Source organism: Hemiscyllium ocellatum, chromosome 16 (assembly GCF_020745735.1).
Source record: "Hemiscyllium ocellatum isolate sHemOce1 chromosome 16, sHemOce1.pat.X.cur, whole genome shotgun sequence".
Lineage (NCBI taxonomy): Eukaryota > Metazoa > Chordata > Chondrichthyes > Orectolobiformes > Hemiscylliidae > Hemiscyllium > Hemiscyllium ocellatum.
In genome coordinates this window covers 62363460-62507638 of record NC_083416.1, presented here as the reverse complement: position 1 = coordinate 62507638, position 144179 = coordinate 62363460, and the positions used below count along the sequence as shown (strand labels likewise).

The window sequence follows — 144179 nt, the reverse complement described above, 5'->3', positions numbered from 1 at the left end:
CACAGAGTTCTCTGGTACACCTGATCAGATCCTGGGGATTTATCCACCTTTACCCTTTTCAAGACATCCAGCACTTCCTCCTCTGTAATCTGGACATTTTGCAAGATGTCACCATCTATTTCCCTACTTCTATATATTCCATATCCTTTTACACAGTAAATACTTATGCAAAGTACTCACTTAGTATCTCCCCCATTTTCTGCAGCTCCACACAAAGGCCGCCTTGCTGATCTTTGAGGGGCCCTATTCTCTCCCTAGTTACCCTTTTGTCCTTAATGTATTTATAAAAACCCTTTGGATTCTCCTTAATGCTATTTGCCAAAGCTATCTCATGTCCCTATTTTTCCCTCCTGATTTCCCTCTTAAGTGTACTCCTACTTCCTTTATACTCTTCTAAGGATTCGCTCAATCTATCCAGTCTATACCTGACATATGCTTCCTTCTTTTTCTTAACCAAACCCTCAATTTCTTCAATCATCCAGCATTCCCTACACCTACAGCCTTTCCTTTCACCCTGACAGGAATACACTTTTTCTGGATTCTCGTTATCTCATTTCTGAAGGCTTCCCATTTTCCAGCTGTCTCTTTACCTGTGAACATCTGCCTCCAATCAGCTTTCAAAAGTTCTTGCCTAATACCGTCAAAATAGGCCTTTCTCCAATTTAGAACTTCGACTTTTAGATTTGGTCTATCCTTTTCCATCACTATTTTAAAACTGATAGAATTATGGTCACTGGCCCCAAAGTGCTCCCCCACTGACACCTCAGTCACCTGCCCTGCCTTATTTCCCAAGAGTAGGTCAAGTTTTGCACCTTCTCTAGTAGGTATATCCACATACTGAATCAGAAAATTGTCTGTACCCACTTAACAAATTCCTCTCCATCTAAACCTTTAACACTATGGCAGTCCCAGTCTATGTTTGGAAAGTTAAAATCCCCTACCATAACCACCCTAATATTATTTCTCAATTTCCCTCTGACTATTAGGGGGTCTATAATACAATCCCACTAAGGTGATCATCCCTTTCTTATTTCTCAGTTCCACCCAAATAACTTCCCTGGAAGTATTTCCGGGAATATCCTCCCTCATCACAGCTGCAATGCTATTCCTCATCAAAAATGCCACTCCCCCTCCTCTCTTGCCTCCCTTTTTATCCTTCCTTTCGCACTTGTATCCTGGAACATTAAGCTGCCAGTCCTGCCCATCCCTGAGCCGTGCTTCTGTAATTGCTATGATGTCCCAGTCCCATGTTCCTAACCATGTCCTGAGTTCATCTGCCTTCCCTGTTAGCCCCCTTGCATTGAAATAAATGCAGTTTGGTTTATTAGTTCTACATTGTCCCTATGGCAACTTTATGAAAATAACTGGACTGAAGTCCTAGAGGACCAAGGCAGACATTCTAATTGGTCCATTTTACTATTTATGCATTACTGAGGAAGAAGGTCTGACTCCATGCTGCCCCTTCCTTGCCTAACGGAAAATATGGTGGGTGGGGTCAGCTAAGTCAGAAAGTTTCTTGCCTCCACAAAAATCCAGCTGATGGTTTTTATATCCAGCAACCAGAAGTTAAGTTTAATAGTACAAATACTACAGTATTGTTTGTGCTTCTACACAATGATGTATTTTACTTCCATTATTCATGGACTGCTTATATCGATGCGCACTTTTGCAGTTAAGCACAACCACTTTTTTTTCATGTTACTGTAATGGTCCGATTGGCCTGACACAATCCCATTTGTTTAATAGAAGATATGCAGAATTAATTTTTATAAAAAGTACAATGAAAATTTGTGCTGAAGTAAAATTGCACTGTAATTAGATAAAGGAGCAATGTTGAAATTAGGGAAATGACTGACAACCTAATTAAAAAAGTGTGTGATGTTGCAATTACAGAACCATATGACATTATAATTATAATACTATAGTCAAGCTTTGTAATTCAAGAAATAGGTGGCTCTGTAATTATAGATGTTATAAACGTAGAAATAAATGGAGCTGTAGAACAATTCATACAAAACAATAATATGTTCTCAAATAATTATTTTTTCTTCAAAAGTTCTTTGCCCATTTTAAACTATTTGTATCTTGACCTGCAAACTGCAAGATTTTTTATTTGCTGTGTGAGATTTGAGGTGCAAAGCAGAACTTTAAGGGATCTGCAATACTTTTCAAATGATGAAAATTAAAGAAAAAACAGTTTTGTGCAAAACTTTGTTGATAGAACAGAGAGACAAAGCTATCCATGATACTTCTTTGATCATGTTACCTGTTGACTTGAAGGATTTGGAATGGACCTTGACTAACTTTCCCTTTAAACCCTTGACCCACTGTCTTTCTTCTCTGTTAACATCCTCATCTAGAATCTACCATTCAGAATATAAGACCATAAAATAGGAGCAAGAATAGTCCATTCAACTCAAGCCTATTCCGCCATTCAATAAGATCATGGCTGATCTGACTGTGGTCTTCCACAAAAAGAGCAAAAGTTCAAACAAACTATATAGAAGGCAGTTAGAAAGATTTTAACACAAACATCAATACAATGCTTCATCCTCTTTCACAACACCACTCATACTATCGAGATTCAATCCCAAAGAAATATTTTCCTATCTCAGTTTTTAAAAAATCTTTACAGATGCTAATGCTTTCCAGTTTCTTTCGCTTGGACTGTTGAGACGTATTTTTAATGAATCCTTTTCGAGTCCACTGACATGAAGCTCTCACAATCCTTATGGTCTAAATGTTCTCAGTTGTCACATCTTGAAGATTTCTATCCAAACTCTCCTGGGTTGGAAGCTCCACAGACTGGAAACCACTTTTATTGATGTGACTATTCCTCCTGGACTCAATCGGAAAAACTTGTTTCTCTTGATAATTGAAAACGCTTCACTTCTGACCTGGACTCAGAGTTCTTCTCAACGAATACTTTGAACCTCTTGTTTTGAAGTAATAACTAAGCTAATTATTTTTAATATATTTACTCAGCTGCTATAAAGCAAACAAAATGATTTTTTTTATCAATTTACCACCACAGGATTGTCTCAGGTGTGCTACTGAAACTGCATTTTTTCCTGGAACTGATGTACTTAAGTCAATGTGCCAAATTTTCAACCTTTTAAAACAAGTTTTGTAAAACTGATGTACATCCATATGTTTTGATTTTAAAATCCAAATCCAAAAACACAGTACTTATTACACAAGGGTTCCCTTTTATATTCCATCCCCCGGCAATGAAGGCCAAATTCCACTTGCCTTCCTAATTACTTGCTTTATGTGCATGTACATGGATACATGGATGATCTTTGGTTGCAGCATAGTGCAATCTTGCTCCAGTTAAATAATCTTTTATGCTTCTGTTCTTTCCACTAAAATGAACAACATCACATTTACCACATGCTAATCTATCTGCCAATTCTTTGCCTCCCCACTTAACATCCCTACATCACTTTGCAGACTCTTTATATCCACTTTTATATCTGTGACAATGCATTTATGTTTCAGCATGCTGTAGAAAGACTTACCATTAAATCAGTTTCTTCCTGTCTGGGGCAGACTTCATAGTCTTTTCCTGCCTATCAATTCTAGCTGCTTATATGTTCAGTCCATTCTTATCACAGAAAGTGACATTAATGAAATTCTCAATAATTTCAATAATTGTCACGATTGCCAAGTGATAAAGAAAGCTTGGAATTAAACTAATGAAGCAGTAAAAGCATACAACTCTCACAGCGATTGCTATACCTGCTTCAGGAAACAAACAAAACTGAATAATAAATGGAATGATCTTTCAAGTCAGTAACAGTGCTTGGTGCCATCAATAATTTAAATGTGCTTACAGTATATTCAAACTGTCTGTATTAGAAGTGACAAAACAGTAACATTCAGAAGCATATTCGTATGCAAAGCAAATTATTTTGAACATTTTGAAAATGAAAAACAGCGATCATTATTGCTACTCTGTTATATGACAAGCAAACTGCAAGCTCTGCTCACACTTCTTTATACTGTAATTACAAGTCAATCACTACTGTTGTCGTCATTCCTGATTCTAATAACCACATTGACGATGAACTCCCTTATACTTGGTGTCTAAATTATAGATTTGTGTGTTATTTGAACCACTCAAATCTTCACTAATTGTACATTCCAGCTATTACAAGCATCCAGCAATAAAGCCACTTGGCTATTTTTTTTCTTGATTTACTAAATAAAATCCAATATAGTGACACTGCCATTTATTTATGACAACTAAACTTTTTAAAAGCATGATGGATTTATTACTCTTTTAATATGTCACAAACTCCTGCTCTCAATACAAATGGTCACAACACTTGATAAGCATTTAAGAGTTCAAGAACACAAAGTAGCATGACATTTATTTGTTTTTAGCAACGTCCAAAGACCAGTAGTAAAGTTATTTTGCATCTCACCTGAAGCATCCAACCAACAGAGAATAGTTTTCATTGCTTTGCTGCCTCATAACCCCTACCTATAATTGGTATTTCCAAAGCTAATTAAACTTCATTGTGAAACTTTCTTGCATTACACATATGCAATTAAGTCTCTCCATATGGAGTCATATTAATGGTGGAATTAATTACTCACCTCAACATCCATAACAATTTACTCTGTTTTTCCATGGTGTGCAACACCATCAGAAACAATCTTGTGTTATGGACTAGGCCAGACCCCTCAAAACATTTTTAAGCAGATAGCCCAGACCGTACCTTCGCTATTTGTTTAGCTAGGTGTATAGGGGATATTCCTGGAGTAAATTGGCAGGGTCGACAGCAAAGTTTTAAACAAACAAAATTTATTTACAAAATGACGGAATGAAACACAAAGAACAGAAAACAGAATACAAGAAAACTTAACCTAACCAACCCCGACTTAGTGATGCTGTTCCGCAAATACTTGCAACAGCCCCAATAATACATCCCTTAGCACAAACAGTAAACAATGGCACAGACAACTTAAGTTTGGTATCATAAGGGCAGAAGGACAGAAAGAATGCTTCCAGTTTCCCCTGTGACTTTTAATCAACTAACTCCTGAACTGAATTGAATTGCACAGCTAGACAGCTGGCCATGTTCACTTGACAACACCAGTTTTTCAAAAGACCTTTCATCTTTTGGCCTGAAGCACTAACCGTTAGGGCAAACAACAAGATCCCAATGAACCATTCAAACTTCAGACATGATAGAGCCTAGCCAATTACCCCCTCTCTGAAAAAAAACTCAAGGTCAAAGTAACCTTGTACCAGAGCAGCATTGTGACATTTGGTCCCACGGAAGGTGCCAGCATGAATCTTAGGTGAGTGATTTCATTCCAATTGTCAAGGTTTGCTTCTCAAATTACATGATCCTGACTTTGAAATACATCACTGTTTTTTCATCATCATGGGTCAAAATCCTGGGAATGGCTTTCAAATAGTGCTGTGGATGTATACACACCAAATGGGCTATAACAATTCAAGGTGACTCAGCACCAGCCCCTCAGGACAATTAAGGATAGGCAAATATAGCAAAGTTCACATCTCGCTATCATATTTTACAAAAAGCCTCTTTAATCATTTACACTGCCCAGGTAAATCTGTTTATGAACTGATAAATCGCATTCCAGACACATACTGCCATGATTAAATAAGGGATATGATGCATGTAAATTTGGGATGCCTTCTCATTGTGAATTATGTTCCATTCTTGTTTGGTGTTTTAAATTAAAAATAAAGATCAAAAATGGATTCTGCAAGGTCATAGAGCATGACCATGCTGAAGGTTTCCACATCCTTATGAATGTTATAGTTGCAAATAACGGAAGTAAAAAATTTCTTCAGTGACATATGGCTCAAATATCCTTGAACTTTCTCAGTATATGAAAAATGCACCTTGCATCTCACTGCACTGTTGAAAGCATAAGAAAGCAGATGGAGAAAGATGATTCAGATTTTTTCATGGGAAAATAAAACCTAATTACCTGTGACAGTATGAGAAGGAAATCAATAATCCAAGCTAAGCTTCTAACAGTACATATATCAGACACAAAGAGAAGCATAATAAAATATACATTTTAAAATGTCATAGGAGAGTGGTAGCTTGTGTTTTCCTGCAAAGCCTTATTAGAATTTGTTATACCCTTCCGTTTTAGTAAAAAATATTTAACATATTTTAGGAGTGTACCTGCTGATTATGTTAAGTGGAGAATGAAAGAACATGCAAGTTCCCATATGAAGACATTGCAATCTTTTTCAAGGATCCAAATTTAGTAGGAGGTGATATCAACAAGCTTTGGTGATTGCCCAGAGTGGAGGAAGGTAATGGAGTGATGAAGAAATAGACTGCACCACAAGAGGCACATTGCAATAACTCACAAAGGTTCCTCCAACAGCACCTTCCAAATCTATTACTCTACCATCTAGAAGGACATGGGCAATAGATGCATGGGACAACACCAAGTGCAAGATTCCCTCCAAGTCACACCCCATCCTGACTTGAAACTGTATCATTGTTCTTTCAATATTGCTGAGTCAAAAACCTGGAACTTCCTTCCTCACAGCACTCTGCGTGTCCCTCAGGACTGCAGCAGCTCATGAAATCAGCCCACCATCATCTTCTCTCGTACAAATGGGAATGAGCAATAAGTGCTAGCCTAGCCAGTGACACCCACATCCAATGACTGAAAAAAAAAACGGATCTCACTTTTGGCATTAATTGTGGCTTGGAAGCTGAGTTCCGACTCTCACTTGCCGTGTGCTGTTGATTCATAGCCAATGAAAAAAAAATAGATGAGCAATAACTTCAGGGCAAACCACCTGCAGCCACAAAACAAATCCTATTTATTCTGAAATACAATTCCTGTTTTATTTATGGATTGAATATCTTCACCGTGTCCTGAGTAATATGAAAGCATTTAACGCTGGAATAAGTATGGATGATAATTTGAAAAAAAAAGACTGGCAAAATAGAGAAAGTCTGCCTGCAAAAGTGAAAAGATAGGTTAATGCTTCATTTTCATCCCTTTGTTAGAACCAAAAGCTGCAAGATAAGCAAGTGTTAAGTGAAGTGAAGAATGAAAGAACATGCAAGTTCCCATATGAAGACATTGCAATCTTTTTCAAGGATCCAAATTTAATAGGAGGTGATATCAACAAGATATGATGATTGCTCAGTGTGGAGGAAGGTAATGGAGTGATGAAGAAATATATCTCTTGCACTGCAAGAGACATATTGAAGTAACTCACAAAGGCTCCTCCAACAGCACCTTCCCAATCCATTACTCTACCGTCGAGAAGGACATGGGGAACAGATGCATGATTAGCAAGTTCTTTGTAATTTGAAAAATAAACAAAGGAATGTGAAGGAGAGATAAAGAGATAAAGGTGAAATAAGATAAAACAGAGGTCATAAAGATGTAGATTGAAATATGAAATTTGGAAGAATGAGGAAGGAAATATGCAATGTAAGTATGAGTTTGCAGCAGTGCAGAATTAGGGAACTCAAGCATTCACATACACAACTCTTTGCAGGTAGCAGTAGAAATTAATACTGGCAGCCAGATAATCAGAGGACAGAGATTTAAGATAATTGGCAAAATAACCTAGAAAAAAAAGAGACGAGGAGGTTTTTGCTTTACGCAGCAAGCTGTTATGATCTGGATTGTACTGCAAGAAAGGTTCGTTGAAGCAGAATCAGTATTGATTTTAAAAGAGGAATTGGAAATATACTTGAAAAGTAAACACGATAAAGAACTACAGGAAACAGCAGAGTATGGTTGAATTGGATAGTTCTTTCTAAGACCCCTAGCTAAATAGGCAAAAGTGAGGACTGCAGATGCTGGAAACCAGAGTTTAGATCAGTGTGGTGATGATGAAGGGCTTTTGCCCAAAACGTTGATTTTCCAGCTCCTCGGACACTGCTTGACCTGCTGTACTTTCCCTAGCTAAATAGCCTCCTTCTATACCGTCATATACCATCGGCTAAAGGTTGGCTTAACTTATGCACATGAACATACAAATTAGGACCACATACAAGTCATTCAGCTCCTACTCGTTTACTCAGAAACATCATGGTTGCTCTGATTTTAACCTCAAATCCGCATTCCTGCCTACCAGATAATTTTTCACCCTATTGCTTAACTAGAATCTCTCTACGTCTACTGTATAAATATTCCAGGTCTCTACTTCCACCACCTTGTTGGGAAGAAAATTCCAGTAATTCATGACTTTGAAAGAAAAAAAAATTAACTCATCTCTGTTTTAAATGGGTGACTGATTTTCAAATAGTTATCTTTAGTTCTAAGTTTTCCCGTAAGAGGGACATCCTCTTCACATCTACTTTGTAAAGATCTCTCAGAATCTGGTATGTATCCATCAATGAATACACACTTGATCTGTGTGAACTGCCCCTGCATTCCAGGTGTTAATCCAGCAGTTACACCTTCACTGAACTACCCCCAGCACTCATTCCTTGAACAAGGTCTCATCAGTGCCTTCTTGAAGAATAATCTTTTGTATTCAATTCTCCTCACAATAAATGAGAACATTCAGTTAACTTTGTTAATTACCTACAGACTAACTATCTGTGTTTCATGTACAAGGAAACCCTGATCCTTCTGCATCTTAGAGTTCAGCAAGCAATTTAGTCGATGCATATTATTTTATTCTTCCTGCCAAAATGGATAATTTTACAAGGGGAGAAACAGCAACATCAGAGCAATTATGAACTGCACTGTCTTTTTGCTCAGCAGGGATCTAAGCAGCATTGTTTTAATTGCAGGTGGCATAGCCAATCTTCTGTTCTTTTAGACAGTCTGAAGCTAACAACCACCAGCTCAGATACTGGCCATAAAGGGACCTTAGAGGCTAGTGCAGAGGTGGGATCTACATGTGACTAACTAGGCAAGAACTTGATGCAGTCAAGGGATATTTCAAGAAGCTATTCACCAGAAGTGTGTCTGACACCAGTGGTGGGTAAGTTATTGGAGGAGATTCTGAGAGAGAGAATTTACATGTATCTGGAGAGGCAAAGACTGTATAAGGGATGGTAAGCATGGCTTTGTGCGTGGGAAAACGGGCCACACAAATTTTGAGTTCTTTGAGGATGTAACCAAGAATATAGATGCAGCACATCAGAAGACATTGTCTACGTGGACTTTAGCAAGGCCTTTGAAAAAGTTCTGCATAGTACGCTGGCTAGTAAAGTTAGATCACATGGGATTCAGGGAGACCTTGCCAACTAGATACAAAAGTGGCTTAACAGTGGTGATGGAGGGTTGTTTTTCACACTGAAGGCCTGCAACCAGCAGTGTTCTATGGGGATCACTGCTGGGTCTACTGTTGATTGTAATTTATATAAACTGCTATATGAATCTATGACCAAAGGCTAAGGCTGCAGAAGAGTTCTGCTCTTGGGGGTTCAGATGAGAATCCAAGTGGGGCAACACAAAGAAGAATGCTAATGGGCATTACTCTGAGATGCTGGTTGTATGACAGGCTTGTCAGTCAGACTTTGTCATTAATGAGGAGCATCATGAAGTATTCAGCTCCTATTCTCCACAGCGTCTGCTGCAGCTCTGTTCCTTTGGTGATCCAAATTGAAAATAAGGGCATCATATTATCCAGCGGAGTTGAGTGGTGTCGAGATGGCACCAATTCAGTTTGCTCCAATGCTTGCTGCAGATGTCCATGTGAGCACCCTCCTCAGGATCGCAATCTACAAGTGAATGCCTGCGTAGTGTTTATCCTGAGAATCTGACTATCTCTCATTTCTACCAGAGTGACTGCATTAGTGAAAGGAACATTTTAGTACTGGGGCATTGAGATAAGTGAAGTTCCTTGGGAGTCTGTTTCAGGGCCATTTCTAAAACACTCATGTAAATGGAGCTAAATATTGACAAAATAAATCATTATTAGCTGTTAGTACCAAATTTGATAGGGCTAAACGGGGCAGGGTGGATATAAAAGATTGTGATTAAATTATGAAAACTACAAGGGAAGTTGATAGGCAATAGAACTCAAAATGGTAAACGTGAAATTATACATTTTTAATTAAAACAGGAGAAGATTTACACCATAATAATTAAGAACTTACAGGAAGTAGAGGAGGAGATAGACTTATAAAATCATGATGGGCAGGGATAGGGTGAATAGCCAAGGTCTTTTTCCCAGAGTATGGTTATTTAAAGCTAGAGGGTATTGGTTTAAGGTGAGATGGGAAAGATTTAAAATGGACCTGAGGGCAACTTTTTCACATAGAGGGGTGTGTGTGTGTGTGTGTGTGTGTGTGTGTGTGTGTGTATGGAATGAGTTGCAGGAGTAGGTGGTGGAGTCGAGTATAATTACAACATTTAAAAGGCACCCGGATGAGTATATGAATAGGAAAGGTTTAGAGGGATATGGGCGAAATACTGGCAGATGAGACTGGATCAGTTTAGGATATCTGGCTGATGTGGATGAGTTGCTTCAAAGGATCTGTTTTTGTGTTGTATAACTCCATGACTCAATGAGAGCGATTTTGTTTGATGTATACACAGGCCAAACTGATAATTATTCAAAAATAGGGATCAAAATGTCTGGTATTTTATTTCAAAACAAAGACTTTAATAGCATGAGGTTTAAGGTTGAATTGAGACCAGACCCTTATCAGGCTACAATTGGAGCATTCCACTACATTAGTTTTGGATAGTAATTACAGTAAATATATAAAACCAATGGAAAAGGTTCAACGTAGCTGAGGACTTATAAGGACAACAAGATTCAAGAAATTAGGGATTTTTCATTGAAGTTGAAATTGTAAAGAAGTGACCTTTTAAAAGCCTTTAAGGTTGCTTTGCTAAATAGTGGAAACAGTAATAGGGTCAAGTTGGGGATAGGTGCAGCAGAAACCAAAGGCCTGAGGCTCATCAAAACTGGACATTTACATGCAAGTGGAAAACACCAATTGCCCAGAGGCTGTTCATCAATTCCACCAGGCCGAAGCTTGATAACTGAAACCCTGAGGTAAGTATTGAAAGGTTGGGAAAGAGCAAACGAATGGGAGAGGAACTGAACAGAAGTCACCCATGGACTTCAGGATTGTTTCTGAATAGAGTGCACCTCCCAGCACCATATTCAGATAATTACTTGAAAAAAAAAGCTTTCTATTGGCAGTTTCCAACATTACATTTCGCAGCCTTTAGCAATCTGTTTCAGATATTATCAGTGAACATCTTTACTCGAGGCTTTAGGAGTACAGACCACGGCTCAACTTTGGCACAAAATGGGCACATTCTATCTCCCATACTAGAGGCTTAGAAGCAATTTTATATCTGTAATGAATTGGTCAATAGTAAGCTCCTCGGCCACTGTCGTCTTGGGTAATTCTAATCTGTGCATCATGCTCTGACCTAAAGCAGAGGAAGCATTTTGAAATTGCATGAATTCAGCAGTTATCGATAATTACACAAACTAAACTCAGTTTCTCCATAACAAGAAATGTGCCTGCACTAGTTCATCATTTATTAATATCGTCCTGATATACAAGCCTTACAGGTTATCTGAATGTTAGTTTAAAACTGAGGTTATAATTCCCCCGTGTTTCTCCGAGGCAATTAAGAGAACTCAGGGACATTCATTTTTAACTAGTCCCTCTGGTCCACTGCCTCCAACCTTTCAAGTCAGTTCTGGTGTTTTGACACAGCATGGCATAATCTTTCATTTATTTTTAAAAGATTGAGGTTGCAGCAAGTGTGAGATTTGTTGGTTTCTCCTGTCAGAGTCTTTGATTACTGAAAGAGACCTTACTTTGTGTCAGAACTCCCCATATTCCTAATTAAACAAGCAACATTATTATCCAATGCATTACATTCTTCAGTTTTTATGCATTAGCCAAGGGAGTGAAAGTGTTATCCTTTCACTTCAAAATATTTGCAATCAATGTACTAAAACTTCATATGCTATTGAAGACAAATGCAGTGCCCAAACTGTGCAAAGCCAAAACCCTGCAAGAGAAAAATAGTGAATAACTGACTGGTGAGATCATCTATTTCTGGCGTAGTTGGATGATCAGAAATACAGGAGAACCTCGTCAGGGAATAGAGCAATGGGGTTGTTTCCTGCCATGTAAGAAGGCAGACATGGCCAAACAGAATCGAGGAATTTCATAGCAATCAGGAAACCCTTTTCACTAGACACTCTTGTGTTGGGTTGTTTTGTCACTACCATGATATAAAGCCAGCTATTCCTGTAAGTTTGTCAGGACAGCATAATGACAGTCCAGACAACAGGCCACATAATGTTCCATGAAAAGCACCACAAAATGTCATGAAGAATTCATACTTCAGTCTCCCGAATTAAAAGCATTTCATGTTATATGATTAAATTGTATGCAAATCCATCTGTAAAAATGTTGCTTTGATTTCTAACAAAGTAGTTATTGTAAATGTTTAAAAGCGTTGGCTAATTCTCCATTTGGATTATCCAGACAAGTAAAATGGGAGTTAACCCCCCCCCCCCAATGACTTGGACATCCATCCAGAAGCACAGCCCTAAAAAAGAACATAAAATTCTGTGTCTCCAGTCTAATAAATGATTTGTATATCTTTCACATTGCATCTTGGCATTTATAGCTCTACCTGTTTTACAAATCCTAGTATTTCTATGAACCTTATTACCTTTTATTAGCTTTATTAACTTGCACATCCTCTATTAAAGTGTCCTGGAACCTTTCAACATTTTATGCTCCACAGAATTTTCCTTCTTTAAGTATATTTTATACATTTCTCCTTCCTAAATGCATCAGATTTCTTTATCATAATAGATTTCATTTGACTTCAAATTACCCTATCTATTAACTTCTTCAAAAGTCATTTACAGTTTTAGTTCATTTAACCACAATCTATCAGCAATGCAGAGGTGTCAATCTTGTTTACATGTTTAATCCAAAGGGACATTGAATTTACAATAGTTTAACTCAAAGGCAAGAGCAATGACAACTGAACAATGTTCACAATCAAGATTATCAATTATAATCCCAATTAGTAGACAGAAATCCAGTAGTTCTTTTTTCACAAACAGATTTTATTTTCTTCTCCATTTCCTGTTCTGGCCTCAGTCTCCCCCAGCTATGGCCCGTGCCACTCATCATTTCTAGCTGTAAGTTTGCGAGCATGTAGCCTGCTCTCAATTCTTTGTTATAGTCCACTCTGACTAACAGTTGACAAAACTACAACAGCCTTGGTTAAACTTTTTGCAATTTTCCATTTCGCTTTGAAGGGAAGAGACAGCCCACAGCTCAAAGATTCACTGATGTTTAGGAACTTGCTGCATGAGTAGTTGCTGGCCCCTAGTGACATATTTTAATGCCCTGCATCCATCCTGCCCCAAACACTTATGATGAATGACAGTCAGAATCAAAATATGGCTCAGTAGGAAAGCCATGTACCAGAAACTGACCTTCTTTAGGACCTTGATAATAATCATACTGTAGAATATTCATCTCTAACACTCTCTAACACTCTTTCTATCCACCAATGGCCTTCTGAAATGTAAAATGACTTCACATGGATTGAGACCCAAAAAAAAACTAAAGTCATTTCTTAAGTTGATGTTCCCTATAACTTTATATGTATATGTATATTTTCAGTCTGGAATTAAAATCCCTCTAAAAGTCACAGTCTCAAGGCAATACTACACCCTTCATACGAACGACAAGAATGTATGTTGTGGCATCTATACTTTCACAGCAAAAGACAACATGTTTTTCTTGTATTCCCTGATTCTTGAGTTTATTTGTCCTCACGGGATACTGCAATAACCTATGGTATGCCCAATGTGAAAAATCAGAGCTGTTACTCACCCTGAGATTGCCAAAACATTTTTATTTTAGTGAGGTCTACTCAATACTAACAACAAAGTACAAATATCACTTGTCACAGGATCCACAGAGTAAAGGCTGACAGTTTTGATACTCTGATTTTAAGAAATGATTTGTAAATGGTAACTCCACATTCCAATTTATAAATCCTAGTATGTATTATTTTTTTCTAATGTATTACCTTTTACTAGCTCCATTATATTATATAACTACAAAACTCCATTTTACATTGTTTCTTCTCCTTTCAAAGTTTTAGTCTGTCAAACATTCAATCTTCTTTCATTCCAAAATGTATCAGATTTTTTTCCCAAGTGAATTTCACCTGTTTTCAAGTCACCTGATCGATGTACCTTTCCTAAAGAAGAGTTACCTGACCTCAGTCTATTCTTGCATATCTGTCCACATGACAATAGTCATTGCACTTGAAAAGCATTTCTACTGTGAAGCAATTTCTTTTTTTTTGGATTTAAGACCTAGATCTGAGACGCAGGTCAATTTATAGCAGATGAGGTGTGCAGTAGCATGAGTGACAAACTAATCCACTGCCTCTGGAAAGGAAACCCTGGAGATTTTAACTTCTGAGCCTCAAAATTAATTCGTATTCAGGTGGGGAGTCAGCAGAAATTCACGGTGCTTGGAGACTGCCTAGCAACAGCAGAACAGGGATGGAATTTGATATCTGGTCATGGAAACATAGGAAATAAAGAAATCAAGGAGACAAGTTAGGAGCAAAAGGAGGCCATGAAGTCCTTTGAACCTACTCTGACGTTTCATGTGATCATGGCTCATTCTCTATTTCAATTTACATTCCCACCTTCGTCCAATACCCCATGCCTTTGACATCTAAAAATTTATCTTTCGCATTCTTGAAAATATTCAGTGACTTGGCCTCTACAGCCTTCCAAGGTAGAGAATTGCACACGCTCACTACCTTCTTACAGGGGTCTGAGTGGCAGGAGCTATGGCGAGATTTGTGGCAGAATCAGACCAGATTCTCACAAGGCCTAACTCAACACAGGAGCACCTTGTTCCATCGTTCATTTTCTGACCAGCGACATGGTAAAATTCTCATTCAGCAGAAATGAGTTACCAGTTAAGGGGATTACTACTTGTTTCATACCTGGTTAACAGCCCAAATTTACCTTATTAATATACCGCTCTCTAATTTACCAAACAACACAGATATCAAGAAACCTCCATATGGAAATCAAAACAGCTCAAAGCTTGCTCTGAGGGACCTCCATGTTTCATAGAACTAACTGCATCTCAAGACATGGTCAATGGGTCCCAGCAACACGCACCCTTCATCAAAGGACATTGGCATCTGGCATTTTCCAACTCCTCACAACCATCACACCACCTCTTCAATGCACTGTCAGGGCTCTCTGAAAGCACAGACCTGTACTGCATTGAAAAGCTATTGGCAGGACACTTTGCACGCAGGGACAGAGATCCAGTACACATGATTAGACAAGGCTGCATGGCAGGACTCGCTCACTTAGCATTACCTGTATACTCGGAGCAGCCATGCCCTACCTTGCCATGCTGTCCCATGTCAGGTTGTGCATTGATGCTTCAGCCAGAACCAAACTTGGTGTGCTGTTTTGTACAGGCAAGCTCTTTGTTATAGACACCTATCCAATGTGTAGAGGATGGAGGAACACCTTGAATATGAGTAAACTGAGACATTAATCGAACACCTGGAGAATGTACCAGCTGTCTGTGCACCAAATACACCACTCACTTGTTCAACGAATGGCCATGTCAGAAATGAGTGCAAGCTCATCCTCAGACCAGTCAAGGGAAGGCTGCTGACTGTCAGCTGGTTCTGGTACCATCATTCAGGAGCACAGTCCACACACAGTCCAGGCTCTTACTCACCATTAGTCTTCTGTTTGTGATCCTTACAGGTACGGATCTATTTGACTCATGTCCAGGGAATGAGCAGTAGTAATCCGAATAATACCTTACTGTGAAGGTGTCAAGAATGGTGAAATGGATCAGCAAACTGCAATTAGAACAAAGAACAGCACAAGAACAAGCCCTTTGATCCTTTAAGCCTGCGTCACCACATTTTGTCCTTCCAGGCTAAAGCTGTCTTCACTTATAGGGTTTGTATCCCTCTATTCTCTTCCTATTCATTGAATCATAGAATTCCTATAGTTTGGAAACAGACCATTTGGCCCAACAAGTCCACGTTGACCCTCTGAAGAGTATCCCATTCAGATCCATTCTCCTACTATATTACATTACATTTCCTCTGACTAATCCACCTAACCTATACTCCCCTGAACATTGTGAGCAATTTAACATGGCTGATTCACCTAACCTGCATATCTTTGGACTGTGGGAGGAAACTGGAGCACCCAGAGGAAACCCATGCAGACACAGGGAGAACGTGCAAACTCCACACAGTCAGTGTGGAGAATACATTAACATATTCATCCAGGTATTTCTTGAATGCTGCTATTGTGTCTGCTTCCACCACCTCCTCTGGCAGCACATTCCAGGCACTTTCTACCCTTTGTGAAAAATGTATCTTGCACATCTTTTTTAAACTCCCCCCTTCCCTCACACCTTGACCCTGTGTCCCCTAGTAATTGACCCCTCCATCCTGGGAAAAAGCCTCATACTTTCCACTTTATCCATGCCATTCACAACCTTATAAACTTCTATTAGGGTGCCCCTCAATCTGTATTCCAGTGGAAACAAACCCAGTCTATCCAACCTTTCCTTATCATTAAAATCCCCCAAACCAGGCAACATCCTGGTAAACCTTTTCTATATTCTTCTCCAAAGCATCCACATTCTTCTGGTAGTGTGGTGACTACAACTGTATGCAATATTCCAAGTGTGACCAAACTAAAGTTCTGTAAAGTTGCAACATAACTTGTCTCTCCTTAAACTCAATGTACCTTCCAAGGAAGGCAAGTATGCCATAATCCTTTTTTACTACTTTACTGTGTGGAGCTAATGCAGAACAGCATCAGAGACATGGTAGGCTCCATGAGGGGTGTCATTGGCACTGACAACCATTATAACCTCCACAGGGAAGACATGAAAGAGACGGGTGAGTGGAATTACAGTATAATGCTGGGGCCTATGTAACAGGTACAAGTGAAATTCAATGGGAAATGAGTGGAATAAGGCTGTCAGGGTAGTGTGAGGTAATAAGGAACATGGAGGCTGAGTGGGAGATGTACCTAATGACCAGTTAGAACCCAGTGCTGACGATGTCCATCACGAATTGTGTTTCCTGCCATCACTTGCCGTTCTCTAGATGCAAAATGCAACTGGATAATGGCTGGGGCAACATGCTGGATGGACAGAATGAGTGTCAGTTTAACGGGTGAAGGCACAGCATTTCTGCAAACTTCAGAGCATTGAAGGGAACATATATATGAAGCAGTCATTTGCAAATCATGGCTACAGTTGAAATGCAATTATTTCATCATCCGTATGCAGAGTGAGGGAGCTGGGGGGTCAGATGCTGGTTAGAGGCGATTTGCATCTTGCTCGTGGTGCTTACAAATTGAATGTTGGTACCTCGATAATGTTGAAGTTCGCAGCAATGGAGTCAAAAAATGACATCAATGCTAGCCAAAAACAAACCATATAAAAGTGCAACTTCTATTAGGTGCTTTAGGAGGTTCACACTATTGCTTCATCATCTGATATGTGAGTTTAACAATGGTCTGTACTGAATGCAGGGAGAAGTTGAATGGTTAATAATGATCTGGGGTGGGAAGGGTTTCAGTGCACAGCAGGCACTCGCCTTTTAATGTGATGTGCTGGTCAGTCAGCCAGCATGATATGTTCACCAGACGCCACAGGTGCGAAGGCTGACACTCCATGAATGATGGAGACCTGGCCCTCATTATCAGATATGGTATGTTTCACTGTATAGTGAAGAGAAATCTGTAGCGTATAGACCTGGCTCTTCTGACATTGCATAATTTCCTCTGCTCCTTGTGTTTCCAAGAGTCCTGCACCCTGCTACTAGTGGCATGTTGGTTACTATAGAAGGTGAAGATGAATGCAGGAGAATCAGAACCAGATGGCAATGGCAGGCTACATCAGTGGACAATGGGCATCAAGCCCTGGACAGGTCTGTGTGGAGTTTGCACATTCTCCTTGTGTCTGCTTGGTTTCTTCCGGGTGCTCTGTTTCTTCCAACAATTCAAAGAGGTACAAGTGAATTGCCATAGTGTTCAGGGATTTGTAGGTTAGGTGCATTAGCCAAGGGGTAAATATAGGATACTATAGTAGGGGAATGGATCTGGGTGGGTTACTCTTCAGAGGGTCGATTTTGACATGTTGGGCTGAAGGGTCTGTTTCCTCGCTGTAGCGATTCTATGATTCTATGAGATGACAGCCTCTGGATCCAGAAAGCCTGGGGTCCACAGGAGGCCCAGAGTTTGTTGGCCTTGACTCTATTTCCTTGCTGTATTAGTTTACATTTACACATTTACATTTATACAGGCTTCTGGCACACTCCTTGGGCTATGGCTACTCTGTGTGCCTGTCTTCTATTTTGTCATGAACTGCTATAGCATCCCGTTGTAAATCTGGAGCCAGATTTCTTGCATAACTAGTCCCAGTGTCCTTTTGTACCAAATACCTAGCACTGACCTTGGAATGCAAGTCAGATTTATGGTGGGCGTAACAGACTAATTTAGTTTGGGATTATGGTTGGACCGAAGGGTTTGTTTCTGTGTTGTAGGACTCTATAACTACATTTGACACACAACTTTCCTACTTTTTTGTGACTACAGTATCTGTACTTTTGTTGCATCTAATGCTTGCAGGAATTGTTGTCCATCTACAATGGCTGTGCATTATTTGCCATCTACCAGCAGTGAGTCAACACTGTGACCATTTCCTTCAGTAGGACTGACACCCAACGCAATCATTTGCCCAAATCTAGTCAAGGATGAGTGAGTTGATGCAGGGTCATCAGAAGTCCATCACTCTGCCCTTATTAATCTTCTTCATTAAGTCTTCAAAAAACTCAATCACATTCTTGAGACATGATTTCCCATGCACAAAGCCATGTTGATTATGTCTAATCAGTTCTTGTCTCTCCAGATACCTGTAAATCCTGTCACTCAGGATTCCCTCCAACAATTTGCCCACCATCGATGTCATACTCACCAGTCTGTAGTTCCCTGGCTTTTCCTTACGACCTTTCTTAAATAGTGGCACTACGTTAGCCAACTTCTAGTTTACACCACCTCACCTGTGGCTATCAATGATGCACATATCCCAGGAAGGGGCCCTGCAATCACTTCCCTAGCTTCTCACAGTGTTCTATGCTACACCTGATCAGATCCTGGGGGTTTATCCACCCTTAAGCATTTTAAGAGATCCAGCAGCTCCTCGTTTGTAATATGGCCATTTTTCAAGACGTCACTATTCATTTCTCCATATTCTACGTCTTTTATATCCTTCTCCACAATAAACATTGATGCAAAATACTCATTTATTATCTCCCCCATCTCCTGCAGTTCCACCCGTAGATGGCATTGCTGATCCTTTGGGGACCCTATTCTCTCCCAAGTTACTTTATTCTCCTTAATGTATTTATAAAATCCCTTTTGTCACATGGGTGCCTATACTCTCAAACTTTATCTGCATTTCACTTGTAAAATACAGCTAGCATTTTCCTTTAGTGAAGGCCAAATGGTGCAGCAAGATCAACAAAGTTCATTGGTTCACCTTGTGATACAATCTTGAAAGTAGAAAATATTTAGGCATTCCGGTCATCACAAGGTTCTCAAGTATTTAATTGTATCCTTAACCCTTATGTGGTTGCAAATGGGTCCAAAGTTTCATTTTCTCCATTTATCTTTGTTTGTCCCTTCTAACATGCTTCTCAACTGTTTCTTACATTTATCCAAAATTAATTTAATATAGACACCTCCAGGTTCCAATCCACTTCTTGGTTTGTCTGATATATTGGCCATGTTTGCTATCTGGTACATTGCACCCAGTTTGTCAATATCATCTTACACAGTACTTTGTACTCAAGTGTCCTTTAATTTTCACAATGTCCATTGTGTCAGACACAATTATACTTAGTTTGTCAACTATCCTTTAACTTTTACTTGGTTGGGTACACCAAATATTTCTAACTTTCACCACATACCTCTGATATGTGTTTTCTATTTGGATATCTGTCCATACCTAACCATTTGGTTACCTTTCACATATATTTTGCTGCTTATCTGGGATAATGATCTTCTGGGGAATTTTCACTTTAACTACTGGAACTTCTTTTGGTAGTCCTGCTGCCCCCGTGAGAATTCTAATTATTTTTTGTGTTGTATATCACCTCTCCCTGAGGTAATATACATGTATCCTCACCTGCTCCCGGCAATCATGTAATCCAGCACCACTCCAAATGCATAACAATTCTGCATGCGTAAGTTGATTTGCTCTCTTTTCCCCCAACCCTGTCCTAATCCTTCAGGGGTTTTGCTTGTGCTATGACTTCTGCGACCTAGCTTAAAATAGCTTTTAAAATCGTTATCAGGGATCCAACACTGTGCAGGGTAATCAGTCTGTTTAAAGTGCATGTTGTTCAGCTGCACACACAATAAACATCTCATGTCAGCACTCTGTGGCTCTCAGGGCCCCTGGGTTGTTGTGTTCCCTGAGAGTTGACCCCATTTGAATTGTTTCTTATTTAAATTTGGTGTGGAAGTTTCAAACTTAAAAATGACTACTGCTTCATCCACATTGTGCAATGTTTTACCCTTGAATGTCACTGAATGTCACTTTTACCCTGTAACTTGAATCTTTAAATCTAAATAAATTCTTTCAGCTCTGCAGCTTGCAGGACTTTACATTAATTGTCAAGTCTTTGCACTTGGCAATTAGTCTCTCTAAAACTCTCCGTTTAGTTATTTCTTTTGAATTTAGATCCCCAACACATTTACTTCTACCTTCCAATTAGCAACATCTGACATTAAAATAAATTTCCCTAAGTCATTTGATAAGAACCAAAAGACTCAAATCCTGAAACTTTGCCACATGTTTTCAAACAATATCAATCTAATCCAACTCAGAACAAATTAATCTGAATATTTCAAATAAAGTATGCTTTCAATTTACTCCAAATCATTAAGCTTCAAATTCAAACACACCACATCATGCATGCAAAAAGAACTGTTTATTCGATTGCAGGCTGAAAAGAAGAGCCAATGTTTTAAAAGGAGAACAACAATGCAACACTTTTTTCTGAGACATTTCACACACATGAAAGACATCCCCTATTGTGTTTTTGTGGCACTATTATTGTGGTAAATTAGACAGATTTTGATCAGATCTAGCAACTCAAGATGGTGTATTAATAAGGTACATTGGGCCATTACCAAGAGCAAACCTCCTCAAACACGATCTGCAACCTCATTATTTGGAAATCTATCATTTTGTTATTACATCGAGTCATTAACCATTGTCAGTGAAAAATGCCAGGGCCAATACCATCATACCTAAAAAGAGGTGTCAGCCTGGTGAAGATCCACGACGTGTGTGCCAAACAGCATAAGCAGCAGGTGACATACAGGAATACGATCACAAACAATGGATTAGATCTAAGCTCAACAATTCTGATACAACTTGTCGTTTGTGTTGGTGGTTGCACCCCACGGGGGTAGCATGCTGGAAATTACACCATGTTATTCCCAAAGTCATCACAGAACTTAAAGATTTTGTAAAAGTATGCAAAATTCCTCAGTTTAACAGAATTGTAGACATCTTGTAGACAGCTCCAAGTTGTTCAGCTACCTGGAAACCAATCGCATGGTTCTGGGCAGGAAGAAGACCTTTGTCATCATCACTTGGTCCCTAATTCACAGATCAATCAGCTGCTTGTTGCCAGCCAAATCTGCACTTGTGCCCATCCTCCTGGTACTCATCCTCCTTGTACTCATCCTCCTTGTACCCATCCTCCTTGTACTCATCCTCCTTGTACTCATCCTCCTTGTATGCATCCTCCTTGTATGCATCCTCCTTGTACCCATCCTCTTTGTGCCCATCCTCCTTGTGTTCATCCTCCTTGCACTCATCCTCCTTGTACCCATCCTCCTTGCGCTCATCCTCCTTGTAGCCATCCTCCTTGTACCCATCCTCTTTGTGCCCATCCTCCTTGTACCCATCCTCTTTGTGCCCATCCTCCTTGTACACATCATCCTTGTACTCATCCTCCTTGTACTCATCCTCCTTGTACCCATCCTCCTTGTAACCATCCTCCTTTTACTCATCCTCCTTGTGCTCATCCTCCTTGTACCCATCCTCCTTGCGCTCATCCGCCTTGTAGCCATCCTCCTAGTGCCCATCCTTCTTGTACCCAACCACCTTGTGCCAATCCTCCTTTTACTCATCCTCCTTGTGCGCATCCTCCTTGTACCCATCCTCCTTGTGTTCATCCTCCTTGCACTCATCCTCCTTGTACCCAGCCTCCTTGTACTCATCGTCCATGTACTCATCCTCCTTGTACGCATCCTCCTTGTGTTCATCCTCTTTGTACTCATCCTCCTTGTGCCCATCCTCCTTGTACCCGTCCTTCTTGTACCCAACCTCCTTGTTCCCATCCTCCCTTTCCCCATCCTCCTTTTCCCCATCCTCCTTCTCCCCATCCTCCTTGTACTCATCCTCCTTGTACTCATCCTCCTTGTACCCATCCTCCTTGTACCCATCCTCCTTGCGCTCATCCTCCTTGTTACCATCCTCCTTGTACTCATTCTTCTTGTACACATCCTCCTTTTACTCGTCCTCCATGTGCCCATCCTCTTGTACCCATCCTCCTTGTTCCCCTCCACCTTGTGCTCATCCTCCTTGTTCCCATCCTCCTTGTACTCATCCTCCTTGTACCCATCCTCCTTGTACCCATTCTCCTTGTTGTCATCCTCCTTGTGCTCATCCTCCTTACACTCATCCTCCTTGTACTTATCCTCCTTGTACCCATCCTCCTTGTACTCATCCTCTTTGTACCCATCCTCCTTATTCTCATCCTCCTTGTGCTCATCCTCCTTGTATCCATTCTCCTTGTACCCATCCTCCTTGTACCCATTATCCTTGTACTCATCCTCCTTGTTCTCATCCTCCTTGTACCCATCCTCCTTGTGCCCATCCTCCTTGTACTCATCCTCCTTGTTCTCATCCTCCTTGTACCCATCCTCCTTGTACCCATTATCATTCTACCCATCCTCCTTGTACCCATCCTCCTTGTACCCATCCTCCTTGTACCCATTATCCTTGTACCCATCCTCCTTGTACTCATCCTCCTTGTGATCATCCTCCTTGTGATCATCCTCCTTGTACCCATTATCCTTGTGCCCATCCTCCTTGTACTCATCCTCCTTGTACCCATCCTACTTGCATTCATAAAAACCGTTCTGTAAACACTGCTTCAATAAGCGGCTATTATAAACAGCACTTACAAAGAATGCCTGGTTACTTGTTTACAAAAAGCACAGTCATTTTTCAACAATGTGTGACTTTTAAAACAATTCCTTTCCTATTTCAATCCATGATCAAAAATACAGAAAAATAAAAAATATATGATCATTACATGGTCAATAAATAAGTTATTTCTCGCCAACCTCAATAATGGGAAGCCCAGCGCATGAGTGGAAAAGACAGGCTGAAGTATTTGCAACAATCTTCTGTCAGAAATGCCAAGTGGATCAGCTTTCTACAGAGGTCCCAGCTTCACAAATATCAATCTCCTGTGTGATGGAATGTCTGGGTGAGTGCAGCTCCAACAACACTCAAGAAGCTTGACACCATCCAGGACAAAACAATCCATTTGATTAGCACCACATCCACTCCGACAATCAGTATCAGCAGGGTGCACCATTTATAATTTGCACTGCAGAAATTCACCAAAGATCCTTGGGCAGCACATTCGAAATACACAACCTTTGTAATTAAGAAGGATAAAGGGCAGCAGATACATGGGAATACCACCACCTGCAAGTTCCCTTCCAAGCCCTACGATCCTGATCTGGAGTTCTACTGCCATTCCTTCAATATTGCTGAATCAATAACCTGCAACTTGCTCCCTCACACCATTATGGATCTGACTTGACCAAATGGATTGCAGTGGTGGAGAAGGCATCCCACCATCATTGCCTTCGCACCCTCAACATATGTTTGGGCAATATTTACTGGCGCAGCTAATGATGGCAATATCCCACAAATGAATATTTTAAATAGTGTAGACCACAGTGCAGCTTTAAGTGTGATTACAACTAATCATTTTCTGAAATTTCTTTCTTTTTACTGAACTTGTTTCTGTGTTCATTGTTAATTTATTTCTGCTCTTGAGTAGTTTATAGACTCACCAACGGAGTAACAGGTATGAATTAATTCTAATTACTGTTGCTTTATCCTTCCCATCTTTCTTTGTCAAGTAGGAATTTAGTTATCAATCCCTCGAGCTTTCAATTGCAGTTATCGCCTTCTGACATGTCTCTGCGTTTCCACTTCTCCCTGCCTCTATGTTTAACTCCTATCCTGCCAATTCCATCAGTACCAAGATGTGATTGAAAAAGATCCTCAGGGTAAGCCCAACCGTTTTCAATTACTTCCGTAATGTGTTCTCCTCATTATAAGGTCATTGTGGGGAAACTTGCTGATTGTTGCATAGTGTTCAGTTCCATTCACAACAGCTCAAACAATGAAGCAATCCATGCCCACAAGCAAGCAAAACAAAATGCATGAGATTCAGTTTTGGGCTGATAGGTGCCAAGTATCACAAATGCCAGGCTCTTACCCTATCCATCAAGACAAAATCTGACTTCTGCTCTTGATGTTCAATGGTTTCATCATTGCCAGATACCCTAAAATCAAAATCACTGGAGCAAGCATTGATCAGCACCTCAACCGCTCGAGTTATATAAATACTGTGGTTAAAAGAGCAGGTCAGAGGCTACATATACTACCATGAGTAACTCATCTCCTGGCTCTACATGGTTTTTCTACCATCTATAAAGCATGAGTCAGAACAGTGATGGAATATTCCTGCATGAATGCAGCTCCAAAAATACTCATAAGGTCAACCTTATCCAGGCAAAACCATCCTGTTTAACTGGCACTCTACTTCCCAACTTAAGCATTTGCTCCCTCCACCAATTGTACACCACATCTGCAGTGTTTATATCTGCAAGGTACACTGCAGTAGTCTCCAAGGTTTCTTTAACAGTTACTTCTATACCTGCAATCATTAACATTTGTAAGACACAGGGGAGGCAGTACCTTAGAACACAATCACTTACAAGTTCCCCTTCAAGGTACACGATCCTGATCTGGAACTATATTGCCATTACTTCATTGTTGCTGGGTAAATGTCTGAGAAGTTCACGAATATGGGCCAAGTGGGACTATTTTAGTTTGGGATTACAGTCAGCATGGACTGGTTGGACCAAAGAGTCTGTTTCCATGCTGTATGACCCTATAAGTCCCTGTACTGTGGATCCCTATACACATCACAGGCTGCAGTGAAATGGGAAAGCACTACAATATCACCTTCTCAGAATACTTAGTGATAGCCAACCAATAATCATCTTTGCAGTGATGCTGACATATCCTGAAAAAGAGAACTGAACCTCCTCTGAGCCTTATCTCATGATAACACTTTTGCCATAATATAGAGATCAGAACTTATGCTACTATTCTAGTTGTGAAAAGAAGTCTAAACACAGTGTCCAACATTAAATGTGGTTCTATGATTGGGCAACATTTGCCAATAGTTCCTCAGTGTGCTATGAATTATGCTGACAATCAACTTAAGTTTGTTAATTGGATTCATGGTGCACTGCACTTACATGTATTGGATATACCTACATATATTAATGCAACAGCTCTTTTCTATGCAGAGAACAAGTACATGTACATAGGACATGACTATTTCAATTCAACTAAATAATCAACCACCTCTGTTTCATTTCTCTCGAGAATGCCTTGACCAATCAAAGTCAACCTGCCTGATTCAAAGAGAAGTAAATCTTGACAGTTACTCAACATTAAAAATCTCACACAACACCAGGTTATAGTCCAACAGGTTCATTTGGAAGCACTAGCTTTCGGAGCACTGCTCCTTCATCAGGTAGCTAACTATAAAACATTCCAAATGAACCTGTTGGACTATAACCTGGTGTTGTACTAGAGATAAGCAGAGAATAAATCTGCAATGGAGCTGCAGCATTTTTGTGAGCTGATATGGAAAAACAAAAATACAATTCCAAAAAAGGACCAAACAATTTAAAAAGGTGTGAGCTAAGTATTGGCTAAGGCCTGCTTGAAGGCAGATGGATGGAGTAATACCTTTGCCACCATCCTGGTTGGTTTCTGATTGATGTGAAACCTGTCAGCACACACCATGAGAACAGTTACAATCAACCACTCCAAGGTTTGTCCGAGGTTCCGCGAATGCCGATTGGTGTGATTGGTGCGCTGACCCACTGACCCACTGACTTTCAGTTTTGGAAGGCGCTGTCATGCATGGACCTTGGAGGTCTGTGCAACGAACAAAACAATTGGCACAAATTAAGTGGATTTATACAGCATTTCTGTTATATTGAATAAAGGACTTTATTTTGGAAGTTATTTCAGCATATATAACCTAAACATTGGGCAGAATCATTTTGGAAGCCTGAACAGTGCGAGTTAAGGTGTAATTAGTAGCAGAATTATGTGAGAATTCCAGTGAGGCCTATCTTGACACTGGGTGCAACTGCTGCGTGTTTTATTCATTTATTGGGCATCAAAGTGAGTTTCTCACTAATCAACAGCGAGTTGTCTATTAATGAGGATTATTACTTGTCAAATACCTTGTTAATTGCATATCTCACCTCGTTAATATGCATTCCCTTTCTTACTAAAGGCTTCAAACAAATTACCATGGAATTACATGGCAACTTCAAATAACTAGTAGCTACAAACACCTGCCATGTTAAGCCGCACCAACAGCATACAGCATCTCAGTGTATACGCACACACACGCACACACACACACACACACACACACCAGCCAAGCCCATTGGCATCTACCAATCACTCAGAATGCTCATGGAACCTTGCAGATCTATTAGCAGAACAGCACAGACATGCATTGTAAGGTTACGTCAGAATCCCATATTGAAAGGAGACTGCAAAGATACTTTGTTAACAGGGGCAAGCAACGACCTCACAAATTGGACCAGGCTGCATCTCAGAGTGAACCAAAATTCAAAGAACTGCAGATGCCTGAAATCTGAGAATGAAACAGAAATAGCTGGAGAAACTCCGCAAGTCAAGCAGAAACTGTGGAGAGAAAGCAAAGTGAACTGAAGAAGGGTCACTTGACCCAAAATAATGACCCTGCTTTCTAGCCACAGATGCCAACAGACCTGCTGAGTTTCTCCTTCTATTGCTGCTTTTGTTGCATCTCAGGGCTCCTTGCTTGCTCTCTTAGCACCTACATTCATGCTTGCAGAAGTACTCTTGCCTTGTTGCTCCAGCTAAGTTAACTAAAAGTTATCAGTGTTGCTGTACTAACATGCTGTTTCATGTAGATACACAGACAGGTTGCTTGTCAATAGGGATCTGCCCAGGGGAAATGGTTGGGGACAATTTGCTGCATAGGGAACAGGGATGTTAATCTAACACTTATGTTTACATTATGGGTTTATTAAATTATCAGTCCTTCTTTAAGGATCATCATTTAAATCAGAAATCACTTTTGGTTTTTATTCATTTACACAGTAAATTCACTCCCTCGGTAAAATAGTTGAGTTTTCTTTAACCTGAAGCACAACATTACTCTGTGGAAGAATCAGTTTACTTAAACTTGCAAGTTAAGCAAGGTAACCCATACTTATTCAAATGTTTTAAAATCTTTAGTATTGTATTTGACCCCATTACTGAGCCAGTCCAGGTTCATTAATGCTATATAAAAGGGAGTTTTCTTTCATTTAAGTACATGAAATATCAGGCTGCAAAATAATATATGTTATTATGCACAAAAGAGTAATCCCTCTGTTTTTTTTCTGAGAAAGCACGTACAAATCAAATCAACACTGGATCATCTCTTTATTTACTAGAACACCATACCAGAAATCAAAACTCATTCAGGAGACTAAATGCATCATGCAATCCTAGTTAATTAATAATTTAAATAAATTCACCATCCTTATCAGCATTTTCTGCCCTTGGGAAAAGGAAAGAAACAAACATAAAACCTTTTGTATATATGTTGTTTGAGTAACAATATGGAATCTGCTATATTGAAACGATGTACCTTATAGTATAGTAGCCTAGAACTTTATTACTGCAGATGCCAGAAATCTGAACTAAAAATGGAAAATATCAGAATTACTCATCTTTCCCTTCCTTGCAGTATTTTGAAGGGTTACTTCAAAACTGTATTCTGGCCCACACTACAATCCCAATGCCCACTCTCCTCTTCTGACGGCATTTTCCACAATAAACATAGGAGATGCAAAACTGTGCTTTCATTGTATCCCTCCCCTCCACCAAAGTCAAATCACAGCTACCAGGTTAAACAATGGCTTCCTTGTTTTCCTTTCAATTTATTATAATAGATTTGCGACTCATGACATGGCTTGCCTATCTTAGGGAAACCTGTCGTAGTGGTGATCACTTTGATGAACATCTCTGTTTTATGGGGAGACAGTGAGGTCTGCAGACGCTGGAAATCAGAGATTGAGAGTGTGTTGCTGGAAAAACACAGCAGGTCAGGCAGTATCTGAGGAGCAGGAAAATCAACGTTTCAACAAATCGACATCAAGAAGGTCTGATGAAGGACTCCGGCCCGAAACGTCAATTTTCCTGCTCCTTGGATGATCTCTGTTTTATGCACAAGAATTATCCAAAAGTTTCTATACCTATTATTTCAATTCTGCACCCCATTCTGTCCTCAGATTTCAATGAAGCAATGAAACTCAATGTAAGTTCTTCAAATAACACACTTCACAGCCTTCCAAACACAAGAATGTGTCAACAATTTCAGATTTTAGTTTCTATACCTCAGCAAACTCACACCATGTTTAAACAATACCACAATGTACAGACAGACACACTCTTACCCTAGAAGTGGTACAGGAGTCTTCACCTCCTCCAGCATCGTCTTTTGAATTCCCTTTCTTCTTCAACTTGCCAATTTCTCTCACACCAAGGTCAAATAGCAAAGTAGATGGAAAGGAGGGGCAAGAGTTTCAATGCTTTTGCCCTCCCTTTCAAAAGGCTGTGATCATTCGGATCCTGACATGTGTTCCTTTGAATCAGATTTGCTTCACTGTTTCTGCATTCAAATCTTCTTGAGAATCACAGTCCAAGAACCATCCATCAGTAGCTATTATCACACTTTATCAACATGGTAGACCTCTAAGAAAACAGTAAAAGAGCACAGATGTTCTGTATGTCATCGAGGGGAACTGAGAATGTTGAAGATTAGTCCCTCAAGCTGAAGAGGCTTTTGAGAGGCAAAGAGTTGGAAGAAATGAAGTGTTACATTTTCAGTTAACATTAAAGGTATAAAAATGGTACCAGAAAAGATCTTGGGGAGAGGTTTAGGGTAAAGCAAATTATGCCGTTTAGTCAATGGATAGCCACTCAGCAGGTGTACATGGAGCTATATCAGAGCAAAGTCAGTTTAGCCTGGAAATGTAGGGAGCTTCAAGTAAAATACCCACTCTTACCATCTTTGGAATATTGTTATGTTTAATAAAGCCTATTGCTGTTCACTCACAAGGGTGTAGGTTAAAAGCATATTTAGTTTGTTTACTTGCTCCTTGTCACTCCATTTTTGCTCATCATCATCCTTCTTAACATATTTAGTCATTCGTGTCTTCCACTCTATTGCTAACTTTTCTTCTAAATTTTCTTCCGCCTCACGTCCTTCCCCTATCTTTATTTATCTAAAACCTGTTGCATCTCTCAATTTGTCCAGTTCTAACAAGAGATTAATGCCCTGAAACCAAATTTCTCTCTCTACTGATGCAGCCTGAACAGTTGCAAAGTACCTTTATTTGTGAAATTCATTAATATTTAAACAAACGTAAAACTTTTACCTTGACTGAGACGTAGTGGTACACTGCTCACAATTCAATACAACATCACTATTGCTACTTCAATGCTTTCTTTTTTAATATCTGAGCATAAACATATTTATGACAGATTTTTATACCATTACTTTTAAAAAAGCCAAACATCAGGATGAGTAAAATCACAAGCCAATGATTTTCATTTCAAATTGCTAGCATTCGTTATCAACAAGCATTTGAAAAAGTGTAATCTCATTCAGGAAGACTAACATGGTTTTGTAGAAGATGGATGTATCCAACTAGCCCAAGTTTTTTGACAGAATCATTGAGATGGTGGATAGAGAAAGAGAAAAGTACCCCACATTGGATCTCCTGAAAGTATTAAATAGAGATTAAGCATGAAAGCAACCATGAACAGTAAAATAGCTGTAGGAACTGATGCGAGTCTTGAGATATTAATTGAAATGGATTAGGAGGGAGAATAAAGAAAGTTGGGATGAAATGGGTACTCTCCAGGTATCAGAACTAGAACCTGGCTCTTTTTATAAATAACTTGCATTGGAAGAGGAGTGTAGCATATCCAATATTAGGCTAGGGCCTGTAGTGAACTAAGAAGAGAAAACAAAATTCCAAAAGATCAGTTTAATCATGTGTTCAGAGTGAAGGCAAATGGAGTTTGACACAATTAAAGTGAGAGAACAGTATATGAAGTGACAGAATGGTGTATGGAAATATAGTCAAATAAGGAAGAGATGAATAAATGTACTTAAAGTTCACATATAACAATTGTTAAAAAGGCAGCCTGCAGGTAAAGAGAATGAGAAAAATGGCTGATTGTACAAAGGAAGTATTATGGCAATTATAAGAGTACTGATCAAACCTCACCTGGAATATTGTCCTTATCTTTTGGCTTCACACCTTCAGCAGTATAAACTGGGCAGCCATGTTTCACCAGGATGATACCTGGAATTAAGTGGGTTAATTATGATGAGAGACTGAATAAATTTAGGTTATATTCTTGAATAATGATAATGTTAAGCAGTAATCTGACTCCACAGTTTAAAATAATGAAGGAAGGGGTGACAGAGCAGCTGGAAAATGTCAGAATAAAAGTCGATAATGTTAACATTCCAAAACTGAAGTTATTAAAGGTGAATCCAATAAAATAGTTCTGCACAATACATCACTGTTGCAAATGTTACAAACAGATGAAAAGGGGGAAATTGGCACTCCTCTTTTTAACCCCTTCTTGGTTATGCATAAAAATGTATTTTTTAGCAAGAAGTTTTCTCATTTCAGTTAAAGGTACAGTAAAATAGGTCAAAGTGAAGAAGCCAATTACCCAAGGATTTCTTGAGTGACAAGAAACAGTAATGTTAATGACCTACTAATCCCAAGAAAAATGATAAAAACACAATATCAACCACATTCACAAACATAGATAATAAGTTTAAAAGGGGGACAGTGTCTGGTAGAGAGAGAAAGAATTAAAAATCCTCATCTTAACTTTCCTTAGATTCCTTAAGATGTCAAGTTTGTAATTGGCAGCCAATGTTGGTTAATTGTTCACTGGTATCCTCAACAGTGACTAAATCTGTAAAAACTTTGAGTTCTTTAGCCCAATTTACTTTTTCACTCGTCACAGTCTTTCAAGCCAAGTTTGGTGCCTGTTTGTAAGAACTCACCCTCAGTGGTGAAGAATTGGTTTGAGGTTTGATTTTATTTATTATTTCAATAACTTCTGTATTATAAAAGTCTTAAAGAAATAAAACTATGGTTATAATTTGCTTATATTGATTGTTTATGATATCTCCTCAGGCAGTCAATACTGTAGAAATTTCCCAGAATTTGTTTTTATTTAAAATAATTTATCATAATCTTTCTACTTTGTGTTCTTTATGAATTGTATTACCAATCTCATCATAAAACAAAAAGTTAAGTATTTTGTTTGGTGCTTAATGATACTAAAACATGCTACTAAAGTAAAATCAATAATTTGTGCTAACAGTGGATAAATGTCACATTAAACAAAACTCTAGGAAATGAACTCAGCATATTTATCAATTCAATTTCCTATAAAACACAGTTGCACATTTTGAATAGCAGTGTTCAAGGTGAGATAGAGGATATGTTGCGTAATATAATGGGGTTATTATACTATTACGGAAAAATACAATGGTCACCAAGAATCCTATTTTTATTCAATGCTGTTCTGGAATTTCTGCAGCTGTTTTGTAATCAAATTCCAAAGTTCAGTTTACTCATTTAGAAAATGATGAATAAGTTACTTTTATTTTCAGTGAGTCGAGCAAAAGGGCGAGCTACTCAAAATGAAACCAGACTGTGTGATTAAGCAATATTATGAAGAAACAGAAAATGCTGCACTTTGCGAAAGTGGTCAAACTCCTGTTGCCGGAGCATGAAAATGAGAGGTAGTGGAATGATCTGAGGAGGTTTATTCTGAGCAGTTCCCAATTTAAATGGGCACCACTTGGGTTGCATGTAGCAACTTAAAAAAGGCTGTCACTTTCAACTTTGGACCCAATATTAATCACTATATGCTTACAAATATGGCCAAATATTATATCAGCATAAATGTAGTTGATGATATTAGACAGCTCTTCCAAATTATAACATTTGACTTAAAGGATGGCCTTCTACAATGTATTGAGGATCACTGTGTGGTTTGCTTATATGTTATGAGACCATCCTCAGCTGACTATGCACCACTAGATGGTCTATGCAATACCATGCAATTAACAGGATGTTTGCCTCAATCTTTGAATGACTCCTGAAAAAGCATCACTTCTGCTTCAAATCAGAAACATTATCCTAAATAATTGACTGGGAATACACAAGCAGCATTCTATCGCAGAACATCTTATCACAAAATATATCAGTTGAAACAAATGAGACTGTTTGCTTTTGAGCTTTGTAGCTGAACATGACATGTTTCTTATTGGCGCAATGTTTTCAAATCCCTTCATGACAATGCCCCTCCCAATCTCTAAAAAAATGCTTTAGCTTTAAAACATTGCAGGATCTCTGCAGTTCTCTAATTTATCAACTTGGGATCCTCTGTTTCAAACCCTTCACCAGTGGCAGCCAACCCTCCTGCTATCTCTCTGTTTCACTACTTATCCCTCTTCCTTTGTGACACTTCTTAAAAGCTACCTCTTCACTCAAGGTTTTGGTCCTCAGTGTTACTGTCTCCTTTCTTAGCACACAGCACAGTGTCAACATTTGTTTGATAACACTCCTCTAAAACCTCTCTCAAAGGCAATTGTTCATGTGCGGGTGCTTCTTGCAATGTTGACCTCCCCAACAAGAGACTGGGTCTAACATCACCTCCCCTCTGTTTAACAATGCTGGTCCTGGTACTGGATGCTATACTTAGAATTTGGAAACAGCCTGTACTCCCAATCCTGCTGTGGCCAATCAAATTTTTCTGAAACTCTTCGAGATGGAAATTCCAACCGAGTGAGGGGTTGAAGTCCCATCTTTGAAACGTTAAATGTTTATGGAGCTGCTGTAGCAGGGATGTGTTCCAACTCCTTGTCTGGTGGGCCAGCCCTCTGAAAGGTCCAGCCTACAGCTACACTGGGATCTATTCATGATGATGGAATGAAGAGAACAGGAAGGACATTAAATGACAGCAGATTTTGAGTGGGACGATATGTGATAATGATTCCAAACTTCAAGTCGAAACTCCAAATTAATTCTAGTATTTACAAAAGGGGAATATAACTTTGAATATTGACAGAAATTTAAAAGTAAAAGCTTTCCAGATTGACTAGTCAGAGACGTAAGAAAGAAGCTACAGGGTCATAGAGATGTACAGCATGGAAACAGATGGTTCAATCCAACCCGTCCATGCCAACTAGATATCTGAAATTAATTTAGGCCCATTTGCCAGCATTTGGCCCATATCCCTCTAAACCCTTCCTATTCATATACCCATCCAGATGCCTTTTAAATGCTGCAATTGTACCAGCCTCCACCACTTCCTCCAGCAGTCATTCTGTACACACACCACACTGGGCATGTAAAAATTGATTCATACGTCCCTTTAAAATCTTTCCTCCCTTACTTTAAATCTATGTCCTCCAGTTTTAGACTCCCCCACCCTGCAGAAAAGACCTTGGCTATTCACCCTATCCCTGCACCTCATGCTTTTATAACCCTCTATGAGGTCACCCCTCAGTCTCTGACACTCCAGGGAAAATAGCCCCAGCCTGTTCAGCCTTTCCCCATAGCTCAAACCCTCCAACCTTGCCAACATCCTTGTAAATCTTTTCTGTATATTTTCAAGTTTCATAATATCCCTCCCAAAGCAGGGAGACCAGAATTGCACGCAATATTCCAAAAGTGGCCGAAACAATGTCCTGTACAGCAGCAACATGACCTTCCAAGCTCCGATATGCAATGCACTGACCAATAAAGGAAAGCATACTAAATGCTTTCTTCACTACCCTGTCTACCTACAAATCCCTTTTCAAGGAATTATGAACCTGTACTCCAAGGTCTCTTTGTTCAGTAACACTCCCCAGGACCTTACTGTTAAGTGCATAAGTCCTGCCATGATTTGCTTTGCCAAAATTCAGCACCTCACGTTTATCTAAATTAAACTCCACCTGCTATTCCTCAGCCCATTGGCCTATCTGTTTATTGTAACTGGCAACTTCAATCAAGCCAATCTAAGGAAGGTGTTGTCCAAGTACCACTAGAACATTATCTGCCCCATCAGGGGCCTGATCATTTAACACCACTGTTACACCACTGTGAATGATGCCTACCACTCCATCCCTCACTCTCATTTCGGGAACTCCGACCACAATGCTGTATTTCTTCTCACGGCTTACAGACAAAAGCTCAAGCACGAGACCCCCCTCGCAGATACAGGTCCAGTGCTGGTTGGAGGAAGGAGAGGATCAACCCCGGTGCTGTCTGGAATGGCTGATTGGGCCATGTTCAAACAGTCCGCAGGTACCTTGGACAAGTATGTCACCCACCATCACAGACTTTATCAGCAAGTGTGTGGAGGACTGCATTCCAAGGAAGTCAATCCAGCTGTTCCCCAGCAGGAAACCCTGGATGAATCAGGACATATAGAACCTGCTAAAAACCAGGCATGAGGCCTTCAGATCAGGAGACCCACTCAAATATAAGAAATCCAAGTTTGACCTTTGCAGAGCCATTAAGACAGCCAAGGACCAATACCGATCCAAACTAGAGACCCAGACAGACACCCAGCAACTATGGCAAGGACTGAATGACATCACAGGTTCAAAAAAGAGACAGTGCAAGATAGCAGACGATGACACATCCCTCCCAGATTGTCTCAATGCTTGTTATGCTCTCTTTGAGCAGAATTTTGTTGGAGAGATAACACCTATTCCGACAAGTCCTGACAAACCTATCCTAACAGTTACTGCATCAGAGGTCAGATCAGTTTTTCTTCATGTGAATCCAAGGAAACCAGACGAAGTACCAGGCTGTGCACTCAGGGCATGTGCAGATCAACTGCTAGAGGTATTCTCGAACATCTTTAACCTCTCCCTGCGACAAGCCACTGTCCCTGCCTGTTTCAAGAGGGCCAACATCATCACTCTGCTTAAGAAGGCTCAAGTAGCATGCCCTAATGACTACCGCCCAGTGGCCCTAACTTCGGTGGTAATAAGACCATAAGACATAGGAGTAGAAGTAAGGCTATTCGGCCACCATTCAATCATGGTTGATGGGCATTTCAACTCCACTTACCCGCACTCTCCCCGTATCCCTTGATTCCTTGCGAAATCACAAATTTATCAATCTCTGCCTTGAAGACATTTAACATCCCGGCCTCCACTGCGCTCCGTGGCAACGATTTCCACAAGTCCACCACTCTCTGGCTGAGGAAATGTCTCCTCATTTCCGTTTTAAATTAACTCCCTCTAATTCTAAGGCTATGCCCACGGGTCCTAGTCTCCCCGCATAATGGAAACAACTTCCGAGCATCCACCCTTTCTAAGCCATGCATTATCTTAAAAGTTTCTATTAGAGCTCCCCTCAACCTTTTAAACTCCAACGAATACAATCCCAGGATCCTCAGCCATTCATCGTATGTTAGGCACACTGTTCCAGGGATCATCCGTGTGGATCTCTGCTGGACACGCTCCAGTGCCAGTATGTCCTTCCTGAGATGTGGGGCCCAAAACTGGACACAGTATACTAAATGGGGTCTAACCAGAGCTTTACAAAGTCTCAGTGGCACATTGCTGCTTTTTCTTCCAACCCTCTTGAGGTAAATGACAACATTACTTTTGCTTTTTTAACCATGGATTCAAACTGCAAATCAAATTTTAGAGAATCCTGGACTGGTACTCCCAGATCCCTCGTACTTTGGCTTTATGAAATTCCTGCAAATGTGTTGCTGGTCAAAGCACAGCAGGTTAGGCAGCATCTCAGGAATAGGGATGCTGCCTAACCTGCTGTGCTTTGACCAGCAACACATTTGCAGCTGTGATCTCCAGCATCTGCAGACCTCATTTTTTACTTTATGAAATTCCTCACCGTTTAGAAAATAGTCCATGCCTGTATTCTTTTTTCGAAAGTGCAAGACCTCGCATTTGGTCACATTGAATTTCATCGGCCATTTCTTGGACCACTCTCCTAAACTGTCTAACTCTTTCTGCAGCCTCCCCACCTCCTCAGAACTACCTGCCTGTCCACCTAACTTTGTATCATTGGCAAACTTCGCAAGAATGCCCCCAGTCCCTTCATTCAGATCATTAATATATAAAGTGAACAGCTGCGGCCCCAGCACTGAACACTGCGGAACACCATTTGTCACTGGCTGCCATTCTGAAAAAGAACCTTTTATCCCAACTCTCTGCCTTCTGTCAGACAGCCAGTCCTGAATCCATGCCAGTACTTTGAAAGACTGGTCATGGCATTAATCAACTCCAGCCTCCCCCCTAATCTTGACCCACTCCAATTTGCCTAGCAGACCAACAGATCCACGTCAGATGCCATATCACTTGCCCTTCACTCCTCCCTAGAACATCTTGATACCAAGAACAGCTACATAAGAATCCTATTCATTAACAACAGTTCAGCCTTCAACACTATTATCCCCTCAAGACTGATTACTAAACTTACTAAACCCCACTCTCTGCAACCGGATCCTCAGTTCCCTGACCCACAGGCCACTATCAGTGAAAATTGGGGACAATATTTCATTCTCGCCAATTCTCAACACTGTAACCCAGCCTCTTACTGCACTCACTGTATACCCATGACTGCATCGCCAAATACCAGACTAATGCCATTTACACTTTTGCTGATGACACCACCATAGTCGGTCAAATCCCTGACTACAGATGAAACAGACTACAGATGGGAGGTCAAAGACCTGGAAAAATGGTACACTGAGAACAACCTAGCTCTCAATGTCGACAAAACCAAGGAACTCATTATTGACTTTCAGCAGGATGTTACTCATGCCCCCTACACATTAACAGAACAGAGCTGGAACAAGTGGAGAGTGTCAAGCTCCTGGGAGTGGTCATCTACAACAAGCTTTCTTGGACTCTTCACGTGGATGCACTGGTTACAAAGGCCCAACAACGTACCTTCTTCCTCAGGCCGCTGAGGAAATTTGGCATGACGGCAAATACCTTTGCCAACTTTTATAGGTGCGCCATTGAGAGCATTCTGTCTGGATGTATTACTACCTGGTATGGCAACTGTATCATTCAAGATCGGAGATAGTTACAGAGAGTAACAATCGACGCGGACAATCACACAGGCCAACCTCCAATCACAGAATCAATCTACCAAGGCCCACTGTCAAGGAAAGCCTGCCAGTATTCTCAAAGATACGTCCAATCCTGGCAATGTTTTCCTACAACCTCTTCCATTGGGGAGAAGGTACAGAAGCCTGAACACATGCACCAGCCGGTTTCAAAACAGTTTCTATCCTACTGTTGTTCAAATACTGAATAGACTCTCACAAACTCTGAACATTCGCCTGTATCTGCATTTTTGTTTTTGCTGCTGTTTACCTATTATTTACATATCTATACTAATAACTCTGTGATCTGCCTGTATTGCTTGCAAAACAAAGCTTTTTATTGTGCCTTGGTACACGTGACAATAAATTCAATTCAATTCATTTCAATTCAATTCAATCTGATCAAGATCTCATTGTACTCTGAGGTAGCCTTCTTCGTTATCCACTACACCTCCAATTTTGGTGTCATCTGCAAAATTTACTAGCCATACCTCTTTTATGCACATCCAAATCATTTATAAAGATGACATAAAGCATTGGACCCAGCACTGATCCTTTGGATTATGACTAATCACACACCTCCCAGCTGAAGGTCTTTTACCTTTGAGCCTTTTAAAAAGCAACATTAACAACCTCAGGCCATCACATCCAAAGAAACACTTCTGAAGTGTAATCAACATTGTAATTGTTGAACAATACAGCAGTTAATTTATGCAGAGTAAGATCAGAGTCCAAGTTGTGGGTAATCAGGGAGGGGTCAGTGACCTTGAAATTGTGTTTAAGGGAACAGTCATATACCTTAGATTAGTTCCATCAAGTTTGGTCTGCAGTCAGGAATAGGACAGCAGGACTGTGATTAAGGAACTTAGAATTTAGCACTGAATGACCCTCACCCTTGGGATTGAGTTTCTTACTCCCAGAGTGGATGAGGACACAGATTGCAGAGAACACGAGTGAACTGACTAAAGCACAAAGGCATAGTGTCATGCAAGTGGAGGTGAAAAGAGACATGTCTTTTCAACAGATGAGAGCATAGTTATGGGAATAGATACCGTTCTTTGCAACAAGGACAGAGCATCTTTAAGGTTGTGACTCCTTCCTGGTGCCGAGGTTGGCCACATATCTTCTAGGAGAAAGTGAAGACTACAGATGCTGGAGATCAGAGCTGAAAATGTGTTGCTGGAAAAGCGCAGCAGGTCAGGTAGCATCCAAGGAGCAGGAGAATCGACGTTTCGGACATGAGCTTCCTAAAGAAGGACTTATGCCCGAAACGTTGATTCTCCTGCTCCTTCAATGCTGCCTGACCTGACTCCCCAACCCCAGGGAAAAGACTTTGTCTATTTATCCTATCCATGTCCCTCATGATTTTGTAAACCTCTATAAGGTCACTCGGTAGCCTCCGACATTCCGGGGAATGCACTCCCTATGCGCTTTTCCAGCAACACATTTTCAGCACATATCTTCTACACTGGAATGGAACCTGGAGTTCAAGATGCGCTGTTGTGATCCACAAAGGTAGCAAGGAAATAGGTAGTACAAGGAAAAAGGTACTGCTGAAGAGCTAGGAGCAGCTCAGGGCTAAATTAAAAAGGACAATAGCAAAGGTAATCACCCCAACATTATGACCTGAGCCACATGCAAATTAGTGTAGAGTAAATAAGATTACAGCAGTAAATACCTGACTCAAAAATAGGTATAGTGGCAATCGATTCATAGACTGCAGTCGCCAGTACAGAAGAAATGTCGAACTGATCCATTGGAATGGGGCTTCATTTGTACCATGCTGGGATTAACGTCCTGACAAATCATGTATCTATATATGATGTCGGGATGGGCATTCCTGGGATCATATAACTAGGGTTTTAGTTAGCACTTTCAACAAATCAATGGGAGGCAAGTATTTAATTGAAGGGAAGTTTAAGAAATCATAAATAAACGAGAGGACACAGATATAGGGTAGTGAAGAGGTGAACAATAATTGAAGTGTGACAGGAAGGGGTAGAAAATACAATCACAAGACTGCAGTAGAAATCAAAACCAGAATAATTAATAATAGTAAAAGTGAACACTTAAATCCCTTTTTCTGAATCCACACTGTATTTGTAACAAGATTGAGTTTGACAGCACAAATAGAAACAAATGTAAATGAGTTGACAGATGTTAAGGAGACCTGGTTGCAGGGTGACCAGGATTCTAATCAACTTAATGTTCAAGACCTAGTGGTATGATCACTGGACTTTTAAACCAGAGAACCAGATAATGTTCTGGTGACTTTGGTTCAAATCCAGCCATGGTAGATGGTGAAATTTGAATTTAATAAAAAAAAACTCTGGAATTAAGAGTCTAATGATGACCATGAATCCATTGCTGATTGCTGGAAAATCCATCTGGCTCACTAATGTCTTTAAGGGAAGGAAACTGCCATTCTTACCTGGTCTGGCTTACACATGACTCCAGACCCACAGCAATGTAGTTGACTTGTACCTGCAATTAGGGATGGGCAATAAATGCTGCCTAACCAGCCATGCCCTCATCCTGTGAATGAATAAAGGAAAAAAAATCCCTCCATACCATGATTGTGTGAGTGAACATTCTCTGATCAGACTCCAATTAAATGATATCTTTCACTTCAGGGATCAAACTTGCTCATAGTACCTCAGATGTGGTCTCACTAGCACACAGGAAGGCATCCCTATTCTTATACTCCAACACCCTTGAAATAATATTTCATTAGCCTTCCTGGTCACCTGCAGCATCTATGTGCTATCTCTCTGTATTTCGTGCACAACTCCCTTTGTGTTGCAGATTTCTGCACTTTTTCTCCATTTAAATTCTGTTTTTCAGTTCTCCCTTCCAAAATGAGCAATTACACATTTTTTCACATTGCATTCCGTTTCCAACTTGTTGCCCTCTTACCTAACCTGTCAATATCACCCTCTAACCTATTCACATCCCACTCAGAATCTGCCCTTACCTCCAATTTTGTCTTCTGCAAAGCTGGCTCCAGTACATTCGCTGCCTTCCTCAAGTCATTAAAATATTTTGGGGGCTCACAGTGGTTAGCACTGCTGCCTCACAGCTCCAGGAATGCAGGTTTGAGTCCCACCTCAGGCGACCAACTGTGTGGAGTTTGCATATTCTCTCTGTGTCTGTGTGGGTTTCCTCCAGTGCTCTGGTTTATTCCCACAGTCCAAAGATGTGCAGGTCAGGTGATTTGGCCATGCTAAATTATCCATAGTGTTAGGTGTATTAGTCAGGGGTAAATATAGGGTAGGGGAATGGATCTGGGTGGGTTACTCTTCAGAGGGTCAGTGTGGACTTATTGGGCCATACTGTAGGGAATCTAATCTAATCCAATCTAACCTAAACAGTTGTGGTCCCAACACTTATCCTTGCTGAGCCCCACTAGTTACAGATCACCAATCTAAAGAAGAACTCCTTATCCCCACTCGTTGTTTCCTGCCCATGAGGCAAATCTCTATCCATACCAATATATTACCTCCAATACTGAGGGGCTCTTATCTCATGAATTAATCTATTGTGAGTTACCTTGTCAAGCAAAATGGGGTGAGACTCTAAAAAAGTGGAACATGGAGGGCTCTCAGTGTTCTTGCTTCTGGAACACAAAAGCTTAGCATGCAGGTGCAGCAGATAATTAAGGTGGAAAAGTGAATTTTGGCATTTACACATGAAGTGGTTGGAGTTACATCGGGGCATTTTTGATACACCTGTACAGGATGATGGTGAAGCCACACCTGGAGTAACGTGCAAAGGTTCGGTTTGTGTATTTAAGAGAGGATGTATTGGCATATAGGCAGTTCAAAAGAGATTCACTGAGATTCACCCACTGATTCCGGGGTGAAGGGGCTGAATGACCAAGAATGGCTAAACATGGCAGGCCTTTATTCATGAGAAGATTGAGGGGTGATCATCTTGAAATATACAAGATCTGGAGGAAGTTTGACAAGGTAGATGTTGATAAGATGCTTTCAGTAATGTTTCCTACACAAGATGTAGGGTAGTTTTGAACTTGGGACATAATTACAGAACAGGAGGACATTCATTTAAAACTGAGATATGAAGGAATGTGGTGTATCTGTGAAAATCTCTATCCCAGAGAGGTGTGGAGGCTAGATCCCTGACAGTATTTGAACAAGAGTAGAATTTTTGAAATATCAAGGAGTAGAGGAATATGAGGAGATGGCATGAGAGAGAAGTTGAAGTCTGGGGCATGATCTTGTGAAATGCTAGGTCTTAACTGAGGGGCTGAATGTCCTACTCTTGCTCTATCGTTTATGTTCTTACCCCACCACAGCAACGTAGGACAGCACGATGGCTCAGTGGTTAGTACTTCTGCCTCACAGCCCCAGGGACTCTTGTTTGATTCCAGCCTTAAGTTACTGTCTGTATGGAGTTTGCATGTTCTCCCTGATCTGCATGGGCTTCCTCCAGGTGCTTTGGTTTCAACCCACAGTCTAAGGATATGCACGTTAGGTGGATGGTTCATACTGAAAATTGACCCATAGTGTCCAGGGATGTGTAGTTAAGGGGGTTAGCCATAATAAAATCCCTATGGGGATTGGGTTAGTCTGGGTGTGATGTTCTTCTATGGTCTGAATGTCCTCTTTCTGCACTGTAAGGATTCAATGATTCTATAATTTCCATTTCCCCAAGGGAAATAAATATCAGCCAAACAGCTCTCCAACTGTTCCTTCAAAGGCAAGACCAATCACAGCATCAAACATTCTTCAGTCCCAGCAGCAGCCCCAGGGAGCTACAGCCATTGCTGGGTCTGCAGGAGTCATAGAACAACAATCATGGAGAAAGGTCATGGAATTAGATAAATGAATTTGGATTTGTCAGGTACTGTTGGGGCGGGGAGAGGGGAAATTGGTGGAATCTTTGAGAAGGTAGGATACCCCTTTCAATGCAGTCTGCAGTTGCATGGATCTCTCCAAACAGTACCAGACCAGAAGCATCACCACAAATCCCACTCCTTTCCTCAGAGTGGTTGATGAGCTTTTACTGCCCTGCAGGCTCATCCCTCCTTCCCACCACCGGGGGAAGTGCAGGCAGCTATTTGACCAGACATGTAATGACTGAAAATTCATCACTTAAGAGAGTCAAGTGGCTTTCAGATAGGAAAATGTGAGGACTGCAGATGCTGGAGATCAGAGTTGAAAAGTGTGGTGCTGAAAAAGCGCAGCAGGCCAGGCATCATCCGAGGAGCAGGAAAATCAACGTTTTGGGCATAAGCCCTTCTTCAGGAATGAGGCTGGTGTGCCAAGCGGGCTGAGATAAAAGGTGGGGGGGGGGTGTGGAATTTGGGGGAGGGGCGCTGGGAATACGATAGGTGGAAGGAGGTGAGGGTGAGGGTGATATGCCGGAGAGGGGGTGAGGACAGAGAGGTCACCCTCACCCTCACCTCCTTCCACCTATCGTATTCCCAGAGCCCCTCCCCCAAATTCCCCCCCCCCCCCCCCCCCCCCAACCACCTTTTATCTCAGCCCGCTTGGCACACCAGCCTCATTCCTGAAGAAGGGCTTATGCCCGAAACGTCAATTATCCTGCTCCTCGGATGCTACCTGGCTTTCAGATAGGAGGAGCTTCTTACATTGACTCCATTGGTTAGGGTCAGGAAAATGATAGACACTTCAACCCACCTCCCCACCCCTCACCCTTCCATCCTTATTCCACAGCCCCCTCCCAAGTTCACAGCTTACTCCCATGATGGGAATTATTTGATCCATAATAATAATGTTGACTGGAAAGTGAAGGGCCTTTTCTCTCTTTTCCAAGCTTAGGGGGAGTGATTAGATTGTCAGGAAAAAGCTCAAGTATATTTCTTGTGGCAACAGGAATAAGCAGCTTTCCTGTAATGTGAGTAGACAAAGTTAATCATGTTCAGTTTGAGTAAGTATTATCCTGCTGTGAGAAAGCGCCTTGAGAATGGAATCAACTCTAAGCCCTGGAACAAAATGATCAGGGTTTCCATACACAAAAGTAACTCTGCGCGTCAACAAATTATAACATTCGACTTTGTGTATTTTTAGTTAAAATTAATCCTTACAGCTCCAGCTAAACGGCTGTGAATTTGGTGGGATGTATGTAGAATGCAGGTGCAAGTTAAGATTTCAAGGTCCTGTATTTTAATAAAAGCAACAAGGTATGGATGTTGGAAAACTGAAATGAAAACAAACTGCTGAAGAAACTGGCAGGTCTGGCAGCACCTGTGGAGAGAGAAATAATGGTATCCCTTCAAGTCCAGTAATGACTAGAGGGCATAGGTTTAAGGTGAGAGGGGAAAGATTTAAAAGGAACCTAAGGGGCAACGTTTTATGCGGAGGCTCGTATGTGTGGAATGAGCTGCCAAAGGAAATGGTGGAGGCTGGTACAGTTACAACATTTAAAAGGTATCTGGATGGGTATATGAATAGGAACGGTTTAGCAGATATGGGCTAAATGCTGGCAAATAGATTACTTTAGAATATCTGGTCAGCATAGATGAGTTGGACTGAAGGGTCTGTTTCCTCGCTGTACACCTATATGACGTTTTGACTGTTCTTCAGAACTGATTGTGAAGGTAACCAGAGAAAAGACAATAAGTAGTGATCATGGTGGTAAAGGTGAGGTAAAGACATAAACAAGTAAAAATAAAGTATAAGAAAGAGAAAATGAGTCCTCTTTGCTGATCACAAAGTCAACAAGATACAAACTGGTCTCAGCAGAATAGGGTGAGGGGATATAGGAAAAAGGGTGCACAGAGGTCATACTCTAAAGTTGTAGAACTCAATATTGAGTCCGAGAGTTTGGAAAATGCCTAAGTGGAAAATTTGGTGATGTGCCTCAAGCTTGCATTGAGCTTCATTTCAAGTAGGAAGTTCAGGTTTGTTAGGAAGCAGAATGATGCTGGCTTAGCCACTGGGGAAATAGGAAGATGAAAATAAGCAAAACAGCTCCTGAACAGATGAGTAAATAAACTGAGAACTGTACGAATCGGAGTCTAATTCTCTGCGAATGTTACATATCTAATTGTATGGCAAAGTTTTATTGTTGGATGAAATGTCATAATTCAGAAGAATAATAAAAAAGAGTATGTATCTGAATGCCTAATTTAGTAAACATGGTTATTGTTGTCTGAGTAGCTCAATACCGGAAGATGCATTCATGCAATTAGCATCCAAAATGAAAGCAGTGTGGCAGTAATGAAACTAAACCAGTCTATTCAATTGATACAGCTGTCAAGTCTTCAAATAATAAAATTGCTACAGGAAGCAGCTACTGGTTCCCACCAATCAAGGTGATGCTCGGCACTTCATTTTAAAATGAGCAAGTTGAGCTTTATGGTTCACTGCTCCTTGAAATAGCTTGGTTTCAACCAACCATTATTTTTCAAAAGGTATTTGAAAAATGTGGGCTTGCTTCCCAAAACAATCAGGGCACATATCTGGATCCCCAACCTGAATTAAGAGTATGCATGATCACTGTTCACACAATAAAGATAGCAGGAATATTGTGACGATTAGTGCTTCTTTCTCAAAAAAACGCTCCCAAAAGCAACAAGCAACAAAAAGTTCACACTTATATAATCGTAATATTCTACGAAGATTGGAGATTGGAAATAAAAACAGGAAATATTCTACAAGTTCAGAGAAAAATCCAATCTGATGACTTTCTGTTAGCAGAACAGTGTCAGATTTAAAAAATGGACACTGGGCTCAGTTCTGATGAAAGGTTATGGATCACAGGACTCAGAAGAATGCATCTTGCATATTTTTGCACTTTCCTAAATGCTCAGCTGCACTATATGTCACTTTGCCTGGGATTTATGTCTGTTCCTGGAGGGGTCATGTTTACAATGCAGTCAGAAGCCACAAAAAGTGTAAGTGCAGAGGGCCATGTCAATTCTCCAACACTGCACTCCAGCTCACATCATTGTTTGAATGTCCTCAGCCCTTTACCCAATGTAATCCTTTCCCTCCTCGGATCACTCATGCCACCCTATATCACCTGTGTGGCATCTACTGGTTATTAGTATATCCTTTTGACTATAACAATGCAGTGTTGCCCACATTCTCACTCCTGGCAAGCCCAATTTATGCAAAACCTCTCTGGTCATTGGCATTCAATGGTTCCCAATCCAGTGACCTAGATTTTAAAAAAACTTTGTCTTTAAATCCTGACATAACATTACTGCTCCCTCTCCATGCATTTGATTCCAGTCTTGCCATTCTCTCTATGCTGCTTCAATCCTGTCCTCAGGCATTGATTATCTTTGCACAACTACTGGTGGGTGTTCCTTCACATGTTTAGGCCCTGAGATGCGAAATTTCTTTCCTACACCACTCTTTTGTTTTTCTTTCATTTCCTTTCAGAGTCTGCTTACCTTGACAAAAGATGTCATCTGTCGTAATGTATCTTTAAGTGGTTCTGTGTTATTTTATTATATTCGTTCTTGTGACATATTTCTAAATCCAAGCAGTAGCTGTATAAGTTTTGCATTCAATGCATATTGAGTTCCTATAAAGGTATCTTTCCCCATTGAAACCAATATAGTTATTTTGTATCAAATATAACACTTATTGTCAAGGTGACTCCAAACATACTGACAGTCTTAGTTCTCTATCAATTAAGCTCAGAGCAGTTAATTGCTGGCTGAGTTTGAGTATTTGAAATTGGTGTGAAATTGACGAGGACACTGCTGTTAAAATGATGAGGCAGCTTTATTGCTCCACCTTTTTAGAATCCTTTCAAAACCCCATCGCACTTTTATATAATATTATTGGCTAACAATCCAATTTAATTGCTACTTTGGAAATCTAAAGGAAGAATGTTCTTCCTTGTTATTGATTACACATTAACTTTCCCTGAATCTAAGTACAGTGGAACATCATGTAGCACTTCTGCTCGCTTCCCGTTTGTAGTTCAAATCATGGTTTGGAGAATAATTGAAATTTAATGAATAGAGATCTTCCCCAGCTAGATTTAACCAAGAAGATTTCAAAACAAGCAAGCAAATAATGTGATTTAAAACAAAATTGACAGGTTGCCATGACATCTCAGATGGGTATCATCTCATCAGCATCGACAACCTTGTGGAATAACAATTTTCTCCTTCACCACACAAATTACAACCACACCTCTGGCTTTCATTGAAGAAAGATAAACAGCTGCCTGTCTCTAAAAATATGAGTAAAATTAAACATTGTATGAATCTGCATTTTAATTAATCTGGTGATACAAGAACAAAACACTGTAAAGCATTATTGGGCGCACTAAACAATAGAACATTTGTATAATAAAAGACAAGGAAACATAATAGCTCCGCCAAGTAAAGGATAGTCATCACAATGTTATTGTAAATTATAGATCATAATAATGCCATAGACATTCACCATATGCATGACAGTCAATGCAGTATTAAACAGAAACAGGATGGAATCCACATAGAACATCGCCAACATCAAAGTGTGCTGGTGATTGGTTCAGGTGACCATGTTCTTCCAAACTTTCTTATCACTGCAGTGGGTGACATTGTTGTTGGAGCCAGTCTTTCAAATTGTCCAGCTGCTTTCTTCACTGTGTTAGGACGGAGCTAACGTCCCCGGTGTTCGTTTGAAGGAGAGAGACACTGGATCTGATTCAAAATATAAGGTTTTACTGAGAGAGAGACGTACGTAAATACAGTGAGATATTTACTGCTCACTGGAGAAAGCGCCTTCTGCTCTATTGTTCTCTTTGTCTAGCTTTTAGCCCCTCGCATCCCAGTGCTACATCCTTATTTGGTAAGAAGCGGTATTCTCTAATAGTATTGGTTCCAGAAGAGATAAGATTCAGTTACCTCAGTATGAGCTACGTGCAATCTAACACAGTTTCAATGTCCTGTTATCTGTTCACCCTCCCTGTGGCCCCATTATGCCATCAGTGTTTCAGTCTGTTCTTAGTGTAACATAATGGCTTACTGTTGTCTAGTGAAGCTAACAGTTTCCAGACTTGCTAATACTACCTTACGTGAGCACTACCTAACAATAAAGTTTCTGAACACAACCTACCCTTAATAATGCTTCCTAACAACTGCCACCCTCTTGCACTTCTTCCATTAATTCTTCCAATGGTGATAATGCATGCCAACCTTTCTGCTCAGCTTATATGTCAAAGGAACTCCATTTGTCTTTGATATTATTTAATAACACATGAAGTATACCAGAGTCGAAAATTAAAGTGTAGTATGGAGTGCATAGAGGATATGATGTGCAACAGGAATGAGCTAGTTTACAGTTTGTGACATTTTGCTGATGATAGATACATGAAATAAAAACAGAGAAAAGTGCAACAAGTCAGAAGATATCTGTGGAAGAGAAAATGTTATTGATCAAGGTCAGCAACATTCTGTCAGAATTGAATAACATTAGAGATATAGCAGTTTCAAAGTGGGTACAGATGTAGGGACAGTGGAGAGAGGAGAGAAAGAAAATAACAAAAGGAAAGGTCTCCATCTGATACAGTGGAAGACAAGAGAGAATAAATAACATAAGGGATGCTAGCACAAGACAGAAAAGGATGGTTAATATGACATGTAGTGAACTGAAAGATATGTCAAGATGAAGTGTGCATGGAAAAATGCAGAAGCACTATCAACAGCCTCTATATGAAAACAAAGCTAAAAGAAAAATTTAAACAAAGCTTCTGATATTGTCAAACTCAGTACTGAATCTGGAAGGGTCTAAATTATCTGACTGAAAAGGGAGGTGCTTTTTCCTCAAGCTTCACTAGAGCAGGTTAAGAGGTTAAAGAAAGGTCAAAATGAGGGTAGGGCAAAGTTCAGAAAGACATACAACTGGAAGCTCATTGCCACATTTATGGACTGAATCGAGGCATTCCACAAAGTGGTCACTAAATCTGTGCCTAATGTCTCTGATATGGAGACAATTGCATCACATACAGTGAATCGATGTGCTAAATTGAAAGTAGTACAAATAAATTTCTATTTCACTTGCCCGATGTGTTTGGGGCAGTGGAAAGTGGAAATGGAGAAGGTAAAAGGACAGGTGCAGCATTTCCTGCTCTTGCAAGGAAAGGTGCTATAGGAAGGGAAGGAGAAGAGAGTGGTGTTTGAAGTAGTGTTACAAGCAGGGAATGTGTACGAGGTTCATACAAGATCTCAACTTCTACATTTGACTTGACATTTTAAAAGAAACTTATATAATGACTTCATTTTTGTTTCTGGACTTGAGCTTGAAGCATTACAGAGATACTTGGATCAGTTCTTTTTAAAACCTCAATGAAAAGACATTTGAACTTTTTTGACACTGCAATTCTTAGTAATGGTCCAAAATAATGTCTGGTTCTGGTTGCTTGAACTCACTTCAGAGAAGAACTGGACTGTTTTTGTGACTGGGTTTTATGGGTGTTCTGTTTGAACAACGTTTGTAAACTTGGAGATTGGACTTTCAGTTGGAGGAAACCTGTAAGGAAACAGGCTGCTCAACCCATGTTTCCTGTTTTCCGAAGCACTTTCATTAAGAAACCTGTAGGAAACTTGACTGCTGTCATAGAGTTATAGACACATAGAGATGTGCAGCATGGAAACAAACCCTTTGGTCCAATTCGTCCATGCTGACCAGATATCCTAAATTAATCTAGTCCCATTTGCCAGTATTTGGCCCGTATCCTTCTATTCATATACCTATCCAGATGCCTTTTAAATGTTATAATTGTACCAGCATCCACCACTTCCTCTAGCAGCTCATTCCATACACTTACCACCCTCTGCGTGAAGAAGTTGCCCCTTAGGTCCCTTTTAAACCCCTCTCACCTTAAACCAATGCCGTCTAGTTCTGGACTTCCCCACCCAAGGGAAAATACTGTCTTGGAAAGAAACCAAGATGCCTTCAATGCTGAATGTTCTGAACAAGCTGCATCTGCCAAAGATGTAGAATCATTTTCCCATGCTTGGTGGCATTTATCTACACAGGCCAGAACATCATTCAGGTCAGCCTCTGGACAATGCACACCTTACCCTTTTGAAAATAAAGACTTACTGAACAAAAGTGTTTATTTTTCACAAAGTGGATCTCTACAGAGTGAAATCCATCATGTTTTCTTAGTCTGTGTGTGTGAGCTCTTTGGAGTTCATATTACAAGCCATGTTCCTCAACTCGTTTTGTTTAATAATAAATTAATTATTTTCTGCTCATTAAAGGAATTTTATATATTAAATCTAACATGGAAAAAGCATACAATTGGCCATATCGAGGTTTGGATCTACAATGAAATTTTAATTGAGACTCATGAACTAGGGAAAAACAAGTGCAACCCTTCCATTTCAGTCATAATATAAAAGTAAGGTTTTAGTGAGATGGAAAGCACTGAGGGTGGAAGCGATGTCCAAAGAGCTAAGCGTTTTCATTGTCATAACATGGGGTACTTTTGTGAAGGTTGCTGGCTATTACAGGATAAATCCTTATGACATATCAGGGTACACAACTAATGCGGAGAAAGGTGCCCTGGCTGACAGTAACAACACATTGAGCTGTAGCTCTGACACTCAATATTTATGATCATTGTTTCAGCACAAAGTCATTCAAACCACATTGTGCATTCATTTGGATGAACAATATCAGTGATGGGAAATTTTTAGCTAATATCAGCAGCATGCTCTCTTGAGTCAGATCAGCATGTGCTATACCTTGGTATATCTTCACTTCAACTGAACCTATGCAAATGTTACAGCACCCAAGGCCACGCATTCATGTTTGTACCAACCTCTGTTGAATTTAAGCTAGACATCCACTTCCTTTTGTAAGTATGTGCAGAGTGCAAGGTTTACATCAGAAACAAAAGATTTTCATGGTGGACTATTTAGATTCAAACTCAGACACTATGAATAAAAATGCTATTATGCCTATTATACTGTGATGCGGAGCAGCTGATGTTGGACTGGGGTGTACAAAGTTAAAAATCACACAACACCAGATTATAGTCCAACAGGTTTATTTGGAAGCATGAGCTTTTGGAACGCTGCTCCTTCGTCAAGTAGTTGTCATCAGGTAGCTTTACTGTAGGCTACTAAACTGCCTGAGTAAGTCTTTCCATCTAAGCTGGGTCAACATGCTGAAGCTACCTTCCCAGTAACACTGTAGGTGTATCTAAAATACAGGGACAGCAGGTTCAAGGCAGTACCTTCCTAAGGGGACTGGAGAATGAGCAATACAGACTGTGTCAGAAATACTTACAGCTTTGGATTGATTTTTTTTTAAAAGACATTACAAGGAAATTTTGAAGTGTTTTAAAATATGCTGCAATAAAAAGCATTATGAGGATTTACTTTAAATACTGGGCCTTAAAGAAAAGTAAAACTGACACATACTTTGTTTTAACGAAGGCAAAACGGTGAACATGGTTGAAATGCAAATAACCAGAGCTTTGAACTTTAAAAGGCAAATACCACACATCAATTGCAGTGATCCTAGGCATTCAGTGGACGCAAAAGCTCTGTACTTGCTAAGCATGTTTAGATTTTTACCGAAAGCAATGAGGCTTGGCATCAGAAGGATTTTATTCAAAGAGAGTTGAAAAGTATTTTAAGTTGCGCAAGATAATTGCTTGCAGAAATATCCTAAGTCATTTTACCTGGTAACCCTACTATCACACACGAAGGTTACACTATTATGTAGTTAGATATAAGGCAGCATGGGCACACCTCGACATGTAAAGACATCCAGAATACTAACAGGAATCTCTTGCAACATGTTTGCAAACAACATATCTCAAGTTAAAAATCACACAACACCAGGTTATAATCCAACAGGTGTTTTTGGAAGCACTAGCACTGCTCCTTCACCAGGTGGTTGTGGAGTGTAAGATCGCAGTACACAGAATTTATAGCAAAAGTTTACAGTGTGATGTAACTGAAATTATATATTGAAATAAACCTGGATTGTTTAATTCTCTCATATTTTAGATTGGGCATGTTGGATTCCGTTCTTTCATATGTAAATTCCAGAACTTTCTTACAGTTACATTCTCAAGTGAACTTTAACAATAAGTGCCATGTTGGCCCAGATAATGCACTGAAGGTGTGAGGTGCCTTGTGTGAGGCTGTCTCTGCCCCAATAACCCCAATAAATTCTGTGTTCTACAATCTTATACTCCACAACCACCTGATGAAGGAGTGGTGCTCCAAAAGCTAGTGCTTCCAAAATAACCTGGTGTTGTGTGATTTTTAACTTTGTCCACCCCAGTCCAACACTGGCACCTCCAAGTCATCTTAGGTTTGAACTACATGAAGCTATGATTCTCCATTTTAAAATCTGAGCTGCCCCGGAATTTCTAAGAGACAGCATCAGTGAACAGAATTCTCAAGAGGGTCGGTGTGGAGTTGTTGGGACGAAGGGCCTGTTTCCACACTGTTGGGAATCTAATCTTTAAAAAAAGGGTTTTAACAAATCAACAGGTCTCCTGAAACAGTCCAGGCAATTTGCAAGTGACAGAACCACATAACTAGTGAGGAACAGCAAACTTCCTCTTCTTCTTACAAAATCTGCTCCGTGCTCAAAGCTGCTGAATTCTGACTTTTCAACCCCTTTGCCTCATAAAATAAAATTTTCAAGTAAGCAGGTGTAAGATAAGGGAGCAGAATTAGGTTATTTGGCCCATTGTGTCTGCTCCACAATTTGATAATTGCTGATATGTTTCTCAACCCCATTACAGCCTTTAACCTGTAATCATTGATCCCCTTATTAACCAATAACCTATCTATCTCTGTCTTGAATATACTCAATGACTTGGCCTCAACAGTCTTCTCCTGCAATGAGTTCCACAGATCAACTACCATCAGGCTGAAGAAATTCCTCCTCATCTCAATTCTAAAGGATCATCCCTTCACACTGAGGCTGTGCCCTCGGTCCATGCCTTTCCAGTTAGTGGAAACATCTTCTCCATGTGGACTCTGAGCAGATATCGCTTCATCCTTCTCAACGCCATCGAGTACAGACCCAGAGTCCTCAATCAATCCTCATATGACATGCCCTTCATCCCTAGAGTGAATCTTGTAAATGACCCCTGGAGGTCCCACCCTCAATGCTGGCACATCCTTCCTTACCAAGTGGCAATTTTAATGGATTGAATTGAATTTCATCTTCATGTCTTTTTTCCATATCTACTTGCAAATTTTTAATTCTATTTTATCTACCAGCTGAATCACTTAGTAACTTTCAGCAGTGGCTGTACAATAAATTAAGCTTTGATCTTGTTTGAAATTAAGCTTTCCTGCAAGTTAATTTTAAATTGGAACACAAAAAAAAGGAGAAAGGGGGGCTAACAACCTTTATTGATCCACAGCTCACTGACCACACTACTGACATGCCTGGTGGTTAAAACACATGTGACAGGTGTACAATGCAATACATGAGTAGTTAAAAGATGAGTAAAGCTCATCGGACATTGTGCAATTGCTTTGAAAACATAAAAGAGAAAGATATGAAAATTAAACCTATGTTATTTTTGTTAAGTCTCTGTTGATTTGAATCTTCTTTCACTATTACTGAACATTCACACTTTCCCTCTATATTCCTTTTAAATAAGAAGGAATTCAGCTGAAGTAATTTTAAAACTATGTTAATACTATGTTATGATTGCTATTCCCACACTTGCTGCTGCCTTTTGCACAAAGTTTGGTATCTGATATCAGGTTCTGTATCCACTAACATTAGTTAGACAAGAAACAAAAGCAAAGAAAACAGGATCAATTGCACCTATGTACATATCTTGGCTCTGTTCCTCTTTCAAATCACCATTTCTTCTCAATCAGTTGGTGTTCACAGTTATTTGACATCAGGTCTTCTGATTCTTGATTTCAAGCAATCTAGCAGCTTGTGGATAGGAGAGGTCAGGTGTTTGCAGCATGCACTTCGGGCAGGACTTAAACCAAGACTCAAAAGGCTCAGGAGTGTTTGCTTGTTGGTTTTCATGAAGTGGCCAATTAGTGATGAGAGAAAAGGCTTGCTGTTCAATTGAAAACTTGGTTTAACTCTTAGCTCTTGGCTCGAGGACTGAAAGCAAGCTTTCCAGCAGCAGCAGTGGGTCAGGAAGGTCAGTTTGGAGATAGCACTACCATGGTATCGGTGGGGTCTCCTTCAAATGCAATTGCTATTGAACCCAGAAAACTGTGGAAGGTCTTTAAGAGTGCTACAGCACTGCTCACCATCTGCCACTCTAGGGAGACCTGGAGGTTAAGCAGAAAATCTCACAGGCAGGTTGGAGCTGGAGATCTAGTGCAATAGCCAATGGCATTGGATTTTGTAGTGTCAAGAATGTGGTGCTGGAAAAGCACAGCAGGTTAGGCAGCATCCAAGGAGCAAGAGAATCGGAATTTCGGGCAAGAGCCCTTTATCAGGAATCTGCCCCTGCTCCTTGGATGCTACTGACCTGCTGTGCCTTTCCAGCACCACACTCTTGACTGTGATCGCCAGCATCTGCAGTCCTCACTTTCTCCTACTGGATTTTTAGCATCTACCTGAACCCATTCCCAGCCTAGTTAGGGCTATAATTCTAGTCCCAAACTGTCTCATTCCAGTTATCCAGCAGCTTCTGTTTCCTGTGGAGTTTCCATCAAAGATTATTTGAAATCATTGCAAAAAGCATCAAAGGGTGACACTAGTGGACATCTAGTACTGGGCAAGCAGCAATTTCATCAAATTAAATATTGGGAGACCAAATCCATTGTCTTTGGTCCACTCTACACTTTATGTTCACAAAGCATTGATTGCACCCACTCTCTTATAAATGTCTGAGGCCCGTCAAGCTTATTTGCAACTTTAGATACATAAAAGCTTAGAATATAGGAGCAGGAGTAGGCCATTAGGCCCTTCAAACTTGCTCTGTCATTTAAGATGATCATCGGTGATCATTCAACTGAGTATGCTATTCCTGTTTTCTCATAATATCCTTTGATCCCTTTAGTCCTAAGCACTACATCTGTATCTTTCATGAAAATCTTCAATGTATTGGCCTCCACAGTAAGGTACCATATTTGATGCAAAGTTGTATTCCCATATATCTGTGCCATCAGTGACTCACAGATAGTAGGATGCCAGAGATGATGGATTGTTGCTTTAGAATTTGGTGAGTTCAATTGATATCATCAATTGCACTTCTTGTGATGGCTGAACAAGTCAATGCTTCAAAGAAAAAGTCTGCAATAAATGCCAGGCATGTTGGATGGCACAGTGGCTCAATGGCTAGCACTGCTACCTCACAGCTTCAAGGACCCAGGTTCGATTCCACCCTTAGGTTACTGACTGTGTGGAGTTTGCGCATTCTCCCTATGTCTGCATAGGTTTTCTCCAGATGAGCTGGTTTCCTCCCAAAGACCTGTAGTTTAGGTAGAATGACTAAGCTAAATTACCCATATTGTCTAGAGATGTGCAGGCTCAGTGGATTAGCGATGGTCAAAGTAGGATTACAGGGATCTGGTGGGTCTGAGTGGGATGCTCTTCAGAGGGTTGATGTGATCTTGATGGGCCAAATAGCCTGCTTTCACACTGTAGAGCTTCTGTGTTGTCCCTTGTCAGTGGTCCAGGATGACCTCTGCATGTACCTAGTTTGCAGGTTGGCACCTACTTTAGATCTTTTGAGATCACATGTGGCTACCTCTTGCCCCCGGCTGTGTTGGTTGTCAGCTACAGTTCATGCTTTAAAGCTTCAACCTCCTATATGACAATTCCAAGTCAGCAGCTTAAATTGTTCCCAACATCACAAACAAACCTGTACCCAGCAGCATTCCAGTCTGGAGTGACATAACTACAAGACTGCCGAGTCCAAACAAGACTTCACCCTATAGTTATGCCACTGAAGGATTTTTAACAATCAAGTGGACATGATATGAAAGCTTCAAATGCCCATGACTGTGTTTCACAGCAATGCTTCTGAGAAAACTGCAGGATAAGGTACTGTCATCAAAACGTGGATTCATTCTGCTGTTTCCTGTATTGCTGTATGGAGCAGGACTCTTTTCGATATCAGGGAGAAAGAGCAAAAAAGACACAACGGCTGTCACAAATGATCAGAGGAGACTTTTCAGAGCCTGGAGGATGGATAGAATTACTAACTACATCATCATGGACAGAAGCAGTGAGCCACTCGTGACTGAAGCCATCACAGTTTTGAAAAGGATTAGTCGTGCTACATACTGGACAAAGTCAAGTTACATGTAAAGATATATTAAATGGACCAGGCAAGCTTTATTATTATTATTGTTTTGGAAAATGAGAAGTTGATTGTTAAAAGAGGCAAGCTTCCTTGGAACTCTATGTCTGATGTGGGCTTCTGTCAGCTTTGGTGACAGATTCTGATTTAAACATTCAGACCAGTGTGTCGAAGAAACAGCACTGGGTTATTAAATAACAGCTGGTTATTCCTTATAATGCTTATGCTTATTTAAAAAGAAACACATTTGAAGATGTATTATTTCCAAGAAAATAATTCTTCTAAGTTGTTTTTCTTTCCACAGAGTACTCTGCCCACACCTTCACCTTTCTACCAGTGCTACTTTATATGAGCATTAGGTGGGTGAGACTGGAACAGATCAATCCAATTATTCCTACTCTTTGTTCTTTTAGGATAAAACACCTCTCATGGGCCTGACTCAATTGCAAACTCAATTGTGCGTGGGAGGATCTAAGTTCCGCTGAGTTCTAAAGAAATACAAGAAGTGTTAGCAATAGGAAAGTGAACACACTTTACTGAATGCATTTCATTATGACACTGGAGCAATCCTGGTGGAGGAGATTCATAAGAGCTTTCATTCTGACATCTTGAAACACACTCTGTGTTCAGCTGTAAGTGTCACTGTGAACAGCATGCTAAAAGACTTCAATCTGGACACTTGAAATTTCCACCCAAACTTTTTTATTTGGGAAGAACTTTACAGACAATGAAAATGTCCACCTTTCTGTTACATGTGAACAATTTAAATCAGGGATAGGAAAGAAAAAAAAATGATCAGATTCCTCAGCTTAACGGTGGAGCAGGTGGTAACAACTAGAGATGAGTTATTTAATGAGTTTTAAAAATGGAGAATTGCATGTCTGCAATCTTAATGACAATAAAAACTAATTTTAAAATAGCCATATGAAGATGAAGGCCATATTATTTCATTTTGGTTGTGATTTTTAACTACTAAAATGCTCTATTTGCACAATTCATAATCAAGTGGGATCTTTTTATATATCCTTTAGAATTAGAACAAATTTAATACAGGGGATCTTACCAGCAGATAACATTTTTTTAAAAAATCAGTCATCAGGTATTTGGCTCCATCCCTGACCTATGTTGAATTAAGTAATCTCTCCAAAGCAGCAGTAGAGTGCTCCCATTGCCCTCAAATGCTCAAGTACTTAAGTATTGAATGAGAACAGAATCAATTTTTGCTGTGATGACTACAGTAGCCAAGAAGTCTTTAAAAAGTCAAGGCTCACATGTGAATAACAGTTATTTAGGCAACCTTGCAATCCCTGCACAATCATATCCTTGCATGGAATTTATGCCTTTGGCATTTCCAGTGACCTGAGCTGTTTAACTATGAAATAGCTGAAAATGTGTTGCTGGAAAAGCGCAGCAGGTCAGGCAGCATCCAAGTAGCAGGAGATTCGACGTTTCGGGCATGAGCTTCCTGAAGAAGGGCTTATGCCCGAAACATCGATTCTCCTGCTCCTTGGATGCTGCCTGACCTGCTGCGCTTTTCCAGCAACACATTTTCAGCTCTGATCTCCAGCATCTGCAGTCCTCACTTTCTCCTAACTATGAAATAGGCAAAGATATGGGGAAACAAACACAAAAATACAATTACCTTGCTGAGCTACCTGCCTTCACTGAAACATTCAGAGCTTATGGCCAGGCTGAATTTTTTATCCAAACTCATCCAATGAGAGTGGGGCAAGAATACAACTAAAATGGCTGTGAAAACAACTTTAAGCTGCTTCAGTTAAACTTTGTAAGGATGAAGAAGAAGGCAAGTAAAAATAAAATCTGTACTTGGATTCCATTTTGCAGATCCCTGCTTTATTCTTTATATAAGTCCATTTCTTGGTTTTTGCAGCTTTAAGGGGACACGGTAATATCAATAGAATAATAATCCAGAGACTTGTGCTAAAATTCCAGTATCACAGGTACAAATTCCATCAAGGCAGCTGGTGGGATTTGAATTCAATCAATCGATCTGGATTTAAACTACCATCATGATTCTTGTAAAAACCATTTGGTACATTAAATATCCTTTAGGGAGGAAAAGTTGCCAGCTAACATGTCTTATGTAAGACTGCAGATCCACAGCAATATGGGTGGCTGTTAGCTGTCCTCTGAAATGACCAAACATGCTATTTAGTTCAGATGTAATAAGGGACAGGCTAAAAAAAATCTTGCCTCGCTAGTGATGTCTACATCCCATAAAACAATAAATATTTGTCTTTACGGCTCTCCTTGGTTGGCATCTTCTTCTGCAAATTGGTGTCTGTGCCTCATCATTTACTTTCAACTCCATCAGATTGATTCATTTCATTTAACTCAAGCTAATCCTACTGTACAGAAATATATTAAAGAAGATGCAATAAAATTCTTCAGGGTGATATTAAAAGTTACAAGTTATACCCATAAAGAAAAATGAAGCAGATTGGAGGACATTTGTCAAGAGGAGAGGTTTAAGGGATAACCTGTTGGAGGTCTTTAATATAATGAAGAGGATTGATAAGGTAAATATAAAGAACATATTTCTCATTGCGAGTGGAGCCAAAGCTAAAGTATAAGATGGCAGTTGTTTATTGCATAGATCCTGCGCCACAGACCTGCTCACATTGACTGTTCTCTGTAGTCAGTTAAGGACACAACTCAAAAATGTGTGTACACCTGAAATCTTATAACAACATAAATAGTGAATGTTGTTAATTCAAGACAACTGGAACCCACTCTTTTTAGTAAATGTCCCTCGCATATAGGGACAATCAGTTCATATCGTATTATCCAGGAACAACATCAGTGGTGGTGTGTCACTCAGGGACTCTGGATTTCTGCAGCAACATCCCCTTTGTAGTCTGGAGCTTTGAGTGGTAATGGTTGAAACTCCAACTTACTTTCCACCACATGGTTAATCAGGAATCTCTCTCACTCTTATCACCTGCCATTGGCATGTGTTGGAAGAATTTCAAATTGACAATCAAACTGATTGGCCACATTATGAACGCCCCTCCCTTTGCCATTAAAGGTGTTTGCATTTTTTTTATATGACCTGGGTCTTGAACCCAGAGCTTCTGGTTCAGAGGCAGGGACACCATGTATTGCACCATAAGATGCCTACACATTATATCATCACCAAAATATCCAGTAGGAAATTCCACAGCAACTTCTTTCACACAGAACATGGAACTTGCCAAAACATGAAGCAATCAAGCTGAAACATTCAGGTGCACAAAAGCAGGGAAGTTAGAAAATCACATGAGGGAGAACAGAAGAGAAAATTACACCGACAGGAAATAGATGAACAATGGTGGGAGGCAGACAAGGATTGATTGGTTTGTTCCTTTGCTGTACACTCTATGTTGTTTTATGTAAAATCCAACTAGGGGCTGTGAAATGTTTATTTTAGAGTCATGAAAATTAAATACTTGGCAGTGGATTGCAATCAGAATTAATTCTCCGGCAAGTGAGAGCCAGAGAAGGCGTGAGCTAATTTCTGCACTGGACTGCAACACCTGTGGCCCTGATGAAATGAGTGACTGCACTGATATGGTGCAGATGGCCAGGCTGCTGTAAGTGTCGCATTTGATTGATAAAGCACCCAAGATTGAGAGAGAAGACTCTCTATCATTAACTTCATTCATTCTCATTCTTCAGGCTGAGATCAAATCCGAGGTAATTGAAATTTCTTTTTTATGTGTGCTATCTCTGTTGCAAACACAGACATACTCAGTCACTCAACACCCACGTCTTCCCTACTCTTGCCACATCATAAAAAGTCAATGAAAATACCTGGTGCTGTTAGGGTGAAATCTTCCCAAGAAACTATATTCCGTATCACAATACAAACTGAGTTCACATCTGCCTTTTCAAATGAATGTAAAAGGGTCCAGGGACCCTGGCACATATTTGAAAGAAAGAGACGTTTTCCCAACCCTGATATCCCAGCCACTTTTTAAAAATATTTACTCATAGGATGTAAGTGTTAAATAAATGCTAGCATTTATTGCTCTTCACTATTTGCCCAGGGGCCAGCTAATAGTTGATCAAGTTGTTGTGAGTGTGGAGTCACATGTAGGCCAGAACAGGTAAGGATTACAGTTTCCTTCCATAAATGTTTTTCTGATTTTTTTTTCATCAATTGACAACAGTTTCATTTTCGTCACACAACTCTTAATTCCAGATTTTCATTGAGTTCAACTGCCACTAAATGCAGGTTGCGAACCCAGAACCTGAGAATAATAAGTGGGCCTCTGGATTAGGAGTTCAGTGGCAGTACTACTAGGCCTCACCTTATCTGTCCTTGAATTACCATCATTTAGAAGAAAGTTAATCATTATTATATTATTGCATTTGGGACCTTTCTGCATGTAACTCAGCTGTTGTGTTTTGTATATCGTTTTTCCAAAGTCCTTAACTGGCTATAAGGTTCTACCTTTAGTATTCTAAAACCATGCAGCATAGTGGCTCAATGGTTAGCATTGCTGCCTCACAATACCAGGGACCCAGGTTCAATTCCAGTCTCAGATAATTGTCTGTGTGGAGTTTGCATGTTCTCACTGTGTCTGTATGGGTTTCCTCCGGGTGCTTCGATTTCCTCCCACTGTCCAAAAATGTGCACGTTAGGTGAATTAACCATGCTAATTCGCCCATAGCATTCAGGGATATGTAGGCTAGGTGCATTAGTCAGGGGATAGGTAAATGGGTCTGGGTGGGATACTCTTTGGAGGGTCAATGTGGGCCTAATAGCCTGTTTCCACACTGTAGGGATTCCATGATGATGACATGCAATTCTTTAACCCAAAGGCATAAAAATAGTCTAAATACAGTATTTAGACAACAAATCTTGTTCTCATCTGCAGTAGAGGACAGAAGCAATGCTATGATTAGAAAACAAAAGAAGTGCACACTTAAAATTGTCCTAGTTATCAAGTCATTGAAGCTACTATGAAGAAGATCAGTTGGAGACTCCATATGATATTTTCTTTGGATACTGCTAGGTGGTTGGTGTGGGGTTTGTTAATGGGTTGGGAAGTGGGTGGGTTGTTGGAGGTGCTAAATAATCAAAACAAAAAAAAATTGCTTACTGCAACCAAGTAACAGTGACAGCACAGGTCTGATCAGCAGAGTCAGTGGGTTTCACAAGATTTTGTTTGTGGCTACGTCAGAACACGAAAATAATTATGTCATCACATTTACATTACTGTGAAGTGGAAAACAGTTTGATGTAAGGTAAGCATTGTAAGAAAAGGATATCCTATCAAAAATCAACATTAAACCAATAGAACATCACATTCATATATGTTACATGCTTCAGATCCAATCATGGTCTCTAGAATTCCCTTCCTTTCCTATCCTATCTTTTACATAAGTGCTATATCCTAAACCCTTAAACTTACAAACTCCACCTCCTATTTGTTAGCACCTAAGATACCAATCCCTTTCTCATCAACTCATATCGCACAGACACAGATCCTTGTTGACCATAATCCCAAGCTAAGCTAGTCCCAACTGCTTGTGCTTGGCCCATATCCCTCCAAACATAACTTATTCATCTAATTATCTAACTGTCTTTTAAACTTTGTAATGGTATCCACATCCACAACTTCTTCTGGAAGTTTATTCCACACATGAACCACTCACTGTGTAAAAAAAAAGTCCCTCATATCATTTTTAAATCTTCTCCCTTTCACTTAAAAACATGCCACCTTGTTTTGAAATTCCCCTCCCTAGGGAAAAGACACCAGCCAATCACCTTATCTTTTTTTCCTTCAATGTATCTCAGCTCCAGCTTCCCCACTCCTCTACATAAAATCACAAACTCTTCTGTTTGTAGGAAGTCAGCAATTCCTTGGCCTTCTAAACAAAAAAATGCCTTCAACTTTTGTCTTTAGTTGCAGAGAGATAATTTACTTTGTAATATCCTGAATCCCTAGTTCGTATTGAAGTGTATCAATCAACTTTATGTTGTAAAGAAAAAGTCAAGTAGCACTCAGAACAGAGCTGACAGCTAGTTACCTGGTTGACCATTCATATATGAAATACTTATATTACATAAGCACTACTTGTCCTGAAGTATATTTTGGAGACAATTACACTTCATTATATGCTGCGTGCCAAAGGCATCATTAGGAAAATTATGGTCTACTTGCGATAAAATTGAAAGCAGCCATTGAGTAGAACCAACAAGGATTCTATTTTTGGATCAAAGCAGAGCTGTCATCTCTAAACATCCGTGAAATAAAGTTGCTCCAAATTAACCTGTGAAATGAATTACTGACATATATATCATTGTCATTCAGAGTCAAATAACTGCACTTATTTCTAATGTAAAATGTTTACAAGTTGTGCTCCAGATTGCCTCCAACAATTTCCAGGTACAGAAGTCACTGAATTGTTTAGATTATTCAGCAAGAAAGAGGTTGCAGAGATGGGAAGAATCCAGGAATAATCTTATTGTCAGTCGATATCACAGAGTTCAAATTTCTACTTTCATGAGATGAGATAAGTCTTGTTATTTCTTGAGTTCTTTGTAGTCCATATAACAAGTAGCAAACACTCTAATTTCCATATATAATGTCTAAAATAAAGTACGAAATCTTCTGGATTGAATGCGTTAGAGTAACTAGACCATTCTCAGGTCGGAAGCCTTAATTATCTATTAGACTGGCTTGCTAAAGGTTTTTTTTCAGATCAAATTAAATTAACATAACATTTCCAAACTCACTGACCAATTGGGAAAGGTATCTGGGATAGTGCATCTATCCTGTCAAAGGAAGATTTATAAACACAAGGACATGGACTACAAGGCAGCACCTGGATGTTTAAATCTACAGCAAAATAGAAAACAAGGAGAAATCGCAGAAGGTTGATCCTTGGATCTCTCACTCTTACCTGAAGCTCTTGCTGTGGGATCTGAGGGGCTACAGTGCATTGAGTTCACCCAAGAATGGGAGGAAGATGACAACCTCTATAGCCATGGGATGGAAATAGCTAACTACAACATTAACCTTAGTGTAGTCCACCCAACCAAAGTAGTAAACTTCAACAGGATCCAAGATCTCAGGATGGCATATTAGGGGATCCAGGAACAATACTCTGACCTATCAAGCATTCTTCTGCACAGCACTCTGTAGGACAACATGCCTTGCAGCTACTCTCCCAGACACATAGACAGCCTAATGCTCTTTCACACTCCTGCTTCAATAGTAAACTTCAATATGAAATGTTCTTCCCTCCTCTCTCATTGTGCCACTGTGATGCTGCCAGCTAGATCATGGTGTTCATTTCCTTTTCACTATAGAAGCCACGAAATTGAGGAGAAGGCAGCCGATGCTACTGCTGGTCCTGCCACTAGTGATGATGATGGCAATTCACTCCTTCAGCAAATGTGAAAGATGGAGCAGGATTAGCTGCTCTCATCCTGTGAAAATTGGCAGCAGTGAAGCCCAGCCGAAGGTGTGTAAAGTGCCTTCCAAGCTGGCAATAGCTTTATCAAGCAGGTGAGAGAAGGAATGCTTCATACTTCAGTGTCTCAATGGTCGTGTCTGGAGCTGTCTCTTTTCAATAACCTTGTTCAACTGCAGAGACAGAGTGAAACCTGACCATCATTGAGATTAAAAGATTCCATGGTTAACAAGGCACTGAATTGCACCTATCACACACATTTCCATTCCTTTCCGGATAAACTAATGAAGACTATCTGCTGAACATGAAAATTGACTCAGGGAAAGACAGAAAATGGCAGAATTATTCTGGGATCCAGACCCAACATCAATTTCTAGCACCTTAATAACCTGCGTTCTCTGAGCCCTAGCTGCAAATGACTGAAAAATTCTTCTATAAAATAGCCAAAACACAATTTAAAATTTTTAAAACTTACCTATTAAACCGTTTCAATTGAACTGATGATTTTTTTTAACAGATTTAAAGTGAGCCACCATAAGACACTCAGTAGAATTTCTTCATTTTTATGCTTCCCCCAGTTTTCTAGTTTTACGTTAAAAGGCAGTTGCTTCCCCGGTTTATTTCTTACACATTTCAAAGACATAAAGTGGAGGAGCCAGTGTTGGACTGGGGTGGACAAAGTTGAAAATCACACAACACCAGCTTATAATCCAACAGGTTTAATTGCAAGTACTAGCTTTCGGAGCGCAGCTCCTTCATCGGGTAGCTGTGGGGCAGAACCATAAGACACAGAATTTATAGCAAAAGATTATAGTGCCATGTAACTGAAATGATATGTTGAACAAACCTACATTCCTGTTATATCTTCCATCTTTTAGAATAGGTTACTGGTTTGGGATTTGGGGACAGCACGGTGGCTCAGTGGTTAGCACTGCTGCCTCACAGCACCAGGGTCCCAGGTTCGGTGCCAACCTTATGTGACTGTGTAGAGTTTGACATTCTCCCCGTGTCTGCATGGGTTTCATCCGGGTACTCTGGTTTCCTCCCACAGTCCAAAGATGTGCAGACCAGGTGAATTGGCCATACTAAATTGCCCATAGTGTTAGGTACATTAGTCAGAGGGAAATGGGTCTGGGTGGGTTACTCTTTGGAGGGTCAGCTTGGACTGAAGGGCCTGTTTCCACACTGTAGAGAGTCTAATCTAATCATTAACATGTAAATCCCAGAGCTTCTTTCAAGTCACATTCTCAAGATAACTTAAGGTTTTATTTTTAAAAAAGTGACATCTCAGCTCAGACAATGCATTAAAGGTGTGAGGTTAGAGTCTGTCTGTATTCCAGCCTTGAGTCAGACTGTTACTATTCCAAAAGTGGAATTTATAAGATATTATATGGATTGACTGCCTTTGTGCTTTTTGAGCAAAATAGAATGTATCTGCAAATATAATTCTGCAAATGCAATTCACCCCATAGATTTATACGTGTCTGTGCTTGCGTGAGAGAGAGTGTGAGTGTCTGCATGTGAGTGTGAGCGTGTGAGTGTGAGAGATGGAGTATAAGCCTCTGAGATGGTGTGTGTATGGGTACGAGTGTGGAGCATGTATGTGTATGTGTATGAAAAGTGTATATATGAGAGGGGGTCTACATGAATGTGTGAGTATGTAAGATTGTGTATGTATGCGTGCTTGTGTGTGTGTGTGACAGAGATAGACAGAGAGAGTATAGTGCAGTGGGGTCATCTGTAGTGCGACATGAACCCAAGGTCCCGGTTGAGGCCATCCTCATGACTACTAAACTTGGCCATCAGCCTCTGCTTGGCTCGGCCACTCAGCGTTGTTGCGTATCCCGAAGTCTGCCTTAGAGGATGGTCACCCGAAGATCTGAGACCGAATGTCCTGGAATGCTGAAATGTTCCCCAACTGGAAGGAACACCCCTGTCGGGGAACATTTCAGTGGTCAGGGACATTTGGTTGTGGATCTTCAGGTGACCATCTCCCAAGGCGGACTTCAGGATACACAACAGCACAGAGTGGCTGAGCAAAGGCTTGTAGACAAGTTCGGTATCCATGGGGATGGCCTCAACTGGGACCTTGGTATGATGTCATACTACAGGTGACCCCACTACACTATACATTCTCTCTTACAGGTAAGCATGCATACACACACATTCTTAAATACTCATACACTCAAGCAGACCCTCTCTCATATAGCTCTCTCTCATCCACATACACCCCTCACACCTGCACACACATCCTCTCACAGGCCGATATTCCATTTCTCTCACATCCACGCATATACACACACACATACACACACACACACTCTCTCATGCCCTCACACTCACATGCTCACACTCGCATGCAGACACTCACACTCTCACACACACGCAGGCACACACACATATAAGTCTATGGGATGAATTTGCATTTGCAGAATTATATTTGCAGATACATTCTATTTTTGCTCAAAATGCACACAACCTACAAGCAATCAATGCAGGCAGTCAATCCATGTAATATTTTATAAACTCCATTAACAATTTGACTCAAGACTGGGATACAGACAGACTCAATCCTCATACCTGAGCTGAGATGTCACTTTTTTTATAAAAGCTTAAGTTATCTTGAGCATGTGACTTAAAAGAAGTTCTGGTATTTACATATTAATGAACCGAAATCTATAATCCATTCTAAGGGATAAAAGATTGAACAGAAATCTCGGTTTGTTCAGCATATCATTTCAGTTACATAACACTGTAATCTTTTGCAATAAATTTGTGTCTTATGGTCCTGCTCTACAGCTACTTGATGAAGGAGCTGCACTCCGAAAGCTAGTGCTTCCAAATAAACCTGTTAGACTATAACCTGGTGTTGTGTGATTTTTAACTAATTTCATAGACAAGCATTAACTAACTTTGACAATAGTCTTGTCACTTGTTATATAACTGTTTGTCACCTTTGGCTACATTTTCCAAGGAGAGGCAGTCTCACTGAGAGCCTGAAATAATTTAATTTTCCCACCATCTCTCAAACAATAAAATTAGAAATGAAGCCTTCGGAACAAATCGAACAGTCAACATAAGACATTACTTAATTACATGCGCTACAGAAAATGCTCCTCAGGCTCAAGTATACAATTAGTGCTGCTTTTCTCCCAGTAACTCTCATGTATGCACCAGCATGCTCTTTCTTGCCAAAAGTAATTTCTACGCTAGCAGCACAGACAGTTAATAAGGTAAATTGCCAGTCATTAACCCAAAGTTATCATGTTTCTTGAGAAACATGTGTGCCTTCTTAAATTAGTCCTATAGTTTGGGGATTTTGGGCTTTTAATTGTTTAAAAGCCCCAAATCCCTAAACTATAGGACCAATCACCATCAGTGCATTCAGGCAGTAAAGGCTATCGCAGATAGACAAGATTTGGAGATGCCGGTGTTGGTCTGGCGTGTACAAAGTTAAAAATCACACAACACCAGGTTATAGTCCAACAGGTTTAATTGGAAGCATACTAGCTTTCATAGCGACGCTCCTTCATCAGGTGATAGTCACCTGATGAAGGGGCATTGCTCCGAAAGCAGATAGACAAGATATGACCTTGAATTAAAACACCATTTTTGCCTACACTGCATCTAATACATATCTTGTCAATGAAGGTGAAGCTTGGTCAACTGACCAGAGACTTATTAAGGGACAGGTTCCCACTTAAAATGCCTGTTAGCATTCATAAAGTTGGTTATTTGGTATTTTGGTGGCTGGCTTCATACCATCTTATAACAACAAGATGATGTTTGGAAGTAAACAAGTGTGATGTAGATTTCAGAATGCTTCGGAAAGGGATACTCACTATGTCATATCCTCTCCTGCTACAGCTGTGAAAAGGACTTTCTGGGACACTTAAAATTTCTACAGTTAAATTCATTCTTCAAAGTCTTTGAGGGCTTAAGATGAATACATGCTGCCTTACTGGGCACCTCATAGCCATCACCAGCTCAAGGAGGTGATGACATGATGTTAGGGTATCTAATAATCTACAAGAGAACTGGGAGGAGGGCACCAGCTGCTACAGTAGAGAAGGATAGCAAGGCAATGTGGCCTCCTTCAATCTGTGGTTATAGGACATCTCCTCTCCTCTTGATGCCCTCCACTAGGTCCTAGAACCAAAGATGTATGTTAAATCCAAACATTCAAAGAAGCCACATTGTTGATACTTTTACATCTGCTTCTGCTTCAGTTGTGTTGGCATTTTGAAAAAAATCATTTATGGGGTGAGGGCATCACCGCTAAGGCCAACATTCATTGCCCATCTCTAATTGCCAAGCAGGCAGTTAGGAGTCATCTTGCTGTGGGTGTGGAGTCACATGTAGGCTATACCATGTAGGATCAGTTTCCTTCTCTAAAGGGGCTTCAAGAACAACTTCCAAAGGTTTCAAGGTTATTATTAGACTCTTGATTCCAGATTTCTCTTGAATTCAAATTCTATCATCTGCTATGTCAGGATTGAAGCCCAGGTCACCTGAACAGAAGATGGTCCAGCAAAATATCACATAATTCACATAAATTAATATTAGCAAACTAGTATCAATATTCTACCAATATGTATACGGATATGCTAGCTGAACCAGGCATGACCTGTTGAAATGATTGTCGAGAGTGTGGTGCTGGAAAAGCACAGCAGATCAGGCAGCATCCGAGGGGCAGGAGAATCAACATTTCGGGCATTACCCCTTCATCAGGAATGAGGATTGTGGGCCAGAGAGCTGAGAGATAATTGGGAGGTGGGTGGGGTTTGGGGTAAAGTAGCTGAGAATGTAATAGGTAGGTAAAGATGAGGGAGGTGGTGATAGGTCAGAGAGGAGGGTGGAGCGGATAGATGAGAAAGGTGGTGGATAGGTCAGGAGGGCAGTACCGAGTTGGAGGCTTGAGACTGGGATAATGTGGAGGGAAGAGAAATGAGGAAACTGGTGAAATCCACAAGGATCTCAGGTGAGTGCCTGTTAAAATGATATCCTGATAATGAAAACCTTTAAATGGAAATAATATTAAGTTGTGTCTTAAAGATTTCAAGTAATTACATGTTAACTACTTCCTTTGACAGCCTGTTTGTGGATATGTCCTGAGTAAGAAATATTACCAACACTCTGTCTTGGTAGTTTTGTAATTTGCATGGATGGCTGCCTCACATTCTGTTGCTGATGGAAGACATCAGATATTATTTCTGTCAATTACCACCAGTCCATTCATATTTTATAGAACAAGATCAGTTGAGTTTTCTCCCTCCTTTGCTGCAGTGATGACCATTCTAAATCATTGATCAAAGATGTGATACTTGTGTACCCAAATACACTTGCATACTTGTGCTGCACAAGTACAAAAGAGTGACTTATCTCGAACCATCTGATTCCTTAATAATCAGTGCTATTGCCATCATTGATTCCTCCATTATCAACATCTAAAGAGTTACCATTTATCAGAAACTAAACTGGACTAGCTGTATAAATAGGGTGGCTATAAGAACAGAGAGAGGCTGGTAATCCTGCAGCAAATGAATCACCTCCTAACTCCTCAAAACTTGTCCACCATTTTCAAGATACATGTCAGCAGTGTGACGGAATACTCCACACTTACCTGGATGGGTACAGGCTCCAGCAACACTCAGGAATTTTGACACCAGACTAAAGAAGCCTGCTTGATTGCTGCGACGACCACAAACATCCAGTCCTTCTTCTGCCCTCCTACTCAGTAACAGCAGTGTGTACCATCTACAAGATGTAGTGCAGAACTTAGATAGCAACTTCCAAATTCATGATCATTACCATCTAGAAAGACATGGGCAGCAGATACATGTGCATATCACCATTTGCAAGTTCTCCACCAAGCCACTTAACATCCTGACTTGGAAATATATCGCTGTTTCTTCAGTGTCACTGGGTCAAAATCCTGAACTCCTTCCTTTGGGTCTGCACCAAATGGACTGTTGCAATTATCACCTTCTCAGCCTCAACTGGGATTGGGCAATGAAAGCAGGCCAGCCAGCAATGGCCACATCCCATGAATAAATAAAGAACACCTCCAGGATTGGATGAATAAATGCTTGATAAGCTACAATTCTAATATTTTAATTGCAGTATCAAATATTCCTGTTCCTTGGATGCTGCCTGACCTGCTGCGCTTTTCCAGCAACACGTTTTCAGCTCAGAAGGAAATAATAGGTCCAATTTATTTTAATTCCATAATAGTCCATTCTGGACAAGAACTTTTCATGAGGAACTTTGTAAGAGACCTATGAGAAACCTAGTATGACCATTTTTTTTTTAAGACTTGAGGCTAGATCATCAACAATCTACAAATTTTATTTTCATTGTATCTTTTCTACTGAAAGCTACACTGAATATTTACCAGGATATTGTGAGCTTCAAAATGCTGCATGCTCTTTTTTTTAATTCCTGGGCAAAATGACCCCAAGATTTCAGATTTGTTTCTTTCTGTTATGTTCCTTCCTGTCTATCCGTCCAAATACATTTTCTCACTTGATAATATTGTGAACTAAATAAGTGAAACCAAGACAACAGCAGACATTCATTGGGAAGCAAGGAAGCTAACAGAAATATGTCAATTAGATAATAACCTTTATAAAGATATTGACGATCTTCAAATCTGGAGCTGGAGACGCTGTTTCCATTCTGTCTTTTGTCCACACAACAGAAGGACTACTGCAAAATTTGGTATAACCACAAATTAATGTAATAGTAAATAATCTTTCGTATTTAAATTTTCATTAAAACATGTTCTGGTCATCCTGCTATCGGAAGGATATTATTAAATTGTGGATTCAGAAAATAATTATGAGGATATTGCTGGGAATGGCGGGGGGGGGGGGGGTGTTGAGTTCTGAAAAGGTTGGATAGGCTGGGATTTCTTTCACTGGAAACTGGGAGATTGAGGGCTGACTTTGTCGAGGTTTGTAAAATCATGAGGGGTATAGATAAGGTCAATAGCAAGCGTTCTTTCCCAGAAGGTGGGGGATTTCAAAACTAGGGAGTTAGTTTTTAAGGTGAGAGGAGAAAGATTTGAAAAGGATATCACTGGCATTTTTTTTTAACACAACAAGTGGTTCGTATGAAATGAACTGCCAGAGGAAGTGGTGGAAGCAGATACGGTTACAACACTTAAAAGGCATTTAGGCAGGTATGTGAGTAGGAAAGGCTTGAAGAGATATGGGCCATACACAGACAGGTGGATCTAGTTTAGTTTGGGAACATGGTTGGTGTGGTCTAGTTGGATCGAAGGTTCTGTTTCCATGACTATGTTTCCAGTGGGTAATTTACATTCTTTTGAACCCGCATAGCACAGAAGCATATCGTAATTATGGTTTTGCTACTATTTACGTAAGTGGAGTTGTTGAGTACTGTGTAAATGTGCCTCAATCAAAATCATCATTTATGCAAAAAAAAGCCCAAGTAGAACATCTTGCTGCCACTGCATGTTCCCAATTCACAATATGGCTGTTATTTTATACAATAACAACCTTGCTGATAGCAGCACCTAGTGACTAGAAAAGGCAAAGTTTATTTAAGCAGAATATGCAACCAAGAAAGATTACAGTATTTAATTAGTAGTCATAAATAGCTGCAGCAAAGCAATTAAGATTACTCTGACTGTATTTTTTACTCCTGCACAGGGAAGCATGGTGAAGGGGTCAATCTCCACACATTAACAATTCTTAACAATTACTTCGATACAAACAGTCTCTAAATTGTCAGGCTGATTGCCTTACATCGAGTACACAAGAAGACAAGAAACAGCAGCAGAAGACCAAGCTCAGGAGCCTGTTCTGCCATTGTATGTGATCATTGCAGATCCAGGCCTTTATTTCTCTACTCACCCCACTCATTGACTCCCTTGGAAACCTAAGTTTATTTATTCCCACCTTAAGTACTTTCCATGATGAAACATCTAAAGCCCTCTTGGGTGGTAAATTTCAAAGATTTACAACTCTTTGAGTGAAGCAATTTCTCATTTCAATCGTAAGAGAATGATTCCGTATCTCTTAACTATACCAGATTCCCCAAGCAGGAAAATTACCTCTCAAGCATCCAGTCTATCAAAGCACTTCCTGAAACTGTTATGTGGAGAGAGTGAGGCCTGCAGATGCTGGAGAGTCATTCCTAATGAAGAGCGTGTGCCCAAAATGCCAACTCTCCTGTTTCTCAGATGCTGCCTAACCTGCTGTGCTTTTTCCAGGGCCACACTTTTTAACCGAAACAGTTATGTGTCAATGAGATCTCTGCTCATTCTTTTAAACTCCAGAAAATATATGATCAGAGTCAAGATTAGAGTGATACTGGAAAAGCACAGCAGGTCAGGCAGCATCCCAGGAGCAGGAAAATCGACGTTTCGGGCAGGAGCCCTTCATCCAGAAAATATATATCGAATTTCCTCAGCATCTCATTGTAAGATAGCCCTCATACCCATCATCAAAATTCCAGAGAATATAGGCGCAATTTAATCAGCCTTTCATCTCAGGGACTAATTAAGTGACTGTTTGCCGTAACTTTAATGGATGAACAGGAAGTTTCTCCAACTAAATACTGCCAACAGTAAAGTCATTGTCTTCAGTCCCTGATCTTGAAAAGAGCTGACTGCCAGACTCCTACATTCTACTTTCTGTCAATTTAAGTTCATTCAAAGCTCTACCACCTAACTCATGCTGGATCCCATTAATCCAGCATCCCTGTACTCACTGACCTACACCTATCAAGCAAGCAGAACTATTTTTGAAACTCTAATCATTATTTTCAAACCCTTTCTACTTCTGTAACTTGCTCCAGTCCCACAACCCACCAAGGTATCTGATTCTGGACCTCTTTTCATCTCTCAAAACTGCAACAGTCTTTCAGTGTTGGCCTTTTGTAGTAATAGCTGCTGAGAATCTAATCTCTGAAATTGCCTCCCTAAATCTCACCACTTCCCTAACTAATTTTTCTCTTCTAAGACAGTGCTTAAATAATACCTCCAGGATTTTGTTTGTCTGCCCTACTGTCTCCTTCCATAGTGAGCTGTCAAAATGTGCTTAGTAACACAGATGTATAGCATCTTGGGATGTTAGAGGTACTAACTGAATGAAATTTGTTGTTTTGTGGTTTCCAAGTGAGAAGCTTTGATTTCTGTGTTGTGAATGAGTAGGATTCAGACACATTTTTTATCAGTGCAAATTGGCTGTCCAGTCATGTAAATGCATTAAGAAGCTGATAGAACCATTTGTTGAATGGCTTATTTCTCCTTTCTTTGCTTATTCATGAAACTATATTTTTTCATCACAACTGTATTTGCATAACAATGATTCTAATGCTAGAAACTGGAGACTGATAAAAATAGATGGGATTATTTATACATTTTAACAAATCTATGCTAGCAGGTCACACTTAAACTGATGTTATACAGTAATTATTGGTTTTATTTTAGCATCTCACAATGGGATCTACTCAATCATGTTTAAATGTACAGAACTTCCATAACGATTTATTTCCAAAAAAAATCGCAATTCCAATTATCTACATTGACATGAGAGTGAACACCTACCTGTTAAATCATTGTCTAATGAATTCCATCAATTTCAACTAGCTTGGTGCCCACCCATTGTAATGTAAATTCTTGGATCAAGACAAAAACACATTAAATGAGATCACAAAACTCACATCACAGGAAAAATAGAATGGCAAAGGTCAGACAATCTGACATAAGTCTGCAGAACATGACATTTAATTAGACGTTACATTTTCAGGTAGTACAAGTATTACAAGTAACCCCTCTGGATTTCTTAGTAAAGTTCAACAAAACAATTTTGATGGAAGGCAAAAATTACTTACTTCAAAAGTTGAAAAAAATAGAAAAACTTACAGAAATGTAACATCATAAAAAATTTTTGGGTCCGGGTAATGTATGTATTAGGTTCAATTCTTATACCCTGAGGGTGGCATGGTGGCACAGTGGTTAGCACTGCTGCCTCACAGCGTCAGAGACCCAGGTTCAATTCCTGCCTCAGATGACTGTCTGTGTGGAGTTTGCACATTCTCCCTGTGTCTGCATGGGTTTCCTCCCGGTGCCCTGGTTTCCTCCCACAATCCAAAGATGTGCAGGTTAGGTGAATTGGCCAAGCTAAATTGCCTGTAGTGTTAGGTGTAGGGGAATGGGTCTGGGTGGGTTGCTCTTCGGAGAGTCGGTGTGGACCTGTTTCCACACTGTAAGTAATCTAATCTGATCATTGTTCAGATGCTCAAAAGAAATAATGATACAAAGTTACCCCTATTTTTTCAAAAGTAAATCATATCTCAACAACATCAATAACTTGAATTTCTGTTGCACATTTATAATGATATAACATCCCATGGTGCTTCACAGGAACGTTACCAACACGTCTGACACTCAACTTCATATGTAGATATTAGGGCAGTTGACCAAAGTTCTTGAGCAACTCGAACAACAATGAAGAAGCTCCGCACCATTAGGGATAGACCAGTGCCCATCATTATCAGCATAAAACCCATTATTTTCCAGACCCTCTCAACTCTGAATATGAGTCATATCGAACTTGACATGTTAACTTTGTTTCCCTCTCCACAGATGCTGCCAGACCTGCTGAGATTCTCTAGCATTGTGTATTCTCTTTATTAGAATAGCCCACTTGATTAGTGCTCATCTGTCATCATCAACCCTTTACCACCAGGATATAGGGGTAAATGTATATCCTGTGTTAAAGATATACTGCAAAAACCCATCCAGGATCATTCAACAGCACCTTCTGATGCCAAAACCCTACCACCTAAAAGTACAACAACAGAGATAGATGGGATGCACAAACCATTCTGAGTAGGCTGACTGGTTGATAATTGGATTCAGATTGGAGAGGCTTTGCATTGGGAAAATGCACTGGGGAACAGGTAACTGCCAAGTTTTTGTTTAAATTCAAACCAGACACTTCGAATTAACAAAAGCAAAGCACTTTGGATGCTGGAGAAATGAAATAAAAAGGGAAATACTAGAGAAACTCAGCAGGTCTGGTACTGTTTGTGCAGAGAGAAGTGGAGTTCATTTTTGAAGTCCCATGTGACTCTTCTTTGGAACTTTTCAGAATTTGAACCCTGCTGTGTGTGAAATTGGCTGCCATCTTGTCTACATGACAACAGACCTTATATGTCAAAAGACCTTTATTGGTTGCAAAGTATATTGAGACATCCTGTGGTGATGATAGGCATTATACAAGTAGAAGTGTTTTCAATTTTCTTAAGATTATGCTTAAATGAATTTTAAGCAAAAATGAACAATTCTAAAGATAGTACTCCAATAAGTTTATCGAACACAATTTCCCTTTCATAGAATCACATTCATTCTATCCAAATGTATTATGATTTTCTAAATCTCTTGCTATTACTTTCTTTATAATGAATTCTAACATTTTTCCAATGACAGATAGCCAATAGTTACCTGCTATTTGTCTTCTTCTGCTGTTGAATAGATTTGCTATATTTGCAACTGTGGATCTGTGGAGACTTTTCCACTTTTTGGAATCTTTGAAAGGTTACATTTAATGCATTCATTATCTCAGCAGCCACATTTTGTTTAAAGACCCAAACATACAGGGCAGCAAGTCCAAGGAGATTTGTCAGCTTTATTCTCACTTATATGCCTGGAATATTTTATCAAGTGATCATTTTAATTTATTTTTTCCTCCCTTTAGTCCCTTGAGTTTCTACCGTTATTGGAATGCTTGTTTTTTGTCTTTAGAGTCATAGAGCTGTACAGCATCGAGATAGACCCTTTGGTCCAACTTGTCCATGTCGACCAGTTAGCCTAAATAATTCTAGCTCGTTTTGCCAGCATATGGCTCACATCCCTCTAAACCTTCCTTATTCATATACCCATCCAGATGCCTTTTAAATGTTGCAATTGTACCAGCCTCCACCACTTCCACCGGTAGCTCATTCCATACACTTACCACCCTCTGTGTGAAAAAGTTGCCCCTAAGATTCCTTTTAAATCTTTCCTCTCTCACCCTAAGCCTATCACCTCTAGTTCTGGACTTTCCCAACCCAGAGAAAAGACCTTCTGTGTTTATCCTATCCATGCCCTCATGATTTTATAAACCTCTATAAGGTCATCTCTCAGCCTCCAAAGCTCCAGGGAAAATAGCACCAACCTATTCAGCCTCTCCCTGTAGCTCAAACCCTCCAACTATGGCAATATCCTTGTCAATCTTTTCTGAACCATTTCAAGTCGCACAACATCCTTCCAATAGCGGGGAGACCAGAATTGTATGCAGTGTTCCAAAAGTGGTCGAATCAGTGTCCGCAACATGACCTCCCACCTCCTATATTCAATGCATTGACCAATAAAGGCAAGCATACTAAGAGCCTTCTTCACTATCCTGTCTACCTGCAATTCCACTTTCAAGCAACTATGAACCTGCACTCCAAGGTCTCTTTGTTCAGCAAACTCCCCAGGACTTTACGATTAACTGTGTAAGTCCTGCCCTGATTTGCCTTTCCAAATTAAACTCCATCTGCCACTCCTCAGCCCATGGCCCATCCAATCATATATCTGATCACTGCTCAGAAGGTCAAAGGAAATAATGATACAAAGTTACCCCCATTTTTAAAAGAAAATCATATCCCCACAACAATAATACCTTGAATTTATATAGCACCTTTAAAATAGTAAAACATCCCATGTTGCTTCACAGGAACATTACCAATATGTCTGACACTCAACTCAGTTGTTGTTATTACGGCAGTTGATAAAAGTTCTTGAGCAACTCCAACAGCACTAAAGAAGCTCGGCACCATTAGGGATTAGTCAGTACCCATCATTATCGGCATAAAACCCATTATTTTGCAAACCCTTTCAATTTTGAAGATAAGTTATATCAGATTTGAAATGTTAACTTTGTTTCTCTTTCCACAGATGCTGCCAGACCTGCTGAGATCCTCCAGCATTTTCTGGGGGTTTTTTTGTACTCTGAAGTAATCTTCCTCGCTGTCTACTAAATCTCTTATTTTGATCTCATCTGCAAACTTACGACAAATACCATCAATGTTCACATCCAAAACAATTATATAAATGACGTGAAGCAGTGGACCAAGCACTGATCCTTGTGGCACATCTATTGTCACAGGCCTCTTATCTGAAAAGCAACTTTCCATCACCTTCCTCTATCTTCTACCTTTGAGCCAGTTCTGTATCCAAACAGTTAATTCTCCCTCAAAGTTTGGGAGAAGATTTGTAGCTTGGGTGCTAGTTGTTGTGGTTCTGTTCGCCGAGCTGGGAATTTTTGTTGCAAACGTTTCGTCCCCTGTCTAGGTGACATCTTCAGTGCTTGGGAGCCTCCTGTGAAGCGCTTCTGTGATCTTTCCTCCGGCATTTGTAGTGGTTTGTCTCTGCCGCTTCCGATTGTCAGTTCCAGCTGTCCGCTGCAGTGGCCAGTATATTGGGTCCAGGTCGATGTGTTTGTTGATAGAATCTGTGGATGAGTGCTATGCCTGGCTGTTCTCTGTTTGGCTTGCCCTATAATAGTAGTGTTGTCCCAGTCGAATTCATTTTGCTTGTCATTTGCGTGTGGCTACTAAGGATAGCTGGTCGTGTCGTTTCATGGCTAGTTGGTGTTCATGGATGCGGGTTGTTAGCTGTCTTCCTGTTTGTCCTATGTAGTGTTTTGTGCAAACCTTGCATGGGATGTTGTACACTACATTGGTTTTGCTCATGCTAGGCAATGGGTCCTTCGTTCTGGTGAGTTGTTGTCTGAGAGTGGCTGTTGGTTTGTGTGCTGTTATGAGTCTGGCTGTCAGTTCGGAAATGTTCCTGATGTATGGTAGTGTGGTTAGTCCACTATACTGGCCACTGCAGCGGACAGCTGGAACTGACAACCAGAAGCGGCAGAGACAAACCACTATAAATGCTGGAGGAAACATCACAGAAGCGCTTCACAGGATGCTCCTAAGCACTGAGGATGTCACCTAGACAGGGGATGAAACATCTGCAACACAAATTCCCAGCTCGGCGAATAGAACCAGAATAGTTAATTCTCCCTGTATTTCATGTGAAATAACCTTGCTAACCAGAGTACCATGAGGAACCTTATCGAACATCTTACTGAAGTCCACATAGATTACATCCACCGCTTTGCCCTCATCAATCCTCTTTGTTACCTCTTCAAAAAACTCAATCAAGTTTGAGAGACACGATATCCCATACACAAAGCCATGTTGACTATCCCTAACCAGTCCTTGCCTTTCCAATACATGTTGGAGGAAATCATTGTCATAGAGATGCAAAACATGGAAACAGACCCTTCGGTCCAACTTGTCCATGGCGACCAGATACTCTAAAGAAATCTTGTCTCATTTGCCAATATTTGGCCCATATCCCTATAAATCCTTCCTATTCATATACCTATCCAAATGGCTTTTAAATGTCGTAGCTATACCAGTCTCCACCATCTCACCTGGCAGCTCATTCCATATACACACAATCCTCTGCATAAAGAAGTTTTCCCTTAGGTTCTCTTTCAAATCTTTCCCCCTCTCACCTTGAATCTATGTCCTGTAGCTTTGGACTCCCACACCCTGGGGAAAAGATCTTGTCCATTCACCCTAACCATGACCATCATGATGGGACATGGATTCCCTCCACTTACTTGCCCACCACCAATGTCAGGTTCACTGATCTATGGTTCTCTGGCTTTTCCTTACCACCATTCTTAAATTTTAAAAATGGCATCACATTAGCCAACCTCCAGTCTTCTGGCACCTCATCTATGACTATCGATGACGTAAATATCTCAGCAAGGAGCCCAGCAATCACTTCCCAAGCTTCACACAGAGTTCTACGTTACAACTGATTGGGTCCTGGGGATTTATCCACCATCATGTATTTTAAGTCGTCCAGCAGCTCCTCATTTGTAATATGGGCATTTTTAAAAATGTTACTGTTTATTTCTCCCCATTTTCTATCTTCTGTATTCTTCTCCACAGTAAACACTGATGTAAAATACTCACTTAGTCTCTCCCCATTTCCTGCAGTTCCACACATTGGTGACCTTACTAATACATGAATACAGATACAAAATACTTATTGAAAGTCTTTGCACTATCCTTCCTATCCTCAATTAATTCAGCAATCTCTTCAAAGGGACCAACATTTACTTAGGTTTCATTTCCTTTTAGATGAATGTAGAAGCTTTTGCAGTCTATTTTTATATTTCTGGCTAGCATTCTCTTAATTAAATTCTTTCATTTTTAAGTGATCATATGTTGATTGCTATCACCTTTTCTGGCTATCAATAATCTTTGCAGCACTGCCAAGCTTCTTTTATCTTGATCCCATCCTTAATTTCCTTAATTGACCAATGATGGTGCATCCTTCTCATAGTGTATTATGTTCTGAATAGGAATTATGAAGAGTCTCCTTCAATGTCCAATACTGCTTCACCACCATTTTACTATTAACACATTGTCCATTCCTTGAGAGGACTAGATAATGTAGATCCACAGACGGTGGTTCCTCTTGAAGGGAGACTAAAACTAGGTGAGACGAATAATAGGTCTCTATTTTAAAACAAAGACAAGGAGGATTCATTTCTCTTAGGGTAGTTAGAATGTGGAATTCACTTCCTCGAAAAGTGATGGAGGCTGAGTCTTTAAATTTATTTAATGCTAAGTTGGATCAATTTTTAATGGACAAGGGAGTCAATTATTATATAACACAAACAGGAAAATGCAACTGAGTCTACAGCCAAATCAACCTTGATCTTCTTCAATGGCAGAGCAGCTCAAAGGGCCAAGTAGCCTGACCTTACTCCAAAGTCTTATATTCCTAGTCCACTGTAGTCAAATCTGCCTTCATACATTGTAATTACCTTTACTTATTTTTAAGACTATTTTCTTACCCAGGTTTTGTCAGCTTTAAACAGAGTATGAAATTCTACCATGTTATGATCACTCTTGCCCAGAGGATGATTCACCATGAAATTATCAATTATCTTACTTCATTACAATTATCAGGTCTGACATAGACTGTTCCTTGGATGATTATAGAACATATTATTCTACAAAACCGAGTACATTCAAAGAACTAAATCTCAAGTCTACTTTTCTAAATTTAATTTGCTTAAGTGATTAGATTAGATTCCCTACAATGTGGAAACAGGCCCTTCAGCCCAACAAGTCCACACTGACCCTCTAAAGAGTAACACACCCAGACCCATTTCCCTCGAACTAATACACTTAACACTATGGGTAATTTAGCACAGTCAATTCACCTGACCTGCACAGAATGTACAACATCACACAGACAATCACCCAAGGCTGGAATTGAACCTGAGTCACTGGCACTGTGAGGCAGTAGTGTTAATCACTAAGCATCTGTGTCATTGCACAACCTAAATTAGTTATTGAAGTTCATTTTCTGTCAACCCCCAACACCCATCTCTACTTTGCCATACTGTGTGCCTTGTGTCTGGAAGTCTACAAACTACACTCACCAGAAAGTTTCTTTCTCCTGCTATCTCTGCCCAAACTAATTTTCCAACTTGTGCTTCTGAGCTAAGAGCATTTCTCAATACAGTAAAGGTCTCATATTTTATTAACAGAGTCACCCAACATCTCTTTTTTTCTCTTTATACCCTTTAGAAATGTCAAATACACCTGAATCCTCAATTCCCATCCTTAATTACTTTGCACCCACATCACACATGGTTATCGTATCATAGCCATCTATTTATGTGATCAATTCATCCATCTTATCATGCTTCTTGTCAGCTTTTAATCCCAATGTGCTGATGGAATCTTATGATTGCCTACTTCCTTCCCAACACACATGAATTATATTGCCACTCTGCAGTATTGCCTTGTCTTTTCTAAATTTCTCCTTACTTACTGCTCCTTTAATATTTACTTCTACATACCTCATTAAATGTTTTAGTCACTGTTTGGGCCTCCTGATTATTTTATGCATAGTGCAGTTTAAAACTGATGAAGACCAAGTGGACTACATACCAACTTCATGTGATATCGCTTATTTCAACATGGTTCAGACGTTCCTTTATTTCCTCATCTCCCACCTTTCCATAACCAGTACCTATATCAGCATTAACTAAACAACATTTCAGCTCCAATTTGTGAAGCCATCTCATCTCGACCACATCCTATCTTAGCATACAAACTTCAGGCACCAACAATCCAGATGATTTATCCCAAACGCAACAAAATTGTAAAGCATAGCTAAGGCTTCAATCATTATATTAGTGAGTGTCCATTCGTTGTGAATATCATTGACCGAGACAAGAAACACGCTACCTGCCATTTTGTGTATTGTTTCCAAAAATAACATATACACTGTAGTCAGGATAGGGTAAAACTTTAAAGATCTGATTTACTTGCATTCATCGTCCAGTCTTATGAAGTTAAAGTTCGTCAATATATTAAGAACTAATAAACAGGCAGCAATAACAATTATGTTTCAATTTGTTGATTTGATGTAATTTAAGTAAATTTACAAGGCAATTTCATCAATAATTACAGCCTATATATTTGGCACAATATGCGCAGAGTCTACAAAATATAAACAAACCCCTCCTGTCAAGATCGTTAGCTTACAAGAGTTTAAACATTGTACAAAGAAATGAACCACAGATAACAGATCAATAAAGAGGACTAAATTATCTAAATTCTCCCAGCACTTTCTTTAATCTTCTGAATTACTTTAATTGAAAAATTCCTTCAATGACATTAATGCTTCTGAAACTGATAATGGATAAAATTGTATTAAATGAACCACATTTCAAGGTGTTCCAATCTAGTTTATTTTAAGCCAATCACAGAGTCACCAGCTCTTACATTCTTCATAAATATTCAAATATTAAAGTACGAGGCTATTAATAATCCCAGCATCTCTACACAGGATCTGCTTCATCACAGTCCAATAACGTATCCCTTAATATTTAATTTACGACTGTATCTGCAGAATTTCAATTCACAGACTCTGCCATATTAGAGGTCATTATGAGCATCAATCAAGCTTGGCTCATGTCTCTAAATTCATGTTGTTCTAAACTCTCATCTCCTTGCTTGAAGTCAGTGCCAGCTCCTTATGGTTTATGAGAATTGTCAGACATAAACTGCTTCATAACGTTAGCAGCACAGTTAGGGAAAGGGGAGTAGATAGAGACAAGGAGAAAGCCTCATCTCAGCAATTTATACCATTTGCACCAGCTTGGAGCAGGAAGGAAAAAATAATCAGTTTGTTGACTGATTCCAAAAGATAAGACCTAATTTCTAGCTTTTGTTGCATGAATTAATGCTTTGCACTCCATGGGTATTAAAATAGGTAGCTCATTTGTGTATAGTCATAGGGATAGAGCATGAAATCTAAAGGTGCAAGACCTTACAAATCTTTATGCATGTTCTGACCCAGGAAAGGTCCCACATCCACAGTGATGGTTCAGGGTCCGTGTGTGGTTGCAGGTGATGAATGGCAGCAGGACGTCAAACTGTGCATTCCCATCTGCATTTATCCCTTTACATAATTATAACAATCTCACTCAAGAGATTACGCATCTGATTAAACAAATAATGCTGCAGCGTAATAAAATGAAAGATCACCTCTGTCCTTTCATTATGATAATTCAGTTGGCTAGATTGCATGCGGTCAGCTGCATCATATATTAATTTATTTTATATTGAGCTGCCACACTTGTTGATGTTAAACATTTTACGCCACAGTGCAGAAAGATTCAACATTGATTTTAAGGTAACATATTTTGCAAAAACAATACTTTTATTTTAATAACATGAAATGCATTTTCTAATTGAAAAAAAATGCCTTGCTTCCAATTAAACCTGTTGGACTATAACCTGGTGTTGTGTGATTTTTAACTTTAAAAATACAGAGTTTCCTCTTCTAATTTCTAAAGTCACCTGAGTTTCAGTTCAGTGCCAGAAAATGATTGATAAAATCAGTAACTACTGAAGAGATGGCAAAGGGATAAGGTACCTATAACACTGCATTGGTGAAAGCTCAATTTTATAATTGTCAACACTATTGACACCTGATATTATAATGTCGCAACAGGCAGCTTAGGGCATGAAATAACTTATTAAAACAGGAGATCATTTTCCATTCATAAAAGTCAGTCACTTGAGCTTCTTAGCATTGCAGGAATTGACAATTCGGTCTTCTGCTAAATGCATCTTTATCTGAGGCTCAACAATTGCATTTTTTCATACACCAATTCCAATCTCAATTCTTTACTTAGCAAACCAACTCCTCACTGTTAAATTCACCTTTAAGATCCAAAATAATTGATCCCATACATAACTGACACTATGTACAATAGGAAAATGCCAACATTAAAGTATGATATTAAAGTTGTGACTATTCAAAAAAAACCATAAATACTGACAACAAAAAATATAGATGGTATAGCCTTCGGCATACTGAAAAAAATGGCTGGATATAAGTCACATACTTCAGGAAAGGAAGAAAAGTATACAGTTGTTCACCATGTTGGGCCAGTTATTGTGAAATACTTAATCATTTAAATGATGATTAATATTGATAGCTATAAAAGATTTACAAAGGCATACTAGATTACCTAAAACAAAAAAAAATTACCAAGCCACCAAAGGCAGTAATTTAACAAAAACTTTCTATTTGATTCCAACTAAGCATTTTCTCTTCATTTTAACCTCCCAACAGCCCATGGATGTAATAAAACAAAATGTAATCACTTACTTTTACATCAAATTGCAGTCTTTAGATGGGACACTAGCCAAACTTTATAACGCGCAAACATGACATAATGTATATGATTAGCACAGAGACTTGTTACTACACAGGGATAGCAAGCCAAAACAAATTGGCCTCATTATTCATAACACAGTAAAATTAAAACATTCTGTGATGATGCTGTCCCTTTAACAAGATTATATTGTCCTTGTCTTTTTTTTGAGAGGTCATAAAGACAGAGGTGCCAATTTGCCTGGAAATGGTTACTTAAATAATGGCAGGAGAGTGGCCCGTTCTCCCAGTTCAGGCTATTTTTTCAAGTTCGGTTTGTTTTAGCAAGCAGTCAGAAACCGTTAGGGACCCAGAGAAGCAGCCACAGTGAAAAGGGGTTCCATATTCCAATAGAGGTCTTGCCTGAACTTTCTTTCTGAAAATTCCTGCCTGCAAGAATCTGTGCCTGCATTTACCTTTTGCCAAGGGATGTGTTTATGGGATGTTGCAGGGATTAGAACAGCTTCATTAAGTTGCAATATCATGGCGGTTGGGTTATCAAATAAGTTATTTTTTTCTAAACTTTTTGATTTTGCTTTGTGTTTCATCTGTAGTGTTTAAATAAATTCTGTTTTGTTTAAAGCTGAGTGGTTTGACCAGCTCCATCACTCCCGGAATATCAATTCTACATCTGACTAAAAAAAGAAATTAAAAGTTAGGTCTGGGTTACCTTCTTAAAATGTTTTGAGGGATCTGGCCTTGTCCATAACAATTCAATGACCCTCAAAATTATTTAATTATTCCTAACCAGACATTACAAAAATCAGATCTTGAACACTAAATTTATAAATTAACAAAAAATAGCAATTTATTGCTAAGAACATAGCTTTAGCAGAGTACAGATAGACTACAGGACAATCAATTAATATTTATGCTCCAAGCACAATCTTCGTTGATCCGGAGTATTTTGCTTATTTCTTATGACTGAATTATTTTCTCAGAATTTTTAACAAGTCAATAATTGGAGAATTACGAGAGAGAGAGAGCAAAACTAGAAATAGTTTCTTAGTCCAGCAGCTTCTAAAGCAAAACTACCTCCTGCCCAAAATCCCAGATCATACCAGTTCACAATTTGTTTTCCCTTTTGTTTTCAACATTCTCTGTAGTTGGCTGACCAGTACCAGTCCTTGCTTGACTGATCCATTCAACATTCAACCAACTGCCAGTTCCTAAGCATATCAACATTTCTGAAATGCTACAGTGTTCTTCGAGCAGTAACTTGCTGTCCTAACCAGTTTTCAACAGCAAACATCATTATATTACTCTGTTTTTTTTAAATAGGCTACTGTTCAAAGTTCAATTTTCAACAGCAATTCACAATTCCCAGGGAAATCTTAGCTAAAGAAGAGAAAAATAGTGATGGTATCAACAAACTAAAATAACCTTTGACTGCAGGGAACTGTTCTGGTGGAATTCCTTTTTTTTTGTTATTTGGCGTAATAGGAATGTATTATTTACTGAGAGCAGGCTCCACCCACCACAACTTAAGTGACAAGGTCAAGCTGGTCTCTGCTTGGCCAATTACTCATGCTTTAAGTTGGCCTTACACTATCATGAGGCGAGAGCAATGCTGCCTGGGAGGACGTTCTACCTTATTGAGTTGTTGGATAATTAGAGTCTAACAGAGCTGCTGATGCAGCACTTCAGCAATAACAAAGAGGATGCAATCAATGAGGGACATGGACCTCCACTGTCCTAAGGCAGGCTCCCAGTGAGGAATGAATAGCACCAGGGAGGCCAAAGCTTCAGCTGGAACTAGGGACCCAGAAAGGAAGCACCCCGTTGCTTCACTGGTCATCAACCACAGGGATAAACAAGCCAGGCTGTGCATGTGGTGCAAGCCTCAATGTACAATCTTAGCAGGGATGGGCAGGGCTGGAATGTTAGTCCATTTTATGGCTCTACTTGCCTGCTTTCCAATGTGTGGGTGGCCTGTAAAGTTTAGTCCATACAGTCTTTATAACATCAATCAAGGCTATTTAGTTAATCAGGTATATCAATCCGAGTCAGCCCCAGCTCCACTCTATCCCTGAGGTGCTATAGTTCTCTAAAGCATCCTTCCAAGTTCCTCTTGGAATCATTGATAGTCTCACCCCCATCCCAATACCCAGTTACTTCCAGGATATTACAACTCTCTGCATAGAAAAGTTCCTGCTCACACAACCCTATATCTCTTTCCCACCTGAAATGTGCATCCTTTTGACTTTATACCATCAGTATCTTGTGAACCTCTATCTAATTTCACCTCAACCTCCTTTCCTCCAGGGAAAACAACAGCTTCTCCAACATAATCTGAGAGCTAAAAACTCCTCATCTCCTCTGCACCCTCTCAAAGACCCCCATATTATTCCCAAAGTGCAATGACCAAAACTAGGTACAATACTCCAGTTATGTCTAAGTTAGAGTTTTGCAGAGGTTTAGCAATGTTTTCTTTTCTATTCAATGCCTCCATTTATGAAGAACAAGATTCCACTTCCTTTGTTAACTACTCTCTCAATGTGAAATACCATCTTCAATGGTCTGGGCACGAGAATCCTTGCATCTCTCTGTAGTTACACCCTCTTTAGCACAATGCCAATGAGTGTATATCATCTCTCCTTATTCCCTCCTTGTGACATGGTCTTCCCATTCTGTTCGCCAATCCAAGCCTTCCTGGACTCTTTTTGCATCAACAACACTGTCTGCCACACCTCCAAGTTTGATATCTTCAGTAACATTTGAAACTTTTGTCTGTGTTTCAATGCCTTAGTTATTCATACTTAGCAAATAATGCAGATGAACTTGTACTGACAAATATCACTTACAGTCTGAAAAAGAACCATTTACCACAACTCATTATCTTCTGACCTTAAGTCAATTTTCATGTTCTTTGCTGATCTGTCCTGAAGCTCGCACAATATCTCTCATTTTGTATCATTTGTCACTGTTATTTTTGACTATTATGAATTTCAGTTTGTTATTGATGCAGTATTCATTATGTTGAATGAAAATATTCAGGCCTATCATTTTTTTATTATTTTTCATTACATGATTTCTTCTTTAAACAGTGTAGATATTAATGTATAGTTTAACGTGTCCAAAGTAAGCTATAAAATATTAATTCTGGATCATTGCCTCCACATTGCATATAAGGTCAGAAGAGAGTCTTCCCATAAACCAGTGAGTAATCAAAAGTCAATCATAAGTAGCACAGAACTACAAAACAGAAAACAGTTGGGAAGAAACTCCAGTTAGATAGTGAGTTACACCATTTTTTTTAATAAAAAGGGACACATCTACCTTTAAACAATGAATCTAATCATTATGTTACCTTAAAAGGTCATGAAAAATAGTTCTCGTGAACTACCCTGATCTGAAGGACCATCTCAATAAATAAACAATGCCACCAAACTTCCTCCACCCTGCCAGAATTGCTCAACCTCTCCACAGATGTAGGATTCATGCAATAGGATGACTGAAGCCCACAGCAGATTACTTAAAATAAAAGCAAAATATTTAGTATGTAGGAAATCCAAAATAAATGAGAAATGCTGAAGAAACTCAGCAATCCAACAGCATCTGTGGAAATAGAAACAAAGTTAACGTTTCAAATCTGATGTGATTCTTCTTTAGAATATTTTGAACTCAAAACATTAATTGTATTTCTCTCCCACAGAAGCTGCCATAGCTTGTTTCTTTGAGACGTGCTATTTCTTGTCAAAGCTGTAGCTGCAACTGAAATGGGAGTCTTCCATTTAATCCATTCCAGTGGATGTGGGTCACCAAAGCAGACTTAAGTGAGTTGCTGAGGAAGAAAGCACAATTTATCACACTGCTGAGCAATTCATCATAACTTTACATCACCGCGTCATCCTACCGAGAAAAATGTCACTCCGCCAGCCATAGTTTGAGGTGCATAAGTCAACGTGTGACAAAACACCCCCAAAGATGGAAGCTTAATTGATATGTTGAGAATAAAATGTGAACTATTAGTGTCGGTTTTGAAAAGTGAGGAAAACCCCATTGGTAATTCAAATTAAATCAATGTGTCATGTTTTATTGAGTGAATTAATTCTACAAGAATACCTTCAAGCTGAATCAAAGCCTTTTAAAACCATTGAAATGACTGTCACAGACATCCAACATTGAGTTCATTGAATTCATTCTCAATTACTTGACAATGTATTCATCATAACGATCCTACACTGGATCAGATTTGATGTTTTCAATTTCTGAATCATTCCTCCACAACGATCATCCTCTTCATTCCTTGAATTGAATATTCCATGTTTTTTGAAGGATCTTATGCTTTAATAATGCAAAAAAAAAATTTGTTGTCCCAACCCATTCATTAAGAACAAGCTTTTTTTTATGGGGAAAGAGGATAATGCTCTCTAAATAAAATCTTATTAAGGTCTGAGCGATGTGGACAATGGTAAGATGTGTAGCAGAATCAGATGGATCTTGTCTGCTTTGGATGCAGTTCTGCTGGTTGAAAGGTCTGGGATATGCCCTCCAGTATTATCCAGCACACTCGCTCGATGGTTAGCACTGCTGCCCCACTGCTAACCTTGATGACTGCCTGTGTGGAGTTTGCATGCTTCCTCATTTCTGTGTGGACTTTCGTTAGTTGGTATGGTTTCCTTCCACAGTCCAAAGCTGTGAGGCTTTATCATTCAGCCGTGTGATTGATTAGATAAATGTGGGGTAATAGGATACAGCAGTGAGGTGAATACTCTTCAGAGGATTGAGGAAGACTTGATGGGCCAAATTACCTCTTTCCATACTGCAGGAACTCTATGACCTTACAACATGTTTCTTTTTCTCCCCAGTTATAAGTGTTTTGTCAAAACCAACCTTTATTATTGCAAATACTCTCTGCACCATTTTCTTTCACCATTACAACCCTATGCAAGTATAAACTTTTCACAAACATTTCCATATTTAACAAATCTCCAACCAACTTTGATAAACCAAAAAGTCCAAAATTCCATTAAATCTTTTGAAGTTTAAAGTAAAATCTTTAAGAAGGGTTTTAGGTTTTCTTAGAGTCAGAAAAGAGGCATCTGTAGATAGAACAGGCACAGCTTTGTGTAGATATGATGGTTGAAAAAGAAAACTATTGAGCCAACCAGGCACATGAGAGAATAGGGAAGTGTGTCAAGGATAAAGGGAGGACAGCTTTTCCCAAATGCCACAGTATAACGATCAAGTAAGCCTTTCTGATACTGTGAGGGATTTACTTCTTTGCACAAAAATGGGTCTGGTTCCAACTACTTGGCACAGAAACAAGCCTTGTCAGGGACTTCTCAGTTTTCAGTTAGAGACGGCTTTGAGGGAATGAAAATCTGAGCCATCTGCTCACAAATCAATCCCACACACAACACAGAAAATCCTGTGGAAATGTAATTCCCATTCTGATAGAAACATTGTAAATCATCCTAGTATAGATCAATCTTACTGAGGATGTAAAAACTCAGCACAATAATGCAACATATACACTGAGTCTGCAAATAGTACAGCACATACAATTTGAAGGTAAACAGCTCAAAATTTCCGACATGAGGGAGGGCACAACATACATCACCAGCATAAAAGGGGTGTATGCTGCATTTCTCTGCATTTCAATTCTAAGCTGAATCAGGGTTTATTTACAAGAAGGCAAAAATGAGGACTGCAGATGCTGGAGATCAGAGTCAAGATTAGAGTGCTGCTGGAAAGCACAGCAGGTCAGGCAGCATCCGAGGAGCAGGAAAATCCCTCCTCGCAGAAAGCTTTAGGGAACATCTCTAGGACACCCACACCAATCAACCCCACTGCCCCGTGGCCGAACATTTCAACTCCCCCTCCCACACTGCCAAGGATGAGCAGGTCCTGGGCCTCCTCTACCGCCACTCTCTCACTGTCTGATGCCTGGTGGAAGAACGCCTCATCTTCCACCTCAGAACACTTCAACCACAGGGCATCAATGTGGACTTCACCAGTTTCCTCATTTCCCCTTCCCCCACCTTACCCCAGTTCCAACCTGCCAGCTTAGCACCGCTCTCATGACCTGTCCTACCTGCCGATGTTCCTTCTCACCTATCCGCTCCACCCTCCTCTCCAACCTATCACCTTATCCCCACCTCCATCCACCTATTGTACTCTTAATTACCTTCTCCCAAGCCCCAACCCCCTCCCATTTATCTCTCCACCCCGGAGGCTCCCTGTCTCAATCTTGATGAAGGGCTTTTGCCCATAACGTCAACTCTCCTGCTCCTCAGATGCTGCCTGACCTGCTGTGCTTTTCCAGCACCACTCTAATCTGTATTTACAAGAAGACTATTCCTGATACTATCCACTATAGTGACTCAAGTCGAGACAAATTACATCCCTTTCTTAACTCTTTAAGTTTTTACTCTGACAGAGTGGGTTGAACAGTCTATTCCTATACCGCACTATTCTAACGGTCACCTTACACTTCTTTTTTTGCTGTGGACTATTAAAAACAATTCAGTGATGTCCTTACAAGTTTGCTGACATAACTTTTTTACAAATCTGAGAGTGTAAGCTTTCTTAGTTGTAATAACCTGTGGATTTCTAACCGAACTCACCTGGTTTAGAAGCTTTACAAACTAAGCCCTTATGCTGAGGTAACTGGCCTCCTGAACTACCCTAATTAATATAAAACTATAACCTGGAGGAAGTAAACTATTCAGCCCCTCAAGTTTGCTCCATCATTCAATAGGGTCGTAGTTGGTCAATGTCAAGGGGTGATGGTTAGATTCTCTCTTGTTGGAGATGATCATTGCCTGGCACTTGTGTGGCACAAATGTTAATTGCCATTTATCAATTCAAGCATGATTGCTGCCACCTAGGTCCTGTTGCAAATAGACACAAACTGCTTCAGTATCTGATGACTTACCTATCGATACAACCCGTAGTCTCATTCAACAAATATTTCAACTCTGCTAAGATACCAATCCATGCTGTAAAGAAATTTGTGGCATTTTTGCTGTTTGTGCCTGATTTTTTTAACGGGAAATTTACAGTTAGGCTGTTCAAGTGTCAGTAAATTTCAAAATGAAAATAGAGAAATCAAACTAACATTGTCAGCAATGAAGGCCTGAGGTGTGTGTGTGTGTGTGTGTGTGTGTGTGTGTGTGTGTGTGTGTGTGTGTGTGTGTGTGTGTGAGATATCTATGCCAAGGCTTAATTAGGCCAATTAGTAACAGGTAACAGGCTGAAATTAATAGCAAAGTGTTCCATATGAGCTTTAGGCTGCAGCTGACAGGTTGTAACATTGGCTGTGCCAGCCCAATGGCACGTTAAGTATTCATATCATTACAACAGATGGCACATCTCTGTATTTGGCTCTGCCAATACTGAGATTGCAAAAGTACCTCCCAAAAGGTGATGGTTGTCAGCTGCAAAGATGGAAATACAATTGATAGCAGCTTAGTAAGTCAGGGTTTGCTGCCCCCTGATTTTCAACCAGGTAGTAATCTCATGGAGTGTTTGGGTGCCTCTGACAAGCAATCCTAAATCACACATGTGTAGTGGGGATTCAGAGAAAGCATTCTAACTCATGTTAATTCCTTCTTAGATTATTATCATCCTCAACACAGAGCTGGCATTTAAATGTTTGTCTTTGTAGCCTATCAGATTCAATGCTGCCATAATTTGTTTTTGACAATATTACAACTCTCCTTCATGTTCATGGCTTGCCATAATAGCAGGTGGCTAAGCAAAAATGCTTAATAAACATTTCCAGCTGCATAGTGTGTGGAACTAACAGCAAAGCTGTTGAATGTGCTGGCTGAAAATCAGCCTTCACTCTTACAATTGTTCTCAATTATGAACTCTCTCTCAGGTTTCCCATGAAGTCATTAATGGTGCCTTCATTCTCTCTCGGGCATGCTTCTTTGATCACTATTCCCCGTTATATATTGCTGGCTGTCTTTCACCACTGGAACTTTAAGAATCAGAGAATTGTTACAATGCAGAGGAGGGCCCTTCAGCTCTGGTGTCTTTGTGTCAAGCCCAGGGTCCGCACCGTCCAGTTCTCCATCTGACAGCGGGGCTGTCACAGGACCGCTGCTCCCAGTTACCTGGAGCTGTGGGCCGGTGGACACCTCTTGGCTCTCACCGGGTAGGGGGAGGCCTTTACCCATCCCCACAGAGGGATCGTCTTTCCCTTCTTGGGTGGTGCTGCCCTCCTTTCTCCATTTCGGGCAAAAGTCCTTCATCAGGAATAAAGGCAGTGAGCATGAAGCGTGGAGAGATAAGCTAGAGGAGGGTGGGGGTGGGGAGAAAGTAGCATAGAGTACAATGGGTGAGTGGGGGAGGGGATGAAGGTGATAGGTCAGGGAGGAGAGGGTGGAGTGGATAGGTGGAAAAGGAGATAGGCAGGTAGGACAAGTCTGGACATGTCATGGGGACAGTGCTGAGCTGGAAGTTTGGAACTAGGGTGAGGTGGGGGAAGGGGAAATGAGAAAACTTTTGAAGTCCACATTGATGCCCTGGGGTTGAAGTGTTCCGAGGCAGAAGATGAGGCGTTCTTTCTCCAGCCGTCTGGTGGTGAGGGAGCGGCAGTGAAGGAGGCCCAGGACCTCCATGTCCTCGGCAGAGTGGGAGGGGGAGTTGAAATGTTGGACCACGGGGCGGTGTGGTTGATTGGTGCGGGTGTTCTGGAGATGTTCCCTAAAGCGCTCTGCTAGGAGGTGCCCAGTCTCCCCAATGTAGAGAAGACAGCATCGGGAGCAACGGACACAATAAACGATATTAGTGGATGTGCAGGTAAACCTCTGATGGATGTGGAAGGCTCCTTTAGGGCCTTGGGTAGAGGTGTGGGAGGAGGTGTGGGCGCAGGTTTTACAATTCCTGTGGTGGTAGGGGAAAGTGCCAGGATGGGAGGGTGGGTTGTGGGAGGGTGTGGACCTGACCAGGTAGTCACGGAGGGAACGGTCTTTGCGGAAGGTGGAAAGGGGTGGGGAGGGAAATATATCCCTGGTGATGGGGTCTTTTTGGAGGTGGCGGAAATGTCGACAGATGATTTGGTTTATGTGAAGGTTTGTAGGGTGGAAGGTGAGCACCGGGGCGTACTGTCCTTGTTACGATTGGACGGGAGGGGTCTGAGGGCGGAAGTGCGGGATGTGGACGAAATGCATTGGAGGGCATCTTTAACCACATGGGAGGGAAATTGCGGTCTCTAAAGAAGGAGGCCATCTAGTGTGTTCTGTGGTGGAACTGGTCCTCCTGGGAGCAGATACGGCGGAGGCGGAGTAATTGGGAATACAGGATGGCATTTTTGCAAGAGGTAGGGTGGGAAGAGGAGGATTGATCTATTGAACATGTGGTTGGAGAACTGGTGGAGGAGGGAGAACATAGATTTCTGAGGAATTATGGCCAGTTCTGGGGAAGATGGCATGTGCATAAGCTGGATGGAAAACAATTCAATAGGAGTCGAACTGCTATCCTTGCTGAGAGGCTGTTGGGGTGAGTTTAAATTAGCTTGCCAGGGTGATGAGAACCGGAGGCGTAAAACAAATTTGAAGGAAATAAAGTCGGTAACAGAAAATAGAAAATCTGATAGGAAATCTACAACACAGGAAAAGCAAAGCCAAGCCTGAATATGCTTCAAATGCAGAATGATGTCAAAAAAAAATCACTCTAACTGAATTCATGCAGAAAATACTAAATCCATAGACGATATAAAGGCACAAGTGGAGATAAAATGGGTATGGTCCAATTGCATTGCAGAATGATGGTTGAATAGTGATCAGGACAGGGATCCAATTTTTCAAGAATATTTAACATTTAGCAAGGACAGTGAAATGATGGCACAGAGGTCAGTATCCCATCACCAAGTTACCCTTTATCTATTTGTACAAAATACACTGGCTGAAGCCAGCCAGCTCAGAGTCAGACCCTGAACTGAAGAGATTAAAATCCCCTGTTAATACTGGTCAGCCAGTGCCTCCTAATTAGTCCAGGATAACAACCCCAATCAAGGAACTTGTCGTCAACAAAGTCTACTGGTTCCAACCACTACAGATAGACTAGAATGATAAGGGAAAATGAGAAGTTGAAAGAAATAGTATTTGTAAGGAGGTTGTCGTGGAAAAACTAATGGGGCTGAAAACTGATAAGTCCGAAGGACGTGACATTTTACATTCCAGAGTGTTGAAGGATATGGCTGTAGAGTTAATTGATGCATTGGTGATCCTCTTTCAAACAAAACAGATTCTAATGTGGGAGAGACAGGTGGTTTGCTGGGTTGTTGAGGCGGCGGTGGTTGGGGGGGGAGGGGGTGGGTGGCGAATGTGTTCTGTGCACTGTTTTTATCTAATTTGACTGTCTTTTATGTATTTGTTATTGTTTTGTGATGACTGGGATTTGAGGTTTGTCCTCATTTCCCTGAAAACTGGTTGAATGGTAGGGTTTGGTGCCTGGCTTTGCCATTCCTCTCCCCTGTAAAATTGATGTTTCTCTGTATACAGCTGTTAATGTTAATTGTTTTGTAACCTGTATTGTTGAATAAAATTAAAAGTTTAAAAAAATTAGATTCTGGAATGATCCCTACAATTGGAAGCTTGCAAATGTGACCCCACTGTTTAAGAAAGGAGCAAGAGAGAAAATAGGGAATTATAGACTTGTTACACTCTTATTAGTAGAAGGGAAAATGCTAGAATTTATTATACAGATTGTTACAAATTGACACAAAACAGAAAGTGCTGGAGAAGCTCAGCAGGTCTGAACTAAAGAACTTTTTTAGTGATAAATCTACACTCGGATCATAATGATCTGATTATTAGCATGGACTTGTAAATGGGAAATTGTGTTTGACAAACTTATTGAAGTTTTTGGAGGATGTTAGTAACAAAATTGTTAAAGGGAGTCAATGGATATAGTATGCTCAGATATTCAGAAAGATTTCGATAAGGAAATTGGCTGGTAAAATTAAAGAACATTGGATAGAATAATGAACAAATATAAATTAAGGATTGGATAACGTACAGAAAACAGATGATATAAATAGGTCATTCTCATGTTGGCAGGCTGTAACTAGTGGGTACTGCAAGAATTTGTACTTGGGCCCCAGCTGTTCACAATATACATCAATTATTTGGATGAGGAAACCAAATTAATATTTCTAAATTAGCAGATGATGCAAAGCTCAGCAGGAATATTAGTTATGAGAAAGATGAAAAGCAGCTTCAGGAGGATTTGAGTATACAAGAATATGGTAGATGAAATATCATAAATACCCTACAGTGTAGAAGAGGGCCATTCGGCTCATCGAACCCATACCAACCCTCTGAACAGCACCTCACCCAGACCCATCCCCTTAACCTATCCCTGTAACCCTGTATTTCCCATTGCTGATGCACCTAACCTACACATGCTTATACATTATGAGGAAATTTAGCATGGCCAATCCACCTAGCCTTCACACCTTTGACTTGTGGGAGGAAACTGGAGCACCCAGAGGAAATCCACACAGACACAGGGATAATGTGCAACCTCTATACAGACAGGTACCCAATGGTGGAATCAAACCTGAGTTCCTGGCGTTGTGAGGCAGCAGTGCAAACCGCTGAGCCACTGTGGCACCCTGGAATATAATGCAGGAAAATATGAAGGCTATCCACTGTGGTAAAAGGAATCAATGTGAAGAGTATTTCTTAAATGGTAAGACGCTAGAAAGTGTACAAGTAGAAGGAGACATGGTGTCTTGTCAATACATTACTGAAGGCTAACATGCAGGTGCAGGAAACTATTGGGAAGGTGAATAGAATGTTACCTTTATTGCAGGATAGTACAAGTATAGGAGGTATGAAATCTTGAAGTCAATTGTATAGGAGCTTGGTTAGACTGCACCTGAAGTACTTACTTAGTCACTTACTTCAGGAAGAACATTGTTGCCACAAAAGGAGCAACCAAGGTTCAGCAACTTGTTCCTGAGACAAAGGACTGTCCTTTGATAAGAAATTAGGGAAACTGCATCTGTATTCTTTGGGAAAGCAAAGAATGAGAAATAATTTCATTATAACTTACAAAATATTTAATAGATATATAGAATAAATGCAGGTAAGATGTTTCCCGGGGAGTCTCAAAACACTGTCACATTTTATAAATAATGGGGATGCCACTTAGGACCATGATGAAGAGATTTTCTTGTACTCAGAGGGTTCCAAGTATTGAGAATTTTCTACCGCAGAAGACTGTAAAAGCTCAATCTTTGAGTTTGTTTAAAGTAGAGATTGACAAATTTCTGAATACCAATGGTGTAAAGAGTTATGGCATTAGTGTGGATAAAAGACTTTTCATCAGCTCTGGTTATATGAAATGGTGAAGCAATCTTGATGGCCTGAATAGCTTACTCCATGTCTCAGCAATGATTACTTCCTAATTCGCTCTGTGTCCCAGACCTCTCACATTTCCAAAATACCATAAAAGCTTTGCATCATAAAATGTAAACCCTAAGGGGAACTCAAAAATCCACTTCTAAAGTACAATTAGAAATATTCTAATTCTCCATCCCAGTTTGATTAACTGTGCAATCCTCAGCTTTCTAACATAATACTGACCCATGGTGTAGATTCTTAGGACCAGAATTTTATGGTCCAATCATAATCAAACAGAAATGGAACAGTCTTTCTCACAAGAGCAGAGATCCGGCCCTGGAACCTGCTTTCTCCAATGAAAGAAGAAAGCAATAGCATTGTGGGCTCGCTGAAGGTTCAAATCAGGTAGATTCTTTCATGTTCCAAGGAGGTGATGAGCTTTTTAACAAGCTTTAGCAGTCTTTAAAGTTCCTTTGGTCTGTAAGCCCTTCAAACTAATGGAATTCCATCAATAGTGGAATTTTGTCAGGAGCACATCATTCCTGATGGCTGAACCATAAGTGTTTTATACCAAAACAAAAAATGCTGGAAGTCACAGCAGGTCAGGCAGCATCTGTAGAGAGAGAGCAAGTTAACATTTTGAGTCTAGATGATTTGTCATGAAGAGCTCAAATGAAGAGTCATCTAGACTTGAAACATCAGCTTGTTCTCTCTCCATGGATGCTACCTGACCCACTGTGACTTCCAATGTTTTTTGTTTCAGTGCAGATTTCAGCATCTGCAGTAATTTGTTCCTACAGTGTTTTATACCAGTTGCATGGAAATGTGAAGCATGGATCAGAGGTGGCAAGAGTTTTGCCTCATTTACACTTCATCATGAAATGCTGGAGCTTTAGTTCATTGACGTGAGTTATGATTATGCTCTGGCTGGAAGGTGGACCTGTAACCTTAAAAATGCATTGGCCAGATTACTACATCCGTCAACTGGCAAGTTATCAAGCAAAGAACCAACCTTGTAAGTGTGGAAAACAGATGAGTGAAAAGAATAATCTAATGGATAAAAAGATAGAGTATGTTTCACACGATTGAAATGATTGCCTGACATAATAACTCAGTATAAATGTCTCAGCTTTTCCCCTTGCTTTTATTTGAACTTACCAATGATGAGCTTCTAGTCTAATACAATAATCATTAGAGTACCTTAAATCGGATAACTGAAATTAATGTTACTGCCAATTGTTGGACTTTTATAGGGCGCATGTGCATATTATATAAGTACATCTAACAGAAACAAAGTGACAGCGTGAACAAATGTTAATACATATATTTGATGCAGGTATGGTTTGGCAAAGGAGCAGAGATTTGTGCTGGATTCTTATACTGGAGGAAGGAGATGACATTAATCCTCACATTACAATCTCTCATCCATCTTGAGACTACCAACAGCTGGGATCTTTCTTGAATCTTGGCTGTAAGCTTGAGATGGGAGTGCAAATGGGGCAAGTCCCAAGAATGCAAATGAAATAGCCTTTTTTCTGTTCCTAAAATGCCTTGGCTCACTACTTCTGAGCTGATCAGCAACTCACCCTAAAAGAAGTGGACCTACTGAACACTTTAAGGCCACAAACTTTACCCCACTCATCCTTGGCCCAAAATCTCCTCACTCCACTCCCCCCTCACCCATTGTCGATTATATCAAGAGAACTCACAAGGCCCAAGATGAAACTTGGAAGCCATCACTTAGCTCATGAAATTCCCTGAATAAACAAATGTTCTCTTCAAGACAGCTTTACAAAAAAAAACAAGCACTTGTAAAATGATTAGGCAGCTGAATTGATAATGATTAGAATTGCAAAATTTTGTTTTATGTTGAATGCAATAGCTGTAGCCAATTCTGTTAAACATAAATCCTTCTTTGAGTAGACTGCTATTGTTATCAGGCAAGCTAATTTCACCAACTTCGGTTTGATAGATATATAGTGAAGCCTCTGGAAGCTTCCCCACCTCCATCTGTTTTCCACGAATTTCTCTTCAAGCCTTTTATCTGTACATTTCCCTATCCCTCAGGTCATTCCTCTCCATCAAAGAGTTCACCTTATTCAATCTTTATATGAAGTCATTATGCCTTATAAAACAGAGGAGACTATTCAGCCCACTGAGCCTAAGATGAGTCTTTGAAATAGTGTTGCTGAAAAATGTGTTGCTGGAAAAGCACAGCAGGTCAGGCAGCATCCAAGGGGCAGGAGAATCGACGTTTCAGGCATAAGCCCTTCTTTGAAATAGTTATCCAATCAGGCCCAGTCTCCTGCCCATGCCCACTTGTTTTTCCTATATCAAATCTATATCCAGCTCATTTGGAATCTGTTGGCGGCATTGATTCAAGCTTCTGAATTCTATGTTAAAGTTCTTATGGTCTGTAAACCATTCAAACTGATGGAACTCCATCAATGAGAGGATTTTGTCAGTCCCACACCAGTCGTGATGGCAGAACTAGAAGTGTGCATGATTTCCACTCTCCTGCTTTTTCCCACTTATTTTGTTTACAACTAAAAATTAAAGTGCTGGCTGCACGCCTGGGATGTAAGTGCAATTCCACGGACAGAATATTTTTCAATGATAAAAGCCACTATCAGCTGACACTGTTGCAGCTACTCTATTGCGCAATTAAAGAGACCCCTGGAGAAACAAGAATGCTTTGTATCATGGTCATAGCTCTCCTGCCATTAACACAAGATTTATAGAAAGCACCGTGATTTTTCAAATTTAAATTTCACTTGTAAATAATTCATATGATATTGATTTCACTTTAACCATATCTGTGTCATTGTTATTTGCTGCATTTAGCTTAGTCAGAAAACCTGGTATATTAGCATGCTGAAAATGTGTTGCTGGAAAAGCACAGCAGGTCAGGCAGCATCCAAGGATCAGGAGATTCAACGTTTCGGGCATAAGCCCTTCTTCAGGAATGCCTCATTATGAGCATGCCTCATGTTTGCAACAACTTGATGGTTACACTGAGGTTTGGGACTTCTTTTTTCCTACAGTGAAGATAGAGGACATTCAGGTCTTCGAGTCTGCACCAACCCTTCAAAGAGTTACCCACTAGACCCAATCCCCATAACCCTGCAGTTACCATCGTTAATCCACCTAACCTGCACCTCTTTGGACTGATCAAGAAAACCAGAGCACCTGGTGGAAACCCATGTAGCTACCCAAGGCTGGAAGTGAACCTAGGTCCCTAATGCTGCGAGTCAGCAGTACTGAACACTGTGCCACATACCACCCTTTATTTTCATTATTGTAGAAAATGTTGTGGTTTTTTTTAATTCACTATTTGTTAAATGTTCAATGCAATGTCTGGTGTTGTAATGCCACTCTGTGCAAATTCAGATGGCCCTCCTTATTATGCATGGTAAAGGATATTGTCTTAGATCACTCTCTGAGGGAATAATGAAAATGATTTGATTTGCTTTATTATTGTCATGTACTGAGATACAGTGAAAGGTATTGTTTTGTGTGCTATCCAGACAAAGCATACCTTACGTAAGTATATGAGGGTAATGGAACAGAATGCAGAATATAGTGTAACAGTTACAGAGAAGTTACAGAGTAAGGTCAACTCTAATAATATTGAGGGTCTGTTCGTTCGTGTGATAACAAAAGGGAAGAAGCTGTTCTTAAATCTGTTAGTACGTGTTTACAAACCTTTGTATCTGCTTCTCGATGGAAGAGGCTGGAGGAGAGTATAACTGGGGTGGAAGGAGCATTTGATGATGTTGGCTGCTTTCCTGAGGCAGCAGGAAGTGCAGACAGAGTCAATGGAAGGAGAACTGGTTTTCGTGATGGATTTGGCTTCATTCACAACTCTCCGTAATTTCTTGCAATCTTGGGTACAGCAGTTGCTATACAAGGATTTGTTTCCACAGGGATTAAGAAGCATGAGGAGTGACTTGATTGAAGGGCATAAGATTCTGTTAAAAATCACACAGCACCAGGTTATAGTCTAACAGGTTTAATTGGAAGCACACTAGCTATCAGAGCGTCGCTCCTTAATCAGGTGATAGTGGAGGGCTCAATCCTAACACACAGAACTTATAGCAAACATTTACAGTGTGATATAACTGAAATTATACATTGAAAAATTGATTGTCTGTTGAGTCTTTCATCTGTTTGAATACCATGAATACCATACCATACTCACTTTTTAGATTAGAATCAATCTAAACATCATGGCATAGACAGAGAACACAGGGGGCTAACACCTTCAACATATTGTCTAGCTATCACCCATTGTTAACAGCCAGCCTGAGAATGCAACTTTTAAAAAAAGGTTTTGTGATTTACACAAGAAAGAAGTGAAACTATCATGGTATTCAAACAGATGAAAGACTCAACAGACAATCAATTTTTCAATGTATCATTTCAGTTATATCACACTGTAAATTTTTGCTATAAATTCTGTGTGTTAGGATTGAGCCCTCCACTATCACCTGATTACGGAGCGGTGCTCTGAAAGCTAGTGTGCTTCCAATTAACCTGTTAGACTATAACCTGGTGTTGTGTGATTTTTAACTTTGTACACCCCAGTCCAACACTGGCAACTCTAAATCATAAGATTCTGAATAGTCTTGACAAGGTGGACATGAAAATTATGTTTCCTGTTGTGGTCAGATCAGAACAAGGGAGCACAGTTTTACAAACTGGGGTTGGCCCTTTCAGACAGAGATCAGGAAAATGAGGAAAACTATGCAACTTTAGAATATCTGCCTCAGAAAATTATGAAAGGGGTTGAGTGAAAATACTTAAGACAGAGGGAGATAGATAAGAAGGGGAATGGAGGGTTATCATGGATAGATGGGAGTGTGGAATTTGAAATACAAATAGATCAGCATGGTCTTGTTGAATGGTAGAGCAAGTTTAAGGGCTTAATGGTCACTTCTGATATTATTATGGTTGAATGTCAATAAAGAACAATGCATTAAATATCTTTGCTCCAAAATAGAGATTGGGATTGATTTCGGATAAATGCAACCACAATGTCACCTCGCAACCTCAAAGCACAGCAAGAATATTACTGCCTCTGGACATCACTGTAACAATGACTCTTAACCTTTATACTGTGGCTCCATCCAGGTATAGCTGCTGCGGGCATCAAGGGTAACATTTCACATTTTTCCGCTGTACTACTACATGAAGGTAGTCACAAATGTTGCCTATACACAGAGAATAAGTTAAGATTCTTTCCCTATACTCAGGGACAGCAGGCAGCAAGTGTCCACATGGTGTAGGTAGTCACTGATTATATGCTCACTGCCTTGCACACACCCTAATATTGAACTCTGCTGTGTTCGTGAATTGAAAGAGATTTCATTCGCAAACTGTTCAGCTGTTGTGAAACCATGAGCAGTATATTATGCAGTTGAATGCCTGTTATCCTAGCAACAGTCATAACGATTTCATTTTACAGTGGTCAGTAGCAATTGTATTGGATGGCAATTAGATGGCAAGTTACTGTGTGACTACAGTGTTACCCATTTATGACATGATTCATCACTCAAGACTCTAGTCCAGAACCCATACAGAGGTGCATAATAAACACACAATGAGAATCACACTGCCATGGGGAACATTAAACTGCAAACCATCAGAAACATCAAACAACTATTCTGTGGCTAAACTACACTGAAGGAGCCTTCCATAGAGAGTAAAAGAAGCTTGAAATCTCAGGTTGTCGTGACCCAAGAATGTCCCAAAGAAGTTTGGAGCCAAGGAAATACAGACAGTGCTGTAAGGTAGAAAGCAACTTAAACCAGTTTGCACATAGCAAATTTGATTTTCAAAAAAAACTATGCAATAATGAACAGATAATCTATCATTAGTTGAGAGACACATGTTTGCCAGGATACTGGGCAGAACACTCGTAATCTTCTTCAAAATGGTGCCACTGGTTCCTTTGGATCCAGCTTAGAAAGGACCTCAGTTTAATGCCTCATCTGAAATACAGTATCTCTGACAGTGCAGCACTTCTAATAAAGGTGCATCAAGGTAAACTTTGGTGTTCAAGTGTCTGAACTGGGGCTAGAAAGCATAACCTCCTCACGCAGATGAAAGTTTTAACTAACTAAGCAGTAGCTGACAACTAAATGAGTATTAAGTTTCGTAGTAGTGTTCTCCATGCCGCACAAATTTGATGTCATAAAGAATTAACCCTTGTCAGTACTATTAAAACATAAAATTGGTGAACAGGAGCATTACAGACAGGGAGTTGAGAAGGAAGTGTATTTAGTTGTGGTAGAATGAATGAAGGCTCCTTGTTGTCCAATCTTGATGTAATGAGATAATTCATAAGCAGTTTGATGGAAGGCTGCCAACATTCAGGCCCAGATTTTCACAACAGAAAGTCCCTCTGCCATAGGAAATGGCAGAGGAAATTGGGAATCCCAAGTCCCGCCACTGAATGCAGCATCTCTCACGTATCATGTATTTTGTCAGCACATAGTTCCTGGAGGCAGCTGGACATTTAAATAATCCAAGGAAATCGAATCTGGAGTCCCTAAAGTTTGGAATCTGGAATGTGAAGGTTAGACTAGGGAGAAACAAGTCTATTTTCAGGCAATTGATTTGAGTGGCCATTGAAGTGGTAAGGTATCCCATTGGATCTGGCCTCAGTGTGACTTTGAGTGAGGTAGGTTGCCCTGTTAGAGAGACAAGGCACTCTGTGGCATTGAGAAAAATAGACACGTATATGCATAAAAATTCCAAAAACCCTTTTTTTAATTTTCACGGAATTTGGATATCATTAGCTAGGCCAGCATTTACTATTTGAACTACTGCAAGTCCTTGGGGTGTATGCGACATCCTTACTGCTAATAGGAAAGGAATTTGAGGATCCTGACCCAGGGACAGTGAAGGAATTGCAATGTAGTTCAGTCAGGATAATGCATGGCTTGGAAGGTTACTTGATGCATGGACAATGTATCTGCTGCCCTTGTGATAAGGGGGTTACATGAGGACCCAATAACTAAGTTTCAGAGCTCTAAGAGCCAGTTGTACTCAGGTTGATGGGCAGAGCCAGGCTCCCAGATAAGGAAGTGATTTCTTTCCCTGCCCTGGAAGGTAATGCAGACTTAGAAGATGCTGTTGCAAGTAACTTGCTGAACATCTGCGATACATCTCATAGATGGCACACAACGTTGCCACTATGCATTAATAGTAAAGTAGCGAATGTTGAAGGTGATGGATGGGGTGCTAATCAAACTGATTGCTTTGTCCTGGATGACATTGAGCTTTGTAAATGTTGTTGCAGTTGTACTCATCCAGGCAAGTGGAGGAAAGTCCATCACATTCCTGTCTAATGCTGTGTAAATGGTGGATAGGCACTAGGGAGAAGGAGGTATATTGTTTGAAGTAGAGTTCCTAACTTCTGAGATACTGTTGTCAGTGCAATAATTATTTAGCTGATCCAGTTTAGCTTCTAGACAATGCTAACCCCAGGATGTTGAGATTAGGCAATCTAGCAATTCTAATATTATTGAACATCAAGGAGAAATGTATAGATTCTCACTTGCTGGAGATGGTGACTGTCTGGCATTTGTGCAAATTTTCCACTTATTAGTCTAAGCCTGGATGTTGTCCATGTCTTACTGCATATGGATATGAGCTGGTTCAGTATCTGAGATGTCACAAATGATACTGAACATTTTACAATGATCATAGATATTCTCACTTATGACCTTCAAATGTGAGGGGTTGATGCAGGGGGAATGTGGGGGGAAGAGGGGGCAATCAATAATGCTGCATCTGAAGATAGTTGGACACAGAAAAATGTGCTGAGGAATTCTGGCAGTGATGTACTGGATCTGAACTGATTATCCTCCAACATTCACAATGACTGGGTATGACTCCAACAAACAGAGAGTTTTTACCCGATTGCACTGGCTCCAGTTCTGATCGGACTTCATGCAGCAGCTGAATGTTGCCTTGAGGTCAAGTTAACAAGTTTTATGTTTTAAACTTGGAACACAATGCTGCAGCCTCCAGTCAGGCATTCTACCCAGCCAGCCTTGGGAATTGATAGCCTCCTCCTTTATTTCTGGGTCATCTGCCCCAAGCGCCAAACCACTTTCTACAGGAGGAGCACTGGGATTATAGGGCCTGACATCAGATTATGTTATCTTGGCAGCAGCAGTTTGGCTGGCAACTGACAGGTAAAAGCAAGGTTTCTGCTGGAGTGACAAGGATGAGAAAATGATTGCTATCATCCTGAAAGAGCATATCCAGCTCACACTCCACACACACACACTGCCACTCACTTAGGATGGCAACTCAGCAATCTAGTAGATTGTTGCAAAAGAGATTGATGGACTGTTGTTATACTCTGATTCACTTTCGATCAATGGTATTCAGAGCCCTGCTGCAGCAATCTGAGATTGCAAGGCATCAGTCAGAACTTCCACTGCAGAACTTCGACAGAAGCATTGTCATTGGCTTTCAGAGACTGCATACTGGCTTCTACACATGTAATGATTGGTTCAACACAGAATGGGTGGCCACCCAAAAGCAATGGACCTAGAACATATATTCTTCTTGCTTCCCTACTAATGCTGCAAGAGCTTTTATTTCCATTATAAAATATTATTTCGCAATTCCTGCATCTGCAGCGTTTTGTTTATCACTTGTTCAAAAGCTGAGCATGTCATTCCCTCTTACCGAAAAATGTCCTTTAACAGCAGTACTTTTCTTTCAATAGTACACTGAAAAAGCAACCAAGCAAGTCAAAGCACTTCAAGGATTCAACATAACCACTTATTGCATCAAAAGTACCTTGAAAGTATTATGTTTACAAAATGGGAACAGACAACTTGTTTTGAGCATTTATCATGAATCTATGCCCCAATGTAAAAGTAAAAGCTGTGCTTCACATTTAGATGCCACGTTCTCTTAGAATAATAATGAAATGAACATTGGAGCACAAGGCTTGGTAATCTGCAGTTAGCATTCTATTGTGTCAATTGTACAATCCATTCCATAAAACATTCTCCAGAGGATGGAAACAGACATCACATGAAGCTCTTAATAGCCTGTCAATCCAATTGGTCCTCGAGATATTGCACAAGAAAGTAATAAGCCCTTTTGTCTTTGACGTTGTAGGATTACTAATGAAATGTAGCATTTTTATAAAAATATTAATTTCAATTTTCCATTGGTAGAAAATGACATCTACTCTGGAAGCCCCCTCTTTATCTATTGAAATGAGCTGGCTTCTATATTGCTCATCGATTTTACAGCAATCTATCATTCTGATCTGCTTTCCTTTTAATCCCTATATTGCCAGAAAGTTGATGCTGAATTGAAGTAGCAAGTAACCAAAGATTAAACACTACCTTGTCTTCCCTCCCATGTGAAATGACTGCAAAGTACTTTAAGGCAGAGGGTCAATTGTCTCTAAGAGGATTTCATCACTTTTTAGTTCTTTGGTCTCTTGTCTATTCCTTTCTGTGACAATCACTGCCAGTTGAAGCTGATCATTAGCTGTAAACAGATTATTTGAATCTGGACAGATGAGGAAATGCAGTTGTATTGTTAAATATTAGATAGTAAGGATATACCCTGTATAACAAAGATACCATCAACGTACTGGTAGGAATACCATTGCTTATTAACTGCAAATATTTGTAAAATTTGCATTTCCTTTCTCCTACTTCCAAGAAAATGCATTCTTTGACGTAATTTTCTATCAGGACACAAGCTATGTTTGGAATCTTGTCACTTTATCTGTGAAATTGAGCTGCAAATCCAGTTCAGAGTGCTGAGAGGCTTACTTTATAAAAATCATCTGGGGATCTTTGCATCCACCTGGAGAGTTTTATGCAAATGCATGGTAAGCACATTCTGCAGTGCAGAACAGTCCATAATTTAACAATAATTGCTGCTGAAACTACATTTACATTAATGCTGTGGTAGGTAGATGATAATAACAGACTCATGGTATTTGGTCTCTATGACTAAATCAATAACTGTTTTTTTCCCCACGTATTTCTAAAAGACAACGCATTTAACCATTTATCACAATTTCTGCTGGTTGCAAGTGGGTTGAATGACTCAGTGCCATCCTCTATTATTTTCCATTGACTGATCGGTATTTACTTTCAATGGGAATAGATTGGCTTTGTTAAGGGGAGACCATAAATTCTTATTCAAGTTCATTTATGAGGTTGTTTTTGGGCAGCCTGACATCTAATATACAAAGAAATACATCACCATACTGAAGAACCTCCAAATCAAATATCTGGCACATTCACATAAGTACAGATTTGTTGGATTTGTGGTGCAACATTCATCTAATCCCATAGAATTTAAGCATAGGTTGCTAACAGCCAGGGCTTCCAGATCTACAGACAGTTTAAATGGGTAAAACCACAAAGTTTACCAAGGATAAAGTATCATTTTTTTGTTCAGCACAAACCTATTAGGATGTTGAATTGTGTATTTATCTAGAATCCTCATCCCTGCTGACAAGTTTACCCACAGTCAACTCAATAAATGGATCTGATTGGTCGATTGTCAACAGAACCTTGCAATATTAAAGACCCTGAGTTTGGCCGACAAAAATCTCTGTCATGGAGGAGAAAGTACTGGAGATCTGAGTCAAAGTGTGTCAGGCACAACCGATCAGACAGCATCCGAGGAGCAAAAGAATTGATGTTTTGAGCATAAGTGCTTCATCGGGAATTATCTCCTGCTGTGCTTTTCCAGCACCACACTCTTTGACAAAAATTTACATCATGTTGACGCTTGGACCTCATGCTGCTGTTGTAAGTGTAGGAGCGCTAAAGCATGATGGGTACGGCATCTTTAATATACCAGAAGATTAGTGATATTGGAATGACCATTCTTTCACTGAGGCGAGCTGACACCCTACAACCAGAAAATACTTCACCATTTCTCTACTCAGTCCTAAAGAGCTATGAATATCTAGATGTTATTGACCTGGACATCAATAAGGCCTTTGACAAGATGCTGCACAGGTGGATACTGAACAAGATAAGGGTCCGTGATGTCAGATATTGATGTCAGAGGCAAGGTTGAAAATGTGTTGCTGGAAAAGCGCAGCAGGTCAGGCAGCATCCAAGGAACAGGAAGTTCGATGTTTCGGGCATAAGTCCTTCATCAGAAATCCTGATGAAGGGCTTATGCCCGAAACATTGAATTTCCTGTTCCTTGGATGCTGCCTGACCTGCTGCGCTTTTCCAGCAACACATTTTCAGCTCTGATCTCCAGCATCTGCAGACCTCACTTTCTCCTCGTCAGAGGCAAGGTGCCAGCATGAAGAGAAACTTAGCTGTCTGGCAGAAAGCTGAGCATGGGGATAAAAGGGTCCTTCTCAAGATGGCAGCTGATGACAAGTGGTGTTCCATAAGGTTCAGTTTTGAGACCACAACTTTTCACTTTATACATTAATGATCTAGCTGAAGGAACTGAGGGCTCTCTGGTTAAGTTTGCAGATGATACAAAGATAGGTAGAGGGAGAGGTAGTATTGAGGAGGCAGGGAGGCCTGAAGAAGGATTTGGATAGGTAAGGAAAATGGGCAAAAAAGTGGCAGATGGAGTACAATGTGGGAAGTGTGAGGTCACGCACATTGGTAGGAAGAATAGAGGCATGTATTATTTTCTAAATGGGAAGAAATTCAGAAACCAGAAGTGTAAAGAGACTTGAGAGTTCTAGTCCAGGATTCTCTCAAGGTAAGTGTACAGGTTGAGTCAATAGTTAGGAAGGCAAATGCAATGATGGCATTTATTTTGAGAGAACTTGAATATAAAAGCAGGGATGTACTTCTGAGGCTCTACAAAGCTCTAGTCAGACCACATTTTGAGTATTATGTGCAGTTTTGGGTCCCATATCTCAGGAAGGATGTACTGGCCCTGGAACATGTTCAGAGGAGATTCACGGGAATGGTCCCAGGAATGAAAAGCTTAACATATGAGGAACGTTTGAGGACTCTGGGTTTATAGTCGATGGAGTTTAGAAAGGTGAGGGAAGACCTACTTGAAACATACAGAATACTGAATGGCCTGGACAGAGTAGATGTTGGAAAGATGTTTCCATTGGTTGGAGAGACTAGGACCCAAGGGCGTAGCCTTAGATTAAAGGGATTACCTTTTAGAACAGAGATAAGAAGAAACTTCTTTAGTGGTGAACCTGTGGAATTCACTGCCACAGAAGGATGTGGAGGCCAGGTCATTAAGCATATTTATGACTGAGATAGATGGGTTCTTGAGTATTAAGGAGATTAAGGGTTATTGGCAGAAAGTAGGAGAATGGGGTTGAGAACTTGTCAGTTGTGATTGAATGGCACAGCAGACCCAATGGGCTGAATAGCCTAATATTTGCTCCTCTGTCTTATGGTCTTACGGATAAGACAATTTTGCACAGAATGTACAGATGAATAAAAAAATGAAAAAAAATAGTTTAGACCCTCAATTCTTACGCCTCCTAGTAAATACCTTCATAATTTCCTTTAAGAACCATGCAAGGCTACATCATAACATGCTATATATCCCACTGGTTAATGTAGTCCATCATTCAAGATGGTGAACTGAACTTCTGGATGTGACTACTAGCAATAAAGCATCAGCAAACATTTTTATCATACTTTTCATATTACCTTGAATAGACATTTGAAGATCATTCTTTAACATATCCCATCACACATCACTGCCAAAGAAATTACATGGATGACAGGGGACAACAGTCTTATTCCTGTTTAAAATGTCAATAAGTTTTGAGAATCTCATAACTCGACTTTTATGAATTGTGGAACTGGAAATATTTTCCACATAACTTTCAAGATTCTGCTGTGAATTCTGAAATATTAGATCAAATTCTTTATGAAAGCTGATATGAAGCACAATACGTTTCACTACTTTGTACAGAACAATAAATTTTTAACATATTCCATGCAGGAGCACAATCTTGTGCCTTCCCTTTTTGTTATACCCTGCATCTTACATTATGATAATCCAGAACGTGGCAACTGAACAAGATTCAACTGTTGCTTTCTAAAGGAAAATACCCAATAATTAAAAAATTTGTAGGGCTATGGGGAAGAGATGAAAAACTTAGATTAACTGAATAACTGTTTCAAAGCACCAACAAGATACAATGGGTTGAACAACCCCTTTTAAAATATAATGATGAGCATCAGATATTCATGTCCAAAAAACAAGAACGGAGGGTCAAAGATGTGGAAATGTCAACATGCCAATAAAAAAACAAGCTTCTTAGAATCGCTAGCATGCAGAAAGAGGCCATTCAACACATTGAGTCTACACTGACCTTCCAAAGAAATTTCCACCCAGATCTACTCCCTGCAATCCCATATTTACCATGTTTAATCCACCCAGCCTTCACATTCCTAGATCTCACAGACAATTTCGCCTGACCAAACCACCAAAACAGCACATTTTGAACTATGGAGGGAAGCCTGTACACCTGTTAGGAATCCGCACAAACACAGGGAGAACGTGCAAATCCACACAGACAGTTGCCCAAGGCTGGAAATGAACCCAGCCGCCTGGCACTGTGAGGCAGCAGTGCTGGCTACTGTGCCACCATGTCACCATTTCTCAATTAGATCCCCAACAGCTTTTGCCTTTACCATTTTGAAAATCAGAGTTGAACGCAACAGAATTGATTTTCAAAACCATATGGTGGTGGGAACAAAATGCTGCACTTAATTTTTCTTGTGGTCAATCATCAATTTACATCCAAATTCCTGACCAGCATCAGGTAGCATTTTTGTAGGTCAGGGAGGCATGGCTTTCAAAACAGTTTCACATCTCTTCTAAGATCGGAGTCTCTATTGTGTAGAACATTGGAAAATTATACTTCCTCAAGCACACAATTTTCGAGTGGAAGTATGAAATTTTGGAAGCCTTAAAAAATATCTCCTTGGAAAATTTGGGATAACTGAAGGAGTTAGGAACATTCTGGCAGGCAAGTGTAAAATGGAAATATCATTAGTAGAAGTTGTATTGTAATAGCAATCTGTCTTTAACGCAGTAATTCATCTTAGTGGTCAGTCCAGAAAAGGTACATAGGTGAGCATTACATAATTGTTGTCAAGCATTACAATGTTGTCAAAATTGTCAGAAGTGCCATAATGCACCGAATATGTTTTCAGAAGGGTCCTGTCAGCTTCTAGTTTGCCCTCTTATACTGTGATTTCAATTTACAGGTAGTTCTGGCTATTAGTAAAACAACAAACCTGCTTTTAACATAATCTCTGCACTTGCTTCCTTCCATTGATTGACAGGCACTCTGTTTTAAAATGGAAAGGAGCCACAATTTCTTCTGCTGGTTTCAGGTAATGAAATATTTTGTTCAATCAGCTAGTTGAATGTTCTGCTAGTTTCCAAAATCTATCAATGGTTTCAGCCTCACAAATTGTCTATTGATCCAAGAATTATAGGTAGTTTAAGATGCTGTAATATCAGAATATGTCTTTATGTGGCTTCTTGCTTATTTATGTATTCAGAGGTACAAGAAAGATTACCTGTTTAACATAAAAATAGTTTGCCTTTTCTTCTGAAAGTAAAGGCACTGTGCTTCAGTTCTGGGTTTTATTGGATTGTTAGAGGGTCAATTTGCTATTGCATGGTTTCTAAGGACTGTACAAGTGTACTGGGCAAGTGGCTATGGAAGATGCGTGAGGACATGGAGACACCATTGACAATCTGAGGAAGACTAGGGTATCGCATAGAGTAGAGGAGGTACAGGATGACATGTGAGATATAAGGGGACAATGACTGCTATGAGTTAAGAGGTGGTGAGCAGGGGTGAGGGATTTGGCTTACGGGACTTGTAAAGAGTACTGGGAGTTATGCAGCCTTATGAAGAACTAAGGCAGACATGCTAAATTTGCCTGTCTCCAAACCCACACGCTCCATGTGCTCAATCACAGCTCACAAAATACACTGCATATTCAATCCCTGAGTGAAAAGAGAAAAATCCCAGGCAAAGTTATATATGGGTTGGGTGCACAATTCCTAAGGTGCAAAACAGCACAGGTCAGTTTTATTTCTTAAGCCCAATTAAAAACCCACAGCTTCTAATATATTGAAATTAAGATATTTTGTTGATGCAGGATAAAGGGAATGCTCCTTTAATTTGTGCCGTGTTTGAATGTGGAGTTTTGATGCTGCCACTATATTCTAAACTAGGTTAGAGACAAAAGAAACTGCAGATGCTGGAAACCAAGGAGGTGGAGAAGTCAATGTTTTGGGTGTATGCTGCCTGGCTTGTTGTGTTCTTCCAGCCTCCTGCTTGTCCACTATATTCTAAACAGTTGTTCAATACGGTCTGAAATTCAGCGCAGAGATTATGATGCATAACTAACCTGCATCCATTGCTTTCATTTATAAGATCGCAGAGCGCAATCCATGCTGAATGCACCATTTTTATAGCACACTTAAACAGCTGCCACAGTAATATTTGAAGTGTGCGTAGATTTGAACTAACCCATACCACCTCAAAGTCAGCCTGTACGTCTGGAAGTGGAGTTGCAGGTTGACTGAAACAGGTGTTGGAAGAGTCTAGGGAAGTGCATCTGACCTGTGCAACAGAGAACACAGAGCATTCCTAAATATTCTACACAGCACAATACAGGAAACCTTCATACAAGCAGGATCAGGAAAGAGATCCTCTATCCATATCTTTCCAGATACATTGAAGCAGGCAGTGGGGCAGATATCCATCATGGTCAATGCCAACACTGCGGCCTCAAGGAATTGGATGCAGTGTCACATGTTCAATAACCTCACACGAGCAGCTTAAAAAAAAAGCAAATGCCATTCAATACTTGCTCTCTCTGATTACACCACCATTACAAATACACACTAAAATCCACAATACACTAGTTCAAAATGCAAACACCAAAATACAGCATATTGATATTTATAAATCACACATCTTGCCCATGATTAATATACTTCCTTTTTACACATGCCCTCTTCATTATCTCTTGATTTATTCTCCGACCTCCAGAAAAGCAACCGTCAGGGCCCCTATAAGATTACTTCCACCAGTGTCTTCTTCCTCTCCTAATTTCTTACCTCCACACCTATGGATTCTACATCATCAGTCAACTGAAGATAATGGGAGTGTAGAAAGTAAGTAGCCATGACAGAGAAGAAGTGAACTCAGCAGAATCCTTGAAGACAGAACTAAAGATTTCATCTACTTTAAATAGCATTACTGACTTAAATGAAGTTTGAGCAAAAATGTTCTTACACACAATTTAATTTAATGCATTGGTAAATGTGAAAATCAACTCTTACTTTTATTAAAGGTATCAGCTCAGCAAAGGTGAGGAAAAATCAATCAGCAACTAGCCTGAAAATAGTTGATGCGTCTTTTAAATGTCAGTGGTGGAGGTGTTCTTCCTGCTGCTGAGCACATGTCCAGCTGTGTGAGATTAAGAGAGGACATTAACTGGAGCTGTGTGGTTGAAAACGACACAGCTAGAGTTAAATTAGCAGACGGATGTCACAAACGTTCCACTCTGCATTCTGCTGGCAGAGATTCCGACATTGTCCGTGACAAAGATCACAATTAAACGATATCTGGCACAGCCAGCGTCTGAAGTCTGCACACTTGGATGTGATTTTGGAAGCAAAATGATACCCAGGGTGCTGAAAAATACAGGCACTAGGCAACTAAGTTCGATGATCATCGTAATCATTGAGTATTTCAGTCCTCAGCACTGGCATTGTTTCTTTACTGAGAGAAAACAGTTAAATTACCGAAACAGGATAAAAAGACACAGTTCCTAATTAACAGTCCAATACCCAATCTATGTGGAGCACTAATTGCCTGAGAAGTGTGAAAGCAGCATTGTTACAGATGGATTCCAATCTGAGCTTCCTGTTGTCATTACTGAAACAAATAGAATTCTAAACTGTAGACCAAAACTGTAGAGAAGTCCAAAGAAGATGAGCTCAAAATGGTGAGACTATATTCAGAGTTCCATGTCTGCTTGATTAGACTAGATTCCCGACAGTATGGAAACAGGTCCTTCAGCCCAACACATCCGCACTGACCCTCTGAAGAGTAATCCACCCAGACTGCTACCCTATATTTATCCCTGACTGATGCACCTAACACTAGGTGCATCACCTAATCTGCACATCTTCAGATTGTGGGAGGAAACCCTGCAGACACGGGGTCAATGCGTAAACTCCACACACACAGTTACCCAAGGCCAGAATCGAACCCAAGTCCCTGGCACTGTGAGGCAGCAGTGCTAACCACTGAGCCACCGTGCCACAATGGCCAACATCCTGGCTTAGTGTTTAGCACTGCTACCTTACATCACCAGGGACCTGGGTTTGATTCCCACCCTCAGGTGGAGTTTGCACATTCTTCCTGTGCCTGCGTAGGTGTCCTCCCACAGTCCAAAGTTGTGCAGACTAGGTGGATTGTCATGTTAAAGTGTCTAGGGATGTGTAAGCTAAGTGGATTGGCAATGGGAAATGCAGGCTTCCAGGGATGGTCTGTTGGAGATGTTCTTTGGAAGATCAGCGTGGACTCAATGGGCCAAATGACCCGCTTCCACAGTCCAGAAATTCTACGATTCTGGCGACCAAAACATAAACAAGACAATTCAAGCCATTTAAAGAAAAAAATCACAAAGGTAACTTGAGGATCAGATGACTGCTTTATAAGGCAAATACATAAGAATTTTATCTTTGGTCTGGAAGGAAGGTAAGTAAACAATTTGTATGAGTTTTTACAAAGAGTTTTTTAAAAAGAGTAGAATAAGATTGAAAGTAGTTCATCATAGTAATCGTCACAGTGATGAACAACATGAAATAGATTTTCAGGTGCAACACAGGAGGCAAATGTCCAGAACGAGATAAGAAACACTTGAATGATCCTCCTCAACTGAATTTATCTGATTATTTCATAATGATTTTATATTTACTAGAAAATAGTTTCCCCCTCTCAATCTTGGTTGAGCATGGCTTTTTTGGATTACATATAGAGCACTTAATGCTAAACTTACAATTTAAAATCAAAACCATTTACTAAGTAGCTGTGGGACATTATTGCTATATATGTAACACATAAACATATACACGCACTTCACATCAGCAATTTATCTCATTCTACATGCTGCCAAGGGACTTTCCGATGTAGTTCTTATTGATTTGAGTACATTAGCTACAGTATATACAGTACCATCCTCCATCTGCTTTCTTTGGAGTGTTCAATTCTGTTAGTACAAGAACAGTGTACAGTGAGTTGGTGGCTTCTAGCTTGCCTAAGCAAGTCAACCCAGCTCATCTCAAAGTAAGGTCAACATTGATTGGCACTGCTTTCCACTTATTTTACTGAAATTGCAGGCATGCAGGTGAAACTCATCAATCCACAACCCCACATGTCTTTATTAAAGATGCCCTGAGCTGATCGCAAAACACACAGATGCAGTTTTAAACCAGCTTAATAATGCAGCTGGTCCCTCAGAGCAGTAAAAGCAGGCACAGCTGACTGAATGATGTCAAGTTATATTTTGACTGCTGCGAGAAAGGTTACCTACAGTTTCTAGACTTGAGTTAAAAATGTACTCAAACGCATCATTCTCATGATAAGTTGCTTTATTATAAGAATGTCAAAGAACAGGTGCTTCGAGGGTATTCCTTAATTAGCAGCTACTCGTCAATTTAAATATTATCACAGTCTGTCACATCATTCATATTTTATAGCATTTTACATTAAAAAAAAGAGGTTATTCTGCTTTTTACAGTGTCCCAACAGCTGTGGGGTCAAACATAAGAGCAAGGCATTTGAATTTTACTCTTACACTACGAAGTAATTGCCTTTGGTAAGAGAAACTCAGACCTAAAGTCCCTTTACATCAAAATTAGAACTGGCGTTATTCACATTGAACAGTTCTGTTCATATCCTTATAAATACACGTGCACAAAAACATTAACATTAACTGAAGGATATTATTAAATTGAAGAAGGTTCAGAAAAGATTTACCAAATGTTGCCGGGAATGAAGGGTTTGAGTTATAAAATTAGGCTGGCTAGGCTAGGAGTTTTTTCACTGGAGCATCGGAGGTTGAGAGGTGACATTATAGAGGTTTATCAATTCATGCCAGGCATAGATAAGATAAATAGCAAGGCTGGGGGTAATTAAAATCAAAAATCATCACATTTTTAATGTAAGAGGAGAAAGTTTTAAAACGGACATGAGGGACAAACCTTTTTACACAGAGAGTAGTTCATGTGTGGAATGAACTGCCAGAGGAAGTGATGCAGGTACAGTCAAAAGATATTTGCATAAGTGCATGAATATGGACATGGGCCAAGCACAGGCAAGCACAGTTTTGGAACATGGTCAACGTGGACTAGTTGGACTGAAGTGTCTGTTACCATGCTATGTGACTCTATGATTCAGATGTCCATTAAACTAATCCTTAACCTATTGACATTGAAACAAGCAATATTTTTCTACTCTTGCTGTCATCGTGTCATGTGTACTCTAACTAAAGGCTTATTGTTTCCGATGCTTTGTCTTATACCTGTTTCCTTGGCAGTTTTGGTCAGTGGTGGTTTGCCATTGCCTTGTCTTCTCAGTCAAGGACATGGAAGCCGGTCCCAAATCTACCTCATCTGCAAGGAGAAATGAACCTGTGGACACTGTTGGGATTACTTTGCATGCTAGTCATTTGGTCCACTAAGCGAACTGAGCCCGCATTGCCATAGTTACAATGTTTTAAAACTTTGTTGGGATTTCCCGGAGTGCTGAGAAATAGTACATTTCTTGCTGTAATACTCAGGACTGTTTCAAGCATATCAGTGACCACAAGTTTATTACCAGATGTATCAGTTCATGAGTAAAACAAAACATCATTAAAGATCTTGGAACGTCATGATTTGGAGATGCCGGTGTTGGACTGGGATGTACAAAGTTAAAAATTGCACAACACCAGGTTATAGTCCAACAGATTTAATTGGATGCACGAGCTTTCAGAGTGCTGCTCCTTCATCAATCTTATACTCCACAATCACCTGATGAAGGTGCAGTGCTCCGAAAGCGAGTGCATACCATTAAAGCTGTGGGACTATAACCTGGTGTTGTGCGATTTTTGATCTTGGAACAGACCTCTAAAATCTCAGGATTTGTCTTACTCTTTCTTGTTAACAAGCCTACTGTAGCTTGTTACACGCTGATCCTTTGCTGAATGGGTCATAATGGCCATATACAAACTAATAATACATGCTGAAGGTTTCCATTGTATTAAAAGTGTCTGAAGTAACTAAAGCTGGCAGGTCAACACAGGTTGATGTGGGTTTTGCTTCCAGTAGATTATTTTACCTGATGCAACAGCACTTGTGTAATCCCTCGTAACATAAGAAACTAGGCATTGCTAATGTAGTACTGAAGAATCCAACAAACATTTGTTGCAACTAACTACTATGTACAAATATATGTACAGGTATATCAGTGTCTGTGCTAGCATTAATAAATGATATAGAACAGCATGGTTCAAGTAGCACATTATGCTTCAAGTAATTGCAGGTCAGATAGAATTTGAAATCTTTATACCATGAAGTCGCATGCTGTGACACAGTGATGTGCCATGAGCTTGTCTTGCAAAGGTATACTGACATAGTAGGTTTCTTAAAGATGTAATGGCAGACTGATGGTAAGATATTAAACAACAGACCTGTAAAATTGCAGAAGAACATTTATAGGGTTAAACAGCATTGCATAGAGAGAAATTGAGTTAACAATTTTATAAGAAGCAGGACCTAAGTTAGAAATCTAATAGGTTTTGAAAGATATTGATGAGATAAGGACAAAGGGAAGGTCTGAGATCAGACAGAAGACAGGTGATGTTGACTGATCAAAAAAGTTTATTTTCTAGTATCAAAGAGAATGGCAGTGGGACAAAAATAGAAAGAAAGATGTGCAATAACAGAAACGAGAAAAGCAGAGAAAAGGAAACAAAATGGAGGACAGAATTTATGGGAGGAAGGGGAAGTGATGAGGGGAAGTATAATAATGTGGTGGGCCATGACAACTACGGTTGGCAGGAATGAAAGTGAGTGTGGAACCCTGGACAGAAGTAAAAAGGAAGACATCTGACTGGCACAATTGTGTACGGTTGTATCTTTAGAGCTGATGCAACAAGGATGGAGAAACTGGGAGAATGGAATGGCGATCAGGATATAGAGTGTAAAGATGTATCATCTAAGTAGCTGTGGGAGTCAGTGAACTTATAATAACTAGCAATAGACAGTTTATCATCAGAAATGGAGACAAAGGCGTCAAGGAAGGGAAGAGTACAGTTACTGAAAAATAATGGGAAACTAAATGGTTAAAATTGTAAACGTAATTGATGAAGTTTTACAAGTCAAGGCAAATGTAGGAGATGGCACTGATACAGTCTTCAATTACAACAAAAGGATTGGAGGAAGTTGCATGGGTAGGACTGGAAGAAAAAAACATTCAACAGATCTTACAAAAAGACAGGCATAGCTAGGATCCACAAGGGTATCAGCACTGACACCTTTTATTTAATAGAATGTGAAGTATTAAGTTTATTTTTCAATAATTAGTTACAGTTTGGTTATGTTTAATGTTTAGGCAAGATTAGATTACTTACAGTGTGGAAACAGGCCCTTCGGTCCAACAAGTCCACACCGACCCGCCGAAGCGCAACCCACCCATACCCCTACATTTACCCCTTACCTAACACTATGGGCAATTTAGAATGGCCAATTCACCTGACCCGCACATCTTTGGACTGTGGGAGGAAACCCACGCAGACACGGGGAGAACGTGCAAACTCCACACAGTCAGTCGCCTGAGTCGGGAATTGAACCCGGGTCTCCAGGCGCTGTGAGGCAGCAGTGCTAACCACTGTGCCACCGTGCCGCAAGTGAGGCATTAATATTATGTTCTGTTTTCTTTGCAGTCAATGGAAAACACTAATGTCAAAAAGCATGAGGATCTTCGAAGCTTCATGCTGTCAATGGTGAGATCAACCAAATGGCCCCAGGATAATTGACTTAGTGCTGGAGGTAACTCACTTTTTATGACCCTGCTACAAACTGTGAAGCTATTTTGAAGTGAAACCAGCACAGTCCCAGATGGTTTAGCTTTGTAATTAGAATGGTTCTTCTAACTAAATTATACTATAATCTTTGGAATTTTCAAAAATATTTTGATGTACCAATTACACAGCTGGTGATAGTATTAGGGTGTGACACTACATATCCTCCAGGCAGACAAAAAGTACCTTAATGTTGTTTCCTTAACTTTCTAAGTTTATGACTCCCTACGAACCAAGAAAAGCATTACGGGAAAGGATATTACTAGGAGTAACTGATACGTTAGAAAACAGTCAAGAGATATTTGGAAGTGATATCAGTAAGGTGACTCCTACGAAACCAATTATAAATTAAATGCACTTCTGAGCCAATTCAAGATTGGTCATGTGCTTTCATGTGCTGACAAGCCAATCAGATTTCAGGATCTGAACATGCAGTGTGGTAGCAGCTAGCAATGGCTAATGAGCCTAAACTTTTAATGGTTATGGTCCTCAAAAAAAAGATGGAATCAGTCAAAAGAAGAGAACAAGAGAGCATGTACCCTGTTGGTCTCGAATCATAAGTTAGTGTTTCAAAGTGAACCAACTGAAGTACTCCCTTATTGCATATTATTTTACTTGTACTTACTGTGATAAACTCAATAAATTCTATGTAATTTGTGAATGTAGCTATTCTTAATCAATCTGATCAGTGATATTGTAATACACTAATAGTGCCACTGCAATGTGAAACTGGACCTTCTGACCCATGCTTGGAACCAAATTAGTCTTGTAGCTAATCAAGACTGAAGAAACTTTGGATTGACTTTGTCAATTAAGTTAATAATGGTACAGAACTTATTTCTTACAATTCAAGTTAATGTGAAAACTCCACACCTTAAAAGAGACTAGAGTTAAAGGAGTTAAAGGAGAAATTGTCCAGAGAACAAGCTCAGTCAGTTAGAGGAGGGTAGTGGTTTACCAGTGCTGGTTGGACATCTGTTTCAGGAAGGTATAGAGAGCCCACAGATTTTCCTATTGGGGTATAGGGAGATTGGGCATCCAGGTGATAAAGGAGGCAGTTAGGACCAAGAGATTGGAAATATTTAAAGGTGGCAGAGGAGAACAGAAGAGTCACAGATATATATTGGAAAGGATGAGACAAATGACAGTTATATAGAAGCAAAATATTGCAGATACTGTACACCTAAAATAAAAACGGAAGATGCTGAGAAATTTAATTGGCAGCATCTGTAAAGTGAGAAACAGAGTTAGCATTCTGAGTCCAATGCTGTTCTTTGAAATTGTTTCAAACTGGATTCAAAACATTAACTCTGTTTCTTAGTCCAGAGATAAAACAAGAGTCATAGAGTCATAGATATGTACAGCATGGAAACAGACCCTTCGGTCCAACTCATCCAAGGCAGGAAGCAATCGGTTCAGTGGGGCAGGAAGTCTACCCAGGCAGTCTTGTTTATGGATTTTGTGAGGGAGATGGAAGTAAACCATATTGGGTTGGGGAACTAAAAGGTGGAAGGAAGATTACCAGAGGAGATGATGTCATTCATTCATCTGGAAACCATGCCTTGATGAACTGATTTCCAAAATCTACAGTATTTGGTTTTTCATTTCTACAGAAAATGATGCTAAGCTTGCCCACATACTGAGAGGCTGCTGTTTCTAGCCCCAGGACAAGGGAACAGACACTGACTGGTTGGCACATGTGCACCACTATTGACAGCCCTAAATAGTCTCCGAACTATTTGTTTTCAGTTTAGGTTTATAGGTTAAATCAAATGAATGCAGCATCAATATAAATAAACTCAGTTCATAAAATATCTCACAGTGAGATGAAAAAGGAGATGGAACACACATGGAAAAAAATGGGAAATAAACGTAGAGGCTACAATGAGAGATATAAAATCACAGCATTGGAGGGGGCTTTGGAGCAGATTTTTGACAGCAGGACATTTTCACAGCTCTTTTGATTAACTGCTGCTGGGACACGTGGATTAAGTTTCATCCCGTAAAAGAAGATACATCATTGTACGTGGTTCTAAAAGGATTAAAACTTGATTGACTGCATTATGTACCATCACTGTGATGATGTGATGAGGACTTAGTGAGACAGTAAAGCAGGATTTTGTCAGAGATTCAGCTGAGGCTAGGTCCACCCATTACTATTTAAAGTAATGTAAAGCTTATTCTTATAACCTGTAAATAGCTGCAATAAATCTAGATCTGGTTTATGAGACTCTTCTTGTTAGACAAGGAGATGGCTATCTGCATCCACTTGATTATGTAATTTCTTAAAATAACCCATATTATTAAAAGATATGGACACCAGCACTGACAACAGTCTGTTTCAGGATTCTTATGTGGAGATAATTGGTAGGATTCTAAGATTTTGTAAAGCACAAATTTTGGGAAGTACAGTGGCTCAGTGGTTAGCACTGCTGCCTTACAGCACAGGAACCTGGGTTGATTCCACCTTTGGGTGACTATCTGTGTGGAGTTTGCATATTCTCCTTGTGTCTGTGTGGGAATCCTCCAGGTGCTGCGGTTTTCTCCCACAGTGCAAAGATGTACAGGTTTGGTGGGTTGGCCAGGCTAAATTGCCCATAGCGTCCAGGGATGTGCTGGCTAGGTGGACTAGCCATAGGAAATGCAGGGTTACAGGGATGGGGTGAGTCTAGGTGCTCCTCAGAGGGAGAGCGTAGTGCTGGAACAGCACAGCAGGTCAGGCAGCATCCGAGGAGCAGGAGAATTGACATTTCAGGCATAAGCCCTTCATCAGGAATCCAGACTTCTCAGTTTGGCTGGGAGAGTCCGGTTTTTCATTAATCATGCTGGTAATCCAACAATGTTCTCCAAATTAGCCAAACATTCAGATTTTTGGTTCGACTGAATGTCCCTCCAATTTCCCCATTCTCGTTTAACACATCCTTAGTATTCCTTCTACTGTCGCCAGATCCAAAAACGACCCTTTTCTTATCATTCTGTATCCTGGGAATCAGTACCTGGCCTTAATTCCATAAAAAAAAGCACCTGTTTCAAGTTTTACCTTCGGCCATCCAAGTAACCTGCTTTAGAGAGCCGAGTCAGAAATTATAACATTAAATTCATGTTTTGGCTGCAATTTTGGCAGCCATTTAAACATAATGCAGGAAATGAGGCAGTTAAAGACAGGTGATGGGCTGCCAACATCAGCAGAGTGTGAGTCAAGGCAATCAGCATTGCTTCCCCTGCACTGTCAAACAAACCTCCTGCCTCAATCTGCAGTTCTCCCTCAGATGTTTCCCTTGCTATTGGGATTCCATATGCGGTATTCCCCAGCTGGATTTCCTACCGGCAGCTGGCCAGCTTCTCAATCTGGCTGCTGCTGAGAGGCAGAGAGAGAGAGAGAGTGAGAGAGAGAAAGAGAGAGGGGGAGAGAGAGAGAAGCTGATTTTGTATTTTTTTTAAAAAGGAAACACAGTTCTCCTGCCATTAATTTCAGCAAAACATTCACGTTCCACGTATTAATGGGCTTTCCCACTGCATTCTCCTTGTCAAAGGAAATAAGCAGACAACCTCTACGTTAAGCAAACCATTTCAAAAACAGAGTCGCTCCCTTTGTACAGCACTGAAGGGTCAGTCAGGATTATGTGTACAGACTCTCAAATGGGGCACAACATTTGGATCATCTGTTCAGGCTGGAATTGAGACAGATTGGCATATAAAGAGTTCCTTTAAATTTCAACACATGAATTATTTTAATCCGGCAAGGTATGTTACATTCTGCCGATGTTACCAAATGGAATAAATTTCAATATGTACTGGAGTTATCATTTTTATTAATCATGAGACAAAGGCATTGACTAGCGTTTATTGGCTGTCCCTAACTATCCAGAAGACAGCACAGAGTGAATCACATTGCTGTGGGTCTACAGCCACACAGAGAATGACAGATTCCCTTACCTAAAAGACCATGAGTAAACCAGATGTTCTTTTATGACAATTGACCATTCACCATCACACTAGCTTTCTATTTGAAGATTTTTAAAATTGAAATCAAATTTCACCATCTGCCATGGTGGGATTTGAACCCATGTACTGAGAATATTAGCCTGGGGTGCTGTAGTACAAGTCCAATGATATTACCATTCCAGAACCATCTCTACTTAATAGCAACAAGTATAAATAAGTACAATCAGCACGCCCAAATGAAAGTCTTCTAAATATTTTATATGTAAGCTACAACAACTTAGTTCTTCCAATCCCTATAAGAAACCTGATTTCAATCTGTGATTGGACAACGATTCACACAGATCTTGACCCGTTGTTCTGTGAGATCTTCCATGGAGGAGCCTTCACATACAACTCTGTGCAGCTAGAGAGCAATGCAGAGAAACCACCCCTTTTATATGGCGATATTCCACTAAGTAAGTTTAAGTGCCCCAGCATAAGTGCACTCAGAGTTAAGGATGGCAAGTGATGAGGGCGTACAGTGGCAGGTGGATAGGTTGTTCCTAGGGATAGTCATGTCCAGCCAGGAAGTCTAGTCAGATCAGGAGCTAGAGAGGTTAGGGGGCTGGGGACAGTTGGGTGGTATGTTCAGGTCAACGCTAGAATTGGGTCATGGGCTAGTCAGTTCAGGCCGAGGGGGGGCTAATTAGGGGGGAGTAATCAGCTTCAGTGTAAACAATTGAGTGTGGGGGGAACGGAGGTGTGACTCAATTACCCAAGAATTAGACTCATGTTGTTTTTACCTCTCTAACATTCCTTGACTAATTAGTCAGGTTAGTCCGAACTGTCTAAATTGTCCGACTGTATTTCAAGGTTGGAGATTTTTTTCAGAGGATCCCAGACAACAAGGGAATTGTCAATCATCTCCAACAATCCTGAGAACAAAAATTTGGGGCTTAAAGTTTGATGCACCTTTGGAATATAGTTCAGACCTAAATAACACAATCAGGTCAGCATTATTCAGAAGTTACAACTTAACCCTTTTGCAGATTCCTAATATTGTATTTGATTCTCAATTTTAACTGATTTCTAAACTACTACTCTACATCAGGTGATGAAAGCAAGTTAAAAGTAATAAAAATTGAAATATTCCTGACCAAAGCAATAAAAGCAATCAGTGCAAATAGTAAACTACAAGACCAGTACTGAGATGGGAATCCATAGCAAAAATTATTACTTGTTATTGCATCTTTCACTACTTTCTCTTGCTCCTTAGCAACTCACAGACACCATCTCAATATCTATGGTTTTTGCTAAAAGAATAAACAAACACTTGAATTATGCATTTTTTCTGCCCAGCTGGAAGTGAGTTGAAGCAACCAGGGGATTGGGGGATGTTAAGCGAAAGGAGGAGAAGGAAGAGCAAGTGAGCACAAAGAAAATTTTGAAAGCATTTTGTATGCATCAAGGATGCAAGCTGAAGCTTGAGTGTAGTCTCTTAGCTCCTCACACGATGTAGAACCACTTGCATAACACCTCTCAGCATATAGCAAGTGATTCACAAGTCTCAATCCTCAGAATGTAGATAATGTCTGCAACAAACATTAAAACACATTGCACTGCCGCTTTCCATGAACAGTTTGTATTTTCCAATAAACTATTTCACACTAAAAATTAAAATCAATAATGACAAGGCAGCCTGGTGGCTACAATGTTAAATACTACATTTAAAAGGAAATGCTTGTTTCAATGGTTGGTGGTCATGACACGCACAGAGGAATTGGCTGAGAGGAGTCGCTGAGCTTGATAATTCATCTATCTTGACATAACATGCAGAGTTGAAATGGTACAAATGCTAAAGCACCCCAGGGTTAATGGCTGAGTCTTTACTGATGTTACTTCAGGTCCCTTCATACTGTCAGGATTAGTAATTCCCTGAGCTTCCTCATGACTGAAGTTAGCAGATCAACAACACGGGCAGAAATAAAAGATGTTAAAATTCACCATTGTTACTTCAACATGTCTTAACTTTTTTCTTTTAAGCTGGTATTGTGATAACATGATGCCTTATTTTAGAAGCATTGGAATCTTTGTTTCGCAGCTTACTAAAATATTAATAGTCTAATTGCAATCGACTTTAATCACAAATAAGCCAAACCAAAGCAAATTATTTTCCAGAATAATCATGCCATTAACATGATGATTGCTGTTAAGAGAAATGAGCACTAACAAAGAAAAATAGATCACAGCTGTGTTTCTACTTCCCGCTCCAGGGCTCTTCATGAAGAAAAGCATCCACAAACCAGACGGGGCAACCATGCTATTACACCATAAGTCTCATTCAGTTTGACACTGATATGTCAGATGACTTTACAATAAAGGGTCTGGGTCACGACATCAAGCCACTGATCCATTTTTCAAAAAATGTGCTGGCAGCATTTAATATTCTCCTTCATCAGTACTGAAACTTAATTGCAAAATCATAACCAGATTGTCATGAGCATTTATTTAAGAGGGGAATTGCTGGAAATCTGGGAGCAACCTACCAATTGCATGTTATCATAGCCGTACTGTAGTTGGTACATGATTGGAAAGCATGCAATGAGGAAAATGTTGCATTCCTGCCTTAAAATAAATATATTTTTTGAAACTAAAGAGGCAGATCTTAACATCCCCTTCACCTACATTATCACTCCGTTCACTGCTTCATAAGGAAAGCAAACACTATGAGGACACAATGCTCCAGATACCAAGTTACAATATTTCCATAAGTAGTTAAATAGAGTGGAAAATGGGATTCTAATTAAGATTCACAAGTGTTGTTTTTAAGATAATCGTTGAATTTTTTTTAAATATAAATGACATAAGCTACCAATATGACAACAGGATAGAGCTTTCTCCTATACTGTCTGTTTTTTGAAAAGAACAAAAATTATGACTGTAATTGTTCTTCATGCATGAAAATAGAATTATGGCTCATTTGAGATGCCTGGCATTACAGTGTGAGGGTACACAAATGTATAATACAGAAACCATGCATCACTACTGCAGAAGACAGACTGTTCAGAGAGACATATGCCATTTTCAGCACTTGATGATTTCATAGGAAAACCAGAAGAACAGAAAGCCAGCTCTTCCATCACCAGGACAGTTCTTTTGCCTTTGGTGGTCATGGAGCATACCTGATTTACAGTTTGTATGTAATGGAGCTGTCAGGGAGGGAATTGACATGAAACAATATTGTTTTACAACATGAAACACACAGAAGTCACCAAACAAAATTAATTTAGGGCATTTATAGATAACACTCCATTTAATTAGCTAGCTCCTTAAACCTCTTTTAAAGCTCATGAGCTTAGATCTTTCATAGTCAACACTGCACCAGATCTTCATGTAATACTGTACATTTATCTAATGTGTATCATGCATTTAAAGGAGTTGGCACAAACACCAGCTATTAAATATGATTTAAGCAGTTGATTTCATTTGATGTGGGCTGCACCTGCAGAGATTGAGCACTCACAATCATCAGCAATATGTTATCAAACTCGAGTGAATCATTTCATTTCATCTGATGTGTATCCTATGTATACAGGAAATGACACGGAAGCTTGTATAACCAGAAACCACAGTGAGCATCAGCTTTGTGTTTTGTTGAGCAATCCTATCAAAACTTTTGAGGCCCTCAGTCACTCTTTCTTTCAAATGTAATAACATTGTGCCAGATAGATTCATTTGCACGCATGTATACCGTTGTAATTTCATACTTCAGCGGCAATTAAAGGCCAATATTCCTCAAAGCACCTCTTCCTTTCCAAACTATGTTATACATTCCACATTCTAACTGTGATCGGATTCACGAGCAGCTTTGCGCATTTTGGACACATTACTTCTGGTAAACAACAGGAAATCAACAGATGCAAGCAAATTCTTCCTATCCAGCCTTGTTTACTTTGATCCAATTTAAACAAATATTCTCAAGTAGTTGAGAACCTGTCAGATGTTGGGCAATTTTTGATTTTTTTTTTCTCTTTGGCCCGCACTAAGAACACAACAGTAGTCAATGGTTAGTGCAGATCATTCCTGCTAGTTCTTGAGATTTTTTTTTCCACATTTCAAATGGTGCATGGCTAGAGCTGCTCCCACTGAGGTCATTTTTCCTGTAAGTGCTCAGGGCTGCAGATATTTTGACAGTTGACTTTTGTTTCAAAGCAGAAACAAGACAGGCTGGAAACTGCAGCAAAACAGATGGATGGACAGATAAAGACAAGCAGAGATGGACAGCAAAACAAAAATAAGAAAAAGAACAACAGAGAGCAAGAGATGTAGACAGTGAAAGCAACATGTGATACATAAGGAATACCAGCTAAGTACAAAAAACTCTCCCTGAGCCCTAATAGGTAAATCCCTGAATCTGCTTTGAGGATTTGAAGCTCGGCTCAATTTGTAAAACAGAATTTCTGCTGCTACTGCTCTCAGTTCCCAAAAACAAAGCAAAAGGAAACAAATACAGAGAATGATGGAGAAACTCAACAGGACTGCCAGAGAAACAGTTAACATTTCAAGTCTGGTGGGAGTCTTATTCAGGAGGAAGTTGTACCAAATGATCAAAACATAAAAGGCTGCATCAGTAAACATTGCTAAAATTTGTTCAGTAGTGCAAATGTGAAATGATGTAAAACAGTTTACAGCAACAGCTATAACAAGGAGAAGCAGAAAGTGTTCTGGACCTGGCGAACTCTCAGTCATTGGCAGAGTGTACAGTTTTAGTTCCTAATGGCAGTATTAAATCAAACTCACTTTTAAATAGCTTTTGTCACAAGCTGCACATTATCATTTTTCTCTGGAACATTTTTCAAGGCAACGTTGATAAAAGCTTCATTTTAGTAAAACTCATTCATCTCCTGCTAAACTGATGTAAGATAATGTTCGCTCTGTGTCATTGGGTTAAAGTGTTACAACTTTAACCTTCAGCGATTGACATTTCCTTCCTCATTTTTACTACAAGCTTGTTCAATAAATTAAAAATAACTCCTTTAAATCCTCCCCTCCCTCAAAAACCTTGGCTGAGCCACCTTGTGTATCAATAGTGTAAAATAATACATAAAACCACATATTAGTTGCCTGTTATCATCTGATCATCTTCTATTCTTATTAAATTATATAACAAACAATTGCTGTCATAGATTTTACAACACAGTAACAGGCTCTCCTGCTCAGTCAGCCCTCAATATTTGCAAGATGGAAGTGAGCACTGTAGATGCTGGAGATTAGAGTCGAGAGTGTGGTGCTAGAAAAGCACAGCAGGTCAGGCAGCATCTGAGGAGCAGGAGAATCGACATTTTGGACAAAAGCCCTATATCAGGAATTGCAGTTATCTTAACATTTGCAATTATCTTGATCTTATGTGCATCTAGGATAGCAATATTCTCTTCTCACCCCGTCAAAAATAACACTCACCCACAAACAATCATACACACAACCAGGTTCACAATTCAAGATAGTCTTTCATCCTTTATCTCTTCTGAAATAAAATAAATTCTTTCATTTCGCTCTTTCTTGATCAAAGAACTTTAGTGCTGTAAAACAAAACTTGAATCTACATCTTGATCTACTCAAAAAAACCCTCTTCTCCAGGAGCTCAGGTCTTATTTTATCATAAATATCATCGTGACAAAGAATGTGATGCCTTTAGCTAATTATTTATCATTGGGAATATGTATTATTAAAAAGAGAAAATCTTTCCAAACTACTGTACAGTCAAGTCAGAACAGAACAGCCAGAGAGATCACTCACTCACATAAACTCCCCTACACACACAGACTACACCTAAACTCATCCAATATCTTCCATGCACAGATACACACATCACCTACACACATCCAACACCTGCATACGCAGATACATATTCCACATGCTCTGCTTATATGCACCCAAATTAAATGATAACTACATACATATATTTCCCAGGCACAGCACACACTCACGTTCACGCACACACTCCACAAACACATATGCTTTACTCTCTGTTCATACACTTGACACACTCACATGCACTCTCTCTCTCTCTCCCCACATACACAAAGTAGAAATAGAATTCAGCCATTTGGTCCATCAAGACTGTTCCACTATTGCTGGTCTGTTTGCATCCCAAAGTCTGCATTTTCAGCTATCCCTGAAAACCTTTCATTCCCTTATCTGGTAAGCATCTATCTATCTCTGCTGCAAATGTGTTGCTGGTCAAAGCACAGCAGGCCAGGCAGCATCTCAGGAATAGAGAATTTGACGTTTCAAGCATAAGCCCTTCATCTATCTATCTCTGTCTAAAAATATTCAGTCACCCTACCTCCACTGTCATTGAAGGCAGAGGATTCCAAAGATGAGCAACTCTCTGTGATAACATTTTCCCTCATCTCTAACATGAAAAGACAATGCCTAATTTTAACATAGTCTCCCTAGTTCTGAACTCATCTATAACAGTAAACATCTTTTCCACATTCACTTCGTCAAGAATATTTTGGAACTTATGAACTTCAAACACCTCTCACTCTTCTGAACTTTGGTGAAAACATGCCTGGCTAGACCAATCTTTCTTGATAAAACAAACCACTCACTCCAAGAAACAATCAAGTAAATTTTCTCTTAACTGCCTCCAATATATTTGCATGTTTCCTTAAATAAAGAGACGAAATCTGCAAGGAGCATTCGAGATGTGGTCTCACTGATGTCCTGGATAACTGAACTAAATTCATCCCTACATTTCTGTTCAATTTCTCGCTTCAGCTCATTCAACTTTCATGCTCATGTTTTCACTCTTTTTAACATTTAAAATATTAGTTTCAGACCCACTTTTCTCCTTTTCAAACTGGACATTAAATTCAATCATTTTATGATTTCTGCTACCTAGAGGTGCCTTTGTTCTGAAGTCATTAAGTAAGCCTGTCACATTACATAATGTCAATTCTGGTCAGTTCCAGGATGTGCTGCTCAAAGAAACTGCATCAAAAACATTCAATGAATTCCTCAGCTGAAAATGTGTTGCTGGTTAAAGCACAGCAGGTTAGGCAGCATCCAAGGAACAGGAAATTCAACGTTTCGGGCCAGAGCCCTTCATCAGGAATGAGGAGAGTGTGCCAGGCAGGCTAAGATAAAAGGTAGGGAGGAGGGACTTGGGGGAGGGGCGATGGAGATGTGATAGGTGGAAGGAGATCAAGGTGAGGGCGATAGGCCGGAGTGGGGTGGGGGCGGAGAGGTCAGGAAGAGGATTGCAGGTTAGGAGGGCGATGCTGAGTTGAGGGAACCGACTGAGACAAGGTGGGGGGAGGGGAAATGAGGAAACTGGAGAAATCTGAGTTCATTCCTTGTGGTTGGAGGGTTCCCAGGCGGAAGATGAGGCGCTCTTCTTCCAACTGTCGTGTTGTTATGTTCTGCCGATGGAGGAGTCCAAGGACCTGCATGTCCTCGGTGGAGTGGGAGGGGGAGTTAAAGTGTTGAGCCACGGGGTGGTTGGGTTGGTTGGTCCGGGCGTCCCAGAGGTGTTCCCTGAAGCGTTCCGCAAGTAGGCGGCCCGTCTCCCCAATATAGAGGAGGCCACATCGGGTGCAGCGGATTCAATAGATGATGTGTGTGGAGGTGCAGGTGATGTTTGGCAGATATGGAAGGATCCCTTGGGGCATTGGAGAGAAGTAAGGGAGGAGGTGTGGGCGCAAGTTTTACATTTCCTGCGGTTGCAGGGGAAGGTGCCGGGAGTGGAGGTTGGGTTGGTGGAGGGTGTGGACCTGACGAGGGAGTCACGGAGGGAGTGGTCTTTGCGGAACGCTGATAGGGGAGGGGAGGGAAATATATCCCTGGTGGTGGGGTCCGTTTGGAGGTGGCGGAAATGACGGCGGATGATACGCTGTATACGGAGGTTGGTGGGGTGGTAGGTGAGAACCAGTGGGGTTCTGTCTTGGTGGCGGTTGGAGGAGCGGGGCTCAAGGGTGGAGGAGCGGGAAGTGGAGGAGATGCGGTGGAGGGCATCGTCGATCACGTCTGGGGCGAATCTGCGGTCCTTGAAGAAGGAGGCCATCTGGGCTGTACGGTGTTGGAGCTGGTCCTCCTGGGAGCAGAGGCGGCGGAGACGAAGGAATTGGGAATATGGGATGGCGTTTTTACAAGGGGCAGGGTGGGAGGAGGTGTGGTCCAGGTAGCTGTTGGAGTCAGTCGGTTTATAGTAGATGTCTGTGTTGAGTCGGTCGCCCGAGATAGAAATGGAAAGGTCTAGGAAGGGGAGGGAGGAGTCTGAGACAGTCCAGGTGAATTTGAGGTCAGGATGGAAGGTGTTGGTAAAGTTGATGAACTGTTCAACCTCCTTGTGGGAGCACGAGGCAGCGCCGATACAGTCATCGATGTAGCGGAGGAAAAGGTGGGGGGTGGTGCCAGTGTAGTTGCGGAAGATGGACTGTTCCACATATCCTACGAAGAGACAGGCATAACTGGGGCCCATGCGGGTGCCCATGGCAACTCCTTTAGTTTGGAGGAAGTGGGAGGATTGAAAAGAGAAGTTATTCAGGGTGAGGACCAGTTCGGTCAGTCAAAGGAGGGTGTCAGTGGAAGGGTTCTGGTTGGTGCGGCAGGAAAGGAAGAAGCGGAGGGCTTTGAGTCCTTCGTGATGGAGGGTGGAGGTGTACAGGGACTGGATGTCCATCGTGGAGATAAGGCGTTGGGGACCGGGGAAGCGAAAATCATGGAGGAGGTGGAGGGCGTGGGTGGTGTCCCGAACGTAGGTGGGGAGTTCTTGGACTAAAGGGGACAGAACCGTGTCGAGGTACGCAGAGATGAGTTCGGTGGGGCAGGAGCAGGCTGAGACAATGAGTCGGCCAGGGCAGTCAGGTTTGTGGATTTTGGGCAGGAGGTAGAAACGGGCGGTGCAGGGTTGTGGGACTATGAGGTTGGAGGCGGTGGATGGGAGATCCCCTGAGGTGATGAGGTTATGGATGGTCTGGGAGATGATGGTTTGGTGGTGGGAGGTGGGGTCATGGTCAAGGGGGCGATAAGAGGAGGCGTCTGCGAGCTGGCGTTTGGCCTCAGCGGTATAAAGGTCGGTGCGCCAAACTACTACCGCGCCTCCCTTGTTCGCCGGTTTGATGGTGAGGTTGGGGTTGGAGCGGAGGGAGTGGAGGGCTGTACGTTCTGAGGGTGAGAGGTTGGAGTGGGTGAGAGGGGTGCACAGGTTGAGTCGGTTAATGTCACGGCGGCAGTTGGCTATAAATAGATCGAGGGCAGGTAAGAGGCCAGCACGGGGTGTCCAGGTGGAGGGGGTGTGTTGGAGGCGGCACAAGGGGTCTTCAGAGGGTGGGCGGGAGTCTTGGTTGTAAAAGTAGGCACGGAGGTGAAGGCGGCGGAAGAATTGTTCAATATCTCGCCGCGTGTTGAACTCATTGATCCGAGTATGAATTCCTCACCCAGGCTGATTCTTCTGGCTTATGTGTAAATTGAACATACTGCAATCCCTTGATCACAAATACCCCAAATTTTTCTCATGTACTTCATCCCGTGGTTGCTGTTCGAGGGTCTGTAGACCACTTCTTCAATAGATACCTTTTCCTTACTATTCTTTATCTCTACCCAAACTAATTCCATATTCTGATCTCTACTGTACCAACATCACCTTGATTAGAAGTGCTTCCCCTCTGCCTTACCCTTGTTTCCCATATTTCTTTAATGCCACGTATCCTTTAATATTTAGGTCACAATGCTTGTCATTCTGCTGTTATATCTTCTTAATGGCTATCCAATCATATTTGTGCACCTTCAATGTGTACTATCAATTCACTTACTTTATTATGGGTGCTTTGCACATAAAAATGAAGAGCCTTTAGTTTTTTTTTAATATTTATAGCATCTGGTCTTAGCTACCAGTATAGTCTGAGGTATTTTTTTCTCTCTGTTTCACTTCTTATTATTCCCTGGCCTTCATTTTCCATATTAATGTTTTACACTCTTTTGACTTGTTACATTTACCGAAGCATTTTTACCCCCTTCAGTAGTTTAAAGCCCACTCTTCCTCCTAAGTTACTTGGCTCATGAGAACAGCAGTCCCAGCATGGTTCAAGAGTAAACCATCCCATGCTTTTTATTAGCAGTAGAAGTTGGCTGTGACTCGTATCTCTCAGTATCACCACAGGCTCCTCATTCTGAGGAAATATGACTATCCTTCATTTAGAAACAAAATTCTGCCAATTTCAGTGATTTGCTGAACCACATTCGCACTCTCGTGAGGATCTTTCACAGGGATTTGCATTTGCAGTTATTGCCAAAGCTTGGTCTGCTTTGTTGTGTGACCGACTCGCATTCTCAGCACAGAGTGTATGCACCTCAATATAACCCATTAGATTTTTCCACAGCCTGTAGCCATTTGCACAGTCCTAACTCTTAGCAGAATAAGAGACACAAGCCATTTGACCTCACTATGCATCTTAACATCACAAATTCTGACCTGAGAACATCTCTTATCAATGTTCAGTTTACTGTCATTCTCCACACACCTCTTTTCCTTCCAGGTGTTTGGGGTAACTAACGGAGTGCTTCATCAGGAATAGGGGTTCATGCACCAACTCATAATCATCAATTAGTGTGGTGCACTGCTTAGACCCTGTTACTGCCTGTTAGTGAAAATGTATTCTGATTGGAGAGAGGGTGGGGTTCTTAAACTCCAGGAGAATTATTTGACAGATGTTTTCACAATTGGTTACTACTTAAGTGCTCATATTCACTGGTCAAAAGCAAGTTGCTTAAGCCTTTCAAATTCCACCTGAGATTAAAGAATCTTGATGTTACACCTCTGGTACTAATTGGCGTGCACCTCGAATGGCCTTATCACTGCCCCATGGGGTCATACTTTCCACAGAAAAAAGCAAGTAAACTTTCCCTGAAAGATTACTTTTTCTGTGAGTGTCACTTGCTCGACCAGCATTTGTCACACACCCCTAATTGTCCTGAAGGCATTTAAGAGTCAACCACATTGCTGTGGGCCTGGAGTCACAAGTAGGCCAGACCAGGTAAAGATGGCCGACTGCCTTCCCTAAAGGACATTAGTGAACCAGATGGGTTTTCCTGACAATCAACAATGGTTTCATTGTCATCGTTAGATTCTTACTTCCAGATTATTATTGAATTCAAATTCCATCTTGGTGGGATTTGAACCTAGGTCCTCAAAGCATTATCTGGGTCACTGAATTAATAGTTTCACAATAATACCACTAGGCCATTGCCTTCTCATCACCTTAGTAATAGAAGCCAGTGTTGGATTGGCCATTTTAACTGCTGTGTTATCTACTCAAAAAAGAATACTTCTACCTTTGCCTCACCACACACAGAAATTAAACGAACAAACAGAGTTGCCTCCACCATTAAATCTGGGCCAGTAGTGACTTCATGGCACACGCTAAGGTTCCTGCTCCTCGGTTCAAGCTATTTTACCTCAAACTCCCTCCCCTGCTTTCACTCCAAAGACTTTCTCTCCCCATTTCTTACTTTTTCTTTTCCTTCCTATTCATCTCTCTGTCTATTTCTTTTCTTTCTCCTGTCTCAAAATTCTAATTTCCATCATCCTCAATATCTACCTTAAACCACAGCAACCACTTTTAGAATTTTGGTTTTCGGTTTTCAGATAGAATTCCAATTCTAAGTGCCTCCTTAAGTCTTTTAACTCTTCACAGGATAGAAATTTTAAATCTTCAAAAGTAAAACTCCCTAGTTCTGTGTTATGACCACACTTCAAGTGAGGTTTCCTAAAACTGTTACGCTTTCAGATAGAAAACCTAAAACTGTTAGAGACCCAGATAAGAACTACTTGTGCTTTCCTTTACCTGTATTGTAGGGGTGATTAAATAGATGCTTGTAATGTTGGAACCCTCACAGCACAGTAGTTCATACACTAGAATAGTAGGTTGCTAACACACAAGAGTAGTGTTGCAATCAATTTTAACCATATTTTTATCCCTATTCCTGAAAAATCAAAAATTAAAAACTGCATGAGTCGTGTTCTAAAGAGACATTTCTCCCTGTTCCATTACTTTCTGTTAAAGTTTTGCTGACACTCTAGGGGTGAAGTTTAACTCTAAAATATAGAGTGCAATGTCTACCATACTTTGGAGTTCTGATGCATCAAAATGTCATTCCTCATATATACTCAACAGGATTTCTTTCCAATTTCTACCTATGTCATTAGTACCATTAGGGATCACCACCATTGGAATCTCCCCTTCCCACTTTACATTTTTTTCCCTGCCAAGAGGCGACATCCTAAACACTGGCACCAAACAGACATTGCAGCTATTTAGACTCATGTTGCTTATTGCTCAGAAAAGTGTCAATTTCCCTCACTGTACTGTCCCCTGCTACCACTGCTTTCTTGCGCTCTCTCTCTCTCTATATATATATATAGACATATATATATTCAGTCCACACACATTCCTTAATGTTACATGTACACACTCATGTGCAACCACACATATGCATACTCACCACATAGTCACAGTTGTTACACGAACTCATATTGTGCATTCACGATCTGCATACACTCACTCTGTGTACACACTCCACATGTTCCACCTCGTGTATACATTATTAGAAAGTAGCATCATTGACACATGATTAATGTCCTCCTCTTCCTAAACCACTGAAATCAGTCAAATTCAATACATGATGGGAAATCACAACAAATTCAGGAATAAGCATTACTATTGATTTAAGTTAGATACAAAATTCAGATTAAATTTATATTGTGTTTTAGTACATTCTGTTGTAACCATTCACTTCCCTTTGAAAATAAAATGCTTTAATGGACACCTTTTAATCTTAATGGTTCAAAATGTTAACAGTCATCCTAAATATTGTATCTACCAGATGTATGATATGTTTGCAAAATCATATAATTAGTAAAAATAAAGTAAACAGAAGTTACTCTTCTATAATATTAAAAATATTAACAAGGAGGCAAAGTAAATGTTATATGTAAAGGTCATATCATAAAATAATGTATTGTTAAAATAATTTTTTTTTAATTGTTGGTGCTTGCTGTGTACTGTTTGGACCAAATATCCCAGTTGCTTAGTTTCATTCTCCTATTCATTAGTGACTGTGCAGGTATTAATTTCTACAGCAGTATTAGGTTTCTGTAATGTGCAAAGTGAATGTACTTGGTAAAAACTCATGGGGTGTATTCTAATTTATTGAGTTCTAAAATATTGTAAAAGCTATATTTGGATGTTAACCCAGGGACTCAATAATGCAGCAGATTTGTAATAGATAATTATACTGGTGAGCTGTTAGTGGCTCATGCCATTGTCTACGACATTCCATGGGATGCTCAGCAATGCTTAAATACCATGTTTTGTTTTTAACTGAGGTCTTCTAGTTTAGATATTATGGATTATTTCTCAAGCACAGTAAGTTTTAATGTGGCAAATCAACACAGAACTGAGTGTGACACTTAGATTTAGGATGTGAGAATCCATGATAGAATACAGAAGAGATTTCCAAGTGGTTCCAGTAATGGGAGATTTGAGTTACAGTGTTAAGTTGATGAAGTTGAGAATGTGGGGAGCTTTGATGGAAATTTACAAGGTTATAACAGTTTGGGATTTGTTAGACAAAGTTAGCTGAGGGACACCAATTTAAGATTCTGGGTAAGGTGTGCAAGGAGGATCTGTGTAAAAACCTTTTTTTTGAATGGAGCTAGTGGTAATGGGCTGTCAGGATGATGAAAATGACAGACAATGAATATTTCAAAAGAAAACTGTTTGGATGCAAATGAAATAAACTCACAGTTTTACGAGAATACAGCCGTTGGCTTGCTTGACAGAGAGCTGGTGTGACATGGCGGGCTAAGTAACTTCCTTCACTGCCATTATACCTACATAGGGACATTCATTGCTATAAATTAGACAGAAATGACTCTTCTAAAATGTTAAAAATATTACCAAGGATGCAGAGTAACTTAAAGTGTTATATGTAGCTGCCGCTGAAGCCAGGGCAGTGGAAAAAGTCTCAAAATATTGTTTGCCTGTTCAACTGCCAAGGTGCCCCCTTTGGTCAGATGGACTGCTCTATGATGCTTCCAGAGGTTTGGAGACAGTCAGCCTCTGACCAAAGGCTCTAATTGGCTTTCACTGGTTAGCGAGTGCATGGAGTTGGTTCATCAAGTTGTACTCATCTCACTGCCAGGCAAATTGGTAGATGTGATCAAGAGTGCAGGTAGCATCTGCGAGAAAAAACATAGTTCCCTGGTTTTCTGGAGAAAGATTATCAATCTAAAATGTTGGGCCAGACTTTTGCCAAGTTGAAAATACTCCAAAGATTTTTAACAATGATAGATGCTAAGTTCAAAAGAAGGAAAGAATGATGGCTGCAGATGCTAGAGATCGGAGTCTAGAGTGTGGCGCTGGATAAACATAGCAGGTCAGGGAGCATCCGAGGAGTGGGAGAATTGACGTTTCTGTCATAAGCTCTTCATCAGGAATGACTAATGCTTGTTTCAAGAGAGCGTTGCACCTATCACATACAATCCATAACTTCATGACATAGTCATAAACCTTCTTGAAAGGCAAATAAAAGACTTTAAGCTTCATTGTCTAAAGGCTTTTAAATCTCCTGCTCATTAAAAGTGAATAAAACAAAAATTTAAGCCATCATTGAGATTTTAAACCGAAACCTTCTGATGGACTGCTTTGATTAACACACTATCTGGTTTTGATCATTAAAAAAAGTCTTGTTATGTGATTTCAATAGATTTTTTACTGACATTTCCCCAAGGCCTATTAATACGTCATTATGAATGCTCAGCCAAGTTTCAAAAACAATAAATTATCTCAACAGGGTATTTGTGTTCATGGTTTGTATGACAGCTTAAGTAAACTACAAGATGAGTAATTGTCTTCAATATGGTGTCTAAATAAAAGTTTGCTTTCATAAAAGACTAACACAATTAGATATAAAAGATTCAAATTGTTTTTTCCTTAATGGAAGCTTTTTTTACTAACCAAATGTAAAAGAGTGAACACTATACTGTATTATCAGAAGTTCTTCTCTCATCTCCACATGGAAGCTCTCTTTAACCTTCATATTTGGTCTTCCCATATTGTATACTGCATCAGTGTGTCTGGAGGTGATATGGAGGTATGACAGGAAATGGGATTGTGGAGGTTAATGAAGGGACTTGGTGTGGTAAAGAATTGAAGGCATCTAGTGACAACCAGAACTAGTTCAAGTCCCAAAGAACCAAAGTGAACTTTCTAACCAACCTGCCTTGGCACTTACCCACCTCTGTGGTCATGTAGGCTCTGTTTCTGCGGTTGAGGCTCAGTCATTAACCCTAACCCCTGCTTCCCCAGAGGTAGAACAGTGCACCTGGGCTGGTCTGCCATGTCAGAAAATCTCTTGACAGGAACTACCAGCTAAGCAACAAAAATACAGCTAGTGAATGTTGACATATCTGTCTACACTGCTGAATGGGTTGAGCATTTTCCATTTTTATTATTGCAGTTAGTTAAATAAGTCAAATAAAGTCAGAAGGATGATGTCATCAAAATCAGACCAACACCACCAGGTAAACTGATGGAAGTAGAACATATTTAGAAAGCAGCATTTTCACATGTAATTAATGACAAGGATGCAATATAAGAACCTACATTTATCCGGTTTATTGTTTAGAAACTAATCCATGAGCCACATTATCCTTTCTTAGACTAACAAGTTTACTTTCTATTTTAATCAAGTTAAAAAAACAATGCTTGGCTTTGCAGTTTTGACTATCATTCGTTTACAATTATAGCTAAACAAGTATGCTTTGTCCAAAACCACTAACTATAATCCATGTTAAATTAGACTTTGAAAACATTAATGCAAATTTGAACTTTATAATAGAGACAAATATACATAAAGTTCAACAACAAATTATTTTGTATCTTTCCTAAGATCTGCAGCATATCATGATAAGTTAATGCTCATATCAAACAGTTAAAATGCAGAACTTCATTCAGAATCCCTGTTATGCATCAGCATTGGATGGTCATTTTTCTATAGAAAAGGCTTGGCTGTAAATGATCTTAATAAGTATTGTAAGGGCTGGAAACAGGGACTTCTCAAAAGGTGTCAGCTTCTTAGCATAGTTCAATCCTGAGATGTGAATGCATTGGCAGATGAGATGGTCCTCTGCAGATTCCAAACAATATCTGGCTATTCAAAGGGGTTAACAAACATTACAATATTGATAAATGCATTTGATCTCTACTTCCTTTCACAAAGAGGTTTCTAAAAATTAGCGCACTGACCGCAAAAATATCAGTCAGGCCCAAAAAAAGCAACAAAAGGAAGAATTGTTTCTGCCTGGATGTTTGAATAGGCAGTGGAGCAATGTTATCAAATGTTATCCAGAAAGCCTATCAGTATTTTACATTTTTGTTTTAGATCATATACACAAAGAATTTTTTTTTCTCACAATCACAGGAACCTGCATTTATATAGCACCTTTAACACAGGAAAATGCTCCCAGGAGCTTCTCCGAAGAATATTTTGCCATCAAGCAATAGCAAGCAAATGCAGGAGAATAGGTGACCAAAAGCTAAGGAAAGGGGCAAGATTTTAAGGAGTATCTTAAAGGAGAACAGAATGGAGAAAGATGCATTTTAAGCAGCGGAACACGTGGCTCTAATGTTGAATACATTTAAGTTTGCAGTAGACACATTATTGGTCTGTCAGGAATCAAGGGATATGGGATGTGGCAGGAAAATCTGCTATCAGCCATGATCACAGTGAATGGCAGAGTTGGTTCAAAAAGCCAGATGGTCTGCTCCTACTCCTGTTTCTTATTTTCTTATGCTCTTGTGGATTTGGAGCTGATAAATATTACAAGTGTAAGAAGGAACAGTTTACACAGTGAACTGAATGTCATCTCAACTGACTTCAACTTGGCCCATCTTCAGAAATATTGATAGAGCATGCATGTGCAGAATAACTCAACGCCTTCATGATCCTGTTTACAGAGCCTTCTCTTTTATAAATAAAATAACTGAATACAAATTCTCCAAAGCTTATATTTGAAGTCACCATTCTCTGGGCTACTAGCCCAAGAACCTATGTTCTCCAGCACTAATATGGAGATGCCGGAGTTGGACTTTCTACAGCACTGTACTAAAAAACTCAGTCCTGTATAAACTGTGATTCTGTTGTTCCAATCTTATTCAAGAGGGGGTGCTGTAACAGTACTGAATGAACATAATGACAACCTGACCAGTTGCTTAGGTGAATTCCATTATGATTGTGGCAGACAGGAACTTATTACACCCTGCACCCACCCCTCCTGTGGACAGTTGCTTTTTTACAAAATATATCTGAACTATTTCGCACGAAATGCTTTCAAGTACGTTCAATTGAGATAGATGGGCCCTGCACAACACCTTTCTTAATTGCTGCAAATTCAGGGATTGAATTATATCTCAACATCACACTCTAATTAACCTCTGGCTACCAACTTTGTTTCATCTGATGAATAACTTGATCTTATGTCCCCCTGTACAATACCATTGATATATGAGTTTATTATGATATTTATCTTTACCCTCATTGATTCTATTTTTACACCATGGCAGTTGATACTGTTCACAAATTCTGTCCTTTTTAATATGTTACATTTTTGGGTTCATATTGCTGTTGTAACATAAATATCAAACCTAGCAGCTAATTGGGAGGCAGAGAGGTACCATTGGTTAAAGCATAGGATTACCGGCAGTACAAGCAGGGAAACTAATAGGCACAAAACGGTTTCCACAAGACTATTACTAGGAGGAGGGTAACATTACAATATAACTGGTTCATGTCGACATTTTCCATTAGAAATGTGAACATGAAAAATTATAATGGGAAAAAGGTGATAACTGAGGCTAAAGTTCACGCTCTGTCATTTAATTGGCAAGTTTACAGAAAACGAAATGATGGTAACGATGTTATTCTATATTCACACGAATAATGAGACTCAACTGCTGAAGTAGCATCCACTTAACAGTTTTTGTTTCAAAAGGTCCAGATCAGCACTTAGGTCATTTCACACTCCAGATTTTAAAATAATTAAATTTGGCTTTAAAATGTTCAACGCCAAAGTTTTCAACAAAACTGGGACCTGCTCAAACCCCAAGACTTACCTTATTAGATAATGCATTTTAAAGCTATAAATAATTGTATCATTACATTTCATCCAAACTTTGGGGGAAGGGATAAACAATCATACGATAAAGGGACATATTTACTGAGGATTAACAGCCAACAGTCTTGGTGAGGCATGATAAACTGCTTTATAGTTAGCCTAGGTCTGTCTATCCCTTTCTGTAGGGAAGAATGTTTGCCTTTGGAGATGGGCATTAAGGACTACTTGAAAATCCTCAAGTGGCCCAATGCTAGCGCTGAAGCAGGTAGATCCTTCCAAAGTACAGTGTTCTCAATGGAACATCCCACAAATCACAGCCTTGCTTATTCAGCTCCATCCTTTCTGCTCCCTCTCACACACACAGGCACAATAAACATTTGTGTCACGATTATGCAATTGTACCTGCACCTTTGGGGAAACAATTAAATTAAGAGCATTTCTACATAATTAATGTTACATTTTAATGCCAAATTAATACAAAAATCTTGAAGAAATAGGGCAATCACCCTGGCCCTCAAAACAGACCAATGCTAAATAACTTGTTTGAGCTCTTTCCAGCATGAGTTAATTATAAATGGAAGGTAGTCCAATTTCCATGAAGTGCTTGAAGTGGGGGGGGGGGGGCGGGGGGAGAGCCCTCATCACCAATCTCAAGTGGTGCTGTAATGCAAAGGAAATCTCACCTGACTTTGTACGTTAACTCGAAATACTGCCATCGTAGTACTGTTGGAGGGGTCCAAAACACATACACAGTACATCACTGATAATAAACACAGTCAGACAGGTGGTGTAAAGACTCAACACGTCAATCTCAGGAAACACCGCTTTGGTACCGGTTCGAACCTACCTCTGAACAGTGCCCAGAGAGAGGAAAAAGAACAGCAGTCCACACAACTCAAGTATGCAATTGATTGTAGGGTTGACAGCTAGTAACACACACTCCAGCTCATCAATACAGTAAATTCCATGAGCCACAGCTCAGCTGAGATCCCACGCCTCCAGTGGTTACACGGATTTTTTAAAAAGAAAGAAAAATCTGGAGTTTTTTTTCTCTTCTCTTTCTTGCTATCCCTGGATTCAGCTACAGTAAACCCACAAGTCTGAAGCCGGATTGACGCACGCTGCTGCACAGAAAACCGAAGGCGATAGTCCTTGTGTTTTTCGGTGGCTCTGAAGAGGTTCCAATAGACATCACTAGCAATGAACAGGCTCCTAATAGAGCAAATCCAGGAGGGAGCTTCCTGCTCCCTGCACAGACACCATCGCCCTCTTTACACCAGACAAGAAAGAAATGATCAAATCCCTGTAGGTCTCCTTTTCATGTATAGATATTTTTTCTCTATAAAAAAGCAGCCGAGCAGCAGGAAATCCGAGCAGCCGCTTCCAATCGCCTTTCTGAAATTAGAGAGAAAAAAAAATAGCTGGTTGGGGGAGTGGTGTTTTTTTTAGCGCAGTTACTGCGCGGTCTCAAAAATACTAAAGAGGATAAAAGAGACAGAGGCAGAATATAGAGCAAGATTAACATTAAAGAAGGGCTTCTGGATACTGCCAAGTGTCCCACACTGTTATCAATAAACGATTCGCTTTCATCAGAGGAGCCCGGCGTGTTTTAAATATTTATTGAAGTTTTCCTCTCGCACCTTTTGCGATCAGTTAAGTTTGCACAGCTCACGGCTCTGTAGCTCATCTGCCCCTCTCCAGCTCCTCCCCCTCACAGCGGCCCTCTCTCCCTATCCTCACTGTTTCCCTATCATCCTTCCAGCTTGCTCTTTATTACCACAACTATCTCCCTGTGTTCCGCTCCCATATCCCATTTTATCCCTATATATCCTCCAGAGTTCCCTTCCTTACCCCCCTTTATTTCCCTTTTTCCTCAGTGATTGTCCCTCTTCCTGTCCTATTATCCCTTCCTGCATCCCTCCCTCCTGGTTGCCTCCCATCTCCCCAAGTTTACTTCCCTGTCCCTCTTCCCCTCTATCATTTCTACATTTATGTTTGGAAATCTCCATCCAACTTTTTTTTTAACTTTTTTTGCTTTGATTGCGTTTCTATTAGAATACAGAGTAAACCATTTAGGACTGAGATGAGGAGAAATAGCTTCACCTAGAGAGTGGTGGGCCTGTGGAATTTGCTACCACAGAAAGTGACTGAGGCCAAAACATTGCATGATTTCAAGGAAGGTTTGGATATACCATCTGGGACTAAAGGGATCAAAGAATATTGGGGAGATTAGGGACAGGTTATTGAGTTGAAAGATCAGCCATGATCATAATGAATGATGGAACAGACTTGAAGGGTCAAATAATCAACTCCTACTCTTATTTTCTGTGTTTCTATCCCTTATATTGCCCAACTTTCTGTATCCACAATACCTCTTTGTCCTCTGTTCTGTGCATGCTTGTAGCTTGGACTGTCTGCCCCTGTTCACAGATGGACAACTCTGCTATACCTCTCTCATTCTCACTCTATTTCCCACCCTGTGCCTCTTTCTTCACTCACCACAATCTCCCTTGCCTCTTTTCCATCTCACAATACACCATCTGGACCTCCATCCGCACCTGTATTGAGTATAGGAGTTGGGAGGTCATGTTGCAGCTGTACAGATGTTGTGAATCTTGAAATGATTCAGAAACGGTTTACAAGGATGTTGCCAGGGTTGGAGGATTTGAGCTGTAGGGAGAGGCTGGATAAACTGGGACTATCTTTGAAGCGTTGGAAGCTAAAAGGTGACCTTATAGAAGTTTGTAAAATTAGAGGGGCATGAATAGGGTGAATAACCAAGGGTGGGGGAGTCCAAAGCCAGAGGGTATATGTTTAAGGCGAGAGAAGGTTTAAAAGGGACCTAAAGCGGCAACTATTTCACGCAGAGGGTGGTGCGTGTTTGGAATGAGCTGCCAGTGGAAGTGGTGGAGGCTAGTTCAATAACAACATTTAAAAGGTATCTGGATGAGTTTAGGAAGGGTTGAGAGGAATAGGAACCAAATGCTACCAAGTGGGATGAGATTATTTTAGGATATCTGATTGACATGGGCGGGTTGGACCGAAGGGTCTGTTTCCATGCTGTACATCTCTATGATTCAATGATTCCTGTTCTCTCTTTCCTCTTTTACCCAGCTATTTATCCCTTCATGTTCCAGCACTCTCAGATGTTTTGTCACCTTTCAATTACTTTTTACTTGATGCAATGCAGTGTTTGAAATTGACTAAGAAGCCAAGCAAAGCAAAATAGAGCAATCAATTAAAATTATTCATGTGATATCTCAACCTCACAAATGAGTCATCTGCAGAATGATAGAAATTCATCAATTCTGCCATTCCTCTTCAGGCTTTTTTTTTATTTTGCTGTGTAGCTGTAGAGGTTACCAAAAAGTACACTCATATTCAGGAGCCCTCCCAAGGTCATAATCAGGATGACCATTGTTAAAAATGTAACACCTATTTATATATTCTGCACAGTCTCCAGTGGCATTGCTCAGTGGAAGTGAGAACAGTGCATTCTTCAGGTGGAATAGAATGGGCGAACGATCACAATCTGTAAGAGCTGAAATCAAAAGACAGTGTTAGAGGGAAATGGGATAACGCAATTGGTGGAGGGTAGCTGCTGGAGACAGAGGACACAGCCGGTCAAGGGAGGTATTAACAAGGCTCCAAAGATATGATGGAAAACTTTGAATTAAAATTTAGGGACCAAAAATGTATAAAATGATGAGCCAATTATCCTCCCTGTGAGTTGTATGTATGTATAAAATATGTATGGAGCAGACTTCAATCAAACCTTTATAATAAGCCTCTTGCGTCAGATAGGAACAACTAGGGCAAACGGTAAGCAGCCAAAGCTGCATACAAGGAGAGAGAGAATACTATGCTAAATAATTGTAAATATAAAGAGTTGACAAAACTAACCTCCACCAAGATGGCTGACACAATGAAGATTGAAAACCTGTAAGGGGAAAAAATCTGCCCTGCAGAGCCACCTGGTGATCAAAGTGTGGAATGGCATCATTTGGTGTTATTAGATCATCATAGACTGACACATAACTTTGCAAAATTGTATCAAGCCATGATTAGCTACACAGGTTAAGTTGTGCAAAGCTTGTCAACAGAATGTGGTGAGAGATGCATCAACTTTCATATGATTCTATATTGAACTGGGCTTTTTTTTTCATTTCTACAGTGCATTTCTTCTCCAAGAACATATCCAGTTCAATTATGATCATCATCTGTACAATAATTATCAAATCTATTTGTGCCTTTTATTCAAACATCCACTCCCTTAAAGCACTGTGGAAACCTTCAGGTCATTGCATAGGAGAATAACAGATATATACAATGAAGCAGTATTTTGACAGATCAATTCCAACCACTGATCTTATATTGCTTCTCTGTCAGCAGCATAGCACTTACTTCTTTAAACACATTGTACATTGAATGTCACTTTATGGTAAGTACTTCCACAAGTCTGTCACTGTTATTATAAAAATAAGAACTTCTGGTTTACTT

At 40.1% G+C, this 144179-nt stretch overlaps 1 long non-coding RNA gene across 1 annotated transcript; it reads right to left on the bottom strand.

Moving 5' to 3' along the window:
• Nucleotides 1-30783: 30783 nt before the first annotated feature.
• LOC132823241 (uncharacterized) lies at nucleotides 30784-140561 on the bottom strand. Its single transcript, XR_009645517.1, has 3 exons — nucleotides 140527-140561; nucleotides 135308-135395; nucleotides 30784-30865 (listed from the first exon to the last, which is right to left on the bottom strand). It is a non-coding gene; the product is annotated as an uncharacterized LOC132823241 (long non-coding RNA).
• Nucleotides 140562-144179: the final 3618 nt, after the last annotated feature.